The following is a 144,179-nucleotide window of genomic DNA, read 5'->3' as shown; positions in this document are numbered from 1 at the left end:
TAAAGGATAAGATAATATAAATTAAGGTCTACTGTACATATGGTCCCAATTGAAACTATTCAGCTCTGATTGGATATACACAACAAAGCCATAGACAACACATAAATTACCAAACATAGGTTTTTTTTTTTCCCAATAAAACTTTAATTATAAAATCAGGCAGCTATCTCACTGGCCACTTTTACAATCTGTATTTGAAGTCACTCTTTGAAAATTCAATATACTTACAGGATATTTTGGTACTCCAGTGCTTTAAATAATGATTTATTTTCAATGTCCCGAGTGTTAAACAACATGGCTTAGAGTCTGTCTGGATAATGCTGTGGAGGTCAGGTTGTAGTACTGACTCTATCGGTTATGTGGTAATGATTTTAAACCCCTATCAGTTTATTCATGTGCAAAATTGATTATCATAACATCTGAGAGAGGAGGATATACTTGAAGGTGGAAAATCAGATTATCAAACCTCCCTATGTCTATATTAGTTTCTTTATGGGAATTAATTGAAATTATTGTTTTATATACCTGGGATGTTTTTGAGATAAAATTAGAAAATATGCTTTAATATAAATATCAGATATTTTATTACAGAAATATAGGAATACTTTTTATTATTTTCACAGCTTTTCTTATCCAGAAAAGTATTGTTGAAACTTCTGATGAGGTATACTCCTACAGCAATGACATTTTTATTCTTTATTCCACAGTAATTTCATGTCTTAAAGAGGAGGTTTCTACACAACTAGTTTGCTCTTCTGCTGTGCTCTAACTTGGCTTGGTTAAAGAGGAGTATATGACTTTGAAGTAACCTAGATTTTTAGCATATAACTCCACATTTCATCCATAATCTCTCCCAGTGCAGCCATTTCTTTGAATGGACACATTCTGTGGAGTGATTATCATACACAGTACTTCTCATAAGATACAGATCTTCTTTTAGTAGTGGCCACCCCTGACATTTATTTAAAGCAAAAGCCTGTAGATCATATTTTTTTCTTATATAATTTAACAGTAAAGTGGGTTTAATGTTTTACTAAAGAATTATAGAAAAATTTTCTAAAGCATGAATTTGTCAGGATGTAACTACAAGATCCTTATGGGAAATTTTATTTTGAAACAGCTGGATTAGTCTACTAGATATCAGAATTGATGCCAAGAAATTATATCCTGGAATAATGTTAAAGTACTATCTCCATTCACATGCACTTTTTCAGAAACTTCTAAATGTATCAAAAAGTACATTTAGAAAAGGGATTAAATGCAAGTCATTTCATTTACAGAGTCCCATAGTGACACTTTGTAGTACATATGAAGACAGAGTGGTTACTTAACTTTTATTTTTATCACTGGTTGGCTTTGATTGTTGTATTCATATATGTTACTCCTTTCTGAATTGGTCCTAATTCATCATGCCAAAAAGTTATCTCTTTAATAATCACAGAGCATAGTACTGAGCTTTGTGCCTAATAGGTGATCAATGAAAGCATAAATTAGACACTTAGGATAGTATAAAGTATCCTTATGAAATTCACTTATCCAAAAAAGAAGAAGGCTTAAATTTGGACAGAGACACAGGATTGCTCTTTTTTGGGTCATAGACACCTCCTATTTCAAGTTAATAAGAATTAAATGAACTGTGGCAGCTGGAATGTTATCATGCCTTTATACTGCACAGATTTATACCAACATTATTTTTATACAGTCTATGTCAAACTTGGAAAAATGTACCAAACCAGTGAAAAAACCATTACAACTTCTTAAAAATTAGACGAAAATTTTGATTTGACAAGTGTCAAAACACAAGTAGTAAACTGGCTAAAATTGCAAGATGAAGAGACTCTTCAACAGCATACCATCTAGTCATTCAATTTCTCAGCTTTATTACATCTGATGATACTATAACATCTCTTTTACTTTTTAATCAAAGTCACAGACAGTTTCAAAGTATAAAATTCAACAATAGCTTTCTATCAAATATATTTATAATTTTAACTTAAGGAATCAACTGGTGAATTCCAATTATGAACATCCAAAACATATATACTTTATTAAAACACTACCATGAAGTCCATATTTCTCATAGATATTTTCAAAAATATTTTAAAACACACATCGAAAATTTTACTGTTGGTAATTAAAACCCAGATGCATAATTTCCTTACTCTGTATCTGAATCTTCTGGTAGCTAAACATAAGTTTCAAGAGTGAGGGCTTTGTTTATTGAAGTTTCATTGCTGTGACTGCAGGTAAATCAAATGAGATAACATTTAATTTAAGGAAATAAAGGCATAAGAATATTGGAAATTTTCATTTGAAAAATCTAAGAAATTTTTTTAATTTTTCAGAGAATCAAAAAGTTATTGTAGGAAAATTTCAACAATCAGAGATATTTATGACACTCAATAAGAAATTGGTGGGAAAAAAATAAAGCCTGGGATCTACAGATTATTGCTTCCTCTAATCCTCATACATCTGCCCTCTGTTATGGGAATCATCACTTCTGTTTATCTCTTTCGCCTTCCAGATCTCATTCAACTGCTTCTTATTGGTAGAGTTAAAATTGAAACAATGAGGAGAGAAGAGAAATTAAGTCTATTAGGAGAAAAATATAAACCACTCTTTTCTACTCATGTCCTAGATAGAAATTTAATACAGGGAAATGATAGTCTGAAAACTAAAACAGAGGAGAAGGGAAGGTCAGGGAAAAATTAATGATTTGGGGAAATTCTTAATTTGCAGAACTACAAGGAAACTTCTGACAGTATTCTCCATTCCTTGTAGCTCCAGACAGAAAGCTGTAGGGAAACAGCAGAAGAGGTACACACATTCCTATCTGCCAAAACCCATGCTTATGCCCAAGGCTGCTGAATGGGAAATAATGGTTTTTCCTCTTTCTCTCAAATTGGCTTTTCTTCTGTGCCTTTCAGAGTTTTTCACTGGCAAAAACTCAACCAGAAACTTGCTGGCAATGTTTTCTGTCCTTAAGACAGTAGGCCATGCCAGGTTGCCAAGGGTGATTCTACTCAGTTTACATATGATTTTATTCTTTTGTGTACCACCCACATCCCATCCCTCAAGTCTACTCCTTAAATAGGTCTCAAATTTATTCACTCATCTCCACACATCTACAAATATTATTCAAATATAAGCCAACACTCACACATGGACTATTGAATATCTATCTATCTATCTATCTATCTATCTATCTATCTATCTATCTATATGTGTGTGTGTGTGTATATATACATATATATATGTATATATATATGTATATATATATATATATATATATATATATATATATATACACACACACACGCACACACACATACATATACATATATATAAATTACTAGGACCTGAAACTATGTGCATCTAACTCTAACTTTTATTTTTTATTTTGAAACAGTATCTTGTTAAATTGCTCCCTAAGTTGAAGAGTTTTGCCTTGAATTTATTATCCTCCTGCCTCAGCCTCCTGAATCTCTGGAATTATAAAAGTATGCTACACCCTGCTTGCAAGGATTTTTAACTAGTTCTTAAATACTTCTGATAGTGGATTCATCTTCCGCAAATTTGTTCAACTGCCAATGTAATTATTCTAAAGTGCTTATTGCAGTATGTCATTTCCCAACCTAAACTGCCTTATGCTTTCATATGCATTCAAGTAAAATTAAACTTAAAAATAGTGTCAGACATTAAGAAAAAATAACATGTACTAAATATTTGCTATGTGTAAGGAATATACTAAGAACTTCCTATTTGGTCTCTGATTGAAGCATTAGAAGTACCAATGGGAGGTGAATTTTTTCATCATCTCCCTTTTATCCAGGAGAAAATGAAATGAAGGTGAACTACTTATTGACAGATGCTTGACACGCTGTATGAAAACTAGTAATGTCCTGTGCTGCATTTCTAAACCGGCTATTGTTCATTTTTCCAGCATCCTTCTCCTCCTCACAATGTCCAGACACAATAGTCTCTTCTAATTTACTTGCACTTACTGACACACATCTATGTGTTCCCTTTCATATATTATTTCACCACTGCAAAATCATTGTCATATGATTTATTTTTCAAGTCATGAAAAAGATCTCCTGAAAGAAGACTTTTAAACCATTCTATTTAAAACATGAATCTTACTGTTATTTTAATATATCCTTTCTTGGAAAAAAATTGATAGGAAAAAATTATTCCATAGCACATGTCATATCTTTAATCATACTTTTATTTTGTTAAATGCTTATTTCTGATTCCTTGGATAAATGCTATAAGTCACAGAGGGCCTGGTTTTTAGGCTTTAGCAATTAGCAACTTTGTACCCCAACCTGTGGAACAAAGTCACTCAATACTTATTGGTTAACAATCAAATTAAATTCTTAGCTGCTCAAGTACAGAGGTCATCCAAAATTTACCAAAGCAACTATGAAATCTTTCTTAGCTTTATATTGATATCCTGAATTTTGCACCTCAATTCTTCCAAAAAAAAGGTCCTTCTACATTATTTTATTATATTGTGTGTATATACAAATATGTAACAATGAAGCCACATTGATGTATAATTATAATGTTCCAATAAAACATTAAAAATAGATAAAATACATAAATACTTGTAAAAATAATCAAACAAGCAAGCAAGCAAGCAAACAAACAAACAAAAAACAGAAAAAGTCCTTCTCTAGAGTGAGTAGGTTTGCCTGTTTTCTAAGTTATCTCAGATTTAACCCACATGATACCCTTCACCCATGTTCAATTCCCAGATTGTGGAAATAGGCTTAATTTGTTTTATTCAGTGGCTCAAACATGGTGGGAAGGACCAGGCTTGGGTTGTCCAATATAACAGTTATAAGAATCATATGAGTACTGGACACTTGAGTTAAGGGTAGTATGGACTGAGATGTTATATAAGTATAAAATTCAGGATTTCAAAGTCGTAATGTGAAAATAGAACAATATATTAATGTTGTGATAATTTTATGATTGTATTGTTTAAATGTGAATACACTGGATATATTGGGTAAATTATCTGTTTTGAAATTAATTTTACATATTAAAATATGGCTAAATTTAAATTTGCCTGAGAGCCTTATATTTCAGTCTTGTCATGTAATACTGTTAATCAGTGGTGGACCAGCATACCCCAAAGTTTATCAGTTCTGTTTGTTTCTGTCTTTGACTTATGTCTCCTGAGCTCAGACATTTGCTGAAGTCAGGAACCTGAAGCAAGTGACCCCCAAGCTGAGCACAGCTCAATCTGATCTGTGACTTTGAACAAACCATATGTGGCCTTAAGAATTACTTCAGGCATGCCACAACTTAACCCCATACAGTTTGCCATTGTTATTGTTTATTTCTTTTAGACACCAAGAGTCAGCATTTACTCTCTTGTTAAATGAATTCTCATGGTTGGAAATAATAATGGTGTCCTATGTATCATATTTTGGAGCTAAGGCAGATGCAACCATAAATTCACCAGTGTTTTAGTCAGCCTTGACTGTGACTTAAAGAACCAACAAGAACAGTTTTAGAGGAGAAGAAGCTTATTTACAGGGCTTAAGGTTTCAGAGGTTTCAATCCATAGACAACCAGCTCCATTGCTCAGGACTTGAAGTGAGGCAGAACATAATGGCAGAAGACTGTGGCAGAGGGAAGCAGCTCACATGATGATCAGGAGAGAGAGAGAGAGAGAGAGAGAGAGAGAGAGAGAGAGAGAGAGAGAGAGAGAGGAAGACTCTACTCACTAGATAAAAAATATATACCCCGTAGCTATGGCCCCAATGAACCACTTCTTCTAGCCATGCCATATCTCCCTATCTGCCTTCAGTTCCCACTCAATTAATCCTATTGGGATCAATTCACTCATTGAGTTGAGGTTCTCATATTTCAATCATTTCTGCATTGAACCTTCTTGTACTGTCTCACATATGATCTTTTGGGGAACACCTCACATCCAAACCATAGCAACATGGATAATAGGACAATATCTTGACTGATGTATCCCATATTCCATCTTAATAGTACTTTATCTCAATGTAGAGGTATGTAACTGGTTTTCTTATAGTCACTGCTCTGCCCATAGGTTTCATTGTTGTTTTGTTTTAAACTAGGATACTATTATTAGTATACAGCCAATTTTTTGGTAATTTTTAGACAAAGCACCTTTCAAATTCAAACTGAAAAATTGATATCTTTACATTTTGACCCTAGAAGAATCTTTCTAAGTTTTTATCAAAAATAAATAAATAAAGAAAGAAACAAACAAACCTATATGGAAAATATATGAGCATATATAAAGGATGTATAGTGAAATTATTTCCAAGTTTCATGCTGGGTAATATTCTTAGTTTTATCTATGTAGATGGTACTCTGCCTTGATTTTATTTTTACACTTGTTAAAGTACTGCACGTGTTCATTACAATCAACAGATACTGACTAAAATCTGATCAGTATAACTGTGCAATTGTTTACACAGATGCATACTTATGTTTTCCGTTTTTTTCTTTCTGTTTGTGATGATTAATTTTATGTGGCAACTTGGCTAGGCTATGATACCCAGCTCTGGTAAACATTAGTTTTGATGATGATGTGAGGGTACTTTTATAAGATGTTATTAATATTTAAATTAGTAGACTTAGAATAAAGCAGGTTACCTTCTATTAAATGTCAATGGGTGTAAAAAGAAAGACTATAGTTTCTTGAAAAAGGACTCAAACTAGGGGCTGGAGTTATAGCTCAGTGCTAGAGAGCTTGACTCATACGTGTGAGGCACTGGGTTTGATTCCTAGAACAACATATAAATAAGCAAATAAAATAAAGGTCCATCAACAACTAAAAAAATATATTAAAAAAAAAGACTCAAGACTATATCTCTTACCTCCAAGCAGATGACTTGTACTACAGATTTTGGGCTTGTCAGTGTCCAATCAACTATGTGAGTCAATTTCTTAAAATAAATCTTTCTCTCTCCCCTTTCTTTCTCAAATATGAATGCTACAATATTAGTCCTGTTTTTTTTTCTGTTCTAACCCACTATTTTTCTACTCTAACCTACTATTCTTTGTAATCTTTATAATTTCAGGTATATTTCTTAGTTCCTTGACGAGGAAAACAAATTTTAGACAATTTCTTCCAGAATTACAATAAGGTATAATGACAGAATTTTCAAAATCATATTTAAATTGTAGAACTAGCATTCCAACTGTAACACACAAGAAAATGTGCTGCATTTATATAAAGGAATCTAACAGTTTTTAGGGAAAAAAATTTGATAGTTTTAAATCAGGAAAGCTCTGTGGCAATGAGATCTCTCTATCTCCTGCTTAATATGGAAAACAGTTATTTGTGGTGGCACATTTCAAACTGTGATCACAAGACGGGTGGTGAGAGCTGATGGGCTATCTATAGCACTATTGAGATCCACAATGAAAATAAGATTTGTCTGAAGAAGAAGATGTGATGAAAGATGGAGGGGGATTAACAGGAAATTGAGAGGCAACAGAGATAGGAGGACTAGGAAGTACATAGGTCAAATTCCTGCTACAAACCTAGTACCAGGTTTGAGTGATAGCTAGCAGATGCTCTGTGGGAGACTCCAGGGAAGAGCATTATTAGGCAGGAGCTGGGCACACTGATATTCTGGCAGGAGTTAGGTACCAACGATGTGAAGGAAGAAGCATTTGTGAACAGCTTGGTAATAGAGTTGATTCTTCAATGTCAAATGGAGACTGTGGACTCGTTATGAACAAAACTACTCCAAAGGATAGGTCCTCATCATGAATCACATGGGTGTGAGTCCAAAGTAGGTGTTGAACAAATATTGGGTGAATGAATAAATCAATGATGCTACTATGAGTTTTGTTCTGTTAACTAAAAATCACGTGCAGCTCACTGATGCTTTCAGGTTCTTTATACTTTTCAGTAAGTAGTGCCATTGTACACAAGCGCTGAAGGGATTTGAATGTGGCCTGACTTTGGAAACCCTCTGAAAGGGGTATCCAGTGTGCACAGTAGCGGATGTTGGATATTCATATTTAAACTGAGACTTCTATTTAAAATTCTAAGTGTGTTACAGGCATAACAGGAAATCAATGAAAATTTCCTGAATTATTTAGTATGGTTAGAGGATTCCTCATACTTTGATAAAGTATGAATATTGAAATGCTTTACTTTAATAGTTTTTCATATCTGCAGTGAAATGCAAAAATGTCTCAATTAAAGAATGGAATCAATACTTATAAATTTATTAAATTAAAATCCTTTATGGAATGCGTTCTAGTTTGGCTCTGGAATGTTCCCCCAAAGGCTCAAGGGCTTTGCTCTCAATGCAACAGTGTTGAAGGTGGGGCTTTGGGGACATGGTTGGTTCATGAGAGATCTGTCTCATCAATAGATCAATCTATTGATAGATTCATATTGAATGATGGAGTACAATTGGAGGAAGCAAATCACTGGGGGCATCTCCTGAAAGGTTGCTCTTTTACTCCCAGCCTCTTCTTCCCCTCCCCTCTTTCTGCTTCCTGGTTACCATGAGGTAGCTTTCATCCACCAAACCCCTTACACCATGATGTTCTGCTTCACCACAAGACCAGTGAAATGGACCCCGATAATGACCATGGATTGGAACCTCTGAGACCATAAACCAAAATAAATCTTTCCTTCTTTAAGGTGTTTTCCTCAGGTGTTTTGTCACAGTGACCAAAGTTGACTAACCACATGGGAATAACAACTTTAATTATATAAAATGTGTATCATAAAATTCAAAGTTCAAAAACACATTTCTTATCTTCAATAAAGCACTTTAATATGATGGAAGCTGGGGCACACTGTGGAATCTCATCACCTGAACTTGAAACCAGCTCAATGATTCCTATCTGTGTGACCTTAAGCAAGTCTGAGCTTCCCCATACTGTGTTGTCTCAGAGGTAGGATGGAGCTAGTAATAACACCTACCGTCAGTTAATGAGTTAAAGTATGTAAAGTAATTTAGGTAGATCCTGGTGCATTACAGTGTTTTCAAAGCATCAGTTGATTTAACCTTAAAAATAAATTATGCTGAAATGCACCTATGTTATTGCTCTATTCATGTGTGTTATGTGATTACATGTAAAGACTACACATTCCAAATTCATCCAGTAAGGGGAATTAGTCCATAAATATGTTCAGTTATAATTTATGTAAAATAGTAACTTATGGAAATTAAGTAGATCGGGGGACACATTCAGTTTTAATCACGTCTAACATTTCCAAAAAATGTGTAAGGCATTGAAAATAATATCAATAGTGATATTATGCAATTAAATAGGTTGAAGGGATTAGTGAACTGGGGGTATAACATTATTCCTTGTTTTTCACATCCTAGACCTATTTTGTTCAGTTGCATTGAATACCTATTAGAAAGCCTTTTTAAGAACTTCAGTTTGTATTTAAAATGTCAACAAAAAGGACAACAACATAACTTTTAAAAATGTGTTTGCTGCTTCATATGAAACTTTAATTTAATTCAGCTTTGAAAATATTGTCTAAACAGGGACAAATCCCTTTCCACTGAACATGATAAATTCTGGTAGTGTTATTCAAGAATTTCTAATAAAAACTAGTGAATAATTCAAGATACAAACACTGCCAACTTGCAATTATTGTCCTTTGTCTCAGACTTATTTGCCAAGATACTGAAAGGGTTGAAAAGCTTCAACTGTGCCAGAGTGTTACAAATTCAAGAAACAACAATAATAATTATTTCTTTTCAATCATGAGAAATACAAAGACAAACAGGACCAACAAATTAAGTTAGAATTTAGGAATTTTTGAGTTGAAGGATAATAAGGGTCAAGATGCCTTGATATTGAAATTTGGAGGTGAATGAGATAAAATAATACAGAATCACATGCTTTGGTAAAAGACATGAGAAACCAGGTAAGCAGAATGGGGTGTATTTATTTTTGCATGTTAATACCCTTTGTAGAATTTGAAGTCCCTGTTATCCCCCACATTTTTCTATCTGCTTCAAATTTTTTTTCTGCCAAGTTAAGCAGCTTCATTTCTCCAATCATTCCTCCTCATATACCCTCACTCTGGCTCTCTGATTGAACCACAATCACTTTTCTAAGATCTGTGGTGCAAAACTCAACATATAATATAAGTGCATTGAGTGGGTAGAAAAAAATACTGTAGGCTTCTGTTATGGTTTAGATGTGAGGCGTCCCCCAATAGCCCTTGTGTGAGACAATGCAAGAAGGTTTAGAACTGAAATGGTTGGGTTAGGAGAACTTTAAACTAATCAGTGAGCTAATCCTAATAGGGATTAACTGGATGGTAACTGTAGACTGGTAGGTTTTGGGTAGAGGAAGTGGGTCATTTGTCTCTGACAGTAAGGCTAACGCATCTGATGCTCTGCTGGCCATGCCACCAATATTTCAATTTATTAATTTATGATAAAAGAATATAATCCAAATCCTTGGATAGAAGTTTTATCTTGACTTCATTACTTATTTCCTTCTTTATCTGCCATATTATTTTTCCTCCTCCAAATCAACAAAATTCTTTTGCTAATTGTAAGAAAATTACTAGGTAATTACTAATACTCCTCAAAACACATAATTATTGCATCCCACATAGTAAACAAATGGGAAGTTGAAGAAATGTTTATATACTAGTAAAATTTTGTGTAATTTTTATTTATTGAGTTTATTATTGATAAGACAAGTTTAATGTTACAAATCAGGATAAATACTTCTACACAATGAAATTTACATTGACATACATTTCCTCATATTGTAAGTCTGATTCCAGAAATAGTATATTCTACCTCTTAATGATCCAATTTCTCCATATAAATATTGTCTAGAAAAACGGGGGGGGGGGGAACAGTTTTAAAATGTTACCTTCAAATGTATAAGTCAGTTCTAGTGTGTTTGAAACCTGCCAGGTAATTGCTCTTTGGTTTGCTGAGTGAGCCTAAGGCCAGGGCATCTGTGCCAAATCCTCTGAATCTCATACAGTGAGTAAGAAATTGCCATACTGGGCATTCTAGGTGATTTGTTATAGCATACATATTTTGGTGTTTGTTTTACTCTGCCTTTTTTGTTAATTTCAATAGCATTTTGAATTTAACTGATAATTGATGATAATTCACATTATCTTCCTTGTTAAGTGTGGCAATAACATATAATGGGAGAAGAAAATATTTCCACAGGAAACCTAATCAGGCTGTGCTGTAACATTGTGGCTGTCTTCAAGATACCCCTGTGTCCTTACTAACGATCTTTTTAGGATTTCCACCCATACACACACACATACTGTTTCAAGCCTTCTTCTCCTAGCTTTAAAATCTCACGAATACAAAGGACAGATGATAGGATACAACTTATGTTCAAAGTCCTGCAATTCTTTCACCTAGAATCACTGTACTGAATTTATAAATTTATCTCCTTTGCTTTGGAAAATGCCCCTTGAAAGACAATAGTGGGATTTTTTAAACACATGTACACACAAAAAAATATATAAATATAAATAGATTATAAATGAAGAGAAGGGCAACACAATATCAAAATGTAGAAAGTATAATTGACAGAAAACACAAAGTGGAATCCTGAACTAATAGTGGAGAAGGTCAAGGTGCAACCTTACTCTTGCATTGAAAGGTTCCAAAGCTCAGGAACAGGCGCCTTGGGTATACCCTTACCAAAGTGTGACAAGATCAGAAAGTGAAGCAGGGGTCTACCAAAAAGTATTCAGCGCCTCCTGTTCCCTGTGCCCTTCCGTTCCCAGAAATCAGTTCCCTCCCAGCTGAGAGCTGAAGGTTTTCTGTAGAGAAGGAGAAAAACAGTGTCTGGATTGGAAGCTGCGTGGGGGATGTGAAAGAAATGAGTCCACACTGCGCACACTGGTTGGTGAGAGATGTGCGGTGGGTTCACGGAAGGACTCAGCCTGCGGAAGGAAAGGGCATAGGTAGGTTCTGCGCCAGGGGATTCCGCACCGTGTCACCCAGGACTGTTGTGCACCTTGCGCACCGCGTTTCCAGGCCACAGCCCGTGGTGCGTAATGCTGCCGTCGATCTAGAAACCACCTGCCAATGGTGGCAACCAGATATCATTCCCCTTGTTTCCCCAAAAAACTGTTAAACACTGAGTTCCAGACCTGTAAACCTAGGCAGAGAAATGGAAGGGTATCTTTTGTGGCAAACTTTTCATTAAAACAAAAGCCAAACGGGGGGATAACAAGTTTATGTTAATTATACACATGTATACATGTTATATATTATTATGCATACATTATATATATATATATATATATATATATATATAATTTTTAAGGAAACAACTATATATATATTATATAGATACAGATATAGATAGAGATATATAGAACATAAGGGATGACTAAGAATTACTTAGGCATAAATTGACAGCATTAATATTGTTTTTTCTTGGACTTTCCAGAGACCACCATCAGCAGCATATTACAGATTTGATTTATACTGTGTTTTAGTTCCACTTCATGTATTCTGTAGAATTATCCTACTCTTTTAACAGTTATTTGTATCTTATTACCCCCAAACTAAGAAGAAAAGTCTTATGGAAAACATACATGAATAAAAATTATGGTATTGTCTAATTATGAAGATGGTTTACAATTCATAATGTGTAAAATACTTAGGATTGTGTAAATTCATATTGTATGAAGTTATGCATAGTTGTTTATTTCCTTAAATATAGCCAATAAATTTTCCAGTCATGATGAAGACTGAGTTAATGATAGAATGGCTAAGTATATGAGAATCAGAAACAAATTTAAGAGAAAACTAACTATACTCTGTGGAAATAGCAAAGTGAGAATGAAAAGATAATTCGTGAAAAAGAAATTTTCATAAGATATATGTTTTTAAATACTTTTTAAAGAGTTCTGTCTTCATGTGACTTAAAGCTCCCCAAAACTCTTCCCCCAAAACTACACTTTTCCTATATGGAGAGAAGAAAGGAAATCTGTATTTAATGGAAATGGTTTCTCCAATTTAACAGTTAAATCGAGGCACTGTTTTTTCCATGAACTGTGCTGAGAAGCGATACTTACGGTCCACTGAAAACTGGAGGACAGTGTTCTCTTCTCCAGTGTGTGCCTTCAACAAGAGTCCATTGTACCCTTGTATTTTTTTTTCAAAAGTATTATGCCAGCTGCGTTTTGGTCATTATAAAGTTGAATTAAATAATTAAGTAAAAAAATAGAAAGCTTATATTTCTAAGAACTATCTGTATGCTTAAGAATGACTCAATAAGCGTGAGCCTTCAGAAATTCTCCAGTAAAATAGGATGTGGGGAATGCTATGATCTGAATGTTTATATCTCCCCCAAACCTGTGTGTTGAAATCCTGACCTTGGAGGTGACAGCATTAGGTGGAGGTGTTAGGAGTGGAGTCATGAGAGACCCCTAAGAGGGCTGCCTTCTACCAAGCAAGGGCACAGTCAAAAGGCGCCATCTAATGAACCAGTACATGAGCAATTGCAGAACACTGAATCTGCTGGTGCTTAGGTCCTGAACTTCCCGACATCCAGAACCATAAGAAGCAAGTTCCAGTTGTGTGTGTAATCTACACGGCTTATGTGTTGACCCTGTAGTTAGTGTTGTATTTCATGGTATTTGTTTATGGTATTCTGTTACAGCAGATTGGATGCACTGAGATAGATAATAGTAATATTTTGATGTGGGTGTGTTTAGAGAATTGGATAAAAAAATCTATGTTTTACATAGTTTCAGGTTTTTTTTTTTTGTTAACTGTGGTCTGAAAATTTGTCTTTACTCTTGCCCACCCCAGCAAATCAAAAAAGCTTGTATCTCCCTTTGTTTGGGGACCATATGGTTCCTTAACTAGTGCTGCCTCCCTTCTGTGAAGACTCACTTATTCCCTTTTGGCCAAAGCTCCAGTACAAGTCTTGCCCTAATGTTCACACTCACTTGACTTTCATTTTTTTTTCTAACATTACTGAATCAAAAGTCCTAATCTCCAGTGTCACACGGACTCTTGGTTCAGGTTCTGCTTGTTTGTTTCTTTTCACAGATGGAAGAGAACATGTGATACCTATCTTTTATGTGTCTGGCTTACTTCAATTACATCATGGCAATGTATTTTTAACTGAGAAATAATAATTGACTATATCTGTATCATATAATGTTATGTTTTAATATATGTATACCTTGAGACATTTTTTATATCAAGCTAAATAAAATATTCATCCCATCCCATATTTTCTGTAGTGATAATATATTGAATTACTCTTTTATAAATTTTTGAATATATAATAAATTATTATTAACTATAGTCAGCATACTGTATAATAGATCTCAGAATCTAACTCTTCATTTCTAACTAAATTTTTGTATCCTTTGATCAATATCTCACTATTCCCCATGACAACCAACACCAATCGCAGCCTCAGGTAACCACTATCATATGCTCAGCTTTTATAAGTTCTACTTTTTAGATTCTAAACATGAATTTTTGCAATATTTGACACTATATGCCTGGCTTATTTCACTTGGTATATGGTCTTCCAGGTTGATTCATGATGTCACAAAAGACAGGTTTTCTCCCTTTGTGAAGGTATTCCATTGTACATCTACAAGGTTTTGTTTATCCATTTGTATGCTGATGGACATCTGTGATGCATCCATATCTAGATTATTGTGAATGAGATTATAGAGAACAGGGGAGTGCAGATGTTTCCTCAAAATACAATAATTCCTCCTTAGATAATTTTGCTTTCTGAAATTTCATTGCCTTTAGTCAACCATGAACTGAAAAATATTAAATGGAAACAAAGTAATGATTTTTAACTAAAATTGTTAAGCATTTATGTAGATAAACTGAAAAAAAGCAGAATACTCCTCTTAATTGGTGGGTTTAATCCAATCAGCTGAAGGGCTTCACAGAACAAAGACGAAACTCCACCAAGGACTTCTGCCAGCGACTGCCTGTGGAGACGAGCTGCAAGCTTCACTATTCCTTGGGCGTCCAGGTGACCTGTCTACAACGCATAATCCACACTTGCTAACTTCATACTCATGTGAGCCACTTTCTTAAAAATCTCTCTATCTTTGATATTAGCCAGTACTCTCCCCACTTCTTTCAGACAGATATTTGATATGCTTATCTTCCATATATTTGGGGGTTTTTTTAGAGAGAGAGAGAGAGAATTTTTTAATATTAATTTTTTAGTTTTCGGCGGACACAACATCTTTGTTTGTATGTGTTGCTGAGGATCGAACCCTGGCCGCACACATGCCAGGCAATCGTACTACCGCTTGAGCCACATCCCCAGCCCATCTTTCGTATATTTGCCTAATGACAGTTAGCTAAAAGAATTAAAGTGGATGAAAACTTCTGAGATGTAAATTCATCTAGATAAATTTAAAGAAATGATTAAAGTCTTTTTTTTAACAAATGATGCTTTGTTTAAAAAATGAACTTTATTTTATGCTTAAGAAGGCAAGTTTAACAAAAACAGAATGCAATTACAAATAACCAGGATTAGTTTATTTAACTTACATCAACATTGATTAATAACAACAGAAAACTAAATCCATTAAAAGCAAAAGGTAAAATGAAAACAAAATCAGTATTTCTGGGCCATGATTTCAGCTGACCCGAGTGTGAGAAAGCACAGGCACATTTCCTATATTTTATGAAAGAACACACAACTCTAGGCTATTTTGAATGTTTTCTAAATGATAGTGCTATACACCTTATGGTCTAAATCATTTTAATAAAGAAATAGGTAATATGCATTCTCTGTAAATCAGATTTCCTTAAATATATTAACCAATAACTAATAATGGAGCTAAGTAGTATATGAAGGTATGATAATCAAAAGAAAATTGGCTGTTATATTGTCCAGCCCCTCATGAAGTACACATATTTGCTCAAAAAATATTCTACAAATGCCAAGCCAACCTCTCCTTGAAGATCTCAATGGTAATGAGAATAAAAAAAAATCCCAGAGAAATTTTAGTTTATTCATTTTTCAATAATTATTTTATATAGAAGCACTTTCTATACATTTTACCAATTAAATTTTATTCTCTTATTTAAGGTTTCACTCCTCAAATCTGATTTCTCTTACAACTGTATTCTACATTTTAAAGTTAATTGTCATATCCTCATAATTGTTCTCAGTAGGCAAATTCATTTCTTATACATAAGCTTCTGTTTTCTTCTGAATCTTATGCATACTAGTGGGGGCATGTTGTAGGTTAGTTAGTTGGTCATTTATTAAAAGTCAAATATTTATATTTCAACTTAGTATTCTAAGATGAACTCTCAATTTTGTTTCTGTCTTTCTCTCTGTACACATCTCTCTCTTTCTTTCTGTGTGTTATGGTTTAGATATGAGGTCTCCCCCAAACGTTTATGTGTGAGACAATGTAAGAAATTTTAGAGGTGAAATAATCAGGTTAGAAAAGCTACAAAGTAATTAGTGGATTAATTCATTGATGGGATTAACTGTGTGACAACTGTAGGCAGGTAGAGTGTTGATGGAAGGTAGACCACTGGGCGTGACTTTGAGGTTCATATTTTATCCCTGGGGAGCAAGAGCTCTTTCTGCTTCCCTCCACCATGCCCTTCTGCCTTGATGACTCCTCTTGGGCCTAGAACAATGGAGTTGGCCACCTATGGACTGAGACCTCTGAAACATTGAAGCCCAAACAGACTCCTTCTCCACCTTGTTCTTGTCAGATCTTTTGGTCACAGCAACAAAAAAAAAGTGAACTAGAACAATATCACATATGTGTATGGCTTTATTTCTTCCTTTAAATATATTGTATTTGGATTTCCACATTTAGTATCTAGAAGCTGAGGTCACAAGATCACCTATAATATGACCTAAATTTACCTACCGGTTAAATGGTAAATGTAGGACAAAAAGAGACTGTAAAATATCAGTTATCATACACTATTCTAATACAAAGATTTTACCACTGGCTTTTCTGGTTGAATGGGTAAGAGTGTCAATTCCTTTCCAGAGAAACTTAAGACAGATGCTGTATAACACTATACTTACCTCCTTAAAATTTCACCCTCACTTCACCTCCTGGCAACAAGGTAAATGTTTTTTGTGTGTTTGTTTGTTTTGTTTTCAAATTTCTGTTGGCATGACTGAAGAGGCTGTGTATGAGATGGATTGCAAATGGGAGCAACCATAGTAACTGACTAACATGAACAAGCATGGAGAGCCTGTTTACAACTGGACTGGGATAGTTCTGGAACAACAGGGAGCAGACATGTAAAACAGATGAGGAATATTAATTGGTTTATGTGGAGGGACTCTCCTGTGTTTAAGATTTGACTTTCTCTGAGGAACCAGGCAATAAAACACTGTTAAAATGACTCTGGAAGCTTAAAAAATGTATGGCTTATCTTCAGTAAGTGAAGATGCAAGATTTCCTTTATCAGTGTGAAGAAATCATTGTATAAAAGATACCACAAAATGACTGTCCCTTGGAAAAGACAGTCACCATTCCATTCACTGAGCTGGATGGAAGTTTGCTGGTGAAATGCATTCTGACTATGTTCAGGTCAGTAGAGCTTGTTGGCAGCCATGAATGAATCATTGCTTTGAAATGACCAAAGACAGAGGGGATACCTCCCCTTGGAATTTCTCAAGTGCAAAGACGCCTGTCAAAAACTCCCCAATGGATGATGACATCCTGTTTGAAGGGGATTCTGTGCTAGAATTTCCTAGATCATAGCTGTGAGTTCAAAGGCCAGCTGCCTGGAAGTACAATTATGGGTGAAAGGTGATAGATAGGCTGTAATGGGGTTATTTTCCCCTCAACTTTGGCTTTGTTTATCTTAAAGAAGAATTCTCACAATTAAACCTTTTGATGTTGAAACCTATATAATTAATATGCTGAGCTTGCTTGTGGTCAGTTTGCCTTCACCAGAGGCAGGCTGAACCACTGAGTCCTGGCTATTTCCTATTTTTGTATCTGTCTGTCTTTTTACCAATCCCCTTGACACCCACCACCCAGTTCAGGAAGCTGAGTGGACAGCCATGCAGGTATCAACAATAGCTCTTTTTTCAAGCCACAACTAATAGCAGGGAATAGGCTCCCTAATTTCAAAGGGGATGAAAAAAATTAAAATAGCAAATGTCTTGTAGCTCTGAACCTTTAGAGATATTTCAGAGTGGAATGGCAATCAGAGGTCAATAAATCATATTATTCCAAGGGATAACATGGATAAGGACTTTCCTGGAATTAAATATATTTCCCGAATAGCATTGTATAAGTATTTTACTTGCTAGAAAACTTGATGTCTCTTTTGATTGTCTATAACAGTATAGCAGAGTTACTGCCATTCATATATATTAAAATTAAAACAAAATGAAGACAGAAGAGCAAATCTGATACAGAAAATAAACATGTTCAATAGAATTTCTCTGCATTTTTTTAAGTGTAGATCTTGCAGACAGCAGGTGATTGTCCTTGTGAAGTTTAGGAAAATTGAAAGAATCTAGTGATGCGTATACAGGATGTTTGCTCTCAACTGCTGTGAAAAATACAGCAGGAAGATGAAAAAAAATAGACATGAAGATGAAATAATGCAGACAGAAGTCTCACAATGCACACTTTTAAAGACATGAAGAAACTTCATGACATTGAATTTGTCAATGATTTCTTGCACATAATATAAAAACACAAAGAAAGAAAAATATGTAAACTAGACTATATTAAACTTAAAACTTTTTGTGAATCAGGGATGCAATCAAAGAATGAAAAGGTAATCCATTAAATGGGGGATATATTTATAAATCATGTATCAGGAAAGGAGTTGATATTCAGAATATAAGAAGAAATCCTAAAACACAGCAATGAAAACAAAAATCCAGACCCCAATTAAGAACGTGCAAAGGACTTGGTTACATGTTTCTCCAAAGAAAATACACAAATAAGTTGAGTGTGGCAACACATCTCAGTGACTCAGAATTCTGAGGCAGAAGGATCACAAGTGTGAGGTTAGCCAAGCAAATTAGTGAGATCCTCTCTCAAAAATTAAGAATGTTTGAGAGATGGATCAGTGGTACAGTGCCCCTGGGTTCAATGCATGGTACCACAAATGATAATAATAATAATAAATAGAAAATATGAAAATAGTCAATCAGTAGATGATAAGATGTTCAGCAAGCATCACTAATTATTAGAGATATTTAATTCAAAACCTGAATGAGAAGTCACCTCATAATTGTGGGGATGACTGCTATCAAAATATAAAAAAAATATAGAAAATAAAAAGTGCTATTGAGAATTGAAGGAAATTGGAAAATTTTTTGCAATGTTAGAGATAATAAAAAATTTTACAACAGCTATGGAAATTAGTACGATTGCTCTTCAATAACTTAAACATGGAATTACTGATTTAGAAATTCTACTTGTAGTGCATACCCAGAAGAACCAGAAGATGATTCTCAAAAAGATACTTGTTCATTCATGTTATTGAAGCATTATTTGCAACAGCCAAAAGATGAAAACAAACCAAGTCGTTCATCAGTGGGCCAATAAATAACTAAAATATGATATATATATACATATTAAAAACTGCATTCAGCCTAAACAAGGAAGAAAACTTTGACAGATGCTACAACATAGGTTTACCTAGAGGACATTATGTTGAATAAAATAAAAGACAGAGAGATAATACTATATGATTCCATTTATATGATATACCTAAATTACCAGAATGGCACATTCCAAAAAATGTCAGGGAAACAGAGGAAATGAGTGTATTGTATAATAAGGAGAGTTTCTCTTTTGCAAGATGAAAATACTGCAGATGGATAGTGGGGTGGTGGCCCAACAAATTGAATGTACCACTGAAGTGTGCACTTAAAAATTGTTAATACAGTAAAATTTCACTATGCATTTTAGGAAATTTATTTCAAAGTCAAGTGAATAAAAAGACTTACTATTAAAGCTAACATGTTTATTTCTTTTTTGGTAGATTAGATTTAAATCTCTATATTTTACCAATAATAAATTATTTTTAGTTGACCATATGAACTAATGGGACCATGTTTTTACATACAGACTTACCAATCTAAATTCTGTACTTATAGGATATATGTATATATGCAGTTGTTCCTTAATATCCATGGGACATTTGTTACAGGAGCATTACACCTGGAAACCAAAATCCAATAATGCTCAAATCACTTGTCAAAAATGGCAAACAACGGCATATAACTTTCAAATGTATACTTCAAATCATCTCTGAATTACTTGTAATAACAAATGCAGTGTAAATATTATATTAATAATTTTAGTGCTGTATTGTTTAGGGATTAATGACAAGAAAAAATCCTTACATGTTCAATGCAAATGCAATAAGTTTCAAATATTTTGTGCATAGCCCATTGTATCCACAGATTCAGAACCCATGGATATGGAGGTGTGATGTGTATTTTATATACATAAAGGTGAAGATATGGTTTGTAACTTATTGTATAAAATCTTACAATAATTAGTACCCTCAAAAGACAATATACATGGTTTTGAAAAATTAGATAGTCATTTCAGCCTATAATTGCTTTGGATGCTGTGATGTCCTATTCAGATTTCTCCATCAATTCTAAGGAATTTGTTCCTTTTGATACTAAAAGCATTGATTTCTCACAGTCTTTGCCAAGGCTTTTGCAGGAAGTTCTTTGACCTTTACCCAAACTCATGGCCCTTTTTTGGGGACACCCTGCACCCAATAACTACTGTACAGGTAATCTAAAACCACACCTACTTTGCCTATGCATGAGACAAAACTGAAACACTCTAATAACCCTGCTGAACCTTGTGAAATCACCTTGGTTATCTGCTGCAACACGTAGGTGTTTCAACTTTTTATCTCCTTAGCCCTCCTCTCTTCACTTTCCCTAAGGTGCTTTAAACTTCAGTTCTGCAGAGACCCTTTCCAGATTTTATCCAGGGGGACTTTTCTGCTTTGTATATGAGGTATCCCCAATAGCTCCTATTAACGTAGGAAGGTTCAGAGGTAAAATTATTATAAGAGCTGAAAACTAATCAGTACAACTAGTTGGAATGGCCTGTCTGGCTTGTTACTGTAGGCAGGTGGAGTGTGGGTGGAAGATGTAGGTCACTGGGTATGTGTCCCAGAAGGCTCATTTTCCCTGACGCCCCTTTCCCCTTTCCCATGTCTGTCTCTGGGTTTCCAGGAGCAGAGCAGCACTCCTGCACCATTTCCTTCCACTGTGGCATTTGGCCTCACCTTGGTTCCAGAGCAATATTGTCACCATCTATGGACTAAGACATCTAAAACCACAAGTCCCAGATAAACCTTCCTCCTCTAAATTTTTCTTGTCAAGGATTTTGGCTCCAGCAAAATGAACTAAAACAAAAATTGGTACCAAGTGTGGGCTGGTTGCTGGACTAAATTGAACAAGAGCCTTTAGAAATTGTTTATAGGAGAAATTTTGAAAAGTTTAGAGGTGAAACCTGGAAAAGCTTTATATGTTTGAGCAAAGCTTAGTAGGTGATTCCGCTAGGAACTCAGAAGTGTAGAATGCTGATAGGAATACACACTGTGCTCAGGAGTTTTCAGAGGATTCTAGTGAGATTGGACTAGAGGCCACTCATATTGTATTCCGCAAAGAATTTGGCCAAATTTTGCCCATGTCCTGAGACTTTGTGTGAGGCTAAACTTAAAAGTGATGCACTATTTAATCAGGTGGAGGAAATTTTAAGACATGAAAGCATTCAGTCACTGGCTTGGACATTGCTAGTAATGTTTAGCCAGGTTTATTGTGAGAATTGGTGCAAAAAAAAAAAAAGAGCTAAAGGATTAAAAATAATTGTAGTTTGGCAGAAAATTGCAGGTAAGGCTGAACTAAGGAAGTTGAGCATAATGAAGAAATTACTGCCACGGAAGAGATGTTAAGTACTTTGAATAGAGACAATAAAAAAGATACCTTGAGGACAAATCAGGCATTTGCAATACCACACTCACTACAGGCTCCAGGATATAGATGATAAAATTCCTTGAGAAGAGATCATGGGGGCACCCAGCTTGTACAAGCAGACCTCGGAAGTTGATTCATCATGCTGAGCTATTCAGGCACTCACCGACTTCTGCAGCCAGGACATCAAAGGGTCCAGGTCCTGTACAAACTGGTGGCAGACCTTGGCATCATCTACATGGTGCTGGTTCTACAGGAATCCAGGATGTTCAAGTTAAGGGACCTTGGAGGATTCCATTGAGATTTCAAAGGCAGGGTGAGGAGGCCAGGCAAATTGTGGCAGGTTTGGGATTCCTGAAGGATTTCTTTCAGCAGGAAATGCATGAAAAGGTGAAGGTGAAGCCAAAGATGAAATGGAGACCCAAGCAATTAATAAATGCTAGTAAGGTGGAATGACTGCCAAGGAAAACTGCTGGCTGAAGAAAGAGATAGGCTAAATGAGTGTGCATCTGCACTATAAGCAAGCCCAAAGAGGTAGGGCTGCCCGAGCCCTTTGGAGAGATTATATCTTGCAATCAAGTCTCCTAAATTCTTCACAGAGTTATAGGACCTGTTTGCTCATCTGGGTTTTGGTCTTGCTTTTCCCCTATTCTTTATTTTTTATGTCCCTATTCCTCCCTTTTGGATGAGCATATTTACTCTGTTCCAAATCATATTGAATATATGTAACTTGCTTTTAATTTTTACAGAGTCTTATTGCCAAGAGTTTTCTTGAGTCTCAGGTAAGACTGTGGGCTTGGTCTGGACATGTGGGTAATGTTGAAACTCTTAAGACTAGGGGACTCTTGGAGATAGACTAAATGCATTTCGCATTGTGGCATAAGTATTTTGGGCAAGGGATGGAATAATAAGATTTGGATGTGAGGTGTTCCTTTAAAACTCCTGTCAATGAAGGAATTTTCAAATTCAAATTGGTCAAATTATGATAGCACAAACTTAATCAGTTTGCTCAAGATTGGATGGATTAACTGGGTGGTAGCTATATAGGCAGGTAGACTACACCTGTAGGAAGTAGGTCACTGAGGGCATGGCCTGGAAGGATGGCACTTCGAGCAGCCCCTTCCTTCCTCTCTCCCACTCACTGCTTCCTGACACCAATATGACCTGAGCAGATTTTCTCCATTGGGCATTTCTTCTATGGTGTGCTTCCTCATCTTGTGCTCAGAGCAATGTAGTTGGCTGTCAGTGGACTGAAACCTCTGAAATCATTAGCCCCGAGTAAACCTTCACTCTTCCAAGTTGTTCTTATGAGAAATTCCAAGTTGTAGACTTCTCTCTGTTTGCAGCTGGACCCAGCAATGAAAACAAAAGAGTAACCCAGTCAAGGCATTTTCCATTTTCTTTATGTGATTCTACAACCATCACCCAGGAAAATTTTCATGAAAATGCAGAAAGTTATTTAAGCGATGTTATGAACATTGCAAATTGTAAAATGTGAAAACTGCTCTCAATATCTAGGAGGAATTTTCATGAACTTCAATTATAATTCATCAATTGTCAAGAAGAGTTCCATGAAAAAAAAAATAACAGCCAATAAGTCTAGGTATAAGAGCAGGGACAATTTTAATTTCCAAACACTGTCCTCTTAATTCCAGACCTTGTATTTTAGTCAGCTTTTTTTACTACCATGACCAAAAGACCTGACAAGAACAATTGGAGGAGGAAAAGTTTATTTGGGCCTTACAGTTTTAGAGGTCATAGTCCACAGATGGCTGACTCCATTCCTCAGGGCTCTAGGTGAGGCACTACATAATGGTAGAAGAGTGTGGCAGAGGATAGTGGCCTTGGACATCACATCAGGAAGCAGAGAATGCTCTGCTCAGTAAGAAAAAGATATATAACCCAAAGGCATGTCCCCTGAGATGTATCTCCTCCATGTATACTCTACCCACCCACAGTTACCAAGTTAATCCTTGTTAGTGGATTAATGCACTGATTAGATTAGATTAAAACTCTCATAACCAAAGAATTTCACCTCTTAACTTTCTTACATTCTCTTACACAAGAGCTTTTGGGGGACACCTAATATCTAAACCATAATACCTGGTAAAAATATAGAGGGTCAGAAACAGAACCCCTACATTAAAAGTATTTGAAAAAAAGATACTGTCCATTTTCTTTCTTTCTTTCTTATTTCATTTTTTTTCTCTTTAACTTTCTAAAGATTTCATACTTCCAGTTATTTGGAGAGCAAAAATGTGTGTTGTTGCTACATGAAAACAAAGTAATAGAAGGAAAGGATGGTAATGTAATACATCATACATTATGCAATCAATTCAAGTCAAATATTGATAATGGATATGGATGCAGGCTCATCAGCATCACAAGCAATCAATCACACAGATTACAACTAAAATAAAAAATTTTTAAAAAGTAGGCAAAACTAATCATAAAATGTTTAGGTATATTTATGTTTATTATACTTACCAAAATTTTGCAGATAGCTAGTGTACCATATTTACTTGCTCTTTACAAGTCATTATTGACTTCTCTCTGTTTGCAGCTGGTCCATGGACAATTTATTGATAAATCAAGATTTTTTTTAATGTTTGCTACCATATGTTTACAAGTTTTGTGTTTTATTTGCATGTTTATTTATGTTGTTAACAGATGTTCACATTTAAGTGTGGAGATCGTTTGGTACACTTGAAAAGGGCATTATTCCCAGTGGACTGGAGGATTGGAGCTCTGCTAATGACGGATGCACTATAGCAATGCTTCAGAGCTCATTTTTATTTTCTTGGGATTGTCTCTGGTTATAATTTGGAAAATTAAAATTCAGGTCAAAAGTGAAAAAAATGAAGACTGTGTTTTAGTTTGTGCTGCTGTAACAGAATACCACAAACTAGGTAATTTATAAAGAACAGAAATTTGTTTTGTCACTATCATAGAGGGTGGGATCTTCAAAATCAAGGACCAGGCATCTGGCAAGGGTCCTCTTGCTGTGTCATTACATGACAGCAAGCTGGAGGATAAAGGGGCAGAAAGAGCCATACTCACCTATTGTAATGTCTTAATGACCTCATGAAAGTCTCACCTCTTATATTACGTTAAAACAGATTTAATACAACATGAATTACAAGAGGCACGTCAATTATATTGTGATATATTTTGTGATGTGAAGCTAAATACAGGACTATTTACAATATGATCTTCATTTATTTGACTTTCCCTCTCAATTAACAATCCAACTATTATTGAGGGTCACCCAATTCAAGGGAGAATTCCTTGGATTCAAATTAAATTTCAAGTATTTTTCCAAAGTATAATTTATAACTGAGTCTAACCTGAAGAATATCATGTATCATCAAGTATCTTAGAGAGCTGCAAACTGAACAAGTCTAGACAATTTTGGTATCTTTGCTTTGTGGAATAATATGTTTTCAGAAAGAAAATTTTATGGTCAGTTTTACCTTTAAGAGTGGAGACATTTAACAGAGTGCCCCAAACACAGTCCAAAGTCTCCATAGGACATAGATGCATAGATCCAATTCAAACATCTTCAAGACAATCATCTTGGACTTCTTTTAATAAAAATCTAATTAATATTTTCTTATTATAAATCTGAAAGTTAACATGTACATTAAAATATGACTTTAATGGGTTATATTCCTTAAGTAAATTTGTGGAGAATGTTGCCTTTATTACTCACATTATATATTGTAATTGCATTTGTTAACCAGACTGGGAAGTAATTACGGGAATGACCAGATGTTCATATTAAAACCAGAGTTTTAGAAAATTTTCTATAAACAAATTTTACGATTATAAATTTCTCAATCTCTGGGCCAATAATTCATCTTTAAAATCTCCACAAAATGATATTTTTAGGAACTCAGCTAAATATACGTGGAATAAATTAACTACGAAATATACTATTTAACAATACATCACTCTATTGACTCATCTGAAATTAATAGACTGTCAAATTAAAAAAAAATTGTAGTTGTAGATGGACAGTATATCTTTATTTTTTGTTTATTTTTATGTGGTGCTAAGGGTCAAATCCACTGCATCACATGTGCTAGGCAAGTGCTCTGCCACTCAGCCCCAGCCCCAGCCCTCAAATTTGTTTTTAATAGTAAATTGCTCCATTATTTATAATAATTAGTAAATATATTTTGTAAACATTTTAAATAATATTTAAATTTGATAAATCTCAAAATCCTACATTTTGATTGATAGTATTTATATTATAGTTTCCTTCTAGATCAAAAATGTTGATATCCTTATATTGACTTTGATCTAGGAAGGTATTATTATTATTCTACCACAAAGAGAATGCATGGGTCTTGCCTATATTAAACAGTAAAAATTTAGTCTATTTTATGGCAGCATCATGTCACTGGGGTTTCCCTCTTTCCAAGCCACTTGTTATATTTCAAACTTCAACTACTGAAAGAGCGTGTTTCATTAAATGGAGCTAAAAACTTCCTAGCAGGGAATATAGATTTTCTTTGGAGGCAATGAAAGAGCGATATGTGACTCTTCATATATGAAATAGTGTTCATATTCTTTTTGAATAAGCTAATTGTTCATATTTCTGATACCAGTACTCATATCACATGGCAGTGAATTACTATTTCTTCTGGGTCAGCCTTTGCTAAAGTCTATGCAATTTGTAGATATTGTTCTTTGCGTGTATTCTTATTTTAGTGTCGGAAACCTGAGATAAATCACCATGTCATCATCAAAGCACAGTTAATTGAGAGTTTTTATATCTCTTAGAAGATACAGAAATAATCATATTAAGTAATTCAGCTAGCTTTATTTTTTCATGCCATAACCAAGGTTTTGACACATCCATAGATGATTTCAGACATACTGATGCATGCTGAACTTTCAAGGCATTGTATCTGACCTTATGTCACTGTTGGTGAGAAGAACAGATTTTGTACATAGGTGAATAATGTTTTTATCAATTTATTTTGACACAGATTGTAGCAAGTCATTAATGGGACAGAATACTCTTAGTGTTCAATTTCCCTACCTAAAAACATTAAATAATGCCTGAAATACCAAGAAAACACCTCTGTTTTAAAAGTAAGAAAATGAGCATAGGGTTACAGAGACTATTATTGTTTATCAAAAATACTTCTCCCACCCCTTCCTCAAAGACACGCAGACTTTATTCCTTACACTCAGACAGAAGCATTTGAACTGTCAACAGAACACTTGAGCCACTGGCAGAAGTGTATTTCCACATCCCTTTTCTCTTTGTGCTCTGCACCCTGGAAATGGCAATCAGGCCTTGGCCTTGTCAATGTTGAGTACACTGGGGGAGAGCTGGACCAAGATGGAGATCTCAGGTCTCATAGTCAGCAAACAGGCAAGTGGCATAGAGACCTGGAACATCAGCTCTCAAACAGTATGGGAGAGAGAAAAAGACTTCTATTAACCCGGAGTCTCTTTACCAGTGCCTTAGACCACAACTCCTTAGCTTGGCACACCCTTGTTGTTGTTGTAAGAAGAAGAAAGTGGGTGGGTGGGTAGGAGGAGGAGAAGAAGAACAAAAAAATAAATCATACAAATATATCCAGCAATTTTTTTTTAGACAGAATTCAGAGATCTGTGGGTGAATGGGTGAATTTAGCATTAAATGACTGGAATGACTAATCACAATCATGCATCAATAGTTTCAGGGCCTATCTCTATGCACTCTCAATCATACCTAAATACTTCAATTTTGCACTTGTGGTAAGAAATTTCTTGAGTACTAAGACATGAGTGAGTTCCATTTAGCCTAGAGTGAACAATGAAAAACAGAACTTGAAATGGCAAATGAAGTGAAAATATTTCATTTTGTATTTGTTAGAAACTAAAAATAGCAGTCCTGACAGACTTCAGAAGGGAAAAAATTGTAATGTATCACACCATTAAAAGTCATACTGAGAAGTACAAGTACAATAAAAATTTCTTAAGATGTTTTTATTATATTATGTAAACATTCATGACTTGTCAATAATTTTACATTTTTTCTATGAATATTTTCCTGTTAATATTATCTAGCAGATTGACTCCTGAAGCCTCCTTACAGTGCTGTTACTATGACTGTTCCCTTTGTCATGAGATTCAGTTTCATGTAGCATCTGCTTTCCTGATTTCTTGTTGTTAAATAGTGAAATGTTTTCTGATCTAAAGAATGCATGGAAATCAACTTTACCAAATGGATAGTTTTTTAGGATAAAATCCACCTATTAAGGGGGAAATAAGCTGAAGATTTTAGTAATGATTTTGTAACTGTAGTGTCTTTACATCACTTTGAAGAATCAATTTGTCAGTCAGTTAAATTAATGAGTTTATTTTATATTATAAAGTATGCTGTTCTCTATTATTACTGAAACAAATCATTTCACAAGATACGTTTTTTTTGATCTGATAAGTAGTCTACCAGTTGATTTCTTCTAAAATTTTATAGCAGATTATGAACACAAAATTTCATGACATCATACTTTATATTTAAAGGGGTTTACTTTTATTTCAGGTATTTTTGTAAGCATTTAGTACCTATTATTAAGTATCCCTGACAGAAATGTGGCAGAGTTTAAATAATTTATTAAAACCACAATTATAAAATGATGAAACCAAAATTCAAACCCAAGCAATTTGTTTTCTGAGGCAATTGCTTAAAAACCACCTTCAGAGGGCCTCAAAAGTCACAATGATATAGTACAGCTTATAATTTTACATAAGTAAATTAAGGTCCCGATAAGGAACACCACTTATCTAAGAATGCACCATTAAATAATATGTGTTTTTCCTAGAAAGTTTCAAGATGTCCCAATATTGCACAACATAAATTAAGCATGCCTTTATTTAAACAAGAAATTTTAATAGCGATTTTAACAAGTCACATAAGGCAAAATATTTATTAACATCTACACAGTAAAATGGAGCATGGAATTTGCAATTGAAATATTATTATGTCTAACACCAGGTTTTACACGAACAACTATATATCTTACCATAGAACATACCATCCGGTGGTATAACAGGCAAAAATGATTTACAAAATGTAAGAATTCACATTACATACCATTAGTCTGCAGGAGAGGAATCACAAAAAGAGTGCATTTAACATCACAAATGACTTGTCTCTACATTAGTTGCATATCTGTATATTTTTAAGAGTATTTATTTAGAAATGAACAACTTGCGTTTTGAAAGGAATCAAAGAGAAAACATATTTTTACACCAAAAAATATATATTGAACAGTCTGGCATCTGCAGAGTTTCCATCATCTCTTCAATGTCTCTTTTCCAACCTTGAAAGTGCAATGTCAGATCTACTACCTAAATAGACTCTAGTTGGAGATAACCAGACAGTAAATCCCTTAAAATTATTTCAATCTGCAAGGAATTTTACAACAACCTGGCTTTTTAAAAATATTCTGTTATCATTCCATGAGTAAGGGAGATGGAAAAGTGCAATATTCCTGACTTTTTGAAGATGAATGCCTTTATTCCTGAGAATGTATTTATCTGATTACTCCCTACTGAAAACTCAGCTTACATTCCTGGGTCCAAGGGAAGGACTCTGTTACAGACATATGGCCAGGGTTATGTCAGGGTAGCAGAGTTAATTGGCTTCCCAGTTTAATAATACTTGGAGGAGATTTTATCTCCAGCTGCTTGTACCCCTCTTTAGAGTGCAGGATTGTAAAATGTTTTATATGGAGCTAAACATTCTATTTACAATTACCAATGTCACTCTTAATATCCTATCATATTCAACTTCAAAAGTTATGACCAAATGTCTTGTTTTGAAATACTTTTGAGATACAGATTAAAGAAACCATAATCCTGAAGGCTTAAAATACATTATCTTTTAAATCTTGAAAGTATGTATGTTCTTTCCATCCATACTCAGCCATGTGTGTGTTACATCTGCTTGTTCTCAGCCTAGAAAATCAAGATAGATCCTCACCCAAAATTTGGTTAGGATGTGGAGACTGATTATTCCACTCACACTAGCCAAGACTATTTGGAAAGTTTTATGGCTTCCAAAGTTGAGGTTTCTGGGGAGTCAGGGGCGGGGCTTCAACACAGTTACAAAATGACATGCGGGTGCAGAAAAGCCTTGGAGGTTCTCATTATAATAAGGGGGAGGGAGCAAGACTGTGGTCCCCATATATCCCCAGGGAATTTTATGTTGAATTTCCTGCCGGCCCCAGAGTTCTGATCAGTTTTTCCAGAGGTGGAGCAGAAAGAAAGAATTTACAAACATTGTTGGTTCATTCTTTGTTTCAGAAACTCAAAATGTAAAAGTGAGTAGTGAAATTTGGAAACTTTTTGTTCCCTTCAAGCTTCTGTTTATTTACTTATTTATTTAACTTTGATAATTTTTATTTTTGTTTCACTAAACACTCAAACCCAGGGCCCCACACATGCCAGGCAAGGGCTCCTACCCTAGAGTCACATCCCAGCCCCTGCTTCATCCTTTATTGTGGATTGTATCTGACCTGTTTCTGTATTACAATCTAAGCAAAAAAGGATTCATCATAAAATAATTTTTGAATTCTACATAGAATATGAATATTCCCTGTGTGTGACTGATTTTGTGCTGTGATCAGCATATGTGCAGGTTACAACATTGAGCCTGAGGTTTTAATCCCTTCTGTGCTAGGAAATGCCATAAACATGCTCCACTCCCACCAAAGGAGAGCCTGGCTCATGCACTGACACCATCTCAGATAAACACACAGCTCCCGACGGCTCTGCCTCAGAAGCCATCCAAGCAATTTTAAAATCAATTTGGTATTTGACAGAGAGCCATTGCCGTTCCCACAGGAAGGCAGTGGCATGCTGAGGCCACTTAGTGTGAATAAAATTTTGACAGCAGCATTTTGCTGAAGTTGGTGGTTCTGTGGCATTTTTTTTTTCCTCAAAGCCCAATTAAAAAAAAAAAAAAGGAACATGATGATGGCCTAACATAGAGGTTAAAGTAACAAAATCTATGGTCTTAACCTCAGCAGGATGGCCATTTGTCGAGAGTTTATTTTTTTTAACAATGAAGAAATTAAATTCTTGTCAGATATCTGAAATTACTATGCAAAGGCAAAAGCTGATTCCAAATTTGCTGCCAAAGGCTGGCATAAATACAATGACCACTGAATTATATTTAGCAAGGACAGGCAGCCTCAGGAAATAACATATATCAAGCAGCAATTTTAATTTAACCAATCTGGCATCATTGCCTTATCATTTAATATGTATTGAATGATAAAACTAAATCAATGTATTTCATTCTACATATTTTGACAATCTATATAAATTTATTTGAATTTAAATCATTAGCTATATGTTCCATAATTGATATTATCAGCTGGAACATTAATTATACCGAATGCAGAAGATTAACCTTAGCTATTCTTACCTAACTTAATAGCTCTAGTGTAGATGATATAGCCTTATATTGAATTTTTCTTTTTTCTTTGTTTTTATTTATTTAATTTTCTTTTTTTGTACCAGGAATTAAACTTGGGGGCACTTAATCACTAAACCATATTCCCAGCCCTTTTATGTTTTATTTTGAGGCAGTACTCACTGAGTCACTTAGGGCCTCACTAAGTTGCTGAGGCTGGCTTTGAACTTGTGACTCACCTACCTGAGACTCCTGAGCCACTGGGATTACAAGTGTGTGCCATGGAGCCTGGCTTCTTCTTTTTCAAGATTGTGTTGGCTATTATGAGTCCCTCAAAGTTCTATGTTGAATTGATAATTGATTTTTCTGCATATGCAAAAAGTCATTAGGATTTTGATGAAGAACACATTGTGTTATCTGTTAAAGACAATATTAAATCTTAAAACAATTACCAATGCTATTGTCTTAAGACACTATTAAGTCTTGCAATCCATAACCATGGAATGTGTTTCCTTTTATTTAAGTCTTCTTTATCTCCTAAGCAATGTTTTATGGTTTTAAGTGTGCAAATCTTTTACTTCCTTGGTAAAGTTTATTTCTTATTATTTTTTTTGTCAAATGCTATTGAATATGGATTACTTTTGTATATTTCCTTCTCAATTCGGTGTGAATGCATTGAAATCAGCTACATTGATAAACTGCATTGAGTATGTATCTTGGTAATTGGTTAAATTATTAATAACCACAAAAAAACTTTCCCTCTTCTAAGTGAATCTTATCAGGTATTTTGGTCACAGTGACACAAAGATGACTAACACAGGGAATAATGTCTTCTCTGCTTTTATCAGTCACCCAGGACCTACAATGAAAATATAGGCTCTCTTCTTTTCCACATCACTGCAAAGCAAGGGAGGCCATTGATCAAGGGTAAATAAGAATACACAAGCTTCTCTAAACTTTTCAATTTGCATTTTTAAAAACTCAATATTCCCTCATTGGCTTTAAATATTTGACTCTTTCCATAAATCTTTAAATGTTGATTTTGAACTTTTCTGCTAAAATGTTCCATGTTTCTCTGGTCGTTCTGACTGTTTTCTGCACACAATCTGCTCTTTCCAATGATTTTTTTTTCGTAACAATTGAAATCAGTTAAATTTGAATGGCTTTATGCAAAAGAAGAGATGTTTCCCAGTTATTTTTTTGTTTAATAAAAAAATGAATCAATGAAAAAACCAACCCCAATAAATCATTACAGACCAAGTATGTAGCTTCAAGAATATCAAAGGCTTCAAGAATATCAAAGGCCGAAAGCAGAATTATCAAGAGGGTGCTGCCATCATAATGATGGAAATCCAATTTCCATGCATCTGAGTGTATCTGCTCAATGTTTGAATCCTAAGGACTGAGGTTATTGTGAACTCTAGCCCTATGGTTATTTGGGTAACTTTAGCAGGAACATGGAGGCGGGGGACATTATTTAAAAGGAAAGGATGCCACGAAGAAATAATATGTGAAAATCCCCCTGCATGACAAGGGTGAGGACAAGGAGATGGAGTCTTTGTGTAACTCCTCTCTCTCACCTGGCGTCCTCTCAATGTGTGCACAACAGCATAGAAGCCTAGTGAACACAGCTGCAAACACATTTACTTAATTTTAGAATCTTCTTTGGGAACTCAGGAAGTGAAGTCTACTGCCCAATTAGATTCCAAAGATAATCCTACATGTGTCTTGAGATTCACTGAGTGTCTCAAAGCCTGTCTGATGTGTGCAATGGCATAGATGCAGAAGGGCCCTGTGAATTGGGTCTGCTCTAAAAACATCATATGTTGCTGGACCTGAGTAGCATATTCTATCCAGACAATCCTAAAAAAAAAAAAAAAAAAAAAAAAGGTTATTTTAAAGTTTGTTTAAAAGCATATATGTTAATCTGAAGTGTTTTTGTTATTGAATATAAACCCATGCTGCTTGTGTATGGTACAAAATAATTAAACTAAAAAATTTAGTTTTAAAGAAATGACTGAGGAAAAGAAAAGTGAATTAAGGATGCAGTGTCAACCTTTACTCTTAATTTCCCTTCAGAATATCCAGAATTACCATTTGAAATTTGTTGAATTATTCATGCTCTTCCCATACTACTTATTTATTATTCCAGTTTTTTATTCATTATAATGCATTATTTCAGAGATGCTACTGTTTCTACACATGGGGCCCAGTCAATGAATTCTTTTTCATATTTAACACATTTCTATTTAACTATGCTTATGATTCCAAGTGAAAATGTTTTCTTTTTTTTCAGAATAAATCAAGAAGTTCAGTTTTTATATCCATAAGCTACAGATTTATTACAGGAAAGGAAATACATGAATTTCATGATATTTGGCTTCAATATTTCATGTGTGTGCATTTCCATTTGAATATTCCTATTATACAACTCAACAAATAACTGAAGAGAAAGCAGTACTATATTTAGTTTTGCACATGTCATAGGCTTTATTTTTACTTTTTGTATTAAAACTATACCCGTCATCATCTGTTCTTGGTAACGACTAGTGGCAAGAAAATGCAATCAGTATCGTTTTTTTATAGATGAAAATATACCTGAAATATTTTGTAGTTTAGTAAGGACTGAGTTGATTATTTTGTAAAATATATATTGTGGCTTAGTTGTATTCGAGGTTTGTGCTTCATAAATAATTTTTGTCTACTTAATATAATTTAGGGGTAAATATTTAGTTGTAGTAATAGTTTCTGTAGCAATCAGATATTAAAAGTCAATCCCTTGAAACAAAAGGCAGTTCAATACTAAGTTGATTATTATGTACACTGGGTAAAATAAAGGTCCTGAATCACATGTGCGTTTTGCAAAAGAGAAGTAGAATAAGCTATTAATTGTGCTTCTATTAAAGGACATATGTTTTCTGGTAAACTTTTGATCTGAGTGTTAAGATGGCAGGATTTTGTAAAGATGGTTTTTAATCTGTTTCATTATTACCCTTGTTAATTCCTTTCCAGATGAAGCAGTGGTATAACCGTTTCTTCAGAATGGAGAGCACTGATCACAAGGGTTACATAAATTGAGCCCTTTAAAGTAATACTCATTTGAAGTAATAGTCTTGACAGTATTTCTCCCTTTCCATAATTAAAGCATTTAGGATGCAACATTTGTAAGAAGGAACTTGATTCTTTGAAAATCAAACCCAAATCTGTGAGAGACTCCCAGCTTTTGGAAGTAAAGTCAGTCTAATCTGAAGACAGAATTATGGAGATACACTGATCTTGCAAGACTTTTCTTTGGCCAGATTAAGATACTTAATTTCTAGTTAGGAAAAAAAAATACTCAGAGGTTGGAGGACATGAAGAAAACGTAACTGAATTTCTCTTTCCTGAGAATTTCTTTCCTTAACTGCCTCACTTCTGTTCCCCTTCACTTCACACTGAATGGGGAGAAAGAATAAGGGATTATTGAGGAGAGCCCCAAGAAGAAAACAACTATTTCCAAAAGGGCAATGGAGCCTGTTTCCAGGGGATAAACAGAGTACTGCCAGAATCCAAGAGAAGGTATTGCCAGCCTCCAGGTACAAGAGCCAACCACTAATGTTTAAAGGGTTGCCTTTGTACCTGGTGTCTGTCAGTGAGCATGCATTGTAAGAAAAGAGAAATGAGACCTAAGGAAAAAGCCTCCGTGGAAGACAGGCGATAATCAGATAAAGCAGAACCAAGGGAGCTGAAAGAGAATCGAAGAACTAATCATGACGATATTAAATGTCCCTAGAGGGCTGTACACTTGAAAGAAAATATTGGAAACATTAACAAGGATCAAGAGATCCTACAAAAGAACTAAGTGCTAAAGGAAGGGTTGAAAACACCTAGAAATAAGAAAGATTTGAGGACATCTGTGACAATGAGAAAATTCAAGACTCAGAAAAATCAATGCACTAAGTTGACATATCAACAGCAGACATTCAACTGGATACAAAGAGACGAGGATTTTTTTTCAAAATATTGAAGAAAATAGATTCGGTGTTATAATTTTATAGTTACTATCTTAGTATGTAAAGTAAAGATCTCCGTAAACATTTCCCGATGCATATAAAAACTTAGGATGTTTACAACAGGACCATCTGAAATCAACTTTGATGTCATGGTCCCATAAAAACAAAAGGAACTCTTGTAATGATACATATGGAGCTAAAGAATTATTAAATAATGCTGTAAATTTAGTTGTTCTATAAAAGAGGGGGTACCAAAGAGAAGTAACAGCGTTATACCAGAAGAGGGTCCCTGGAGGAAGAGAGGTCCTTACCTTTTGGGGGACAGCTGGCTATTGTCAGGGAAACCTGTGGAGCTGGTGGACTGCACACCTGAGACCCAGAGCAGCTGTGGGAATAGCTGATGGAAAAATAGAGAAATGAAGGAGAAGATGTGTCCCTAGAGGCCCAAGACCACTACAGCAATAGGGTGTGGTATATACTTATGGCCGCTCAATTTCCTCCCGGACACAGGCCCAGTGGAACCCTAGATGGCTGCTCCCTGACTGTTTGTGGAGAAGAAGATGCATGCAACCCAAGGGAGGGATTTCGGATCCCTAATATTCACGGAGGACAGAATCTGCCAATCAGCTGTGATGACCGCATTCTGTAGACAGATGCCAGCTAAAAAGCTTCTGTGGAGTTTTGTTTGTATTTTGTTTTTCACTATCGATTGACAAGTTCTTCAAGAATTACTTCTCTGTCACAAATCAAACTTTGATCCTAGAAATCCAAAACTAAAGATGATAGATCTATTCTTCTATTGGCCTATTTGTCTATTTTTGGACAAGTTGTTTTTGTGTAATATTTTATCATGATAGTTTTATAAATCTTTTTTCTAATTGACCAAAATAATCATATATATTTATTGTTTGAAAAGCTTTTAGTGCATGTATACATTGGAGGATGGCTCAAGTGAGCTAATAAACATATACATTATCTCACATACTTATCATTTTTTTGATGTTGAGAAAACATATACCCTTTTTCTACTATTTTGAAGAAGAGCATCAATTCAGTCACTGTATTGTATATGAGATCTCTTGAAATCATTCCTCCTACAACTGAAATTTGTATCCTTGACCAACCTGGAAGTCTCCCCACACCTGTCTGCTTGTGACTTCAGTCTGCTACTTCCACAGGTTCTAGTTTTCTAGCTCTCACATGTCAGTGAGATCATGCAGTGTTTGCCTTTTCTTATCCTTTTTCCTTAAGTTTTACCTATTTTATCACAAATGACAGGTTCTTTTTGGAGGCTGAATGGAATTCCATCGTGTGTGGAAACTCCATTTTCTTCACCCATTCATCTTTTGGTGGGCCCTTAGGAGACTCCATGTTTGGGCTCTTGTGAATAACACTAGAATAAACATGAGAGTGCAGGTTCCTCTTCCACATACTGATTTCAGGTTTTCGGGAACACCCAGCAGTGGGATTGCTGGATCTCCTGGCAGCATAACTTAGGGATATGAGGATACCCATGCCACTATCCATATGGCATCACTACTTTGCATTCCCATCACTAATGTACAGTTGTTCTCTTTTTTCCACATGTTCACCAACACAATCTTTTATCTTTTTTGAAATTAGCTATTCGAGCAGGTGTGAGGAGATATCTCACTGTGGTTCTGACTTGCATTTCCCTGGTGATGGCTGATATCGAACATTTTTCATATACCTATTAGTCAATTGTGTTTCGTCTATCGAGAATTATCTATTCTATTTAGGTTTATTGCCCATTTTTAAATCAGGTTGTTTTCTTGCTGTTGAATTGAGTTTCCCATTTATTTGAACATTAACCTCACATCCAGTGTGTGATTTGCAAGTACTTTCTCCAATTTTTCCCCCTCACTCAGTTGATTGTTTGCTTTGCTGTGAGGAAGCTTTTTAGTTTAATGTAATAATTTTGTATGTTTTTGCATTGTTGCCTGTAATTTAGGGCAATAATATCTGTATCCAATATCCCCTCATTATCTAGATGAATGTCAGGGAAATTGTCCCTTGCTTTCTTCCAGTACTTTTACTGGGAATAGCTGAGGGAGAAATGGAAAAGTGGAGATGTGTCCCTAGAGTCCCCAGGCCACTGCAGCAATGAGGGGTGGTATTTACTTATCTCTGCTGAATTTCCTCTCAGGGGCCCACTGGAAGTTTTATACTTAAGTTTTTAACCAACATTAATTTGATTTTAATATATTGTATGAGATAAGAGCCTAATTTTATTCTTCTGAAAGAGGATATCCAGTTGTCCCAACACCATTCATTGAAGATGAGCTATTCTCTATATGTAAATATATTTTATATATACATGTATGTGTATGTATATAATATTTACATATACAATACATAAGATATATGTAATATACATAGGTTGACATATGAATTTATAAATTCTCCTAAATTTTGAAGAAAAAGTCTATGCAAATATAGCATATGTACCATAAAATTTTGTTTATGAAAAAATATATTTAGTATATGAATTTAAGAAGCAGTGCACTTTCAATCTAGGTTCTAGGAATGATTGTCAGCCTGCCATAGAATCAGTCCTCTGAGGGAAATTTTGTCTCTGCCTTAGTTGTGCGACTGGGAAACCAGGCCTTCTAACACTCACTCAGAATGACAATGTCTTGGTCATAATTCAGAAGGGAGTAAGCAGCAGCCACCAGGGCTACAATGCCCTGAGAACTTTCCATGGGCTCCCAACGGTTAGTTCCCTGAAGTGTTGGCAGACACCTCCAGAACTGGGAAACACAAGACTTTGTTACCGCCCCCCCCCCACACACACACACGTGAAAACTAAATATTCTCTCATCTCACCTGTTTCAAGTTCTTGACAGTGCCTCTGGTAACTGAAGCCAGGTCACATGCACACAAGCCATGAGCTGGAATTAAAAAAAAAAATTGTCAGCATGACCCTGCATTTAAACTTCTGAGATTAAATATATATATATATATATATATATATATATATATATATATATATATATATATATATATATATATCTTATCAAGTAATACAACTACCTGCTTAACAAAAGGGAGGAAAATTAAAAAGGGGGCTATGTTCCATTGCTTCTGCAAAGAAAAATGACCAGACCTCACTAATCACAGTGTTTCTTTCTGTGGATTATCCTTTTTGGGGGGGATGGGAAGGGTAATCAGGGATTGAATTCAGGGGCACTCAACTACTGAGCCACATCCCCAGCCCAATTTTTGCATTTTATTCGAGACAGGGTCTCACTGAGTTTGCACCTCACCACTGATGAGCTGACTTTAAGTGGAGATCCTCCTGTCTCAGCCTCCCAAGCTGCTGGGATTACAGGCGGGTGCCACTATGCCCAGCTATCCTTTGGTTTTTAAGTATGGTAAGCACCCTATTTTATTACTCCACTATAAGCTGATACAGGGTTTCAGTCTTGTAGTTGACAGAAATAACATTCAATTCTGTTTATGTTACTGTGAACGTGTTAGTTTTAATATATAAAGAAATAAAAATAATTAAAATGTGTTTATTTATTATAACATATTCTCTTTTTCAACTGCTGTGATTATTCCTTCCACACTTGTAAGATCATCCTACTACTATCTACAGAAGAATGCATGTACAATACAGAATTTCTTCAGATTAAGAAAATTATTTTTATTTATTCACTTTTGATTCTGAGTCATGATTCTCTTTGTCTCCTGAAAGCCTGTGTCCCATACCATGCTGGTTATTCCATTTTTTATCAACAATATTTCACTAGATTTTGTATGTATGAAGTTATGGAAAACATTTTGCTCTCTTATGTTTTTCACACTACAGTCATTTGTAAGTCTCAATGGTGTAAGTTAGGAGAGGTACATTATGCATGTTGCTCATAATGACCATCATTTGGTCAATAAAATTTAGGCCAGTTTTCCCCAAATCCACCACTACTGATAGCAATTTTATGCATACAATGTTTATGCAAAAACCATGACTAACTTTCTACAAGTTGGTGGTGAAATCTACTATTTCAAAGATCTTAGTTTGTTGAAAAACTAGATCATCAAAAAAAAAAAAGAGTTCATTACGGAAGAGAACAACAAATGAGGATAATGACAAAAAGTGATTTAAAAAAAATTGGGCAAAGAGTCTAAAAGTTTATTTGAATTTTTAAAGTGGAAATGCTCTTGATAAAAATAGCAATCATTTCTAAAAAATTATACTGTATTTTGAACTATTTGCTTGACGATTTTGCCAATAAGAATTTTTATGTGTTCTAAGCAATCCACTATTAAAATTAAATTTATTAATATAGGACACAATTAGAGAATATATTCATATGGGTGGATAGCTCTATATAATAAAGTTCTATTTACTAAGATTTTACAAAACTTACTAAGAATTTTAGAAATTGTAAGGCAGACTAAGACCACTGATTTCAGAATGGGCAGATTAATATTCAGGATAGTAATTGTCTCCACCATATGACAGATGTAAAGCAGCACTTCTTGGCAATCTCAGGCTGGCAAGCCATGTTCAGGGCACTGCCCAGCATTTGGTGCCAGTCAAGGCACACTGCTTGACTAAAGGCATCTGCATCTGGGAGGATAGAGTCCTGGGAATTATATAAGCAGCAAGAAGCCATTGACAAAATCTGTTTATAATGGCAACAGATACAACAGAGAAATAGTGCAGCAATATTTACTTCCTCAGGAAATAATGAACTGGCCAATATGGATCTAATTATATCAAAGAAAAATACTGAAAAAGAAAATCACTTCTTATTAGAAGAACATTCTTTTATTCAAACTCCATATCTCACCATCTCTGATTTATTTAAACTGGACACAGTTGGCAAGAAGTAGTTGATAATGAAGAACACTAAGGGCTCTGGATTTCATTGGTTATCATAGTCACCAGTATTTGAACAATTGAATTTACTATTGTTTCAGTGTTATATTTATTTCGATTGAAGATAAATAATTTTTAAAAATTTAGGCATACTCATGTATTTTCTATTTCTCTACAAACTATCTTCAGCAGCATATTTTTAAAAAAAATAATGTTTTTACAATTAGCATAATATTGGATAAATATAATTAGATATAAAGAAATAAACAAGGTGAAACAGTTGACGACTAGCAAGGTAATTTTCACACAGTGACAAAATAGTGGATAAAATACTTTTAAATGTCTTATAAAATAGAATTTATGTGTCAGTGGTGAACACATTGTTGATAACTTAAAGAAACTGTATTCTGTGTCTTGATGTGAATATTTGAGTTCAAAATGAAATATATTAGAAGATGTCCAAGTAGATCTAGTAATATGCCCTACGCTTTAGGAGAAGAAAGCAACTTCTATGATGCCATATTCCTGCTAGATTCATTATTGTCTAGAAAGAAAAATCACCTGCATAATTATCTCCCCTCATTTTCACTCCTGGAATGAACAATGTTTCAAAATTCCTAACATGTCCTTAAAAATAACTGAAAAACTTAAGTTACTCCTTAGTAATAACTGGAATTTTGTGGAATTGAGGTTCCAGAATAGAGGTGATGGAGCAGCTTTTTAAAGAAATAATGGCCATAAATTATCCAAATTTGATGTGAATTATAAACTCTCAGATTCAAATGTTCAATAAGCTTCAAGAACAAGAAAGAAATGAAAACTACATCCAGGTATGCCATATTCAGATTTTTCAAAACCAGAAATAAAGAGAACATCCTAAAAGGAGCTGGCCTGGAGGGGAGAGAGAGGATGAATACTGCACGAAGAGATTCAAACAAAGATGGCAACAGTTTCTCATCTGAGGAAGAACTTTAATATTAAATACATAAACACATTTTAAAAAACGAAAGAAGGAAAGGGAGGGAGAACAGGTGGGTGGGAGGGAGAGAGGAGGAGAGTAAGAGAAGGAAAGAAAGAAAGAAGAAGTAAAGAAGGAATGGAAGGTAGGTAGGTAGGTAGGTAGGTGGGTAGGTTGGCTAATTCTGGGTTAATAGCTAGAATAATATCTTTGGAAAAATTATAGCAATATAAAGATATTTCCAGACATATAAATTCTGAACGAATTCGCTACCATATGACCTATCCTAAAGGTAACATTGCAACAAATCTTTCAAGCAAGTCCTTTAAATTGGCTGGAAAAAAAAAAAGCAGAAAAGAAACAAGAGCTGCACAAAAGAATAAAGAGAATAAGAAGCTAACCACCTGGGTCAATGTTTAAAATTTATTTGTGATTACGTAAGGAAAAAAAGTCCACGATTATTTTAAACTGTATGAGAATAAAAGCAGAATAAGTCAAAATTGATTTTATCAAAGAAGAAATGTCTCATATAATTGCCCCCAACTTCCACCTGAAGAAATCAGAAAAAGAACAAGAAGTAGGAAACTGAAAACAATTAAGATCCAGTTAAAACTGAAGAATAGACAAAAGAGGATTTATATGTAAATAAACTGTTAATCTCCAACAGCTCTCATTCAGATTAGTTACCTTTCCTGTCATCTCTTTACACAGGTCTGCAATGAAAGCATTAGATAGCTGATACAGCAAACAACAGAACCGAGCCATTACGCTCATCATTTTCTCTAATTTGTAAAGTTATCTTTTGTATATTAGAAAAGTCACTGCTTTTTATCATATTGTTTATATAGGGAGCCACAAAGAAGTATCAAGTGACTTATTTTTCTGCGGTTTCTGTGTCATAAACATTATTTGACAAACTTTATTATTCAAAGATATGTACTGGGACATTTTTATACCTTGCAGAAGAATAAGACTTTGCTTTTACAAATGAAATATTCCTGAGAGGAAGGTCTGTGAGAAGACACATTATAGCATTCTGATAGTTTATTATGTGTAACTGTTCAGAATATTTCATGAACAGGTTTCAAATCTCTACAGATGCATCATGAAAGATAAGTGAATTTCATTTTTCTGATAAGTCACAAAGGAAATGTAATTGAAACATCCCTAGCAAGGCCTGCAGTTCATCCTGTTACAATAAGGCCAGGAAATGTATGATTTCTGCACCTAATGCTTAGTGGATGTGAGAGTGAGGACAATTTCCAGTCACCATCTGATGCTAACAGCAGTTGGCAGAAAGAGTAATTTACAACTGGAGTGGAAACCTGGAGATCAAACTGACTTGTGGGATGGAGACCTAGATGTAAACATACACCTGTGAAGTCATTATTAGAGAAGAAAAGGAGGGCTACCTAGGGGGCTGTTTAAATTTCTGTGACAGTTTGTGCAGGTAGAGATAGAGTCACTGTTTCCTTTAGTATCAAAGATATTAGATACATATGCTGGAAGAATGATGAGCCAAGAGCATTCTCATACAGCTATGTAAAAATCCACAGCAACTTGGAATATATCTGAGATGCTAATAAGAATCAAACACGTTAAACAATATTAAACAATATTCATCAAACAATTAAACAATATTCATTAAAATATTGAGGAATTTTGTTTTCTTAAATAGAAGTTCCATAGTTGGATCTCATGGTAACTTATAAGTGAGATTGAAGCCTTTCCAAGGTGGTGCTAGCTATTGCTATATTTAACTACATTTTCAACATATGAAAATCAAACAATGTAACATATCCCATTAACAGAACAAAAGATAAAAAATAAATGATTGTCTTAATAACTGCAGCAAAAGCAAGAGCGTATACAGTTCAAATCCATTACCATATTGATTTGGGGTTGAAGTTTATCTCAGAAATCATTGCTTTCTGTAAAAATAGTGATTCTTCTTTCTACTAGTGGTAGAAAGTGAAGGTGATTATTTAATTAAATAAAAATGTGTATGTTCTTTGAATTAATAGTTCAGTAAAATTTTAATTTTAAAAAATCTCACTCCTTGGGCTAGGGTTGTGGCTCAGTAGTAGAGTGCTTGCCTAGCATGTATGAGGCACTGGGTTCAATTCTCAGCACTACACATAAATAAAATAAAGGTCCATTGACAACTAAAAAATATTTTTAAAAAACTCACTTTTTTGGTTACCATAAAATAAAAATAGAATCACAAGTGAATAGTTTCCCCTTTGTTTAGTGATAATCATAATAGATTAAGAATTCTCCACCTAGGGGCTATAGAGATATAGCTCAGTTGGTAGAGTGTTTGCCTAACATGCACAAGGCCCTGGGTTTGATCCCTAGCACCACAAAAAAAAAAAAAAAAAAAAAAAATCTTTACCTAGAGGATCATCCTTATTTTCATTTTGCATAGTGGACATACCTGAATCGTTTTGTTGAGCTTGACATTATTTTGAAAAATATTTTCTCTTTTAATATTTATTAGTTGCCAATAGACCTTTATTTTATTTATTTATATGCAGTGCTGAGAATTGAACCCAATGCTTCACATATGCTAGGGTGCTAGGGAAGTGCTTTACCACTGAGCCACAACATGACACCTTGACATTTTTGTATTGGTTAAAATTGGGCATGGGAAAAAATATTAGGCAAACACTAATGAAGAACTACTTGTTCATCCATATACCTATATTTGTTAATACAGATATATGTTTTATATATATATATAATGTATATATATATATACACACACAAATACATGTATATGTATATTTATGTATATAATGTCTATTTTATGCATTTTAGATAGCACTTGAGATGTGTGTATATGGAGGTTTTATGTGTATATATGGTATATATATGTGTGTATATATATATATATATATATATATATATATATACACATACATATGTTGTGTGTGTGTATATATAAATATAGCAGCTGGGTTGACTGTGTATCTATAGTGATGACTCCCAAATTATTTTTTATTAAATTTGTTTTTTCTAAACTAAGATCAAGCGCTTAATGGGGTTTTTACATAATTATGTTTAAAAATATAATGAAGAGCTGTTTGGGGTTTGAATTATAAGAAAATACATCTTGCCAAATAGTTCATGCTGTAATTCATAATTTATTTATTTTAAAACGATTATTAATCATCTTTTTTAAAAGTACATACCATTAGATTTTGAATAGAAAGCAATATTAATTCATTCAAAGTCCCTGACCAGCTGGATAAAATATTAGGTAAATAAATAAGATTAATCTTTGGGAAAAAAGTTATGAGAGATAATGTTATGTGACTACAAAACAAGAGTTTTAGCACAAATATTTTATGTGTGCCAAATAAAGAAGAAGGGAAATTTATATTAAAATATGATATGCATAAAGAACAAAAGCACATTCATGTTATAGAAATCCACTTTAAAGTTAAGTTTAAGTAAGACTTTCATTGTGAGCAATAATACATGTTTCCTGATTACAGAGCTCCTGGGTCCAGGAATGCAGAATTAAACACAACAACAAGCTTTGGTATTATGAATGTCAGATATTCTAAAAGTAAGTTTTAAAAACTCCCATAAGAACATTTCAGAAATTATATCACGGCCCTTGATGGAAAAAAGGATGATGCTGAGCAGATCGAAGACTCTTTGCAAAGATATGATGTGAAGTTCTCACAGAACCCTGGGAGGAATCCCAAAAGTATGCATTATATGAAACAAAAAATTTGTTGATTTAATAGTTTTAATTTATGATTTGTTTGCCAACAAAAGAAGAGCTTTTATAGAAATCTTCCATCTCCTTTAAAATGGGGATAATCATTAAGGTTTTTGCTAGGATAATCTAGGTTATTGCCTTCACTACTCAATTTGTCTCATTTTGTGACAACTGAAAATTTTTTGAAAAGATCAAAAATCTTTCTCTAGCTTGTCTCAAAAGAGGAAAATAACCCCGGCTGAAATATACAATGTATTTCTCTGAAAACATTTATACTTGGAAAATTGAGTAGATACTTAAGAATTCTTTGCTACATCATCATTAATATTCTTTTACATATTGAAAGATACACTATTTACAAAATTTATAATTGCATATATTTAGAAAGAGATTACTAGTAGTAAATTTTACCTTGTCCAACAGTGAGAGGATGATCATTTAGCATATTTTAAGCAGATTTAGTAACCAGTTGCAATCAGAATGTTTAGAAAAAATATGTATTTGTTGAAATAATTGAAAAATATGAGCCTATGGAACCTATTCTTTCATATGGTGTTCATCAAGTGAAGATTTAATTTATATGTATCATGTCATCTAATGATTCATCAGATTTAATGAATCTTAGACTTTATAATATATGAAATATACCAACAAAATAAAATACCAAACCAAGAAAACTGCCCCAAATAGGCAATGAGAGAGAGAGAGAGAGAGAGAGAGAGAAAGAAAGAAAGAAAGAAAGAAAGAAAGAAAGAAAGAAATGCATATATATGCAACAAACACTAACTTATTTAAATTTTCCTACTTACTTCTGAGTTCTTTAGTCCTTTTTGATTGAAGGGATGAGTAAGTGAAGATCTTAAGAAGTTTGGCATGATAAGTCTACCCAATTTTGTGTACCTAAGTCAGAGATCAACAGGCAAGGATTTCCTCATCTCCCATGTTTATAAGGACCAATCATATTCCACCAGAATTCACTCACAGAAACCTTGTATTTAAAGGATCTTTTTTCAGTAACATGAACCGTCTCTTTAGTTTGAACTGCTCAGAAATACTCTCAGGAAAATCTTCAGTACTTGTGTCAGACCTGTCAAATTAATTGGGTCAGTTGGAAATCGCCTGTAAAATATACAGATGGAAAATTCTGTCAGGAACCACTACTTGGGAACTCTTGGTGTGAAGACATGGATTTGAGAGTGCCCAATGGCTATAGTGACAACCTGTTCAATAGAAGGGTATGCACAACCACAGAGCTATTCAGTTCTTGACCTTGAGATTTAGACACCAGCTGCTGGCGGGTAGAAAGTTATGGGTGCAAGCGGATAATCATAATTGGGCTGCTTATACTCATGACCTTGGTTTTGCTTACTTTGAAGAAACTTTCTCACAATAATTTCTTTTGATGTTTATACATATATAATAAATATGCTGAGCTTGCTGTGTGCTACTACCTCCCTACCAGGATTGTAGTCAACCACAGAGACCTAGCATTTTCCCACTTTTGTGTCTGTTTGTCTTTTTCCTGGTCCCTTTCTTAACTGGATTGTGTAGCCCTGAATAAACTGTTGCTCAGGATGTGACAATAAATCCTACTGTCCATAGAATGACTAAGAGAGTAAAAACCTTCAGAAATACAAGTGTCCTCCTAGACACAGACAAATTTTTTCAGTCAATTTGTAAACCACCAATGACTCCAAAAAAGGAGTACAAATTTTTACGTTTCTGTACAAAGCCAGAGTTTCTTAAGTTTTATAGACCATTAACTTGCATTTTATTGTGGTAAGTGGGCTAATAATGTAAAGAAAGCAATTAACTTGGTGTGTTTTACAGTGAGGGCAGCCACAATAGCCCAAAGGTAGTTTCCACTTGGACTTTAATCAGGGCAACATTCCTCAATAAGTGGGATTAGAAAGTAATTCCCCAATCTCTCTCTGAACCCAGTTGAAGTAGATTGGAATTTTCTTTTGAAACTTGTGCTTAGAAGCATAGAATAAAATGCTTAAAAAAAAAAAAAAAGCAAAATGCTGAATCTTGGTAGCATAGAGAAATATGAGTTTTCTCATTTGCTCTGTAAATATTTCCTGTGCTTATATTTTGGAATTTAGCAAGAGAACTATAGTGGGTTCCTCTGCGAAATTACATCGTTCACTTATTATAGCTGACATTTTCCCTAATATTGTCAAGCAGACGGTTGAATTAGCAGCTTTGCCATTTGCCTTAGAAAATTACCAATATCTTCTGGTGCTCTTCTGTTCTGTGTAAGCAGGAGTTCTCTATGTTATATAACCCTTTAGGGAATTGAGTGGATTGCATCCATCCATTTGTGAAAATATAAGATTTGTGAGTTCTAATGTTGACAAGAAAGCACCTTATCGTTGGGTTGAGTTAGTTTATATTTTCTATTACATATGACTGATTTTGCTCCCTTTATTTTCTTTTTAAAATTTTTAATTGACTATTGTATGTATTTGTCCCTCTGGTGGCTCCTAAATTCGAAGCACATCTGATTTGAAAGTTGTAAACTTCCTAAGAATTGATCTGCATGTATCCAACACATTTTAGTGCATCAAATGTTCTTTACTGTTTTAAATCAAATATATTTCAACTGAAGTATCTTTTATGATTCCTTCCTGTTTGCATGTTAATGATTAACTGTTGGATTATATATGGCTTTTAGTTTAATTACACCAAGGTCAGAGAGGCTACTCCACATTTTTGCCTCTTCACAGTATGTCATGGCTTTGTGTCTAAGAAGCATTTGCTATCTGTAATTTTTTTTATTATCCCTTGAGAAAAAAACCTGCATTTATTTCTATGTTAAATTATTTGATACACACTGCATAGTTATTTTGGGATGTTATCATACAGTAGCCCTCTCCAAAAAAACTTGATATGACAATACATATTTTCACACCCAAGCTGTACAGTACAGTGGGAGGTCACCACATGTGGATATCAACCAGTTAAAATGCCTACTCATACTGAAAAATTATACTTTTATTTGTATTTAGTTATACATGACAGTGGAATGTATTTTGACATATCATATGTACATGGAATATAAATTGGAAAATTGTCCTTTTAATGTGATTGTTTCATTTGTTTTGACAGCCACATGTGACTAATGGCTGCCACACTGTATAGTACATATAGAAAGCTTTAATATAGATCCCCTAAGTATCACATCTGCCTTAAGTTAGTGATTTCATCAATTCCCCAAAAGTAGACCTCACGATTTTGATTCTTTCTCCTGACCCAACCTGGCACTATTTTTGGTGACACAGTTTTATTTATGATCGCCAAAGTGTTTTATATTGTTTTGCATTTCCAAATTTTCATCATTCTCCTCAAATCATTCATCAATCTCATCATTGAAAATATATATGATATTATTCTTTGGGTCATGTAACTAGATATTATATTGTTGATATTCAACTTTATGAGGCCCACTAAACCTCTCAAATTGGGTGGAGGTATTTGATCAGTTTTGGAAATTACACAATGTGTTCTAAAATGTATCTTGACTCACTATGTATTTTCTTTTAAGACACTAATCATACAAAATTATCCCTCATGAAACATTTACATACTACTTACCGCTTTTGTGTTCATTCCTTGTCTTGTGTGCTTGAGAATATCCTATTCACTTATGCTTAATGATATAAATACCAATTTCTGCTATGTCCAATGCACTCTCTATTTTCAATATTATTTATCAGTTGTCTAAATTTTTCATTGTAAATTCTAATTGCTTATTGAAATTCTTCTTTTCATTTACTTTGTCAAAACTTTCCTTCATTTTCTTAAATATAATAGACATTTTTATCTTAAAGTCCACAGTCCTAATCACCCATGAATCTGCTTTTAGGATAATCATTATAATGTTAATACATACATATAATTCAAATATTTAATTAAACTTAGTTTATTTTATATTTCTTAAACATTTTGTTTAAAGATTAGATAAATTTGGAGAGAAACAACTTGAAACATTTTATCTCAATTCATTTATTGCTTTATTTCTTTTAAATATTTTGATTAGTAATATGTAAACTGAAATGTTGTAAGTATACCATATATATGTATATATTGTGTTAAATTTATTTCAGTTTTAGATCTGTTATTGAAATGATGATTTTTAATTTGTTTACAATTGTTTAATAATATTATACAGATCATTTTGCATTTTTGTATACTAACTTTGAATTCAGATATTTTATGACATTTGTCTTTTTGTGGAGTCTGGTAGATTCTCTACAGTCATATCCGTCTGTTAATGAACTCCATATTTAACCTGCCATCTAGATGCACTTGTTGCTGCTTTTCCTCTTGTATTACTGCACCTCCTAAGGCCCATGAGGTGAGCATAATAAAAAGCATGAGTGTGGACACATGGACCTCATTCCCTGTCTTAAGTGTAGTGGTGCAATCTTTTGTCATGAAGTGTGACTTCAGCTTTAGGCATTTTTGTTATTGCAATTACTGATTTATTAACCTATGACCTTTATCTGGTTGAGGAAGTTGTCCTCCCTTCCTGGTTTATTAAGAGTTTCTTTTCATGAATAACAGTTGAACGCATCCATGGAGACAGCACTTGCTGGTGTTGAAATGAATCACCTTACCTTTTTATCAGAAAAGACGGAAATTTTAAGTGGACTCTAGGAGGTAAATGTTAACCTTTACCAGAGTCTACTTTGTTGTTAAAGCATTTATTTTAAGGAGAAAAAAATAGAGGATAGATATATGAGTATTTTTAATAATACTATTTTATCTTTATTGCTTTATAATTCTAGTTATATTTTTCAAGAATAATACCGTTTCATATATTTATTATCATTATGTTAAAGCCAGAATTGTATTTAAAGCTTCATTTATAAGAACATAATTTTTTTAAATATGAAATGTGTATAATCAAATACAAATAATATTATGAATTGTACTTGATATAATTATAATCCATTAATTTTTGTCCCATTTGTCCAAAGATTTTCAATCTATAAACATGAACAACTCTCTAAGCACCAGTGCAACTGATTTTTAAAAATCTGATTACCTTTTGCATAGCCAATTTCTTGATCTCACTCAACTGGAGAAGTTTGCTTCTTCATTAATGATAGTGTGACATTTTACTAAACTATTAAATTGGGAATCTAAGCTAATGGAAAATAATGCATAATCCACCTATAACCACAGAAAAGGAAATACATACATAGCTAACTTTAAAAACTGTATTTGTAATAATATATTTTTTTAATTTTTGTGTTAAAAGAAAATGATAAAATATTTTAAATATATAGGAGAATCCAGAAATGAATATGCTATAAATATGTAGTACTATCATTAGCCAACTCAGTAACTATTACTGTTATATTTTTGTCAGCTATTTCTTTAAAATAATTTTTATTTGTGGGTCAGACATAGGAATCATCAAACATATTTTCTTTCATTGTCACTGATTATCCCAAAAATTATATACATCTTTGATATGCATAATTACTGCTTTACATTAAATTCTGACATGGACAGATTTGAAATCTCATTGCATTTTTCTTTGGAACCCAATATTAACTCCTTAATTAATAGTACTTCCTCAATTAACAACACATACAGACAGCTTTTTATTCTTTTATTGCGTGAGATTGCTTTTTGAATGAAATAAAATCTTAAATCCTGCATTCGTTAGAACAATTTTTATAAAAGACGCCTTTCCAGTAAAAATGTTCAAAGTATCTCTTTGAATAACTACATTTTCCTATGTCAACTTTAACAGATTTTCCTCTTTGCCCCTTGGTGCATGTTTAGATGAAACAACTCTTCCTTCCAGCTGCTAATCCCACTCTGATGAAAACTGAGATCAAATTGACAAGCTAATGGAAACAGAGATAGATGGCAAAATGCTACTGATTTCTTCCTCTGCAAAAGTGACTGATAAAAAATATAGGCTTCCTTTGGAGTTAAAGGAGAAATGATTTGGTCCTTTATTTCCCAGGGGTCAGTATGTTATGTGCTAGTTTTTTACCCCTTTTGAGGAACTATATCCTATTTATGAATAATACCTTTTAAAACCCCAGCATTCATTTGATAGAAAAAATAAAGGCAGCACATTTACAGAAAGGTTATATGTGTGTCACAGAAATCCTCTGGCCTATATTCCATCCCTATAAAATCAGCTCTAGCTGAATGAACATCACTCATCCAAGTAAGAACTTTATCCCACACTCTAGCATGTGCTTAAGAGCTTATTCCCAAGCATAATTCCCAATTTGCATTATATTCTGAACAGTAGACAAGGCACAGTCTAGTCAAATTCACTAGATGCATTTTCCCAAAACTTGTGAAATACTAAACAGTCATGATCACTCTCTTTCTCTCCAGGGAAGCATTGTCTCACATTGCCCCTGCAACTACTTGTCAATCTCTGCTGGGCCCTGAAATAATTATTTTCTTGAATCTGTCAACACCAGAATTTTTTGAGACTACAGTGCCATCTTCTAACAAATTCTTATTGTTTATAATGCAACATTTCTTATAAAAGCCTTTACTGATTGGCATAACACGATAAATTATTTTAAAACTAATGTATTTTTCTTTTTAAATAAGATGGCTTTGATGTGCATATTTTGGTTTAGATACATTTATCCACATCTGCTAACAAAATTCTCAGTTCCTTGAGAAATAAAGAATTGTGGCTCAAATATCTATTATATAAGGAAAGAATTAAAATAAACTTAACTACATTTATTTAAAAAAGGAACATACAATACTTACTTTAAGTTTGGAAACCAATACTAGCACATAGATTTAAGGAAAACAATGTTTGTTTAGACTTTTGATGTTCATTTAGTTTAATTTAGATCAGTTTAGATCAAACCTCAGCTCCTACAGAGAGGTCCAAGGTCAGGAACTAAATGTGCATATAATGCTGACCCAAAGTTCATGCAAGAGCAAGGCATGACTACCTGATAGAATAAATGTGTTCTTTAAAAGGAACCTCTTCCCTGAGTTGCACAGTATGTTATCAACATTTATTCTGAACTATCATCTTTTCCCACCTTCCTTTTATGTCATTTGGTGGATTTATTTAATATTTGTTACATTGCAGTATGGCTATTTGTATATTAATACCACGTTAACATCATAATCATTTTCTATTGCCAGATAAATATTTTCTGGAATAAAGTAGCACTTCTATGCCAGCTAACTCAATTAACGAACTTCACTCCTTCGATAATGGTGAAATGATATTACTTCTATTCTCATTCCCATACATTTCTTAGCAGACCAACACCAACATTGTGTGATGTGTATTTTGCAAAACAATGACAAAAGAAAGCTAATTAAAAGGTCCTGTTGTAGGAAGATTCACCAAAACTAAAATCTATTAGGCACCTGTGAACTCTGAATCAACATTTGTTTCAAAAGTATTCATCAAGAATAAGTGATTCTTTCATTTAACACATTCATATGCTTATTCTTTCATTTGCTTATCAAATATTACTGAATGTATATTACTTCTCTGGACAGTACTGAAGACTGAAAATGGCAGGAAACAAGATATACCATATGGAGCTCATTGGAAGCAAACAAACCAGTGGCTTGCTAAATATTTGAAAGATTATTAAGTATCTGTACTGTCTTGGAGACATGCCCTGTAACAAATCAAAGAAGTTTCTTTGAGACTAAATTTTCTGGTATGTGGGAGGAGGAGCCTATGAAAACAGCACTATTCCTGCCTAGAACCTTCAGCACTGCCCCCTGTCACACTAGGGTATAGGTTTAAAAACCCCTTAATTATTTACACACTTCAGCACAATGGTGATGAGCACCCAGTTGGGGGAATGAACCAACTAGGAAAGCAACTAGGAGAATGAAGACTATGACTTCTAAAAGTTGACATAAGTTAAATTGAACAACATATGTCCCAGTGAAATTTTACCACCAGTAACAGATTAAGTCTGATAAACTGAATATGTAAATATTCTCAATGTGATCAGATAACCTATGTGTTTCAGAAAAGCTAAGTAGAAATGCCTCCTATGGAAATACAGATTGATTAAAGACTCAATAGACAACATGTGCAAACAATGCATATGAGAATCAGTAAGTAGGTCTAAAATTTGGCCAAAGAAATATAAAGTAGAAAATACTAGACACAATTTTGAAAGTGTGGAAAAATTTTTAAATATAAACATCATAGGAGTTAAATATAAACAGGTTGAATGTTTAAATTAATATTCTGAGAGTGTATGAATTAAAAGAAGAATCTTTTCCAGGGAACAGGTCTTTCATACAACTTATAACATTGAAAAAAAGAAAAAAAAGGAAAGCACTATAGGAGGTGAGATTTTTAGCCTTTTGAGTAACTAATAGGCATTTAAATATAAATCAGACACTTTATTCCTCGTAGAAACTATTGGAGAGCACTGAAAGTGGAATTCCAGTGGCAGTCGGCATAGGGCATGCATGTTCTGATTCTTATCCGGACGTAACTTTTGGAAAAAAAATATGCAATGTTCAGCTTGATTTATACTTTTTTTTTTTTTCAAAAATAAATTTATCTGACAAGAGAGGCAAAATCCTTCTTTATTTTAGGGGCCATTGTGCTTCTTTCCAACAAATGCCAGTTTTCTTTGAATGAGGAGATTGCACTGATAGACATGGAGTCTGAGGCTTCTCTCAGGCCATGTTGGAAAGAAGGAAAGTGACATAGGACTCATGGGGATGAGTTCCAATGTTCCTGGGGATGGCGCTCTCCAGATGACCTTAAACTAGGAATTATGTCATACCTATTAGCATTTCCCAGTGAAATTCAAGTCAATGTTTACTGCATAGTGTGAGGTACATGTAACAGTTTGGGTTTTTTTTTTTTCTTTATTTGTCTTTGGTTATTTTTTTTTAAATGATGATGCCCATGGATCTAGAATGGAGTTTCTTTTATTTCTTTAAGGCTTCCTTTGTAATTTTACCTTACAGATCCTCCATTTTTTTTTTTTTTTTGGTTTAGAATTGTGCATAAGTATGTGATTTTTGATACTATTGTAAATGGTCATTTTCTTTCCCTTAGAATTCATAATTGTCCATTGCTAGTTTATAGAAACACCGTGGATTGTACACATTTTCCATAGGCTTGTATTCCATGACAATATAAAGCTTATATATTCCATTCATTATCATTTTAATAGATTATTTGAAATTTTCTATTTAGATAATCATGTTCTGTAAATAGAGGTAACTTTATTTTTATCCTTTTCAATTTTCATAACTTTCAAATATTTGAAAAATACTTTTGCTTAATCCAGGGAGACAATGATGATTTTCCTATATTGCTATAAGAAATTTTAAGAAATGACATATCTTTGTGTCTGATGCATGTAATATTCTGGCCTCAGAAAATGGCCTTAGGAAATATTTTTTTTTTTCATTTTTGGAAAAAATGTTAAAAATAAGAATTATTTTATGATTACATATTTAGGGATATTAAGCAGAAAACTTGCTTGATCTGGATTTTTTTGTAGGCATATAGACTTTTTACCCTGGTAATATTCCTGTTTAGAAATCTACTTTTCTGATTTCATATAACCAAGACAGCCTTCTTTTTATTAAGATTGTGTGATATGTATTTTTCGTAAATTTATTTTCAACCAATGTGTTTTCTTGTAAATAGAAAACGTCAAGATCTATTTTCTCATGAAATCTGGCATGAATTGTTTTTGTCCTTGAAATAAATGCAATTTTATGTGATTGGATTAAAATATACTGTATAATAAGATATGCAGTACATAGTTGTCTAACGTTTATTGTATGCATCTTTTTCTTTCCTTTTTTTTAGATTTTTCTCAATCATTCTTTTGGTCCTTTTATTTAAGGTCTACAGTATATTTTTTGTAATCAATCACAGTGAAGATAGGAAAGGAGATTTTATTTCTTCTTATGTGATATATTAAGTCTACAACAATGTAGTCCCATATTTCCTTCTCACTCTATATACACTTGGTGTTACTTTTTTTGGTGTTACTGTTTTACTTTGCATATATTTCACAGAAGACATGGATACTATGTTTACTTTAATATTCAGTTATCATTAGGAGAGATTAAAATGAGAAAAACAATTTTATAGTCCCCTCATTTTAAATACATCTGTTGATTTTCAATTTTTTCTACAGAGTCTCATTTCTGTTATTTTATTCCTTCCTCCCAATGCCCTTCAGGGAACACTTTGCAATTCATAGTGTAGATGTCTTGGAAGTGAATTTTCTCTGTTTTTTAGTCTAAAGAAGTCCATATTTTTGAGAAAAATATTTTCACTATACACAGAATTCTGGGTTGGCAGAGACTTTCACATTTTTGAGATATTCACAATTGTATCACTTAATTATTATTTTTATCTAACATGCATTTTATTCTCAAGTTGAGTTTTGTGATTTTTTTTCCCTTATTTTCATTTTGTGACATTGTACTAGTGGGCAGCAGGATGAAAATTATGTCATTTGTGTACTCACACATGTGTATATTGATATCTATACTCTACATTCCTGGATCCATAGTTGGATTTCATTTTTTTTCATAAATGTCTTAATCCTAGGTGTTTAATTTCTTTTCTATCACATTCTTCCTTTATCTAGGGTTCCACTTATGAGTTTGTTGCTTGACTCTTTCTGACAGTCCTTAATGAATCTCATTTTGCTGGTTAGTTTGCAGGTTTTTGTTGTTGTTCATGTTTGTTTGAGTCTTTTGTTCCTCTCTGTGTTTGGGGTTGGGTTATTTCTGTTCATGCATCTGAACTAATTTGTTCTTTAGCTGTGTGATGTCTACTCATCAACTTCTTCTATAAAAGGTACTTGTCAGCTGTTACTATTCTTCTAACATTACAATTTAACTCTTTTATTGTTTGTTGGTTTGGTTTGGTTTTTTGAGATAGGTCTCACTAAGATGCTTAAGTCCTGGCTAAATTGCAGAGGCTGGTCTCCAACTTGTGATCCTCGTGTCTCAGCCTCTCAAGTCACTGGGATTACAAGCATTTGCCTCTGCACTTGACCTGCTTGACTCCTTCTTGTACTTCCTATTTCTTTGCTAAAATTCCCCTACTGTTTTCAAGTTTTGTGCATGTTTTTCCCCCTGAATCCTTAACACATTAATCACAATTATTTTAAATACTGTGCCTGACTGTTTCACCACCTAGATCATTTCTAAATGTGGAATTTTTACTTTATAGTTATAACTAGAATTTTGCATGCATATTGAGCTAGAACGTTCGGGCATGGAGTTGAGCTACTTTGCTCAGGAGTTCAGCTAAGTGTGTATTTTGTAGTTGTTTGAGGGCACTGCTAGAACCAGTCATCCCCACTGTTAATTTTTCCAAGGGTGGTGGCAGATTTGCGGAAGAATTTCTCTTATTGACCCTTCCCTATGCTACACAATCTCTGTGTGTCTACACCTCAAAATGGGTCTTTCTCTATGCATTTGTTTCTAAGCAATAGTCTATTGGTGCATGATGCTCATTGCTTATAATTAATGAAAAATACCTGGTAAAATATTTTTAATGTTTCAGTCAATTTTTAACTGATAAAAGGAATGCTCAGAATTCAGAACAAAGGAAAAATAGAAGTCTTCTCAGCTAAGTCTTGTCAGCTTACATCTTTTGAAACACAGCCAAGGTGACCTTCTAGAAATAAGTACACTACTGTCAAAAGTAAAATTTACAAGATTATTTATGTAACAAAATAATCACAATTGAACAAATAATTAGTAAATTGAGCAAAAGCCTAAATTTTTCTCAAGGCAGACAAAAAAAAAAAGACATGGAAGATACAAATGAGAATTAAAAACATAGAAATTAGAGCAATAATATTTCATGTATCTTATATGAAAACCTGAAGATGGGGTCAGAGCAAACAGAAGAGGCAATATTTTTGGGGATAACAAATGAAATTTTACAAGGCACCGTTAAAAAGCAATCTGAAGCATATTTAAATTTAAAAGAATTTATTTGGACAAATGACAGTTTATGACTTGGGCAGCACCACACCTGAGATACTTTGAGAGACCCAACAAGGAAATGAAAGGGGTGGGGAGGCTTGTTTCGGATAGAATCAGAAGTAAAGCAAAGCAAAGAAATATGTGATTGATTATTGGTTAGGGTGATGGAGTTATCTTAGTTGATCCACTCCACTGTAAAGTCCCCCCTTTTAGAATCATATTTTGCTGATTGTTTCTGACTGATTTGAGCTCTGACTTTCACTTATGTTTGTGAATCATGCAAGACAAAGGTGAGATATGAGGCCTACTTGGCTGTGTGCTCAGGTATTATTCAGGTGAGGTGTCGTCTTTAATTTACTTTAAGAACATTGGTACTCATATGAACACAACTCCACAAAAAAACAGCCTGGCAGGTTAAAGGAGTGCAACACCTACAAAGAGCAGGGTGCCATTGAAGAGTATAGAGCAACAAAGAGAAGAGATGAAAGACAGCCGGGAATTGAGGAGGGATTACTATATGTATACTAAAGACAGACTTTTCCACAGGAACAATGAAAGCTAGAAAAAGGATTGGAAGAATATTGAATGTGCCATTTCAAAAGAATGACAGTCTGGTATTGAATATAAAGTGAAGTCATCTTTGAAGCAAAAACACAAAATGAATATATTTCTAGAGTCACAAACACTAAGAGTGTTTACTACCAAGAGGGCGTTATTGAGGTTAGAGAGGTTACCTGGGCAGGAGTGAACCTAGCAGGGCTCATGACTCCTGGGAGTCAGAGGAAACTGCACTCTGACTGTGAGTGAGGAATGGAGGGTTAGTTCAGGTGGGGTAAGAAAACTGATGTGCAACACCAAAGTTCCTATTTGAAAAGGAAATGGATGCTAGGAAATGTGGACACTGTCTACTACTGAGGGCAGGTGGGGAAAGCTAGCAGGTCACTACTAATACTGAGAGTTGGAAAATGCCAGAGAGGGTAGTGGCTGTACTAAAAACAGCATATAAATGAAGTCTGCTTTTATCAGATTTATCCAGATAAAGAGTTTGAATAACAACTCCACAATTCCCCAAACCCAGGGGCAGCTGCTTCAGATGTTTGAGGCAACTAAAGTTAAAAAAAAAAGTCTTTTGAGCCAGGAATTTGAACTTGAACTTGTTTAATAGTGAACTGATAATTCCAAATGACCAGTTAACCAAAACATCACCTCGAACACAACAGAATTCACCTCGATTACTTTGTATGCCGCAATATGAGATTCAAACTTAGGTTTTTTAGCTCTAAAACACAGTTATTGCACTTACAATTTTGTGACGTTAAATTTCACACTGTTGTAACTTTAAAAAGTAAAGGACAAGTAAGTTCTATCAGAAAAATGGAAGTATGAGCGTTAGTGATGTGATCGAAAGGACAATTTAGGGTAACAGATTAAATGAAAGTAAACAGGACTCTCACCTATCAACCTAGGAATGATCAAAGTCAGAATTTGATTCAAATGCCAAGAAGGGCTTTCTCAGTCATTATCAATGGCAGCCCAAAGCTTTGCATGCTGTAGGACTCAGATAAATAAGGGCAAGACAATTGAATCTCACAGTTTTAGGGGTATATAAGTATAACCTGGAAAAATTCAAAGTCTTATTTGAAAACAAATTTATAGAAAGTCTTCTTGAAAATAATAGTATTAATTAAGATTTTAAAAATCCAGAATAATTTCTGGTCATTTTTTATTAGCTCTGAAGTCATATTTTGTAAAAGTTTTCTTCCACAAAAGAAAATGTGGAGAGTAAATTTTAAGGGGTCATGCAATAGTTGTATCTTTCATCACTGTTCTTGACAAAATATAATAGTTATTGAAGACTTATGGATTGTTATTAAAACTAAGAATTTATTATGACTTGCTATTGGCTGTTATTTCATTGTATAATTGGAAAGTATATCAAACAAGTCCAGTCAATTATTGTGCTTGAACATAACTAAATTCAATAATGATTCCCTACACTACTCAATAGCCCAGAATCCTTATTAATACATGTTATATTAAACATACAAAATTCACACATCTCTAAAATATTTGCCAAATAAATACTACTAGAAAACAGTAAGTGCTTAAACCTCTAAATACCTCTATTGAAGAAGACATGAAATTTTTAGAAGCAATTGGGAATCATGGGAAGGGCATAGATTATTAAATGTTTTCAGTGTATTCCAGGAATTGGTCTTCCCAAATAGTCCTCATCCTATATAGAATCATTTCAACTAGTTTTATGTAGGAAAATAGTGAGCAGTAAGGAAAATGATGTTACTTAAATATGACACTTTTTTGGTTTTGCTTTACTCTGCGCACACAGCTGTCCTAAAGGTGGTGGTGATCTTGGGTGTTTTAAAGTTTTAGAGCAAAAATTATAGCATAAGCAGATTTGAGGTTCCTGGTGTCTGTAACTTGTGACACTGTCTCATAATAGGAATATACAGCCACCAGATATTAGCTTCTATTCCAAAGGACCATGTTGTATCACCAATAACAAAATGTCTGGGAGAGGGTTTGGGGGTGTTGTCCTGCCAAATCAGTCATAAGCATGTGTGAAGGGTGCTGTGTTGCTTATGCATTCTTAGGTACCTATCACCATCTGCAAGCTCACACACACACAAAAAAATCATCACTCATCATTATTTCTTTAAGCTAAGATAACTTATTTGTCTCCAGAATAAAGTCTCCCTGCAAATACAGGCCTCCTGATGTTCCCTTTGTCTCCTTATTCTCACTGATGCAGCCAAAGCTCAAGACGTGTGTCAGGTCATGCAGCTGCTGTTTCTGCACTTGTTTCTGCAGTGTCCACTCCATAAAAGGATGGATGCTTGCCTCTGTCAGCTTTCAAGATTTTCCAAATGCTGAGCTAGATTCACCTCACTAGGCCATTAAACTGCTCTACAGAACAAATAGTAGCACTTCTATTTCAGCTGCAACTGAAAATTTACAATTTGATTCCAAACCAGCTTGTTCTTGATTGCTTTGTGTTATGTGATCTCTGTGGTTCATTCGAGTAATGTCAATGCTATAATTCATCTATAAGGGACATGGAGGTGGAGAGTAGCCCCAAAGGTGCTTCCCAGAACCATACTATTCAAACAAATTTCACTAATTGCTGTGCAGAGGTTTCCTGCTGATTCCTTTGATTGATTTTATATTCAGAATTGTAAGAAATTTATTTTTCTCCTAAATAGCATATAAATGATTTTTTCCCCTACCAAACATGATCAATTGTCACTGAGGGAAATGGTGAAGAAGAAAGACAAGGACATTTAGAAATACAGAGCCAAGTATATTAATAAATATAATACTCTAAGCAAGGGGAATTGAAAAATGCAAGAAATTCAGTTAAAAACATATTGAAAGAATAATAATCAAAACCTTTAAAAAAATCTCCTGAGTTGGGGTTGTAGCTCAGTGATACAGCACTTGCTTAGCATGTGTGAAGCACAGGGTTCAATATTCTGCACCACATAAAAATAAATAAATAAATAAAATATTGTGTCCATCTACAACTAATTTTTTTTTAAAATAAATCTCCTATTTCTTTCAGTTGGTTTCTCTAAATATCACCTTCACTAATTTTTTTTTTTCATCTAATTTCTTTGATATTGCTGGCCAACCCTCATTCTTCTAAAATGAACACATATGGATTAATGAAGGAGGTAAGACAAAGAGTATGAATTTTCTTTTTATGTAATTTTATCTTAAGGAACATCGTGTCACTGTTTTCTTTTGTTTAATGGTCTCACCAAAGATCATTTTTATTAATGAACTAAGTGTTATTCAGACTCATAATTAATGTAAATCATCTCACTTTTTTATGCTTTATCATCTATCCAAACCAACTATACATGTTATTCTCTTGTATTCTCATTTTTTATTGCTTATATGAGCTCTTAGGGATTCATGTAGGTTAAATAACTGTTGCCACCATTTGTTAATTTGTCAACAAACACTTATTTAATATTAACTTATATAAATACTATTTCTGACTGTGCAATGTAGGCAAAATGTGGATATATCAATTAACTATTGTTAAAATTATGTATAATAGAAAAATAATAACTCAAGAGAAAAATGTAAAAGATCACATATAAAAGAAAGGAAAATTAAATAGACATTCAAATTCTCTCTTTAGATGAGTTACAGTTGGTGTATGCATGATGAATGAGAGAATGACAACAGAGCTCAAGGGCAATTTTTATATGTGAATCTATAGTTTGAGTAATAGCCCTGAGGCACAAAGCTCAAAGGTAGTTCCTAAGTCACTATTAGCATTTCATAAGCCACTTCCATGACAGCATAGGGAAGAAAGTGTCTTGTAGAGAAGTTTATCAGGTTTCGGAAGTAGGTCACTAGTAGAGTGCTTGCCTAACAAACAGGAGAACCTGGCTTAATCCCCAGCATCACCCACATACACTCACACTCACATACACATGCACACACACACACACACACACAGGTTCCTGGTGTCTGTAACTTGTGACACTGTCTCATAAGAAAGAGAGAGAGAAAGAGAGATATGAAAGTTTATCATTGTGTCAAATACAAACTAAGATGGACTGATTAGGTTACAGCTCTCACAATCCAATCTTTTCACTTCTGAACGTTCCTACATTCACACAGGAACTTTTGGGAAATACCCCATAGCCAATCCAAAACATAGTGTGATGTTTTTCTTCATATGAAGACTGCCTCACCGTGTACCACAGATAATTGTCCAAGTATGGGTTTTCCAATATCATGTAGAATCTGTGGACATAGCATGGTATACAGGGCAAACTGTAGTCAAGTGCTCTTGGCCATAACTGTATTTGGGATTCCAAAAACCCCATCCCCTACATCACAGATCTGTTATTTCATTTTTCAATCAATAGTTTGGGTAAAAGAGTAGAACTCTGGACTCTAAAGGAAAACATGTTAAATAGGTTTAAACCAAAGACTGCAAAGACCACACTTCCTTCTGGAGGTGTGACTCTTTCTCCAAAACAACCATGCACATTTAATCTTGGAAATGGTCTTTGTTGGTAAAGAATCCCTGATGCCCCTTTCTTTTTGCTGTGTTTGTTATTCAGGCTCAGGCTGAGATTCAAAAAGAAAATGTTCACATTTCAAGGTTAAATAAGAACTCCTTCTACTGAAACTTATCTTTTAATTCACCATTTGCTCACTTGGTTACTCTGGGATTCACTTATTCTCTTCCATTTAGCTACTCGCTCATTCAGGACATCTTGCACCTGCCACCTCCTGTCAGCAACTGAGCTGTGAGAACACAGGGCAGACAGTGAGAGATGGCCCTGGAGGTCACAAATAGCAGGCCCTCGGGCAAGGCATGTGACTCTCAGGACAGTTCTGAAGGTCCAAAAAGGTATTTTGCTTGAATAGATATGTAAGTCAATAGTCTGATTTTATTTTTTATTCTCTCTCTCTCTCTCTCTCTCTCTCTCTCTCTCTCTCTCTCACTTTTTTTAATCATTTACCTCTATCACATCATTATATGGTGAGCAAGACAAAGCCCAGAAGAAATTTCATCATGGCCTTCTTTGATTACTTTATCAAATTCTTCCTTGTTCAAGGTCTTCATCTTGCTGATCTTTACCTGGGGTTTTTTAAACTTTAAATAATACAAATAAAACTTTATTAGTGTATGTGTACTTATGGATGTATCACTGCCATATCTTTAACTAAACTAATTTGGCATTAGGAAATTATTATAATCACTGCTTCTTATCTATTAGGGATCATTAAAAACAACTTTGTAATATGTGATGATAACAAAAATAACTACTACTTACTGTATGCATATCGTGAACTTGATTTACATTTCCCCCATTTAATTTCGATAGGTACTCTTACCAGAGAATATCCTCAAACTGAACAATCCAAAGTTTAAAGAATATTGCCTAGAAATATGACGTAACAGTTCACTTAAATTGTTTCCTGTTGTTTGTTTATCATGTTGATTATCTTCATGACCCTTAAAACTCTAGGACAGCTCTCTGTCACTAAGATGGGAAGAGATTCTAGAGAGTCATAGCGTGACTAGCCTTTGATATTTGCTTTATCTAAGGAGAATTGAACAGACCCAGTACCACAAACTCAGATTGTAAAAGGACAACATTAAGAGTCTTTCTAGATACATCAAATCCCTGAACTTATCTAAGGGTTTGGAGCCTGGCAATAAGTTAGAAACTGAAAAACACAAGACTACTTTTAGGCTGAAAGGTTACAACAGAAGGCATTACAGCCCTAATGCCTTCCGGGAACTGGATGGCCTCAAGTTTTTCAGTGCTTCGTAAACCCAGAGGGGAAATAGAGTGATTTTCAATAATACTGTAAAATAATGGACTCAATCCTCCCCTGCATTTCAGGGAATATCGGTTTCTTAAACACGAAGAGACGAATCTCTGCCATTTTCATTCCCCTCTTATATCCCACAATTGAATCTTTCTAAAATTAGATTTAGAAAAAAAAAGAAAGAAAGAAAATACAGTTTCTCACCAAGCATAACTACCCATTCTTCTGTATTCTCTGTACAATTTCAAAACGTGATACTGACATTTAAAGTCTTAAATGTTGGATTACAAAAAAAGTGTGGGAATAAAATACAAATAGTTAAAATATTTATTTTTAAACTAAATACATCAAAACATTTAAAAGTATGCATAAAATTCAAACAAATGACAAAAAAGATTAATTAACTTTATATCGAACAAAGACAAAAGGGTAATGTCAGCAATATTTTTCATACAATGTTATTATTTAATATTTTGTTGCCCATATGTTAATTACTTTCTGCTCATATATAATGATACTTACACAAATTATATTATGTGCAATTATTATTTTCCTTATTTTACAAATGAGGAAATCTACTACAGATGCTTGTAATAGTAAATAGAATATGATGTCATTGACCCTATATCTATCCCTAAGGCCTAGGAATTTAAACAGACTCAGTAACAAATGAGTGTATCCCTGTGTTTGTGTGCATGTGTGTGTGTATGTGTGTGTGAAACTTCGCTTTCACAAACGACTTAAGCAAATTATATCTATCTATAGAGATGCTTCCCAAATTGCAATGATGTTACATCTCCAAAATCCCATTGTAAGTTGAAAATGTTGTAAGTTGAAAATGCACTGCATGTACCTAAACTACCAAATCACAACACAGCACAGCTCAGGAACACAGCACGCCACAGAGAATCAGTAGATGCCCCTCCTCAATGTGGTAGCTACAGCTGACTGCTGCTGCCCAGGGTCATGAGAAAGTTTTTCACTGCATACTTCTGGCCCAGGAAAACACTGAAATTCAAAATTCAAAGTATATTTGCTACTGAATATATGTTTATTCTACAACATCATAAAGTAGAAAACTTGCAAGTTAAGCCAACATTAAGTTAGGGATTCTCTAACTACATTGAGACATTTTATTAAAATGAAGTAAATTTTAAATTAAGTAAATTAAAACATTGTTTAACTCAATGCAAACACACAAATTAACTTTGTCAGATCTTCTGCACCAAGGATAAAATTGGGGGAACTGGCTGCCTGACTGGAGGAGTCAATGGAAATTCCTGGTAATTTTAATTTATAGGGTTGCATGATGAGACTCACCTGCTTGTTATATTAGTAACATTAATGTATAATACATAAATAATAAACAGTAAAATAAAAATGGGTAATTTGAGGTAATGTGATAGTGCTTAATGAAGCAAGAATTATGATGTCTTTTTCTGTGCACTTGTCCTTTTAAAAAATGTGAAAGAACCAGAATTCCTGAAATTCAACTGTCTCTTCATATGCATAACTAAGTAATAAATATTTCTACTACACAGATTTAATAGATGTGAGTAACTGTGCATCCATAGGTGATAAATGTAGGAAAATACAGTCAGCCCTAGGTGTCTATGGGTTCTGCATCAGTGAGTTCTATAAACTCTGGATCAAAAATATTCAGAAACCAAGGTGTCTGTGTTGCACATGTGAGACTTGTTCTTACCATCATTCCCTTAAACAAAACAGCATCACAACTATGTACATAGCATTTGTATTATAGTAAGTAGTGTTAATCATCAAGTGACAGTTTAAAATGTGCAATTAGATTCCACAGGTTGCATGTAAAATAAAATGCCATTTTATAAAAGGGACGTGAGCATTCAAGGTTTGGGATCAGCTGAGGAGTAGAGGTTTTTGAGTACAATCGCCCAAAGACACTTAAGGATGACTATAACTAAATGATAGTTTATGCACTATTGCCAGCATTTTAAAATTCTTCATTATAACCTAATGAAATTTACTTTTTAATAATGTCTGTGTTTAACAAACAGCCTGTGCAGATCTTGAAAAGTTAACATTTGGCTCTGCCCAGGCCAAAAGGGTGAACTGGCTCTGGATAAACTGGTGGCAAACTGGCAGGTGAGGTGCCAGAGGACAAGTAGAAAGCTGATTTAGACGATCAGAGAAGATAAAATGTCAGTTTGAGCACAGTGATGTCACAGAGGGAAAGTAAGTGACAGGTTTAGGATATGTCTTTGAATATAAAATCAACTGACTTGTTGGATTAGATATAGATTAGGGAAGATACATTTATACTACAGTATAAGTAGGAAAATGTGGGGTTTTTTTTTAATTAATTAAGGAAAAAAAAAAAAAAAAACAGGTCCACAATCTCTTATCCAAAAAGTACTGGGTCAAGCATCTTTCAGATTTGTTTGCAAGGAAGACCAGTGCTTATTTTATGCTAAATAAATACATAGATTGAGTGAATAAAAGTTAGAAATTGGTTCATAGGTGTTTTTTGCTTTTAAAGAAAGAGAGAGAGAGAGAGAGAGAGAGAGAGAGAGAGAGAGAGAGAGAGATTTTTTTTAATATTTATTTTTCAGTTTTCGGTGGACACAATATCTTTATTTTATTTTATGTGGTGCTGGGGATCGAATCCAGCACCCCGAGCATGCCAGGCGAGCGCATTACCGCTTGAGCCACATCCCCAGCCCCCATACATAGGTGGTTTTGTTGTGAAAAATAAAATATATAAATGTTCTTCTGATGTGAAGATTTTACAAATTAATAAAATATAGAACAAATAGTATTTGCCTCTTGACAGTGTCTAGTTATTACATAAAAAGTAATTTTTAATTTTACATATAAATATAAAAGTGATAAAATCACCAGTACTGGTCACAAAGCAAAACCAAAAACAAATTTGTATAATATCTTATAAAATGGTAAGGCAAATTGATATTAAAAACCACCGAAGTAAAACCTCATAGGAAAAAAAAATTACTCAACAGTAAATTACAAACAAATTTTAAGAATATGTACTTTAAAAGGAAAATTGAAAATTTTTGAAGGTAACATGAAAACAATTCCATCTATGCTAAGAATGGCATTATTTAACAAACACAAGAGACTAAATAGATACTATGAATGGAAAGATTAATAAATAAATCTCACTATATAAATGATAAAATATTATAGTAAAATATCCTACCAGTTTGAAAACATTGTTAAATTTAGGAGATAATTATAACACATTAATTAAGAACTAATTTCTTTAGCACATAATCATTCTTAGACACCAATAAAAATAAAGAGTGCAAACATTTAAAATTGAAGAAAATCACAGAAGTTCCAAAAATATAAATTAATACATGCACAGAAACTATGCATGATAATTCTACTACATAATATTTCCACTCTCTAATATTTCCACTCTCTTCCTTGACAAACACTTTTAGTTTTTCCTCTGCCTCAAAACCTCTTGCAGGTTATAGCTGCAGCTGGTTATGCATGACAGGACACCACCAGCAAACCTAAAGGTATGGAAGATGTGTTTCATGACACATCTGAACATAAGACCTAGAATTTGAGTTCAATTTTTTCATTAAGTCTTGCAGGGCTACCAACTTCTACAATGCTGACATTCATTTAAGTATATCTTTAAAAACATAAATTATTTTTTGTCAGTGATAACACATTACAAAGCTTTAAAAGGAAGCAAAAGTTTTTTTAGGAACAAAGTTTGTAACATTTCTAGAAACAGTAGGTCTCTGCTACTGTAATAAATGTAGTACTTTGTGATAAGTGGTGTGTGTGTGTGTGTGTGTGTGTGTGTGTTAGATCTGAGTCTTCTTCTGATTAAAATAATAAAAACAACAATAATAATAGGAACAGGCTTTTAATTTCTTTAGTAGCATTAAGAAGTCCATTTTAGTATGAATCCCTTCAATCTTATCATAAATGTTATCCTTTAAAATTCAGTTATAAAGTCATTCGCTTCCTTTTTTTGGAAGTTTCCTTAGTGTTTAAACTATTTCATTTCTAAAGAATATCAAACATCATATTATTGTAGAACAAATAAATGTTCTCTAAAAGAATCTATTTCTGCCTATATATATCCAAATTACATTGATAAGACAATTGTCCGAAGAGATTGCACATAGTTATACAATTAATTTTAATATGTTTACCAATATGATATTTTAAATCATTTTCATAAAATTATATCTTGATGATTAAAATCAGAACTTATATTTTGAAAACAGAAGCCACATTAAACTGGCTTTCTTTTAATAAAACTCATGCTGATCATCATGATATAATTGACTATAGTTTTACCTCCAACCAAATAGGAAAATGGGAACTAGTGACTTTCCTGTTGGTAGGGATTAGTGAAATATATTTCTGGAGAAAAATGTATTTGGGATGGAACATTTCAGAAATTCTGGTTGCTTATTGAGTGACACTGTAGCTGATGTACTCTAGATAATCGATTTGGCTGTCCCTAAGTCTAAATATATACTCATGTCTGAAAATACTCTCCCCTTATGACCTGACACATATATTTTAAATATAAATCAAGGGCAATCTATGAAGGAAATAGATGAATAATAGCCTCAGTGTATTTCACAAAGGACATGTGTACGGAAAGAGAGCCATAAGTTTAAGAATTTTTTTCTGTTTCATTCCATAGTTCTGCTCTTCTAAAAACAGAACAAATATAACACAACAAAAATTCTTTTGACACTGCATTGTCAATGAACAAAATTCCAAATTTAGGAACAAAACATAAAAGAACTTCACAGTTTAACCTCCGGTCACCTTGCCAGCTGCCTTCTCTATGACTGTACTGTGATCTCCCTGAGCCAAATGGTTTAATAGCTCTGAGCTTCCATATCCTCCTTTCCTCTTCTGCAAAAGGGATTATTATGTATGGTCTGTTGTTGGCGAAAAAAAGAAAGATTAATGTTTTAACAAATGGTAGCTACTATCCACGAGACAATTGATGATTTATTTCTCTGAGTTATACAAAAGTAGCTTCTATATAAAGGAATCATAACTTTTTTCCTGTATCATTTATTTTCTTGTGTGTATATATTTTCCACGAACATTCAAGAAGCATAGAACCAAGAGTGAAATTCTGGAATCAAGAGTCTTATTTGAATCCAATAACAACTAAATTATTTCAAGTCAGCTATTCAAAGTATGTGAGCACTAGGTTTTCACACTGTGAACAGGAAAATAATGTCAGTCTCCTTGGTCTTCAGTTGGTGCTCATTAAATGTGAGTTAAATAAAGAATGGAAATATAAAATCATTACCCTTCTGAAGGATGCTCCCCCCTTTTAAAGTAATTTTAATTGAAAATGTACATTTATGTCTATTCATTTAAAAAATAACAGTAGCAAAAAATAATCAAAATCAAAACAAAAATGAAAATATTAAGATGCCATCATCTGTTTACCAAAAGATAGTGATTCTTCTTTAAGTTTTGGTAAATGTACTTCCACCTTCTCTTATTAAGTAAATAGTTAAACATATATAATATATAATTGATCACTAACCACTGAAATTGATTTGAAAGTATCATTTTGTGACCTGCTCTATATTTTCATATAGTATTGAATAAACATATATCTATGACTCATTCATACAAAAGAGATGATTGCATATGGGTGTTTATTGCAACATTGTTTATAATAGCCAAGATGCAGTATCAGCCCACCCATGAATGAATGAATTGAGAAAACAGGGTGCACAGAGGCATACTGCTCATCCATGCAGAAGAATGAAATCATTCTACTTGCTGGAAATGAATGGAACTGGAAGAAAGAATGTGATTCTAAGTTAGACACAGAAGTGTTGCATGTTTTCTCTCCTATGTAGAAACTTAAAAAAAAAAGAAAAGAAAAAGAATATAAGAGGACCCCAAAATATAAGAGGAACTACAATCCTACAAGTGACTGGAAAAGGGTTGTGGGGAGGAGGAGAGAGGGGAGGTGAAGAGAAATAAAGCAGGAAAAATGCACACAATTAATGCATGATATATGTGTGTATGGAAAATATAGTGAATCCTATTAATTTGTACAATTAATAAGTCAATAATTATATCAAATAAAAGAAAAGAAATGCTAGTTTCTACAAAAAATAGAGCATGGAGAAGGTGATCATTTTTAAAAATACTTTCTGACTATAAGCATTATAAATATATATATATATATTATACACATGCACACATATATAAGCATTATGTATATATGGAAATAGTATATTCAACATATTTCTGTTTTCTCTATATATATTTACAGGAAAAAGGACATAAAAATTATTACAACCCTAAGTCAGGGGAGTATTAGGCTCATATACTCTATATAATCTTCTTCAATTTTTTTTGTGTGTGTTTTCTTGTAGATCTAAATCTTCACATTGCTCAATGTTACTTCATGTGGCTGTTTTTTTTTTGAGTTGAGTTTACGTTTATAAATAAAATAAGTAAAGCAAAATTTTCCTTCAGATAATTTTTACCTCTACAATTAACTGAAGATTGTGAAGATCCCTCAAAAAAAAAGGGGGTGGGCTGCAATTTTCAGAGACAAACCATACAAATCAGAGGACAGAATATTACATTAATTTTTAAATTTTTCATAGTTCCTGAGAGTTAGCCAATGCTTCATGAATGATGGTTTCCTTCCAAATGCCTATTTAACCAAAATGAATGAGTTCCCATGCAAATATTTTAAAACAAATTTGAACAACTCTATTTTTCTTTTACCCAAGGGATAAAATGAATATTTTTTTAATTTCCAAGGTGTCTAGGCCATATAACAAAATAATTTAAGACAAAAAGTTCTGTGGCATGAAAAACAACCTTTGGATTTTCTTTTTTATTTTGACATATATATTTTTCATAAACATTAAATAATTGTTTTTTAAATGAATGTTGTTTTGCCTATATAAATCTATCTTAAATGTTAGTAGTAGGTGTATCAAAAAATACTTTAAACCAATAGTAAAACAATATTTATTTTATTGGGATCATTGCATATTTCTATGCAGATTTTTTGAGTATGTTAATGAATAAACTGTTTAATTGTATAAAAATTTTATAATTTTTGCCATTAGCTTTTGAGATTATTTAGTTAGTAAAAGAAATGCTGCCTAATTACACTATTTCTATATAATCCTTTTAAATTGCAGCAATATATCTGTTGAAGGGTAACATATGATTATATATTTGAGTTTTAAGAATGCTTAAATTGAAGTCACTCATAAGCCTGTTATTAATTATTCCTGCATTAGAGAAGCTGAGTATCATTATAGTTCTTGATTAAACAAAAAGAACCACTGAAAAAATAAAGACACAGGTCATTTAATAGGATTAGATGAAACTGCTTTAAGAAAGTTTCTAAATTATTTCATTTTAAAATACAATAATTTTTTATTATTATTTATTTTTGTTATGTCACCTTGGTAATGACTTATCAAATGCATTTGTGTGCTTGTTTTAAGTAGATAAATATTTTTTTCTAATATTACTTTAAGATAAATGAAAACTAAATTTAAGAATTGAGCAAGAAGACCTAAGAAACTAATAGGACTTGTATGGATTGTGGGAAAATAAAGTAGTGACTGATTTTCAAATCAATTCAAAACTTTTCTTCAAGTCAGTTTTTGTATAAAAGTCACTTCAATGGTTAGCCATAGAATAAACTCACCTTGTTTGCTACTCAAGCCCAAATTAAATCAGAGAATTCCCCAGATTTAAATTTTATTAACATTCTAATTTATGTATTCCTTTGGTTTTCTAATAAACTTAAATTTTCACACTCGTCTATTCATTATATACTTGAATTTTTGAATATTGGATCACTGTGTGGGTTTTCTATAAAGAGATAGTTGAAACCTCAAATAAAACAATATCAGAGAAGAAATTTTCTGTAGTGGTTGGTGGCACTTTATTCAAAACTATTACTCATTGGAAAATGAAAGTAATATATTAATTTAAAATATTCTCAGGGGAAAAACTTCATTTTCAAGCATTTTATATAATATTATGTCTCCTAACTCATATTATCATTACTGTTTTCGTAATATTTCAAGGAAAAGACTACCAATACAAGTATGGATAAAATGCATATATGGTTGTATATGAAGAATGTGTAAGTATAGTGTGTGTGTGTGTATGTGTGTGTCTGTGTTTGTATGTGTGTATGTGTGTGTGATATTTATGTTACACATGTTGAATCTGGACTTCTTTCTCATTCTTTACATTTTTAACACTAATCATATTCAACATTATTGATTTCCTACACTTGTAATCCTTTAGCAGTGCCTGGAAAAATACTCAAGTGATGTTATTATTATCTATGATAATAAAAATAATGCAGAAATGACACTTTCTTTTCATTTTTATTTATTTTGTTGTGATGAAAATGATGATTTAAACAAAATAAGCCCTGACTTTATCAAAGGTGTGAATTATAAATTGCAACCAGGATTAAATTGATAATTAAGGCTCTTTTGGCTTGAACTAAATGTGGAGGTTCATTAATGGGTCATTTCTCACACTTGGAGTGAAACCCATGGTGTGGCATGTGTTACTTGGCAAACAGTGATGCCTTTGGTGTAGTAAAATGTCTGTCATGAATGACAGACATTAAACCCCTGTGATGCAACTCACTAAAAGACATTTGTATAACCATAATTACACTGGAATTTCAAGGAGATTTTTTCTGTTATATTAGACTTCCTGTACTTCACCCTATGAGAGCAAAGACATCATAAAATTTATGTTACAAACTTATCTCTGTTCCATGAAGAGCAGGAAAACATAAGAACCATTATTTACATGGCAAACCGAAGGCTAACATAGTCATTTTTGTCATGCTATAAATACTCCATTTGTGCCCAATCTACTAAGTTAACCTTAAATATAATTTTTTTGTCAACTACCAAATTACTCTTTTTGAAATGCACCACCACATCATATTCTCCAGCAAGAAAACTCCATACCATATAATGAGAAACAGTAAAACTTATCATTTCTATAATGCTATATATGATTATTTTAAAGAAATTCTGTATCTTAGCACTGTCTGTGAAGCAATGAAACTGTGTAAATACAATAATAAGTAATTTTACTGAGCATAAGAGGAACTAAATAGTACATCAAGACTCTTCTGCACAAGCCATTAAATATAAATAATGTACATATTATATTCATATCATATAAAAATACCCACAGTGAGAAAATCTAGCTTTGTAAAAAATATAAAAATCTTGAAATCTTGTGATAAATTTGCTTTTTATCTTAAAAACCCTTATAACAGTTATTCCACAAAGGAGAAAGCTAATAGTATAATAAAGAACAACGACTAACAAAGGAATTCAAATGCTATTTTGCCTGTAATTTTCAACTTTGAACTTCAATTATCCTGATGTATTTTAAAGTAAACACACATTAGTACATCACTAAGTTTCTGGGAATTGTAGTATTTCCGACTGATAAAAAGAAAAAATAATGAACATACCATATTCAAGCATAATAAAATATAACTAATTTAGAATATTATCCAGAAAGTTGTATACTTTTGCTTTCAGAATAAATTTTGTGGTCTGCAACTTTACAATTTCCAAATATTTTCTATGTGACATCTTAACATTTTAAGTCTAATATGTAACTGAGAGCTCCAAAGTGGATATAACTCCAAAATGGATGTACAGTTGGATATAACATTCATGAACAGAATTTTAATAAAATAGTTTTTGAGTAAAAAACAAAAATAACAAATCAAGTGTCTCATATACTTATTTTACCTCTCTCAGACAATTGCTAGTCATGAGCTCTGATGTGTCCCTATAGAAGTTTTCCCTTGTTCTCATGAAGGAGGTTTGATTTATCATTGAATTATACACATTAAAGGATGATTCTTGTTGTTGGAATGATAGCCTCACCACCCCTCATTGATTCATTACCTCTGATTTTATTTATTCAGTTGTTTATTGGTGGGTATTTAGGTCATTGATATTCTTTTGAAATTATATACATTTTTTGATGTACAATATGGCTCTTTCTGCCTGAATCAATAAATGTTATAAACCTCATCAAACTCTGGGTAAAAAACAAATTTACAGCAAATATAGAAGACAGAAGATAGTTTTGAGGTTTATCATGTGGTATGAATACCAAAATACAAATTATATTTTAAAACTTATGAAGAAAAAAATAAATGCATTTAACAATAAATCAAAGCACAGGAATAGTAAACAAAAATTGAATGAAAGTTAAAATCCTTATAAACCAATATCAGTTTGGACCATGTTTGTATGTTGATTACCCAAAGTATGGAAATGATGTTGATGGATGGTCTTATGGATTGGATATGAGCTATCCCCTAATGGCTCATGTGTTGAAAGTCTGGCCCCAATTCAGTAGAGTCCAGAGGTGGGCTTTGGAAAAGAATTGGATCATAAGACCTAAACTTTGACATCACCAGTGAATTTATCGATTTGAGCAGTGTATTAATTCATTGGTAGTTGAATGCACTGCTAGCAGCTGGGACCAAGTCGAAGGAAATGAGTGACTGGGGGCATGCCTTGGAAGAGTTGATCTTGTCCATGACCCCGATCCCAAAGCCCCCATCTCTTGCTTCTGCCATGATGCTTCTTCCTTGGGGCTTTCTGGACTGAAACTTAACTGTTACCCAAAATAATTTTTTCCTCCTCTAAGTTGTCTTCTCAGGTATTTTATCACAGATATGGAAAGTTGGCTAATAGATCTTATGGACATGAAAAAGAAAATTAACAAAAACAATGAGGACTTCTACTCCCCAAACTGAGGGACTGGATAAATGTATAAATCCCTTCAAAGGTACAAAGTATAAAATCATACAAAGAGAAAGATAAAATCTGAATAAACTTTACCTAAAGAAATTGATGCATGCAGTGATTATTAACTTCGAAAAATAAAGCATCAAGTTCAGATGGTTTTAATGGGAAATTTTACAAAATCCTGAATGACAAAATAAACCACCATTGCACAATCTCTTCTAGAAAATGTAAGTAAAGAAAACAAAATTAGCCTAATTCCAAAATAACAGCAACAATAATAAAGGCATTATAAGAAATGACTACCAAAAATCAATATCAGTTATGAATACAGATGCAAAATTCATGAATAAAATATTACTTCCATATCAAATTTGAAAATTATAAAAATAACTACATCTACAACAAATGGTAATTTTTTCAGGTATAAAAACAATATTTGAACACCAGAAAATCAGTAGATCTAATCTAATGCATTGGAAGGCTAAAGAGGAAAAAAAATCATATGATTAATTAAATAGTTGAAGAAGTATGATTTATTTATAATAAAGTTTTAACAATCAATAGACAAAAATTCCTCAATTCAATTGGAAGGCAAAGATGCCTCTTCTTGCTATTTAAACACAACATTTTTCTGGAAACAGAGCTAATATATTAAGACAAACAGTAAGACAATTATACAGATTACAAAGGAATTAGTAAATCTGTTTTTGTTCAAAAAGTCTAGATATGAATGTCTTTGATGTCACTTCAAAAAACAACGCTTTTGGTCGCCAAAATGCTGTTATTGGTTTTTGTTTATTTATTTGTTTGTCCTTTTTCCTTTTCACCCACACCAGCTAGTTCTGTGACATTACTTGAGATGGCATAAGATGCCACAGGTTTAGACTTCAGTCCCATAGGTATCCTGCTTATACTTCAGATGTCAATCACATACATCCAGGTTCTCACCTGTGTTTCTGAGGAATCAGTTATAGATTGGAAGTTCCCACAACCCTACCTTCAGGTTGAAACTTTTACTAAAATAACAATTGTAACTTGGGAAAACACTTTACTATATCCAGTTTATAATAAAGAGGTACAATTTAGTGATTTAGGAGTAGTTAGATGGCGCAGATGCTTATGCCTACAGACAGATGCTCTTCAAACACCATGCTATGGATTTTTTTGTAGTCTTTATTAAATAGCCATGATTGATCAGATCATTGCACATTGTTGGTTAACTCAAACATTTTAGTCCATGTTCACTCTCTCTAGGTCAGAGATACAGCTGAAAATTCCAACTCTCTAATCAATAAGCAAGAAAAAAAAAAAAAGGTAACTGGCTTTCTAAGGCTCAGAGATTCCTGGCTGATTAATCATCAAACCAAGATCCAGAATTTCTTGAATATGTGTGTGTGTTTATAAATATATATAATGACCATAATTTTAAGCTGTACTTATTGGGAGATATAGGGAAAGGCACATTTACTCCATTTTCCTAGACAAGAAAGCATCGTCACAACATTCTTACATTAAGAAAGAAAGAAGAAAAATGCATCTTATTTCAACTCATAATTAGATGACAGCAATAAAATATGTTCCATATGTCTTGTATTAATAACCTCACTTATTACTAATAATATATTCTAAGAGGGTGATTTTTATTACTACTTTGTATACTAAAATAGGAATACTTTATACAGATCATTTTATTAACTTGGAAGTAACTAGAGGAGACGACATTTGAATTTAGAGAAATTAACTTCAAAACATATTTTTTAACCACAGCACCATGCTTTCTTGTTAAAATGACCAGTGTGTTTTGATTATGGCTCTTTAAATTTTAACAACAAATGAGAAAGTTGAACAAAAGGAACCAGTAAAAATCTTTTAGCACAGATAAGCAAATAATGTTTCTATATATAGACATGGTATAAAAATCTCTGGAGACTCAAAAATTTTAATAATAATATTAAAATGTAATAATTTTATATTAGAGTCTTATTAACTAATATAATTAAGTCAGATTCTTTTACTAGAAATATATACAATACATTTAAATGCAAATTTGTTGAGATGATCTAGCATAAAATAAGTTTTAAATTAATGAATAAATGTTATAATAAAACTAAAATATATTAGAACCTGCAATCATGCTGTGTAGTACAATATTAGAATTTCATCTTTCAAAATATAGCACTTTCCAATTACTCATATAATTATGTTTACTAAAAATGTCAGTGACCTGTTCTATCAATAAATTTTTCTAAATTAATTTGGGTGAATAGGGTTATTCTTTTCAATTTATGGGTTAAAATTATATTTCACTGAAGGCAAAATTAAATAATATAAACCACTAGAGTGAAGGTATTTAAAATTAACCGTTAAAAATTGTTTTAGTTTCTCTTCTTCCTATTTCTGATTTTATAAAAAGTCAGTAACTCTGATTTTCATAGCAATGATTATTATGCTCCCCCATATATTCTTGAGATCACATTTTGACCTTTAATGTTCCTTTATCTTTCCACATTTCCTTCTTTTATTTTCACTGCACATGCTTATAATTTTTATTGTAGGAAACATAAGGAAGAATATAAATTTCTTATAATCTTGGTACACATATATAATCTTAAATTAAAACCTGGTCATTCAAACTTGCCAGAAGCATGTTTCTGAATATGGCAAATTGTAAAACTATTTTTAGAAAACTGGATGTAAATTTCCTCTGAATAGTAACTCCTTTAATGTTCTGATTCTACTTAAGTCCAATAATAGCTTACATGTTTGCCTTCATTCATTCATTTGTGAAACATTAATAATGTCAGAAATAATGTCAGAAATTATGCCAGTCACTGGGGTTATAATTCTGAGTAACAAATGTTTTCAATTGTAAGGGGAAGAAATAATTTAAGTCAAAAACGATATTAGTCTGTCCCTCAATTTTAGATTTTTAAAATAGTAGTTTTAGGTGTGAATGTGTTTTAACAGATATTTAGGTGTGTATGTTTGTTTGTTTTGTTTTAATCTGGAATAAAAAGGGAGCCATCTTAACCCATTTTATCTCTTGTTTCTGTCCTTCAGAGTTTGTAGTCATTCTATACACTTTTTTTTTCACTTGGCAGGCAAAAATGGTAGCCACAATCCTACCAGCTAAACATTCTTCTGTCTTAACAACTATCTACTCGCAAATCCCAATCTTCTTGAAAATAAGACGTTATTTTTCTAAGAGTGTCCTTGCTTTAGTCTTTGGTCTTCACTCTGTTTTTGACCAATGATTCAAAGAGATTTCAATCAATTATTAGCCAGGTGCTTATCATGTACCACCCACTCCTAGAGCCAATGGTCATCTGAGACTCACCATCTAAATTAAAGGAGCAGCTAACAACCTCCTATTACTGATACAGATGGAAGCTATTAATCCTCCACTGTAGATCAAAGACATAGTGGGAAGATTGAAATAATTAATGTTGTCAAGTGGCCAACATGATAGATAGATTCACGATATATGCATAGATAGAGAGAAAGACATATATTTCTGTATGACACACTCCATTACTGTATTCCAATGCCTTTGCATCATGGAATTATCAGAATCTCATTCCAAATGCACTTAGCATATGAAAGAAGAAGGATAAGCGGGAGGGGGAGGTCAAGAAGAAGCGGAGGATGAAGAGGAAGAGGAGGATGAAGAGGAAGAGGAAAGGGGAGAAGGAGAAGGAGAAGGAGAAGGAGAAGGAGAAGAAGAAGAAGAAGAAGAAGAAGAAGAAGAAGAAGAAGAAGAAGAAGAAGAAGAAGAAGAAGAAGAAATTTTCAAAGTCCCAAATCTCACTCAGTTGCTCTTCCAACTTGATGTGAGGATCACTGTGTGGTGTGCATCATTCTCCTGATACTCTTGCCTTGGTCCTAGTGTGAATTTCTATTATCTAGGAGTGCATGACAGTAGGTGTTCTAGCTGTCTGAACTAAATAGAAGTTTTCCTGGAAATCCTGCAAAACTCTTTATTTTCTGATCTTCAGCTGTAGCTAGGATAGCCACAAGCAAATACAATTATTGCTCAATAAAACTAAGAATAGCTGTCCAAAGAAGAATTGGGACTTAAATATAAACTAACATATACCTAAACTTTCCTTTTTTTTTAATCAGGTGTTCTAAATACATTCACTTCACAGGATGTGGTCAAAGTTACAAAATGAACCAAGATATGTCTTTACAAATGTTTTATTAATTTGTCAATCAGTTGCAAACTTGTATATCAGGGTAGAAAGGTCCTTTGATTTTTTTGTACCATATTTATTTATTTAACATCACTTTTGTTAACAGTTTTTATTTTTAGGACACTATTGATTGAAAATGCTACAAATCCAACTGTAATTATCTTGATCAAAAAGGAAACATATTCTATAACATTGTTAAGTCTAGAGATGGATTTGATCCAAGAGTAACTGTATTTGGTTAGATAAACAGTAGCTTTAAGGCTCTCTCATCTGGTTCTTCACATTACTAGGTTTGATTTTCTTGAATACTCTCAATAGCCAGAAAGCAAGGCAACTGACAGTAGCCCCAGAAACATTTTGTTCCCAGTGAAACTAATTCATTTCCAGAAGCTACACATCAATATCAAGGAAGTCTCCAATGGGTAACCCTGTGGAAACCATGTGCCAGAGTTCAACTTCTGTAGACCCAGAGAGTGACTCCTTACTGCATGATATTACGGGGAGAGGCAGGGGATGCACAAGCGAGGGTGGTAGACCACACAGTCATTTGTGCTGGAAATGGATCTTGTACACAGAAGGAAAACAAGATTGGGGGCAAAGAAAATGACACAAAATAAAGCAGAGAATCATAGTGAAATATTGACATTGAAATAAGTCAGCATTCATTTCAGAGAATGTTCATAAAGTCATAATTATTATAGTATATGAAGTTAATCTTCAGAGATAATATTTTTTCCAGAAAAAAAAAAGTTCAGAGTTAAGGAATAAGATATGCAATTTCAAAGGTGTATGTAAGAGCTGATAAAAACAAAGCAACATGATGTGATCCAGCCTGGAGGGTGAAGCAGCTTTGGGAGGTGGTGTAAAGATGGGGAGGAAAACACACAGGTGAGAACACAAGCAGGCACAGAATGCAGGTCAAGGTTCAGAGCACAAACTTAGAGAACAATCACAAGGAATTAAAGCTATGGAATATATTCAGCTTTTGTCTTCATGACTTTATTAGGAACAACTTCTGTTAATGCCAATGTTTTATCTACAGCTTAATGGAAAATAATTTAACTGTGCTTTATGATGAAGCTTGTTCTACAACTTATTTTTCCATGAAGGTTGGTTCACTTAATGTTTGACTTTTGGTATCTGAGCTTGGCTTCACTCAGCCAATATGAAGTCTGGTCAGAGATAGAAATCATGTCTCTATCATATATGGAGAAAAATTAAAGTACAAGCTAGAATGACCTCATTGTGGAAAACCTTTAGTTGATGGAGTTTCAGACATAAGTGAATTTGTCTGTTGATTTGAATCAAACTTTTTTGTTTTTTTGGTACTGAGGATTGAACCCAGGGGTGCTTTACCCCTGAATATAATATCCCCAGCCCTTTTTACTTATTTATTTATTTCTGTTTTGAGACAGAATGTCACTAAATTGCTGAGAGTCTTGCTAAATTGCCCAGGCTGGCCTCAAATTTAGATCCTTCTACCTCAGACTCAAGAGTCATTGGGATTAGAGGTATGTGCCACCACACATGGCTGGAATTGGTTTATTTCGGGTAAAATTATCATGATATCTGACCTAGGCATTTCTCTCCAGCTATAGTTGAAGAAGGACTTTTTCATTTAAAAAATAGGTAGACTATAAACGTTTCATTGCTGCATTCTACAAAATCTGAATACGATTATCGGTAATTTCATCCCATAATATTTGTTGAAATAAAATGAAAGCTGAAGATAAACAAAATTAAACCAGTTGCATACTCAAGATTTTTCTTAACTGAGATGCTAAGCTTTGAAGTCAGACAAACCTTTTTCCTGTTTCTGTTCTCTTATGCTGACCCACTCTGCCACACAGTGTAAAATGTCCCCTCCTGAGCCTCAAGATCCTCATTTACAATGTACACAGTGGCATGTTTCCAAAGACCATGGTGAAACCAAACTACAGCAGCCTTTCCTTGGCCAGACATCAATTTTCAGTTGTTTTTCTCCAGTGGAATGCAAAGGTAAGTATCCCCACGAGACTGAGTTTTCATTACCTTATATAATTTCTTCCATGCATTATGCATTGCTTAAAATCAAGCCAAGATATATTAACTTTAAAAGTTTACTTTAATAAATATTTTATATAATGGTTTTACTCTGTCACTATTCTATATGGTAGTTAATGAAGTATTTAAGTTAGAAGACGAAGAAAGAATGAGATCTATTTGTTGCTTTGAAGTACCTTAAAATGGAGTTTGGGAAAACAGTCCTGGGAGAAAAAGAAACAATAAAACACATTAAAAAAGACACAATGACAAGGGAAATTAGTACATAATTAAAGATAAATTTCATAATGCCTACAATTATAGGATTATAGAGAATTTTTTTCATAGACAACTAAAGAGTGTTTTATTCAAGAAGCACATCCATAAAAAAGGATTTTACAGTGCCTCATTTAGGTTTGCTTTATAAATTTAAACAGGATTTTAGTATTCAATAGCTGTTATTGTTTCCATATACATTTGAATTATCAAGATTTAAAATAATATTTTGTTGAAAATGTAATAGCAAAATAAAATTAATATCTGGCCTCTAGGATAAATGCACTAAGCTATGCTCCAGCACACTTCTCAGGTCTTTGAATGAATTATCTTATTAGACTTCCACACCTATTTGTGGTTTCAATTATGTTATTATCACTATTTCTCAGAAAAGAAAACTAAAGCCAAAAATATGGACTTAAATAAAAGAGACCACAGGGAAGCCATTTCTGAACACTGAACCAAGGGAAAGGGCATATCGTGACGATGGATAGAATCCACTGTACCTTTAAACTCAAGGACAAAATCAGAAAGGTCTGTGTTTTTCACCAGTTATTCCAGAGTTACCAATATCGGCCCATAAATTGAACAAGAGAAGAATTACCAAAAAAAAAAAAAAAATTGGTGTCTAGTGTGTGTGTGTGTGTGTGTGTGTGTGTGTGTGTGTGTGTGTTACCAACACAAGACACTTTTCCAGCAAATTTCCCCAGGAGAAGCTTGTATTCATAGTCAGCATCCCCTCTTAATAGTGTAAACTGTAACACCTTGGGCTGTGCAATGCACACCTGTCGGCTGAACTGGGGACTCTATTCAGTGTAATCACTACATAGGAAAGACAGATGTTTTGGCATTTGTTGTTTATCTTATATATAGGTAGATAAGTAAGCAGATGCTAGGTAGGTAAGTAGAGACTGCTGCATGTAGTAAGCTGCAAAATTTTAATTTATTTTTCTATTTGTATGAAATATTAAAATCTTACATATACTAATTAGAGTATTATAATAGTTTTATTGTGAATTACATCAGACTGAGAGGGCATTTTTCTCACTATGTCTAAGTCTAGATACATGTCCAACATTCAGAATATTTGTTCTTTGAGGAGATATAGTTTAGAAAGCAAAACAACATGTGGTCACTGAAAGAAAGTTAAAATTTTGACTCTGTAGAATGAATTCCCTGGATTATATCACTCATTTGGAAATAGCTACAAAATTGAATAAGACATTAAGAGTGAGTTAAAATTAAACCATAATTTGTTTTTTTTTTAATTTAGACACTGTTCTAGTTACATCTCCTCTATCGAGAGTTATAAAAATAACACTACTACCAACCTAAGATAGCACTGAAATCTTGATAAAAATTTAAAGGCATTACAGTCTGTTCTCTGTTGCTATCATACAGTAACTGGGAGTAGGTAATTTATAATGAACAAAAGTATATGTAACTCACCGTTCTGGATGCTGGGAAGTTCAAGAGCATGACACCAGCATCTGCTGAGGGTTTATGTACTGCATTATCCTGTGGCAAAAGGACAAAAGACAAGGGAGGATGAGACTAAAGCAACAAGAGGGAGCCAAAATTGATTTTAGAAACCCACTCTGAAGAAGACTCACCCACTTTTGTGATAAGTGCACCAATTGATTCAAGTCCTTGTGAACTAATTGCATTGCATCAAGTACCACCTCCCTTCACTGTTCAATGGGGACAATGTTTCCAACATATGAACCTGGGGGACATATTCAACAGCAGCACTCCTCTATTCCACACTCTCATGCCTGTATGCTGAGTAATGAGTAGGACTCACCTACCTTGCTTCCCACCTCTGAGGTTCATATTCGTCAGTGTCTATTGTCTAGACTAGTGAAAGAAAATTCTCACATATTGTTTTTTCTTTTTCAGAGAGATGTATGAATGAATTCATTTTTTAAATCAGAAGTATAAATATCAAATATAATTCTGCATTTCCCAATTTATAGTGAAATTATAAACATAGGATTGCTAAGTGAAAAGAGTGTCTAACCTTAGTGAATTAAACCTTTGTGGGATAAGAGCTATCTAGTTTGCTCATATTATATCTACAGCATTTAGCATACTAACTTTCATATACAAGTTGTAAAAATTATTAATTTTTTTTAAATTTTTGGGTTGATGCTACAATGAACTTTGGATAAAGAATGCTAAATAAGACCAAAATTCAGCCTTCATATTTTTAGGTAATTCAGAAAATAAATAATCCTTTCAAGTATGCAGTTATCCATCCATGCTTTCATTAATATAATCATGAATGCTAAAAATAGAATTGTAAAATTGGAGACATTATGCTTCACATAATTAATACAATTGCAAGATTATGAGTCAATAGTGAAATGCTAGAATTTTAATATATTTGACTTAACATTGAAGTTTTATGTAAGTGACAAACTTAATCTACAATCATAATTTCTCAAACTATAATTCTCGCTTGCCTATCCCAAGGACTTATAGGAAAAACACTCTGTTCATTTTCTAAAAGGAAAAGGCATTAAAAAAAACAATGCTATATCAAAGCATTCTAAATACCAGGCATAAATTGCTATAAAGGTAAAATCTAGGATATACTTCAAGCATGAACAATAATATTTTAGTCCGATTCTACTTTTGTTCTCTTTCAGTGCTATGTATCTTTTTGTATCCAATTACATTGGTATACAGTGATGGGATTGGTATAATGGACCTTAGAGGAGAATCTTCTCAATATTTTTCAATGATACAAAGGGGCCTTCAGAAATAGAGCCGTAGATATAAATTGTAAAGGAATTTGAACCTACAACTCTAGTATTACATCAAGTGAGATAGAAATGCAAGGAAACTTGAAAGTTTTCCAAAGGAAGACACTCATGTTCATAAGCAATAAGATTTATAACGAGAAATAGAAAATACTATGCTATGACAGAATTCTGAATGTCTCCTTTGTAGTTCTTCTTAAGTATAACAATGAGAAGGACTCCCTTTAAGGCAGTCATTTCTTGGATATCTCAGAAGTGAATAGTGGGTAAGAAATGAATTCACTTGTAAGAATGTATATTTGAGTGCAAGATAACAAAAACTATATTTTTTCTATTGGAGTTCACATTTTCTCGAAATATAATTTTCCAATTGGATATAGAACAATATTATATACTTATTTACAAATTAGTAAAGTCTTCAGCAAAATTTGAATGACAAAAAATCAGTATTGAGTGATTTGACACTTAAATTAGAACGATCTAAGTAATCCAGGGAGATCAATATATATTAATTATATAATATTCTTCTCTAAAACACTATAAGTGAAATTCAAGATATTATCTACTTATTAGTTTTCATCTGTAAATCTACTTCCTACAGAAAAACTTATCCAAATCTAGGCATCATAGGAAGTAAGGCCACTAAAATTTATTCTAATGTAAAAGTTCAAATTGAAAAAATGCATTGCTACAGAAAACAAAACATTTTTCTACATTAATATTATCTCTAAGCTGTCACCTCTAAGGGTCGTTTTTGCATTTTCATTAAGGGATGGTAAAATTGATAACTTATAATAAATGTTGTTAATCTGAATTCATGGGAAGAACCATCAATCTAGGTCACATCTCAAAAAAGATATTCAAGGCAAATTTTATAAAGCTTTTGAAATCTGTTGAAGGTTGGAAGATCATGTTCTAGGCCACGCATCTTAGAATTATTCCCAGGATTGTGTGGAGCTCTCAGATCCTATATCAAGGTAGACTCTGAACACTAGTAGGATGGAGAAGGTGTCCCCCAAAATACAATCCTGAACCCCATGAGCTATATGAAGTGGCTGCTTTTTACAGCACTGCTGTATCAAATCCAGAGCATAAGCTTTATCCAGCAGGAGCCTAAGAAACTGCTGAAAGGAAGCCATGATCTAGCTAGACCAACTGCCAGAAGGCCCACAGTGCTCATCTCTCTCCTCATATCTGCCCTCCACGTCTCTGTAAGCAAGCCTAATTGATAGATACTAATTCCTATTCAAAACCCTATAAGTAAGAGTATTGATTACACATGGTTTTTATAAAATGTAAAAGTTGAGTAAAGGAATCCCAGTATGTTTGATATATTTGTTTATTAATTTTTGCCTACAATATATGAACACATTATGAGTCTTTGGAGAGAACTGAGGTATAATTTATAATGCAGGAGTAATGTAAAATTATTTTTGATTGGCTGAAATCCCGGGTAGTTCTTATTAAGCAATGCATGTAAGTAGATGATGGTGCTGCTATGCTTAGAAAGCATGGAGAAGTTGTAGATGTAAACCCCATTTAATGATTAACAGCTGGAAGCAGAGTTTATCTCGCTAGTCATACTAGTCACTTTAGTATGGGTTTGTGCTAAAATTATGCAAAGAATTCTTCACCTGTCATAATGTCAAGAAAAATTAAATTGCAACTTCAATATAGACAAAAGAGTTTTCAGTAACTGTCTACCAAGTAACATCTAGTATATATTATCATCTATTTTTTAATACATGGTACTGGCACAATAGGAAAACAAACATAGATATCTCAGTATATGAAGAAACATATGTTTCTGTCATTCTGAAACCTGTTTTGCATGAATTGCCAGACTACAATTTAAACAGTTCTTCTGAACAACATAAATGTTAATGTTTCCATGGTGACTAAATTCACACTACAGTTAACAGATTTTTCTTGCTTTAAGGTGATATTTAAGTAACTTCGAAGGTTTTCATACTAAACTTTGACTTCATGTATGGAACCTGGATTTTGACACATGAATTGCTATAACTTTCAGAATCTATATTGATTGGTTATCCTCTTTCCTTATTATAGATATGATAGTTATGCTTATTTTGTTAATCTGTTCTAAATGCATCAGTGATATTATTGAACTCTTCCAAACGTGAAGGTATTAACTATTAACTCTAAGTTTTCTAAAATATATTTATTAATGATGTAATGTTATACATAAACACAAACACACAAAAATATCTCCCCCAAAATAAACCTTTTTCATAGATATCAATTTCAGACCCAGAATCAAATTGTTTTCATGTATTGAAATTTAAAGTTTTCAACATTTAAAGAATTACTTAAATAATCAGTCAAGACCAAATGAACTCGAAAGTAAAAAAAAAAAAAAGAATCAAAGAATGATTTATTATTGTACTGCTAATAAATTGGATTTTAGTATAATTTCAATGATTAACTTATAAAACATTCTGCTGTTCAGTATTCATTATTGAATAACTTGTTTATTTTTATTATTTTAAGTAGTTAAGAAGAAAACTACTGTCTTCAATTTTAGACATAAAAAATTGATAAAAGATTTGGGCATCATGGAAACTTAAAATGGCTAATTTAGCATCTGTACTAAAGTTGATTTATCAGAAAAGTTGATTCTCTCATTCTGTATTTTTCATTTATAAAAATGTCAAAGTAAACTATTCCTGTTAATATCATCTCTTAATTCACAGAAGAATGAAAGTATTAATCATAATTTATTTTGTATGTTTAATATATTTCCTATCTCAAATAAAATAATCCATTTTATGAAAAAGTAGATGTTAACTTCCACTAATGAGTAATAATATGCAGATGATTTAAATATCATTAACATACTCCTTAGCTTATTGTTATTCTAGGTGTTTTCCTATCCTCACAATCCCCAGCTAAGCAACTTAGTTGATGATAGATTTTACATCACTGGGGCACATCATGAAAATCAGCAACAGGTGACAAAGTTGTCTTAGTTACTTTAAAACAAAAGATAATTCTCCCTACAATAAACAAGATTTTAAAAATCAACCTATGTCCATCAACAAGTGATACACATAAAAATATGATTATATACATAAAGGAATACTATTCAGCTAAATTAAACTATGCCATTTGCAACAACATGGATAGAATTGGATTTCAATTCATGAAGTGAAATAAACCTGGCACAGAAAAAACATTCCACCCATGAGATCTACAAGTTCTCTCTCATGCAGAGTCTGAAAAGGTTCATCTCCTAGAAGCAGACTAGAGTGATGGTTAACAGAAACTGGGAATGTGGGTCCAATAATATAAAATATAATTTTGAAAGAAAGAGAGGCATGAAAATTAGACTCCTCATCAGGAGTTCAATAATAGATAGTGAACACAGATTCACAGAGAGCCTGTATTTTGGAATCAGTTACCAAGAGCTATAAAAGTGACTATGAAAATTGTATACATGATATATCTTCCCACATCTTTCCTTTTAAACTCTCTGCATCTACTTATATTGTTTTTAGACTTTTTTGTTTGGTGAGATACCACTGAAAGTTAAAAATGCCTAATGTAAACTTGTCTATAGCAACTACTTGTCTATAGCTTACAAATGCATAATGTAAACTTGTCTGCAGCAAATACGTTTAACACAAGCAGACTGAGTTAAATAAGTCAGCTGTGGGAAGACATGTGTGATAAACAGCATTCTGTTATTGAAAGCAAAGCACGAATGAGGATCAAGGGAGCAAAGATGGGAGAGGAGTAGGACACATGACTAAATGGTGGTCTTAAACTAAACCTGCAATATTTACATTAAATGTGAATGGACCAAACATTCTGGAAAAAGAAAGTCTAGAAATCCAGAATGGTGACACTAAATAAAAGAGAAAAGGCCACCTACATGCTGTTTTAGACTTAAAGTGGAGACCAGCGTCTGTCATTCAGACATCTCCTTATGGGGAGATGCCTCAGAATGCACTCTAAGTCTGAATTTCAAATCAAAAGAGAGCTTTATTTACCTGGCCAGGGACTGTCACCCACTGCAGATACTCAAGCTCAATGGGAGGACAGCTGCTTCTTGGGCCATCCAAAGAGAATAAAAGCACAAAAACCACAACTCAGTGACTTGCTTATTGTCATGTAAACTAGTCAATCATAGACATTAAAATATTAATAAGTGGGACCTGTGGGCTGTACACAGGACTGGAATATTCCAGTCAGCAATCAAGTGATAAACAGCAGCAAAAAAAAAAAAAAAGCGTTAGCTCTGCAGTTCAGTTGACCACCATCCTGGGTTCAAGCAGGTGCTAGACAGTCTGCATCCTGAATTTGGGCAGGGATTGGTGGGGCCAGAATCTACTTCAAAGTCATGTAGACCCACAAGAACATTCAAACCCAGGATGGAGCTCACCATGACCACCTCTGCATCCTGAGTAGGGTACAATTTGTGGGGTATAAAGTACAGAAAAACAATTTTTATAAGAAAACAGCTTTCATTTCAGTTTCTCAGAAATATCTCTTGTAACATTTTTTTATAGAAAGCAGCAAAATGGAGTCTTAGGCCTGTCTATGACAGCTTTGCTTTATAATTGTCTTATCTCACTTATCAAAATCTTATATCTATAATCTATATTTTTTACTAATCTCTAACCTATAATTTACACTCTCATTGATTGTATTTATCAGTTCACACCACAACATTCTCACCAAGTGTTAGAGCCACACAAAGGATCTACTGTATTTACCAACATTGTGCACAATGGTTACTCATCATTCACTGCTTTATGTTTGAGAAACAATTCAGTTAACTGACATTTCTATGTACTAGAGTTTTACATGTATTTGATTACGTAAATATTACTACAAAAAATGAAATTACTCTCTCAATTGTATGTAAATGCAATGGAGACTGTTAAGTAATAAGCTAATTAAATAATAATAGATTTGCCCAATATCTTCCCCTAGAATGTTAGAGAGCTTAGATTTGATCCTTTGACATTCTGCCTCCAATCACTATATCCTTGTATAATAACTTCTAAAACCAAGTGTAACACCCTTAAATTGTTGAGAGTCAGACATCTGGAAAATATTACTTGCTACCACTGAATTTCTAAACTTCAAATATAAATAACTGCCTCTATCCCGAATTAAGAGCTGAAAGGAATTAGAATAATAATTAAAAAATAGAAAGGATTAATATAAGACTATAAATATAAAAGAAAATTTCCCTTTAAAACAGGCTATGCTTTTCCATTTTTAGTTTTTCTAACTCCCCCATTTATTCATTAGGAAAAGTTTTTAGGTGAGATTCAGAGAGACGATTATAATCAAAGTCAATTATGTAAGTGTTCCAACCATGCACCACAATTGCTCTATATTAAACTATGATGCTAATATTTGCTTAAGGCCACATTCAAAACTATGCTGAATAATCATTTCTACCTGTAATGCACTTACTAATTGGCAAAATATGTCTTTGTCAATTGGGCTCATTCAAAACTATTTTCAAATCATTAACTGAAAAACTCAAGTTGATTTTCTCCAAATTGCCTTCAAATTTCTTAACTTGTTGAAATTTGAAATTATACCTTTCCTACTTAAAAAAAAAATCCATTACAAACTGGTAGACATCCTCATTTGCTAATTTTATTGAGAACACTTTTAGTCTTATTTATCTGACAGTTTTGGGCTGAGAATAATGCATTTACCATTAAAAAAACTCGTTTTCAATAAGACTTATCATTTGATAGTGAGGTACATATTTTTAAAATTGCACAAGTTATTAATTTTTATGAGAACATTTTCCATAGTAATGAGACATTTAACCTGTGTAGGGAAGACTTAATTAATCAAGTATCACACAAACTTATTACCAGGTAGTTTGCAAATAATCAAAAGTTGTTTTCTATGTGTGAATGGAGGCCATTTTCTCCTGTTAGTAAATGTTACCTGCTGTCTTGAATTAGTCTTAAAGTTTTGAAACATTTTTTCCTCAATAATATTTCATAATCAATGAACACTTTAGTAAGTACTGTTTTTTTCTTTAGTAATACTTCAAAATTAGTTAGTAGTAATGGGGAGATAAACAGTATAATCTAACTTATTATTTTACTTTATCTTCATAATAAGTTAATTTTTACTAATTTATACTTATTTATTTGAACTTTATGAAGAAGATAGATAATTTTTCCATGTTGATAAAATTTCTGATTTTTGGAACCAGGATGTGACTCTTAATCATCAGGTTATGAATGAAATCTACAGATAGTATTCACTCATTCTTTGATGCATATCCCACATATGTTGAGCACATTTTACATATCAGCCCCAGAAGCAGGCAAAGGGAACCAAACTAGCTATGACTTGGAGAGAACTCACATTTTCTAGTAAAATGAATGATTCATTAGACTTAATCACTCCAAATCACTTGCACAGGTTTGTAGAGAAATACACAAGACTGCAGAAATTAATTTTAGAGTGATTTCCACCTATTAACTCTATGCAAGATTATGAATTATGAAGAAAAGATTCAGTATTGACCATTATGCAGGATTCAATCCATCATAAAATGCATTGTCAAGTTGGAAATATGAAGAAGCAAAAGATAAGAAAATTAAAACACTGGGAAGAAAATGGGAAAACAGAAAAAAAAAGATAATTAAATCTGGAAGTCAGATGTTCAGGTAAGGGTTTCAGGAAAAAATTGTTGCATACAAATTTGTAAAGACTTACGTAAGAGGGATATGAAAAATGTCTCAGAGAAGATTAAGAGTATGTGCAAGAAACCTTGAACTTCAATTTAGCACTGAAAATAGTTTTGCATGGTTTTCACACAAGAGTAAGGTAAAAAGGTGAGTTCAGAAATATCTCAGAAAGGGCACTCCTCCAGATGTTAGCTTTTGCTGTTAGTGCTATTATAAAATGAGATTGCTGGCTGACTTTTGTTTATACACCATACATTGAAACTGTACAGAAATACAATTGATTTTGTACTTTATAGCCTTGCTAAATTTGATTATTAATTCGAATAGTTATTATTATATTTTCCAGGAATTTCTACATAGAAGATTCTATCATCTGAGACTAGCCATACTTTTATTTATTCTTTGCCAATATGGATGGCTATTATTTTTTCCTCTTTTCTGATTATCCTGTAATTCCAGTACGAGGCCAAATTCAAGTGTTCAGGACAGGTACACTTCTCTTGCTCCTAATCATATAGGACAACATCCAGTCTTTGGGAATTAGACCTTCTGTTAACATCTATGGAGAACTTTTCCTTCCAATTTGGGAATTTTTTTCTTCTTTCCAGCTCACATGAGATGCTGAACAGAAAATTGGCGTGCATGTTGACTGATTTAGAGGAAAAGTTCAGGCTCTCACTGTTTACCATCTATTGATGACAAAGTACACTAAGAGAAAATGTTTTATGAGAAAAAAAATAAGAGCTTGATTTCACATATTTAGTGTGAGATGCCTATTAGGTATCCTGAAACTTCATAACTATTCTTTGTATCTGTAAGTATGAAGTTAAAAGTAAGGCTGAAGTTCCAAAGTGGGAATTCATAATCCGAAAAATAACATTTTTGTCATTTTACTGGAATTTATCATGAAAGGTGTCCAGTGAAAATAGAGAGAGGAGGAAACACCAGAAAGTGATCAAAGATTGTTTAATAACCCAAAGGTAAACATTATGAAGAAAGTCCTATGGTGTGTTTAGGGTTAGAAAAAGTTGACTTAAGTTAAATTTGAAAAACAAACAAACAAACAAACAAATCTTCTCTTAAATTAATCATTTCAAGGCACATTTTCCAAGGTACTTCTTGTGGTTTGAATGTGGTTTATCCTCTCTGAAAACACATGATGAAATTTAATCCCCAGCCCCATTGTAAAGCATTAAGAGAGTGGGAATGATACAGATATGGTGTTTAGAGTGGGGAATAAACAGAATTAGATAAAGTCATTAGGGTGGAACCCCATGAATTAGAACGTTGAATTTCTAACAGAGATAGACCATAATAAATAGGCCCTCCCTGCCATCTAAGGAGCCAGAAAAAAGAGCATCACTGGAGGCGGTCCCTTGGCATTAGACTAGAACCATTATCCAAAATGATTTTCTTTCCTTTCCATCTTTCCCAGTTTGTGGTATTGTGTTATTAGCAATAAAGAAGCAAGATGGAACAAGAAATTTGACAAATTTTATAAGTGGACATGTACAGATTTGCTGAGAAAGGATGTTTGCTCTACAGCATTTGTTCTACATTTGTAATTCTAACTTCACACTAAATAATATAACTTAAAATGTGATTTAAATTTAAGTTTCTCTTTTAAGGGGCCATTTTGGTTTGAGGTAGAGTAAAAGCATATTTTAATCTAAAAGTAGCACCTTACCAAATGAAGGAGAGAATAACCTGAATGTTGTTGGCACATTGTTAGAGAATGTGAAATAGATGGTCTCATACAGGCAAGATCATCATAGATGCTTTGAGTATCATTGATGTATTTCATTTTCACCCAAAAGGAAGACATGTTGCTAAATTTTAAAAAGAATTACCGAAAGCATTTATTTTCTTGTGTAATATAACTTTGAAGTGATTTAAACTTAAATATATGTTTTAAACAATGAAGAATCCAAAGATACTAAATCTAGGAGAATCAATAGGTAAGTCATTGCATGAAATTAAGAAATGCATGAAATTAAGAAAATGGACATTCAGGTTAAACCACAGGTATATTATGAAATAGAGTTATGGTAGCACAGCCATGGCTTAAAAGCATGACCGAGAGTAGTGTAGTAAGAACAGTCTGTGCTGGTTGTAAGTATAACCCAGCACTTCACTGGCAAGCACCCCCCAAAACAGGTTTTCCTGGGCCGAGGCTTCCTCTTTTCCACTATTTTCCCAGCAGTCTTTACAATTTTAATATTTAAAACTAACTTCAAACATACCTTGTTTGTAAAGTCTCTGTGGTTTCCCTATTAATTTTATATTCCATATATACTACTAATTCACTTTCATTGGTGTCCATAATTTGCTAGCAATTACCCGAGCCAAGAATATTCTGCATACCTTCCCAATGCTAATTTTAGTAAACACTCACTGTTCTGTTTACTGCTTTTATAATGATTTTTCTCTGTGCTAATAGCTGGACTCTTATCATTTTCCTCAACATGTTTTAGTGTGTCTCTATTATGTGCTTGTTTAATAATGTAATTTTAACTGTTAGTCATTTTAGATTTCAAGGAAGGTACCTTGCTAACATAATAACTCTATATGTTTGTAATTCTGTCTCTATACAGGTTTACTGAAGATATTTATGTTTAACCCAGACCTCCACCAAAAGAGTGCCACACCTGTATCTGCTGTTTCTCCTGTGTAGGCATGTCAGGTGAGATACACAACACTCAGGTAAATTCAAATTTCTGATAAACAACACACTATTTTTAGTATGCAAATATCCTCTGATATTATATGAGCCACACCTATGCTAAATAATTATTTATTGCTTTTTTGAAATTCAAATAAAATGGACTTCCTTCTACTCTGTATATATTTATTTTGGTAAACCCAGCAACCCTACATTTATGGACTAAATTACATAATTGATTAGGGTGCTGGTTGAACCCAATGTGTCTTGGCAAAGGAAACAGATAAATTTTAATTTGCTACATGTAGGCCAAGATCAATAATTGCACAATATACATTTGTTCCAAGTGCGCCTGAAATACTAACAAAAAATTATTGTGAGCCACAGAATAAGTCTTTTGGGGAGGATTACTGAGGGAGGGCATTCAACCACTGAGCCCCATCCCCAGCCCTATTTTGTATTTTATTTAGAGTCAGGGTCTCACTGAGTTGCTTAGCACCTCACTTTTGCTGAAGTTGGCTGTGAACTCATGATCCTCCTGCCTCAGCCTCTCAAGCCCCTGGTATTACAGGCATGCACCACCATGCCTAGCTGCAGAATATGTCTTAATGTTCTCACCATAATTGTATCAATTAAATGTAAAAATTTCTGGGATTAAAGCAACACATTCCTTAGTTTCAAATAATTACCATTAAATTCTAAAGGTAGCCAGATGTGGTGGCACACACCTATAATCCCAGCAGCTTGGGAGGCTGAAACAGGAGGATGGCAAGTTTAAAGCCAGCCTCAGCAACTTAGCGAATACCTGAGCAATTTAGTGAGACCCTGTTTAAAAAGAAAGAAAGAAAGAAAGAAAGAAAGAAAGAAAGAAAGAAAGAAAGAAAGAAAGAAAGACGAAGACAACCAACCAAACAAACAAACAAAAAAACAAAAATGTTCTGGGGATGTCAGTGGTTAAGTGCTCCTGGGTTCAATTCTCTGTACCACCACCACCACCAAAAAAAAAAAAAAAAAAAAATACGTATTTATTAAAGAAGGTCATAAAAAGATACAGATTTTCACCAAAAGAATGGACTATTAATAAAGTTTCAAAACAAAATGCTAGAAACATTCAAATAACAATATTATATGTAGAAATTTCCATTGATGAACTCTTAACAGTACAATTTAAATGGCTATAAAAATAAAAAACTTGAAGATGGGTTAATAAAGGTATTAGCTATTATTCAATATTACTCAAACAAGTCTCAAAGGAGAAAATGTGGGTTTAAAAAAAAAAGATAAAGATATGCTCTTGTATATGTGTAGGTGAATACCAGAGGAGAAAAAAGGCATAATATAAGGACAATGTTTTTTTTTTTTTTTTAAAGAGAGAGAATTTTTTAATATTTAATTTTTAGTTTTTGGTGGACACAATATCTTTATTTTATTTTTATGTGGTACTGAGGATCATACCCAGTGCCCTGCCCATGCCAGGTGAGTGAGCTACCACTTGAGCCACATCCCCAGCTCAGGACAATGTTTTTGAAGAGATATTAAATAATAATTTCACTACATACATCCCAAACTAAAGAATCTTAAGCAGAATGGAAATACACACACACACACACAATCCTGGAAACCAAAAATAAAGAGAAAATCCTTAAAAATGACCCAAGACTGTACAAACTAAAAGAGTAAAGAGATAGACATATAAAGAAAGAAAATAAGAATGCAGAGGTTTTCTTGTTAAAAAATGAAACTCAGAAGTTCATGCTTTGACATTAAGTGTGAGTAACAAAATATATTACTATCCATCTACAATGCTATACAAGAGAATACTGTCTTTAAAATTCAAGATAAATAAAAATTTTAGTTAATTAAATAAAATTGGAAATAGACCACTGCCAGTATATCTATGCAATAAAAATAGTAAAGAGTTTTTTCAAGCAGAAGCAAAATAGTACTAAGCAGGTACTTGAATGTATACAAGAAATGAAGATTCCAGAAATAGTAAACATAAAGGTAAATATAAAAGTCTTTAACTTAATTTTTTTTCTTAAAAATAAGTGATTGCCTAAAATAAGTGTTCTGTCAAATTATTGTGTCTTTGTGTGTGGTACATTTCTAAAATACATGACATAACAGAACCATTGATGGAGAAATTAGCAGTCTATTTATAATATTATTTGAAGGGAGACTCTGATAATATAAAAATATGTACTGTAAGCTTTAGGACAACTGAAGTATATTCTAAAATGGTCCCACTTAATAAGATAATAATGGAGGTTAAAGTAAATAATGAGATTACTAAATAAACTAAAATATAAATAAACTAAACTAAAGAAAATAAATAAACTAAAAAAAATGTAGAAAAAAATAGAAAAGGAAGAGCAGATAGCAAACAGAGAAAATAACCAGAAAATAGTTGGTTTAAATATAAATATAATAATTACATGAAATATAAATTATCTAAACATCTCATTAATTGACATGAAGATGAGTAGGGGAGATCCAAAACTGTGCTTGTGGAAGAAATTTAGTTTATTTCTGCTATTTAAGGAAGAAGAAAAAGAGGGAGAAGAAGAATAAAAAACCCACCAGGTTATTGCTTTATTATAATAATTATAAGTATAAACATTGAATAAGGGAAATTCCTATTAGATTAATTTTTAAACCTCAAATGATATGTATATTTGAACCAAAACATTTAAGGAAATGTGTAATCACTATAACAATATTAAATTTTTCAAAGGGAAATGGGCAGAAATGAAAAACAAGGGGAAATCCATTTTGTATATAAAAATACAAGTTAAAAGGATGAAAAAAGACATGCTTTGCAAAAACTAGCAGAGAAAGATAGGAAATGAGCAAAAGAACAAATAATATTATGAGACACAAGCAGAGGAATCCCATGGTGACTAAGATTTCATGTTATCTTAAATACATTGATCATCAAATATATAGTCATGGAATACAGAGCTTCAGAGTGCATAAAGTAAAAACTGAAAAGGAGAAATGGTAATTTATTTGTAAGTATTGATGGAGTCTGCACTACTCTTCTCGAAAAGTCAATATACCAGCCAAATTGACAGACTCAACATTGGGTCGACATTAAAGAGCACATACAGATTATAAACTGTTCACTAAACCAAACACAAGTTCCAAGGACATGTGCTTTGTGATCTCACTGGAAAGAACCTGAAGCCTCCCCTGCTTATCACCACACAACTATCAGAGCACTCAAAACTGAAAAAAGCAAACACCTTCCAGCAGGTGGAGCAGCTTGAAATCATTACAAGTGGAAATTAAAATGGCAAAACATTTAAGAAAACTCTTTGGCACTTTCATAACAAGTTTAATATATGTGTGTGTGATTGTAGTTTTTAAAATAATTTCCCTGATTTATACCCTGCAGAGTTTTCACTTGAAGTTGTTATTTCTGTCTTGCATCTGCATGAATGAGGGACTATGCTTGTATATTATATTTTATGGCATTTCTGTACACATAGAACTAATTTTTAATGGGAACAATAGGGAGTATATGAAAATATTAATGATTATGGCAGAATGGTAATAGGTGCTGACTTTGGAAGATGAGAATAAGGGGATTTCTTATACTATTTTCTGGGGACTGTTACATTTTAAAAAATATCCAATAGGCACTTTTTAATTTGTCTAAAAATATATGATTTTAATGTCCCACTTCCCAGAGATTAAAAAGGCTTTGAATGGTAAATTCATCGCAAATTCTGTACCAAAAACTCAAGTTCAAAACAAAAACTCCTAATTTAAGAACAACAAATCACTTTAATATACATTTTGGAAACCATTGACCTTGATCAATCTCTTCACTGAATTAATAAAATAAATGATGCAAATAAACAGTTATGATGCCATGATATTGCATTGGGAATTAAATATTTCAGTTTGTGAATATCACAAATCACAGAACAATAGGAAGGAAAATATGTTGTCTGAGATACTGATGATGAATCCCTTAAATTAACTCTACTTTATACTTAAGAATTTAATAAAAGTCATGTAGTAACAAATGGACTGTTGAAGCTTATAAGCCAAATATCATATGGCTTACCTCTCCAACACTCTCCTTAATTTTCCCTGACCAAACTTTATGGTACTTACACTAGTTTTTACATGCACTGTAACACATCCAAATTACTCAATCATGATGATCCTCAGGAATTTTTAAATTATATATTTTTTTCTAGCAATGCATTACTAACATCTCCCACACCTTTCTTTAATGGAAAATTGTAGCAAAAGCCCAGTTGTTTGAAAGACTCAGAGAGCAGGAATTAATGCCACTGGCATAGAAATTAGAAACATTTACATTTTATAAGTCTCCACATTCATACAACTCTCTGAAAAGAGTTGAGTATATTTCCCCTAGTTGGGCACATTTTGCCCCAAGTCCCTTAAGTAAAAAATGGTGTAGAAGTGCATGCAGCATTTGTGTGAGTGTGTCTGCGTTGCAAATGTGTAAAAGAGAAGCCATTTTAGTACTTATCGGCATAATGTATTTAAAGTAATTATGGCAGTATAATTAGGTGGCCATAAAATCACTGAAAACTAGGTCGTTAGAAAAAAGTAATTTTAATGTTTATACATCCATAGCTACTCCTTGTACTTCTTTCCCTATCAGAATTTTCTATATGAAAGATAGACTGTAGTTGAAGTAAACAGAAAGTGGTGAAATTATAGGAGCATCAGATTCCAATTGCTGACTATGCCAAATTATCTTGTTTTCTGTTAAAAATCATACAGATTACATTTTCCCCAATATGCAATTTAGGGAAGATACGTAGAGAGAAAAAAAATATAGGGGTTTCATTATTTACTTATGCAATAAGAACTGTTATGCTCCTGTGGTATAGCTATTGTTCTAAAGACAGAGGACCCAAGACAGAAAAGATTCCCACATGCCTGGATCTTATAGTCTAGATAAGGAAAGGAAAATGAGCACAACATGAAACATGCATAATTACATGCATGAAAAGTGATGTGAAAGAAGTGTCAGTGGTGCTGTGAGATATCGCAATGGCAGGATGAAGCTCCCTTTGGGCATCAGGTAAGCAATGTCATGCAGATTGAAATCTGAAGGATAAAGTGATCTGAGTTATGTGCACAAGTGAGAGGAAGGAGAAAAACCAAAACCAGGAGCAGACATGAGTCTGTTTGAGATGAAGAGAATTAAAAGATTGGCAGCAGTAGGTGCATTGGCTATACCTTTCACATGTTGAACAACTGAGTGGGTTGTGTAGGTGACGTTGGATGTGAGTACTAGATGTGAGCACTATCTAAAGGCAAAGGCAGGTTGCACCGCCACAGTCTCCCTTGACCAAAAAAAGAATGCATAATCTTAGCAAAACCAGAGGCAGAATGTCATTGAACAAAAACAGCAGAGTGACCCTGGACTTCACTGAGGGAATTACGCCTTTGACCTTTTGGAAGCCCCTGGGGAAGTTTCAGCACTAAAAATAATAATGAAAGTATATTAGCTTTCAAAGCTAAAATGGGATTGAATTAATTAATTGGTATGTTGACATTAGAAACAAACAGACCTGTTTTCCTCTTTCAATAGATCCAAGGTTCCAGTGGCTTTTGCTACCAGCTGACGTGCTCATTAAGTGCACATTTTCATTGTTTAGGGAAATGTCATCTAAATATTTAGAACTATAGAATAACTGACAGTGGGAAAAGTAAATGACTTTTCCCTGGAAGAGAAAGCCACTGCTGCCATCAATTTATCATTTTGACATTAGAACTGATGAATTGGATATAATTCCTGTCCAAAACAATAGGCTAAGAGGTCAAGTGTATTTCCCTAAGCCAAGATTTTACTGTTGCATAATACAACCCAAAGTATTCTGGGCAAACAAAATAATGATTTTTCTACCTTTCCTCAGGAGTTGCATTTCATTTCTTTATTTCTTTCACTTAACTAGTTTAAATTAAACTTAAAGACATGATGACGTAAAATAGAAAAACAACAGAAAGTGAAATGATTGTAAGATATTTTTGGTAAAAATGCAGGTTTTTACAACATCGGTAATGATAAAATTATACATGTGGTAGTATAGTACTTATAATGTCCTAGTATTATGATTTTGATATTAGGTATCCCCCAACAGCTCATGTGTGAAACAATGCAAGAAAGTTTACAGGTGAAATAATTGGGTTATAAGCACCTTAATCAAATCACAGTATTAATCCACGGATAGGGATTTACTGGGTGATAACGGTGGACATGTAGTATGTGGCCAGAGGACGTGGGTCATTGAGGGGTTGTGCCCTTTGGATGTATGTTGTGTCTCTGTCTAGCAGAGTGTCTCTGCTTCTTGGTTCCATGTCCTAATCTACTTTGCTCCACCATACCCTTCCACCATGATATTCTACCTCACGTTGGGCCCAGGCAACAGAATCAGCCATTATAGACTGAGGCCTCTGAAACTGTGAGCCCCAAAATAAACTTTCCCTCCTCTAAATGTTCTTGTCAGGTCATTTGGTCACAGCAGCAGACAAGAAAAACCCACATTTTCTTATACCTCCTACTCTTTTTTTTTTTCTCTGATGTCTTCATCAACAACCATTATGTACCACCTCTTATTGGGTCAGCATTATTTCAGTTGCTTTTAGAAGAGAAAAAAAAAAAGAAAAAAAAAGGGTTACTGTATTCAGAAATTTTTACTTTAATTAGATAAGATAGACTTAGCTGATAATAGCACAGAGATAGGGAATAAATTGAGAGCTCCATGAAAGTGCATATAATTTAGCACTAAATATTTAGCTATATTATCAAGTACTACCTGCTTAAAAGAGATGATTAAAGGCATCAGAGAAGGTTATGGGACACTGAAAAATCACCAAGATACAGTGGAACAATTGGCTAAATTTATATGTTTGCAATTTCTAGATTTTGGAAATGAATCTATATGGTAGGTGGACACAGAACTATTAAAAAGAGTGACAGGATAATATAGTTGCATGAATATGAGGGAGGAGGGTAGATACCATGAATTTAAAAGATGCTCAAATGAGTTCCACAGTGAAGGTTTGCTACAGAAGGCAAGTTACACATGTTTAGTACACAATTGGGAGAGTTCCAGAATCCAGGATGGGTCCTAGGTTGGAGAAACCAAGCAGGAGAAATATAGAATCCAGATCAAGATACTGATGACAACATCATAAAGTTCTGCACAACCAATCATCACTAGGCGATTTCTACTATGGAGGAGTCATCCTCGATTTGGCCTCATCATGGAGGCTGGTCTCTGCCTATTTACTGTCCAATATGGTTGTTATAAGGGAAATGCATGTTATTCAGTGAGACAAATCTGTGTGTAAATCAGAGTACCATCTCTAAGTAGGTGGGCGATTTTGTACAATTTTCTTAATATCTCAAGGTAGTATTTTCTTTATTCTAAAAGGAATGTAAGTATATTTACCTCTTAAAGTTGCTTTAAATATTAACGTTAAAAAATTCGCATTAAGTACTCACACACTGTTTAATCATTGGTAATGAAATAATAAATCATTCTAGATTCCCCTACTTTCAAGAATTACACTTTGTCCATTTCTATCCATTTCTGGAGTTTACTACCTCTTCCAATTTGTCAATATCTGTGGGCTTGGAAAACAGCTGAAACTATTCTATCTGGTCCCTTGGTCTGCATTTAGTATCTGACTCTTGAGCACCACTCACCCTGCTGCATTAAGAAAAATCCTACTCCCAAAGAAATCCCATCACCCACCAGCCTGAAAATTCCTGATGGCTATACTTTGCCCAGAGAATAAAAATCCTAATTCTGTATTCACAGCTGAAAAAGCTCCAAGCAAGCAAGCCCTGACTTCCCCCCTTGACCACATTGTTCTCCCAGACTTCCTGCCTTTATCAGAGCACAGCTCCATCTCCAAGTAAGGAACTCACACTCATGAATTTCTCTCAGTGGACCTCTTGTCCCCGATCTTGCAGATCTTGCTATCCTGAACTCTTTCCTGCCTCCTCTCCTCATCTTTCCCACCTCTTTCTTCCTCCTAACCAGATGTCATTCACCTCAATCAGCCTTTTCTGAATGTTCTGTGGAAGTTGGCTGACATTACCAACAATCTCTGCCTTATTTCACTTAATCTTCTCCTTTATCACTATCTGAACTTACTATCATTTCTTCTCTTTTTATTGTTTGGCCCACCCATAAATTATACTCCATAGAAGCACAAAATTTCTTATAAATCTTGATCATGACATTATCTGCAACACCAATAAAAATATTTAGAGAGAGGCACTCAATGAATATCTGATGAATGATTGAAATTAAAAATATAACGCCAGCAATAAATGTAGCACCCACATAAATGCAAACACAAACTCTAGCCATTTCATTTTAAATAATGGAATAAAGTAAACTAGCAAACTATCAAGAAAATAAAATTACAAATAAAGAAAATATCTCAGTAGTATATTGATCTTCCTTACATTTTGCACATACTTCATTTAATGCTATTGTCATATGGTTAGAGATCATGGCCTCTGTGATTGTAAAAATGACAAAACTGCCTAGAAACTTGCACTAACCTAAGTAAATGAATACAAGGTTCAAATGAAATTAGCATCTGAGTCCACTGAAAACAAATTCAGTGCTATTTCTTTTTTTCCCCCACATACAATGGTTCTGTTTTGCTCTTCTGTTCATTTCCTTAGACCAATCAAAAAATTTCAACATTAAAGCGAATTTTTCTTTAATTAATATGAGAAGAAAAGTTAATATACTTAATATATTGAAATTGTTTTCTCACAAAATTTGCATTTACAATGCTTTTTATTTAGAAATACATTGGGCATATTTTTCCAATTAGAGGTCATATGTGGAAGTAAGCAATGTTCTCAACTTGCCATTTTCTGTACATATTACTAGTTAAAAGTTCATTTTCAAATTACAAAGGGCAGTTGGGGATATTGTTTAACTGAGACTCAAGGGACAATTTACCCCTCAAAGATTAACCTACCAAAATAATCTTTACCTAAAAACATAGAAACTGAATAGTTTTAATAATCTGATCCTCATTTTTTATACAGTATTTTAAAATCTCCTGTGTCTTATGATACATATCAGTCTAATTTCAAGAACCAAATCAGAGAATTTTGTGATGCATTTTTAAGACTGTAGATTTACAAAAATAGACAAATAATATTTCCACAACCTGTCCAATGAATCTGATAGCTTCATTAGATAATACTATTCACAATAATTTGCACGTTTTGTTCCTTGTCTATCAGAAATTCTTTTTATACATAATTTGAAAGTCATCTAGCTATTTTGTTAAAAAAAACTGTTGAATTAGCATATTAATGATCACAGGAGACTGATATTAAATGTTATGAACTACTTAAGCAGAACAAAAACCAATACCATACCTCAATCATTGGTGGTGTGACTGACAATATTTTATCACAAACAAGAGCAAAAGAGTTTGCATAAATTATTATATCATATGCAAATTAATAATTGAGCAAGAAATTGTTAATTATCAAAAATTGGTAATTACTAAAGGAAGAAAAATCTGTGAGTAATGTAGGATTAACTTGATTTTATGACAATTTTGAGTTTTATGTCAAATACATTTAATACGATCTCTATTAATTTTCTCAGAATTTATTTCCCTTTGTTTCAATAGATTTCACATTTTGAAATCTTAGGCTTTATAGTACACAATCAAGCTTTTGAGTAAGTTGTCACTGAAAATATTTCATGTTTCCATCAGGGAAATATCCTAACAGCAAGTTCTTTATTTAATTTTTTTCTTAACAAATTATCAGTTACTTAAATACATTTTAATTTTTATAAAAAGTCACTTTATGTAATACGTCCAAATGCAAAAACTTTATTTACCACATATTGCAGTGATAAAGATACTACAAGGCAAAATATAGGTGACATATAACCTTATAAAAATAAATACTCAGACACAGGATATTCTACAGACATTAGGAAATGAGGCTGAATTCAATTACTATGCCTTTGAAACTGTGTATAATTTGCATATATTTTCTTCTCAACCAAAAATACATGAAAAATCAATTCCTTTCTAACTTTGCCATGCATTTTAAATTAACACATCTACTCCAAATTATTTATCATAAAATCATATATATATATATATATATATATATATATATATATATACATACATACATACATATATATGTATATATTTGCAAGATATATTTAATATGCTAGTTAGAAAAGAGAAGCAAAAGGAGAAATGCATATAAAATAAATCTAAAGGAAAAGGGAAAGAATTTTAAACTGGTTTACAAAGGTCTGAAAATTAAAATTACCTAGTATTCACTCATAGTTAAGGTATAATGAATGCATACTCTGAAAAGAGTGAAGGGTATAATTATTTTTATTCTGAATAAATATGCACATATATGTGTGAATTTAGATACAGATATATTTAAATAATAGATTTAAATGCATTTAACCTAAGCATATATTATGTTAAGATTTATCCTATGTATAGTAAGTCTAAACATATACTCTCACACTTGTAACATAAATATACAATGAACTTTTAAGTAATTGACAATAAAGAAACTATTGTGGGATCAGAAATGTCATGGTTTGGGTGAGAATAAGATATTATTTCCTCTGTTCATAGCTATTGGATGATCAACTTATGAATTGGAACAGCCATTTTTTTTCCTTTATTCATACATTTTATATTGAACATAGTGTATGTGTTTGGGCAGGAAGCAGTGAATGAGATGATAGGAGGCTACTACTCATGAATTCTGTTCATCTAGCATGGAAAAAAGACATAAAGCAAATGTGTAAAAAAATGTGATCAGTGTAATGAAAATAGAAATACAAGGAATTTGGGGTACACAAATGAGGTATGGGACATTCTCTGGTTATTTTAATTCTCCAAGGAGTGAATTTGCAATTATGTAAAAATTATTTTGAATAGTTTCAATCGGTAATAGATTCAGAAACTGCAGATGAATCTGAAGAGTCATTTTTAGGGCTATCTTCAATCTCTTTCCGCTTCTGTTTGTCCTTATTTCATCTATTGTCAGGCTGGCTCCTAACTAGCACCTCTTGTTGACCAACAGGAAGAATGCATTCCTGAGACCAAAGCATGAATCCTTCTTAAAAGTCTAGGCATAACCATGCCCCACTTCTTACAAGGACCAGCATCTCTCAACTCTGTCAACCTGGGGTCCAAGCTTCCAACACATGAGCCTTTGGGGTAAAGACCATACCCAACCCATGATAGGCATATTTTTTTGCAAACTTTTCATTATGTAGCTTTCTTTCATAAGCCTCTTCCTGCAGACATACCCATTTACTAAATTGTAATGTACCTACATTTTCAAATCAAATAGTCCTCTAAGTGGCTACACCATCTTATATTCTTCTATCTGTGGAAAATAACACATTTTCTAACTATTATTAAATAGGGATAAACATTAAAATGTATTAATTTCTTAAACCTCATTTTTGGTTACATATTCTTGATCAATAAGCTATTCTTTATATGCCAGTTTTCTGCTTTTATATATTCTGCAAATCGATATAATGTGCCTTGTAAAAAAATGACAATTTTCTTATCCATTCATCCACTGAAGGACATCTAGGTTGGCTTCACAGTTTAGCTATTGTGAATTGTGCTCCTATAAACATTAATGTGACTGTGGCTGTATCCTTGTAGTATGCTGTTTTTGGTTTTTTAAATATATATATATATATATATATATATATATATATATATATATATATATATATATTAAAATGACAATTGATTGACTGGAAATAATTTTTATTTTGAGATTTGGCAGATAATTAGGAGTTATTCATTCCAATGGGAAATGATGCAGAACTTGAATGTGTATTAGGAAAGGGAGGGGGCATGTACAAAGATACAAAATTGAGGTAGAACATGGGTTGGGCAAAGATAATTAGGAGCAAAAGGAATCTAAGGAGAGTTTGAGCAGGTAGATTTTGGAAGATTTAAGTCTCGGCTTGTTTCTCCTTCAAAACTTTCTTTTCGCACAAGGATTCCATCGCACAGGTTCTTCTGGATCATGGTTCCAGGAGTCTGTCATAGCAGTGGGAAGCAAGACGGGTGGATAAGCAAGACAGCAAACGCTGTGCTCTCAACTAAGCATCACATGGAGGACTGAAGCCTCAGGGCCTGCAGTGAGTTTTCACAGTTCCTGCTAAGGAGCTTTGCCACAGAGGATGGAATAGGCCCAACATTTCTCCCTAACAAAGAAAAAGAAAGCATGGGTGTTCACCCACCAATGACTTTCCTTTGTTACTGGTTGAAAATGTTTTCCTGGAGCATACAGAAGAGTCACTTTTAGCATGACTGGCACATGGCTAACTTTTTATTCCTGAACCCTTTCAGGTATATGCAGTAAGAAGTGCATGGTGAATGATGGCAAGGTATGAGATTTTGAAAAGCATGTTAACTTGGATTTTGCATTTTATTAACATTTATGGGAATAAAAAACATGAACCCATACAGATTCATGTTTCATGGGGAGTGTAGACAAAACAAGTAGGGCCTAGAAACTGCCATGGGAGGCCATGTTTATGGATTTCCCTTGGTAACAAAACATGTTATTTTAGAATTTATGATTTGCACTCAGATACATCATTTCTATAAGATAAGAAAAAAGATTAATAAAGTGGATAGGTAGGCACAGCATGTTGACAGCTATTTACAGGCAAATTACATAGATATACAGGTTCATTACTAATTAACAGGATGAAAGGAAGAGGGAAAAGATGATAGATTGATAAAAAATATATACGTTTACATGTTGTTTTTATGTAATATTTAGAAACAAAATTAGTATATTAGGACAGTATTTCTTCTATGGGTACAAAATAATTTAGCCTATTTGTAGTGAAATGATACTACTTAAAACTAGGAAAATATTTTTAAAATTGAAATAGCATAGAATAAATAATTTGCTGGAGAATTTTTTCCTAATTATACTGCTCATATATACAGAAAACCAACTTAAGTAAGAACATGTGGATATGAAATACAGTGATTGTTAAGTAGAACTTTACCTTACAAAATTTTAATATTAGAAAAAATGTTTTGATCCTAGAATGTTGTCTCAGTAAAATTAAAAAAAAAGTCTTAAAACAAAGGGTTCTAGGAGAGTTTCCTTACATTGGAAATAGATTTAAGATAATAACACATCTCTCACTGTGATTAATGTTTTCTCTAGTATTTGTAGCTATTAGAGAACACTGTTTACAAGTTACGAAATATTCTTTATTCCTTCTAAATTGATGAATATGGAAACCAGTAATTATTATACTTATTAAACTATATTTATTTATTTAACTATTGACTTTTAAAATTATAGTTTATCAAGGGCAAAAATATTAAAAGGAGTAAAATAATATGTGATTTATTCATTATACTCCAATAAATTTCAAAAAAATCCCCAATAAAGAATCTGAACAATATAACTAACTTGTTCTTTATAGTTTATCGTTGAGACAGACTGTTCTAGGGCACTGAGTTTATATTTGTTTACTTATTTTTAATTTTTTTTTCTTAAAATATAAAGGGAACCCAACTAGGAAAAGAAAAATAATACTGATGTGAAACTAACAGAATTTTCTTTTATACCTATGAATTTACAGCACTTCAAATCAATCTGCATTCATGCTCAGACTCTGCTGCATTTTACAGAGATTCAGATATTATAATAAAGTAATAAGAGCCAGGATTGCTTCACATTTACATTTTAGGATGTAAACCACTGCGCCTTCACTGTACCTGCATTAACTACAAACCTAACTTGTAATATGTCAAGAGGCTCCTGAGGAGTGTCCTTGAACTTCTCCAAACAGGGCCCAGTGGCATCCAGAATGGTACTGTCCACATTAAAATGCAAATGAGCCCTCTGTAACTGCAAACCAAGATCATTTTACACAGGTGTTTAAATGTAACAAGACCTTAAAATCCATCCTGCAGGGACATCTCATGTACCACAGTTGCTGGGTTGCATCTACGCATAATGCTTTCTAGATACATGATTTTATTGCTCTTGTGTGATACTCTCTGCACTCAAGAAAATATTCAGCTAAATCAAATAAAAGAACATCTAGCTGAAGCCCCCAAAATATTTCCTCCAGTTACCAAAAAAGGAACACAAATAATTTTTTTAGTAGTGATTGACATTTGCTTAATATTTTTGAGCACTTACGATGTTGCTCAAAAAGGAGCATGTTTACTGCCTTAGAACAATATATGGGGGAAGAAAGAGTAGGATGTGCAGTTTTTCTTTCTAAAAGGAGAATTTTATCTTTTTTGTTATTATTTTATTTATCTCTGATTTACATGATATAAACTCAAATTGTGGGAGCCTGGTTGTCATATGTCACTATCAAGGTGAGTTAAATTATCTCCTGGCAACATTTTTGTCTATTGCATATTCATCATGCATGATGCATAAAGCACTTCCAAAACTTTGAAACCAGATCCTCCACAGGCAAAATAAATGGAAACAGTCATCCTAAAATAAGATCTCATTTCCAATGAATATGAGAAAAGTAACTTTCCCAAATTGGATTACTGAATGATCAATGAAAAATGAATAAACTTTATTTTTCCTCTAAATAAAGCCTGGAGAAGAAAAAGGGGGACAGTGGATTCTAGGATACCATAAGAAATAATTAATTCTCCCTTATTTGGTATATCCTATTTAAAGTCCTCATGCATTTCTGGATGTCATTGCTTTAGAAATGTCAAAGAAACAAAAATAAATAAATAAAATAAAAACTGCCTTTGGGTTCTGAACTAATCAATTTTATCCTAAAAAATTTTAGCAGCATGTCCATTAATTAGAGGTAATAAATGAAAACAAAGAAACACTTCTTGTATTAAGTCAGTCAGAAGGTATATTTTCAGACTTGGTCTTTTATTAAAATATTTTTAAACTTTTATCTCAAAATTGTTAGTCTTCATTGGACATATACTTTAAAAACAGTTCTACTTCAAAAGGTAGAAAAATGATTAATAATTCATATTCCATATATCTACGTGTGTGTTATATATTCAATTAGCTACATATTTTTTTTCTTTTTTTCATTAGCTTTTAGGGATTTTTTTTTAAGAAAGGATAATTAAATGTCATTTCCTAGACACTGGAATAAAAAAAAAATACACTCAGGTTTAAAGTGATCAATACTACCTAGTAGAAAGATTTGAATATTTTTTAACTTATTCTTCAGCATAAAGTTCTAGTAAATCCCTGTCTTGTGACTTAGATGAGAGATGTTCCCCCAAACTTATTTGTGAGACAATGCAAGGGCATTCAGAGGTGAAGTGATAAGATTATAAGAGTTGTAACTAGCCACTGAATTAATCCACTATTAGGGATTAACTGAATGGTAACTGTAGGCAGGTAGGGTATAACTAGAGGAGGAGGGTCAATGGGGTATATATTTTGTTCCTGATGAGTGGAACCCTCTATCTGTTTCTTTTGCCATGGCCTGAGCTGCTTCTCTCCACCCAACACTTCTGCCATGACGTTCTGCCTCACCTTGGACATAGAGCAATGTGGTTGTCTATCTATGGACTGAGACCTCTGAAATCATGAGTGTCATATAAACTTTCTTCCTCTAAAATAGTTCTTGTCCAATGTCAAGTCTTTTGGTCACAGGGAAATCTAATAAACAAACCCTGATTAAAACAAACTCCTTTTTTAAAAACTCAGGCTAGTTTCTTTTTGTCTTACTTTTTAAAAGTAGAATGACTGCTATGATATTCTTAGATGATGGATGTAGAAGCAGTTGAGAATGCCTGGTTTGACACTGATCTGATTTGTCTCACCTGGATTAAAGCACCTGCTCTAACAATGTATCTTCCCTCCAGACTCAGCCATAATTGCCATGGGATTTTTTGAGTAAAATAGTCCTTCCCTCAGATTTTTAAAAGTCTTCCAATTATTTCTATAATATAATTAAAAATGATTTAGATCACAAGATTAACTTTATCCTGCTCAAAGGGCATGGTTTACTTGATTCTGCTTCCAACTCTGCAGTTGTACCCTTCTGGGCTGAATCGCGTCTTTGGTGTTACCTGGGACCAGCAGAGACTACTGAAATCTGAAGCTGACCTGGCACATGGTGCCTCCCTAGGCTGAACTCTGCGTCAGACATGCCCATAAAGCTTCCAGCATCACTGGAGCTGGTATTGCACAGACACAAACATTAACTTTGGAATTTTGTGTATACAAGTGTTTTGAATAGATTCTTAGGAAAAATTCATTCATTAAGGATCTGAAAGCATAAGCAAATTTTTATTACTTTATATTCTTATTATGTCTGAGAGGGTCAATGAATGCCTGTTTAAATTCTCATGATGAAGGCATATATTTTACACAAACTTTTCTAATCACAAATGGTACCTGGGTTGTTTGTTAAAAAGACTGATTTCTGAGTCATTTGTCCACATGCTCTGATTTAGAAATTCAGGAATGGCAAATAAAATTAGTCATTTAAATAAACAGCCAAGATAACTGTTTTTTTTTTTTTTTTTTAATCTAAGTAGAGAAGTTTGGAAATAGAAACTTTCAGATTTTTAGTGATATGCATAAGACATCCTAACATTTCCCTGGTCTATATGTAGAGAACCAGTTTATATAACATTTTTCCCACCTAGGTGAAGTATCAGTTTTTCCCTTGTTCCTGGCCAGGGTCACATTTCATCACTCTACCAACTTGACCTCACTTTTAAGTCTTCCTTTCCAGGCTTTATCCTCTTTGGTTTTTCTACCACCCAGAACAGACTTAGGCAGAGTGGACAAATGCATTTCCTTTCATATTGAGAAGACAAATGTTACATACAGGTATATATATAATGGCATACTATGTATAATTCAGCCTCTCACCAAGTAGTGCCAGGGGATGGCTAGCTGGATGTTCCATGGTATGTGATCAGCGCTCAGATGGCCTGGGATTCTCTCATACTGACTTCCCATTTTAAGAGTGTTATCTAGAACATGGGAAGGAATCTACTCAAATAATGAAAAGCAATACCTCATTCAGATTAAACCTTCATGTTATATTGGCTTTGACTTATATTCTAATATGAGAACTAATTACATAGATGCTAGTTTTTTATTTAAAATATTTCCACGTGCTGATGAATCTCTTTGGTAGAGTACATGTTTAGCATGTGTGCAGCCCTGGGCCTTATCCTCAACACCAAAAAAAAAAAAAAATCCATCTCAGATTTATGTGAAAAACTTGCTAAAATTTTGATTCCTCTGACACATTTCTGATCTATTGATTTAGTACAAATGAGGGTGGATCTTGGAATCTGATTTGATTAATAAGGCTTATGGTCCATTGATAAGCCCTAAATATGAAAAGAAGTATTATAGAAGCTTATATCACATCACAAATGACCTTTTAAATAGAAAAACTGTTATCTTTCAAATATGAGTTCTAAATGCATAGATGGTGTCCCAGTTCAAAGTAGTGAACACATGTTTATACCACTCAGTGATTAGTCTTGACCACCAAGCAATGGGTTAGTAGCTGGAGTTCCACCAACTGGTGGAGGCAGAAATGAGTTTGCTCCCCACAGAAGCAGTATCACCAGTGTTTGGAAAGAAGAATCCTGTACAACTGGATAGCCTGTTTCATATTTTACTCTCATGCATTAGTAGATTTAGAAGTGAAATTCTGTCCGGTTCCCTTTCTTCAATGGCTCTTGAAACATCAAAGTGGGGTGTGCATTATTCTCTGTTTCCTAAAAGATACACTCAGGAATTGCTGCCCACACACATTCTAACAAAAACTAATAATGTGCATTAAGTTAGCATTCAAGGAAACCTCTGATACATATGCTGGCATTTATTGGAAGACATGAGTTTTCATGTGGGAGATGGAAAGAATCTAATTTGGGCCTAATTGCTGCATTCTAACCATAAAAGAAATAGTAGACCTAATCATAGAGTAAAAAGTATATTTGAAAAATAAAATAAAATCTTGAGAGAATATAAAGATTCACTCAAAACATAAATATTTGAAATTCCCCAGAAAAAAATTAATAATTTTGAAATAAAATCAGACTCTAATGTCATGAGATGTAAACTGATTCCCAGAGAAAGATGACCAAAATCCAAAAGGTTACAGAATGTGAGTGATATGAACTGATATTTCATGTGAGCCCAGAATATATGCACACTGACCTCACATTCATTTTGGAAGCAGATGGTGTCCCACACTACAGATTCCTCATCCTGGGACAGGCTTATATTATTTGAAGAGTCAGAATGGAGTTTCAATTCCATAGCCATGTCCCTATGCCTTTGACAGTAACTCCTTAGCCAGTGGCCATTCAGAGAAAATTTCAGAGATACGTCTGTGATGAAAATTAGGGAATTTGAACATGACATATATTCTGTCCAGAATAACAGGAATAATTCTAAGCAGTTAATATTTTAAGGTCCTTCAATTTTGAAATTATTCCATTTTATATCTGACCAAAATGTGTTCCAGTACATGTAGGACAGAGACTTGATGTGCTTGGTTTATTAACGACAGGGTCACAGGAGGAACAGTGACCGTTTACTACTATTTTGCTGGAGCAAGCCAAGAACATAGAGCACCTTGCAGAGTTAGAGATGGCCTTTGGAACCAATTATATAATCCCACATTGAAGCAGCGTGCAAATCAGATATTTAAACACTGTTTATCCCTTTTGCTCCATTTAAATAATGGAATAAAATAAGGTAAACAAGAAACAAAGAACAGTGTAACTGTGATAGTAGTAAGAAGAATCAAAAGAGGAAATGGGTAATTTTGAAGTTCCCCATTGGATGCAATTGGGGACCATTTGAATTCCAATTTTCCTGAAATTTGTTGGTTAAATTTAATTTTTGCTGGAGCATTATCTCACAAAGAATATGCTTCAAGTCTTTGTCTCCATCTGGTATCACTGAAATTGCTATGTATTATAATCCCTACTTATGAGCCTGGGTTTGAGATTTAGTGTATATAGGTCAGTCTAGTGTTGGTACTATGACAAAAAGAAGTGGGGAGGGGGATGTCAGTTTGTTGCCTTGAAGCCTGTTTTTAAAGGAATTCTTGTTGTTGTTGTTTTGTTTTGTTTTTTGTTTTTTGAAGAGAATATTATTTCAAACAAATACATCTACCTGTTAAATTTTATTTACTTTATTCTCATAATAAACTTAATACTCAATTCACAACATTATATAACTGCACAGAATTCATTATATTATTCTGCAGGTCTGAATTTGCCATGCATGATAAGTTAAATTATTTTTACAACTTATTAAAGCAAAATAAAACACAATGAAACTATCTTAAATATTCTATCAGAAAAGGGGACAGAGGATTCTTTATTATCTCCTCAGATGAGTGATCTATTCACAAATATTGTTTTTTTTTAGTTTTTTAAAGAATATTTATGGAATCCAAAGGTTAATCAAAATAGCTTCAAAATAATTTTCATTGAGAAATGTGCAATTAATCATATTTACAATATTATTGGGATATATCTAAGGGTCCTTCTCTTAACATCAGATTTTTACATTGCTACATCTTTTTAAAGAAACTACTCTTTCTTTAAATTTTGACAGAAATAACTTAAACTTTATCAAGAACTACAACTATAGTGTAAGATAAGTGTCAATAGTTATAAATTTTTGTCTGTTGAATTTCTGTGATACTGCAAGACCCTTTTTCCCTCTTGCTCTAATAGAGACATTTTCCACTGATATCAATAATAGTTGGAAAGAATATAATTAGTCTAATATTTACTCTGAATTTGAATATTTCATGAAATAAATTTGTACAAAAACTTCACATTAGAATTCTGAAGATTTATTTTCTTATTTAGTGGTTTGTCTTTTTAACCTTTTTTCCCCTTCTTTTAAAAATTATTTTAATTCTAATTTGTTATATATGATGGCAGAATGCATTACAATTCATATTATACCTATAGAGCATGATTTTTCTTATCTCTGATTGTATACAAAGTAGAATCACACCTTTCATGCCTTTACATGTATACTTAGGACAATGAAGTCCATCTCATTCTACCCTCTTTCCTACCTCCATGCCCCCTATCTTTCCCTCCCTCCCCTTTGCTCTATCTAGAGTTTGTCTAATTTTCCCATGCTTTCCATTCAATCCCATCATGAATAAGCATCCTTATATGAGAGAAAACATTCAGCATTTGTTTTTTTTTGGCATTGGTTAACTTCACTTAGCATCATATTCTCCTACTCCATTCATTTACCTGCAAATGCATGGGTTTTTTTTTCTATTTTAATGCTGAGTAATATTCCATTGTGTATATATACCACATTTTCTTTATCCCTTCATCAACTGAAGGGCATCTAGGTTGGTTCCACAGTTTAACTATTGTGAATTGTGCTGCTATAAACATTGATGTGGCTGTGTCCCTGTAATGTGCTGTTTTTAAGTCCTTTAGGTATAGACCAAGGAGTGGGATAGCTGGGTCAAACAGTGGTTCCATTCCTAGTTTTCCAAGGATTCTCCATACTGCTTTCCATATTGGCTGCACCAATCTTCAGTCCCATCAGCAATGTATGAATGTGCCTTTTTCTCCCACATCCTCATCAACACTTATTGTTGGTTGTATTCATAATAGATGGCATTCTGACTGAGATGAGATGAAATCATAGAGTAGTTTTGATATGCATTTCTCTAATTGCTAGAGATGTTGAATATTTTTTAATATATTTGTTGATTGATTGCATATCATCTTCTGAGAAGTGACTGTTTATTTCCTTGGCCCATTTCTCCCTTGGTTAGTTTTCCCTTTAGTGTAACAGCTTCCTCTGCTGGTTTTCCTTGTCATTTTTCATTTCCTCTTCATGGAATATTTTGCAGAGGATGTTCTGTAATACAGGCTTTCTAGTTGTAAATTATTTTAACTTTTGTTTATCATGGAAGTTTTTAATTTCATCATCAAATCTAAAGCTCAATTTTGCTGGATATAAGATTCTTGATTGGCATCTGTTTTCTTTCAGAGATTGGTATATGTTGTCCCAGGATCTCCTGGCTTTGAGGGTCTGGGTTGGAAATTCTGCTGACATATGGATTGGTCTCCCCCTATATATGATCTGTTTCCTCTCTCTTGTGGCCTTTATAATTCTATCCTTATTCTGTATGCTATTTTAATTATAATGTGTTTTGGTGTAGATCTGTTGTAATTATGTACATTTGGTGTCCAGTAAGCCTCTTATGTTTGATTTTCCAATTCATTCTTCTTGTTTGGCAAATTTTTTGATATTATCTCATTAAAGAGTTTGTGCATTCCTTTGGATTGAAACTCTGTGCCTTCCTCTATCCAAATAACTCTTAGATTTGGTCTTTTGAGGCTATCCCATAATTCTTGGATGTTATGTTTATGGTTTCTTACTATCTTCACTGTGTGGTCAACTTTATTTTTAAGATTGTATACTTTGTCTTCATTATCTGACATTCTGTCTTCCAAGTTATCTAGTCTGTTAGTGATGCTTTCTATTGAGTTTTTTATTTAGTTACTTTTATTTCAATGATTTCTGATTTTTTTCAAAGTCTCTCTCTCTTTCTTTAAGTAACCTTTTCTTACCCGTATTTGCTTCTTTATCTCTTTGTTGGTGTAATCAGTGGATGACTGTATTTGCTCTGTTATCTCCTTGTTGGAGTGATTCATTTTTGTCTTCATTTGCTCATTTAGGTCACTTTTCACAGATCATTGTAATTATGAACATTCTGAACTCCTTCTCTGACATTTCATCAACTGCACTGTCCATGGGATCTGGTTTTGTAGTATCCTGGTGTGTTTAGGGCACTTTACTCCCTTGTTTTTTCATGTTGTCTATTTGTCTTCATTTCTTGCAGTGTGGATATGAGATATTGTAGTTTCTATCCTATAATCTTGTAGCATCCATGTAGATTTTCTGTACCTCACCTTGGTGTTGGGCTTCCAGACCCTACCAGTGTCCCATGATGGATACTATTGCAGCTAAATGTGGTGGCAGCTATAGTGGAGGTAACTGGAGATAGCAGTGGAGATGCCCCAAGATGGATGCACATCTTTTAGAGATGGTGTCTAAAGGGTGAGCCTTACACTGGCTTTGAAATGCCTGTTCCAAGATGCAGGTGCTTCTAGGCCCTTTCTGTTGTCGCAAGGTAGAAACTACTGTGTGGGGAAGTCTATGGGGATGTCTGTAGTGTCCCAAGACAGAAGTAGGTTATGCTTGGGCTCCCAGGTGGGGATAGGGATGGCAGACTTGGGTCTACCCAGGCCTGGGCTCCCACGCAGGTTGGTAAAAGTGGTTTTGGCCAGGAGCCTGAGCTCTGGCGCAGGTGTCTGCCCGTGGCGGGATAGACCCGGGCCTTACCCTGCTCTTGGACTCTTGAGCAGGTTGGTAGAGTCAGAACCATGTCACACCTTCATTGGGGGTCTGGGAGTGGCGGGATGATCCTGGGCCTCTGTTTTTAACTTTCTAATTAGCATGTAGGAGATTTAAATTGGGAATAGATTTAGTAAATTAATTTTTAAAATTTTTAAAAAGACTTTAGGGTCCTAAATTCAAGCTTCAGTCATCATACTTGGAGCATATCTGGAATCAATCATGGATGCATAGATTCCTTCTTCATCCATTACTTGATATTTGTGGGAATCTATACTTTTGAAAATATTACACAAGGATTTGATAATGATGAATAGGAGCAAAAAAAACCTGGTACAAAAAGATTGACTATTTAATTATATTATTCATTTTCCAAATACTTTGAGAGTGATAGCAACTGCATTTATCAATAGACCAGAAATGTCCTGGGAAAGCTAGGGCTATGGCTATTCTAAACCATGACCAAAATAAAAAGATATACTGGAAAGATCTTTACCTTGAATGTGTGCTAGATTTTCTATCTCACATGTTTTTCAATTCCACCAGATTTTGTTCTGTTTTCTTCCAATTATTTAAAAACTTTTGAGGAAATATAATCCTAACCAAATCCACATTCATTTATTTGGAACCCAAACACTACTATTCATTCCTAATTCTCTCATCTAGAACAGTGTGTCCTAGTTAATTAATTCTAATCCACTGACAAGTTCTTATCTACCCATTGGGCTCTACTAGTTTGAAATCTCATAAAGGAGGAAAGTTACCCTACATTTTGTGTTTGTTTTTATGTCTATAGTGCATTTGATAGTGTTGGACAAGTAATAGATACTGCAGAAATGAGTGATTGAATGCATGCATAAATGTTACTACCTGGTAATTTGGTCACTAATGGCCCTAAATGTGTGCCTTCTTTGCTATATTGAACCTCTTTAAACATCATTATCTGTGTAAATCAATGGATTTTCAATCACTTTATATGTCCAGGATTTGCCCTCCACTACCACTGAGTGATTATTCAATACATGGCCTTGTAATTCTGTACACCATTTAATGCTTTCGGCATTGTTTAACTTGACATAGAGGAAAATATTTTATGTCTCAGCTCAGAGAAAATCTATGATTCCCCCAATGGAACTGTATATATTTTCTCTTTAGGGATAATGACAATATTATTATTCACCAGGTGGACATTTTGTTTTTATTTGAAGCATTACTTAAAAGGAACAATTTGTAGCATCTTGGTGTAAAACTCTTATCAATGATTTTCTATTTCAATTCTATCTGTTTTTGCTCTGCTATGTTAGCATTTTGTTCACAGTTATTTATGTTATTGTTCATTTTCTTTGAGACAACTTTAAATTATCTATTGAATATGCCAGGGAATATAAAATGAAAAGTGATTTCATAATTTCTTGAATATAGTAAGTACCTACTAGATGCTGGACCCATTCCGTTCCCTGCTCTTGCTATTTCCTTCATTCACAATTTGTCCTCAAACAAAATTCTCAGCTTATTTTCTGCACTTTTCCTTATGGACATGGAGTGAAATGTCTCATTTCTGCACACATATTACTTCATTTCCCAGATTTTCAGTTCATAAAATAAAGAAGTCTAAGAAATTAGCAGAATGAACTGTTAGCCATATAGGAGAAAATGATCTTTCTTGGCTATCAATGTGATTATAATAAAATATAAATGTTAATCTTAGAAAATAGATGACAATAGAGCTTTATTTCTCATAGTCAGTTCAAATTCAAAAGGACTCCAGAGCCAGAGATCCTCTGGATGCCACACTTTGCATAGCAGCTCTGGCTTTCCATGTTCAAGTCCTTGGTTGGTGAAAATTAGCTCTGTTCTGTCAAATTGCTTGGGAGTCTGTGCTACCATGGTTGAGCTTCCGCCTTCCTTTAGAGTTACTTTAAAGCATTTTATTATATCGTGCCTTGGAAGCTCCATGGACAATCTTGTTATCACCACAGAGAATTGTTCATAATCACCCAGGGGGAGGTCAGGTTGCTTCCCACTGCTTGCTGGTTACATGGAATCTCCCTAGAGTTTGCAGGGAAATTTTTCTTTATTTGGAAGACTAGCATATCCTCCCCCAACTGTTTTACTAAATATTTTTATTGACATGTCATGTAGATACTACAAAATCTGCACATATTTTGTGTACACAATTTGAGTCTAGCTTGCATGGGCAGTTGAGTGCAAATATTTACCATGTCAAATCTCATGAATTATAAAGAAGTCTCATTCTGGTTTTCTTACCATATTATTCTTACTTTCTTTCTCTTTTTACTATCTTATTCATAATCTTACCAGTAATGCCTGACAGTAAGAGGGAAGAGCCTGAACACATATATATCAATATTTCTCTACTCATTTGTCATTATTCTAAAAACAGACGGCACCTAATTCTTTCTTTTAGATGTATACTGACTTGATAATTTTGACTTTCTGTCATTCATGTATCATATTTAAACTCTCCATTTTCAGTATACCAGGCTTTTACATTTGTTTATATGAGGTAAAGCTTTAAATGGACAAGAAATGCAGAGATAGAGTCTATAATCTGGAGTTCATCAGCATTTCTTTCAACCCAGAAAGACCCATAGTGTCCTTCTCTAGGAATTAGTCTATGTCATGTCCCAGTGCAAAGGTTTTCTGCTTTTTCTTGCTGAGTAGAATTCAGTTGCAGGAATATGGGATCATTTGTTTTTCCATTTGCCAGCTGATGAATATTTGGTTGGTTTCCAATCTGAAGCAGTTGTGAATAAAATTAGACAGTCCAGAACAGGTCTTTGTGAACATGCGTTTTCTTTGCTTAGATAAATTTAGAATTTAGAATTGCTGGGCCATAGGGTAGGTACATACTGAAATTTATAAGAAATTCCTAATTTTTTTCTCCAAATAGCTTTGATATTTGTACATGGTACACAGCAATGTGAGAGATTTCCAGCTACTTCATGTTTGTTACAAACACTGATATTTTAGCTGTTCTTATAGATGTATATTGGTATTCCCTTGTAGTTTCCTGATATTCAATGGTTTTGAGCAACTTAGTTTGGGGATAGAAGGGCTTAGTGGTAATTCCTATATCTTTTTGTCAAGTATTTGGGTACTAAACCAATATTGAATATCGGTTCTGTAGCTCTTCTGAATGTCAGACCTTTATCAGATATTTGTATAGCAAAATTTTTGTTCAGGTTATAGCTTTCAAATTTGTCTCTTAACAATATATTTGATGAGAAGAAAATTTTTATTTTAGTATGTTCTAATTCATCAATGTTTTACATAATAACTTCTCTTTTGTATCATTCTTAAATATTTATATTATCCTTTATTACAAGATTTTCTCTTTGAAAATTTTACCAGTATTTTCAGATTTAAAGGTTAACAATTAACCTGTGATTTAACTAAGACATGAGTTAGTGCTTGCTCATTCTCATTCATATAGCAAATGTATCTAAGGCAGTTTTTGGAAAAGGTTTTATTTTCCTAACCAATTATAATGGTGCATTAATGGTAAATCTACTTAGATCATATATAAAATTTTCTCAACACTATTTTGTTAATTTGATGTTTTGCCAATCTTTGTGTATACTATTATACCATCTTAATAGCTAAAGCTGAACAATTAATCTTGCAATCAGTATGCTAATTTCTACAAGATTATTATTTCTATTTAGTCCTTTGAAACTTGAGTACATCCTACCAAGATATGGTCTTCTTTGTACTCTGGATTCTCTGAGCTTCAGGGAAGGTTCACCTAAGGGTAGGGTGCTTGAAGAGAACAGCCCAGTAAATGACACTTTCAAATAGTATGCTTACTTTTGTCCTAAAATAACATTTCATCCCCTTTTTTATTAATCTTCAGGTCTTTTGAACAACTGAATGTGATCTTTCATACAGAGTTCACAATTGCTCTCCTTAGCATTTTTTAATTTTTTTCTTTCTTTCTTTTTTGTGGATTTGATTTGATTTTTTTTAGATTTTATTTTATTTATTCTACTTTGTTATATATGGCAGCAGTATGCAATTAAATTCACATTACACAAACAGTGCACAATTTTTCATGTCTCTGGTTGCACACAAAGTAGAGTCACACCATTTGTGTTTGTAGTAAAAGCTACCCAGTCTTCACAGCAACCAGAATATCCAGGGCTGAGGTTGTGGCTCAGAGACAGAGCACTTGCCTAGCATGAGTGAGGCACTGGGTTTGATTCTCAGCACTGCATATAAATAAAATAAAATAAAGATCCATTGACAACTAAAAAAATAATTAAAAATGTCCATATTTGTTTCTTGATATGTATGTGATTGGTTTGGGGGGAAAAAACATTTCACAAAAATTTCTGAACTTCACAGCCATTGCCATCTTGCAAATTAAAAATCTATTTTGGAAACAAGAGCTAAAGAAGTTAACATTTTCTGGTAGAGTACGGCAATAATAATTTAATTATCTCCTGTGACATTAGTTTTCTCTGGCTGAATGGATGACAGAAAATCACCCACTAAATAATCCAGAGAAGAAAAATGAATTAACAGATTTCAGAAATGTTATCTTTGCATAATAAACTCCTTAAATAAACACAAGAAATATGAATACTGAATTTTGAAAGTAATTTGGTTATTTGGTTGATGTATTTTTTAAACTAAGAATTTGTTTTAATACCTTTATTTTATTTATTATTTTTTATGCAGTGCTGAAGATTAAACCCAGTGCCTCAAACATGCAAGGCAAATGCTCTACCCACTGAGCCACAACCCCAGCCACATTGATGCATTTTTATGACAGTTCACACTTACATTAAAGTCGTAACAATTTTTATAATAATGATAGTTGACTAGTACTACTACGTATTTTGTAATATATGTTATTTTTATCAGTGTTTTCAGCAAATAATATGATAATTCTTACATTTGCCTTCAAGAATTTCCTTTACTTAAATATAATCCAGGTTTTTATTTGAATTACTTTGAATCTGATAGACAGTAATCCATTTTAAAATGTGTCACTCATGATGTGAGTGGATATTATAATTATATACATATAATTATAATAGCAATAGTTTCTGACTTATATTTTACTTGAATTCATAATACTTAGAACATCTTTCCATTTTATTACTATTTTAAATCTTATGATAAGTACCTACTATGTAAGGCATATTGATGTGTCCCTAAAATCGAAGAGAGACCATATTTTCACCTGAAATCTTCACAACTTTTGTCAGGTAGATATAAATCATTTTAAATTTCACATCAATTTAAAATATGAAGTGGACCTCCAAACAGTAATACAAAATTCAATAAAAATCCAAAATAAAACTGCATGCTTTAAAAAATTCTGAATGTTTTTAAAGTTAAAATACTCTAATATCAGAAATTCATGCAATTTATATTAAGAGAAACAAATAGAACCATTTTTTCTCATTCTTATGTGCATTTTAAAATTTCTAATGTTATTATTTTGAAATTTTGAAGTAGTGTTATTTCTTGATTTTTTTTAGTGCCTAATGATTGTCATATTGAATTGCCTAAAATATTACAATTTTTTTCTCTGGTGCTCAGATAAAGGCAGATGGTTTGGAGAGGAAAATGTCAAATTGAGAATAAAAATGAGTTTACTAAAATCAACTTTAGGGTTATAGATTAGCTTTGCATATATCACTCATAACACCCACCCACACCCACTCACCAATACATAAATTTCCATAAATAATTTAGTTCTTGTGAAAAATGAAATGCCCATAATCAAAGATAATCTTTAAAATATATTTAATTGTATTTTAATAAATAATTTAAAAATCATACTTTTCACGAGAAAAATATTGCAAATAATTCATTTTAAACTAAAATAATATTTGAAAGACATCAAATATTTTAAATATTTCCATGCTGATAATAACTTAACAGAAATATACTAAAATAAAATAGTCTTACTAAAATGGAATTACTAGTACAATGACTGCTATTCAACATGGTTACATGATATTTTCATCACCTTGAGATATTTTCATCACCTTCAATTTATTTCTTTTTGTATATTCATGGTTTATAATAGTTTTAGTGTCCTATGTATGGAGTTTTCCCAGCAGGTACCAACGTATTTTTTTTTTTTTCTGCCAGGAAACATGAAACTCAGGTCATCATTACTTAAAAAAAAAAAGATGATCATATAGGAAAGAGAAAAAATATGTATATGAGTGGACATGTTTTTTTTTTTTTAATGACTGAAGCATATTTTCTCAACTAGTAAAAAATGCTTTTCATTTGTTACCCCTAAATTATCCTAAGTTCAATGCTAAGTATATACATAATGAAAAGAGTGAATCTTTGAATACCATTAAGTACAAATTTGGTTTGGATGTATGCAACATCGCAAAGTTAATGAGTGTGAAAGTTAAAATTTAATGGTAAACATTCTATTGTCTTATGTTGTATGAAAATAGATTTTGCAATAAAAATGCTGATTAACAATTTTTGTAATACAATTAAAGAATTATTTGATAATTGATATATTAATTGTACACAATCTAGTGTATTTCCTTGGAATAAAAGCTCGAGAAGTACAGCTATTTCTCTCCTTTGTTTTTACTAAACTAGTGATTGCAACATCCCTATGGGTTAATACTGACATACTGAACAGAATTTCAGAATAATTATTAAGAATTTTTGATTGTAAATATGATATCTGCCTTCAATATCATTTTGTGTGGAAAATAGAATACATAGATTGAAGTTAAATAATGATTGTAAAATTATTTAAAGATTTATAATGTGCACTACTGAAAATCATTATCATAAGAGTGATCCCTTCTTGGCCTTCAGACAGAACAATATGTTTGACAGATTCTGTACACCCTTGTATCCAAAGAAGGATTCTTCCTCATCTTGTTTTAAGATTTGTGATTTTGTCTTATGAAATTTCTTTTTTACGAATTTATTGGACTCAGAAAATACTGATTTGATGTCCCTGTACATTATACATGTCTATATCTTAAATGAATAATCTTGAATCTGGTTTTCAGCTGCAATCTTACTTCCAGATACAAAAATTGCTCCTTTTTTCTGCAGTGAAATGAGTTTTGAAGTTTTGTACCTTAGAGCTACCTGCCTGACCCTGGATTGGGGTGCAGTGGGTAACAAAGGAAAAGTGGCAACTAACTATTGTCCACAAGGAAAACTTCACGTTTATTTTTGTATGCAATAGATTTCTAAGGATTTTTAAGACATTTCTTAAATTAATTTATTTTAACTAATATATATATATATATATATATATATATATATATATATATATATAATATAATATAAAATCTGTAGATATTTATGGAGCACTTTGTGATATTTCAGTATATATACTTATTGCTGAATATTTGTTTTTATTTTTGTTAATTGATTGGGGTTTTGTTTTATTTTTTATTTTTATTTATTTATTTATTTTATTTTTTATGGTAGTGGAATTGAACCCAGAACCTCCTGCCTGATGGGTTAAAAATGGGAGCATGTTGTCATTCCCATATGGTTGATTCTAGTACAATCTATCATATTCAAGAAGAGAGGAGAAATATGTCCAGGAAGAAATCTTATTTAAATCAGGAGACTTTAAGAAAATTTTCTGTATCCATTGCATGGTAGCTACTTTTTATTTAGTGCAGTTCTAAGACTGTGTGTGTGTGTGTGTGTGTGAGAGAGAGAGAGAGAGTTAGAGAGTGAGAGAAAGTGAATAAGAGTGAGATAAAAGAGCAATTGTCACAGAGGCTTATATAGAAATTATTTGAGTAGAAGATGGGACCAAGCTAACGGGTCTTGGAAGGCTAGAGGAGAAGCCAGGCAGAGAGCTGGTGGAAGACTCTCAGTTCCACAACTCCAGTCATAGGTCCAGAGCACATATTCAATGTATTGTATATATAGACACATAAGTATGTTGGGAAATCAAAAGGAGCAACTAGAGCATGCACATCTTGTGTAGAAGCATTTAAGTGTGTGTTCATCATCACCACGATTTGCAAATTTGTAAGCCCATAAATGAGATAATCTGGAGCAGATGTATCATATCTGCTTATAGGCTTATATCTGCTAGATCAGAGAAAAAAAAATTAAGGCCTTGTTTTAAGGGGCTTCACACACCTTATAATACTGTTTCATCTCCATCAGCAAAAATATTGAGACCTGTCTTAATTTAGAGCCTTCAAATTCCCTATTGTTTTTGGTATAAGTAAAAAAAAGACATAAAATGTATCCATCAGATGCGTAGCTCGTTAAGATTTGTATTATAAAACTGAAGAATTAATGATAAACAACACTTTCCTTGAAGGACAAATGTTTTCAAAAAACCTTTTTGTAATAATTAATTCATTGATTTTAATTAGATGTATGTGACAGCAGAATGCATTTTGATTCATTGTACACGATTGCAGCACAAGTTTTCATTTCTCTGGTTGTACAAGATGTGGCATTGCAGCATATGTGCAGTCATAAGTGTACCTAGGGTAATGATGTCAACCTCATTCCACCATCTTTCCTGCTCCCACTTCCCCTCCCCAACCCTCCGTCATCTTTGCCCCATCAGAGTTCCTCCATTTTCCCTATGCTCCGGCAATATGGATCAGCATCCACTTATCAGAGAGAACATTTGGCCTTTGTTTTTGGGATTGGCTCACATCACATAGTATGATATCCTCCAACTTCATGCATTTAGCTGCAAATGACATAATTTTATTCTCTTTTAATGGTGAGTAATATTCCATGATGTATATATACCACAGTTTCTTTATCCATTCATGTTTTGAAGGGCATCTATGTTGCTTCCACAGTTTAGCTACTGTGAATTGTGCTGCTATAAACATCGATGTGGGTGCTTTACTATAATATGCTAATTTTAAGTCATTTGGGTATAGACTGAGGAGTGGGATATCTGGGTCAAATGGTGGTTCCATTCCAAGATTTCTAAAGAATATGCTTATTGCTTTCCAGATTGGTGGCACCAATTTGCAGTCCCACCAGCAATGTATGAGTGTGCCTTTTCCCCCACAACCTTGCCAACATATATGTTGTTTGCATTCTTGATAACTGCCATTCTGACTGGAGTGAGATGAAATCTTAGAGTAGTTTTGATTTGCATTCCTATAATTACTAGAGATGTTGAGTATTTTTTCTTATACTTGTTGATGGAATGCATATCTTTTCTGAGAAGTGTCTGTTCAGCTCCTTAGCTCACTTATTGACTGGGTTGTTTGTTTTTTGCAAAAATAAGAAAAAAGGAAGGTACATTTTTCTAAATTTTATAGTTTTTCATTAATGCTGAGTAAATCAATAACAAGGTTACTTTAAGGAGACACTGATGAATCCTTGAGGCACTATTGTATTTAATAAGAAAACAAAAACTCCTTTGAGACAACATAATAAAATTTAAATTTACTAAAATAAATTTAAGTCATATAATGCAGGCAAGTCATTTGGCATCACCTAGCTCTATGAACTATTATAAATATTTCTAAAAATAAAAAATGTTCCTCCATTACATATTACATAGCACATGGTTTATTCTTTTCTATATTTCAGATGTATTTTTCCCACCTAACTTTATACATTAAAATTATTTTTCACATTCTGTTTTCTCTTGCTTCACTCCATTCTACACATTCAAGTATTAACACATGAAAGTTATCTGGGTTTAGCAATGATATAACCAACCATCAATAAAGCATCTTTAAATGAGGGGGTAAAGCTTTTTATGAAAACGGAAAATAATGAACAAAAAATTGATTACATTTAGAATTTTTCCTAACTTGTGTGGCATGTTTATTTTTCCCTCATGATATAGTTTTATGAATAAGTGCACTCCAGATAAGTGAGTGTTACAGATATGCTGTGTCTATAGTAATTTGTTAAAACTACCATGTGGTTGCATTCAACAGAAATTTCATTGCTATCCCCCCTTACATTAGAAAAATCTAACGATGTTAGTAAAACTTGCTCTTATTTCTTGCTTTTGACACTAATGGGAGTTTTCAGTAAAGACTTCAGCTCCAATTGATGCATGAGCCTAGTAGCTCTCCTTAATTGTGTTTGTAAATTCAATAGCTATTATAGAAAGAGACATTCTTGGCTGCACTTTACAAAAATTATTATACCTTCCAGTACATACTTTATTCATTCATAACTTCTACACGTTTTAAAACTGTCTTGTGTTGAGTAACTCAGAAATGTATACTTGTCCCTCATCGACCTTGGGAGGTTTCATTCCTCCACATGTTTCTAGATAGCTCAGTGTATTTTAAGTAACATAATCGTATTGAGAGGCTGCCAAAAAGAATCAAGAAAATTCATTTAACACCACACAAAAACACAATACAGATGGTTCTTTACACTATGAGACTTAAGATAATTATTAGTCTTATAATTTTTTTTATTTTCAATAGAAACCGTACTTCAAATTTTGAATTTTCATGTTTTCCTGAGCTGGTGGTATACCTGGTGATATTCTTTTGTAACACTGAGCAGCAGCAGTGATCTCAAGCTCTCAACCACCATCATGAAAAAACACCTGGTAGTCTACTGTGTCCTAGTTGCTAAACTATGGTGTTGGTAGGTTAGGTGTATTAAAAGCATTTTTGACTTATGATATTTTCAACTTTGATGGGTTTATGAGGGGGTTACACTATTATAAGTTTAAAAGTATATATAATAAAAACTGAAATAAGTAGTATATTCTGGGATTTTAAAAAGATTAATACCTTACAGAAAGAAATAGAAAAAAATTAAGTTGTAGTAGCAAATTTATATCAAAAAGATTTAATATTGAATATAAAATGTTGACACATTTCAAATACTGGGGAACATTGTAAGCCCTAGATCCCCCCAAAGCATCTGTCTGCTTAAATATATACCACATAATCAAAACTGAAGTATTGACTTTTTAAAAGCACTTATAATCTTGGTGTGTATGAGGAGCAGTGACAGCTGGAAACATCCTTTCCTTTTCTTTATTGCTCCTGGACATGGCTGGCAGGCTACCTCTGTGGCTCATTGTCCTTAACCCTGCTCACCCTGTCAGATCGCAAGGGCTGCTGTCCTCTAAGCTTCACCTGATGAGCATTCAGAAACACCTGACCCTCTCTAATTAGGCAAGCTGCAGCAGGAGAAATGGGGAGGACTGGCCAAGCTCAGGACTTTTCTGTTTCCCCAAACATATCAGGTTTGATCTCCATTGTGACAAATTTGTTAGGCAGTTTTCTTCCAGGATTCGAAATGATAAGTGACACTTTCAAGCTTTATTTTGCTACTTTCTTCTAGAACAATCTAGGCTTTTCTATTCCTCCCTATTTAAAAGGGAAATGGAAGACCTGAAGACGTTGGCATCTCGTCTCTCACTTCGTTCTCAGGGCAGACTTCTACAGTTCAGTGGGTTAGATTTATCCATTGAGTCTCCCTGTGTACTGCTCTCTGATATAACTTGGAATTAGTTAGGTATGCTTTGGTTGTGTTTTCTGTCTTAACATTCTAGGGGAAAAAAAAAAACTAAGAAAAACATTTATGTGATAATAACTAACAAAAGAAGCATAAAGCCAGGGTCATAGTAATTAGGGGACAACAAAGTGAGAAAGAAAACAGGGAATCTTAAGATTTGTTACAGAGCTAACAACCCATTCTTACCAGATTGCTTCAGAGAAAATGTAAGAAGGTTCTCAGTGCCATGTGAGAATAATGTACAGCATACAAGGCTTAGCGTGGTTGAGTTGCAAAAGCTTCAGTGGCGTGCTGGTCAGTAGTGACAGACAAGGGAAGAACAGAAACTCAGCTGCATGACACAAAATCAGAGTTGTCCTCTGGAAGCCTGCTCTGCCCAGAAAGCATAGACATGAATCTGCACAGATACATAAGCTCCATGTGGTTGAGCCTATAATTTGCATAAATAAGATCTGCTTGTATACTCTTAGGATACCAGAGTGTCACTGTGAAGTCAGATGTCCTTACTTTTTCCCTCAAAAGAAAGGAATAGCCAGTTCTTCAAGGCTGTGAATACTTGCAATCTTCTAAATAGAGGGTCATCCAATGAGGATGGAGCTAAGTCCAGTCCCTTCATCTATTTTTAAGTATCTTATAAATTTAAAGAGTATGTGGGGGAAAAAAGAAAGAAAAATAAGTGATACATCAGGTAGATGGCATACAAAACCTAAAATATTTACTATATTTAGCTTATTATAGGAAACTTCTGCCAATCCCCCTTCTAGAAACACAGTAAAACCTGTTACTACAGCCAGTGCTGTAATTAAGACTGTCTTTCTTTTGACTTCAGTTGGTCTGGGCTGCTGGACTTACGGGGTAAATTATAACTTCATTCCTGAGGATCTGATGTTGGTTCTCTGGACAAGGAATCCAGTTGGGGAGAGGAGTGGGTCATTTGTCCACCACCCTTCAAGGCCATCCATGAATTACCAATTGGAAGGATTTTAAATTTGGATCATGGTCAGTTTTCATGCCAAATGGTACCAATTTGAAAGCTTGAGGTAATTTAAGGAAGTGAATATTAACTTCTCATCATGCTTCAGACTTGATGGGTTTTAAGAACTGTGTATTCTCATTTATTGAGATCCCAAATATTCATATCTGCTCAATTTAAAGAATTAAAGAAAAATGTCTTCTCTAAATACAGTCTACAAGCTGGGTAGCATTTTTTTTTATTTGCCGGTTTGTTTGTTGTTATCAAATTTTGTTGTTTTGTTGTTGTTGTTTTTTCTTTTAATTTCTGTTCTTTGCTCACTGGGCTGTGTTCTCTGCTGTGCTTCAGACCCTTAGCTCTGGGCTCTGCCCTGAGCAACGTAAACAATTGTTTCGGGTAGGAGGTGAGCCTTAACACGGACTTTGCCATTTTTTTTTTACCCCTGTTGTTTGGAATAAAATAGTTAACATGAGCATTGAAGAAAATTGGGGCTCTAATCTTGTCAATAACCTTTCTTGATAATGTTTCTTTAGCAGAATTTGGGATACACAAAGTAGCTTATCCTTGCCCTATTTTTTGTTATCAAATTCCATATTTTGGGGACTTTCCATTAGAAATGTCTTCATCTGATAGTCATGAAAATACATGTGATGGTGACTGAAACTAATAGAGGCTTTTTCTCTCTTAATAATTCTGTAAGTTGACTCTTGCTGGTATGTTCCAGTGTGGCTGACTTTTTGCTACAGCAAAAAGTGTGTTACTTAATTATGAGTTTCACTCACTATAGCTTCCTAACAGGCAATTGAGATATTATGGCATAGAAGGACTTTCTTTTTACCTGGATACAACCAAAACTTTTCTCAGAAGTCCCCAACACTCCATCCCTTAAACATCACTTGTATTAACTCACATCACCTTCAACCCCAGAATTGGGAAAGTGAGTACCTGACGCAAAGGAAAGCCATTGTCATGGTTGGCAAAGATCAATGGCGACTTAAGGTCTGGGATAGGATTAACAATTACCCTACACAAAATTGTGAAATTGTTACTAAGAAACAAAGAGTGAGGGTTTTATTTAAGGTCTAACTCAGAAATTCTACTTGAGTTGACTAGAATTACCTCTTGATATATAAAAATTAACTCTTCCAATTATATGAGGCTATTTTCTGTCTAGGCCTCACTGATAAGATTATAATCATAGTATGAAATCAGAAAGTCAAAACTGACAGTTAAAAACTAAGCAATAAATATATTACTAAGCCGTTATTACTCTTTCTCTGATATACTAAAATTCAGTGATTTAGTGGTTGTGAAGCTAAACAACATCATGAATTAAAGAAAATAAGTATTTATCATCTTATTTTTTTCAAAATATTACACCAATTACTATGCCTTAATGACTGCCAAGTGACAGGCACTATTACTCTAAAATGAGAATTTTATTTGCAGGTAATTAATTTAAGAGCTGAGTTAATTTTTCATGATTATCACATCCTTTGAGTTGTTGTCCTAATAGAAGGAAAGGAAGTACATTTATTGATTATCATATTGTCACCTGAATAATTTTATGATCATTACAAAAAACTCCCTTGGTGTAAAAGGATATTTGGGGACATAAAACTATATTGTATGCAGCAATTAAAATCTGACCTTGATTAAAATCTGACCTTGCCATCACTAAATTAGACTTTCTGCAAAGAATTGTTCTAGGCTAGAATGAAGCCACATTTTAAGATAATTACTAAGGAATAGGCTCAGCTTCTATTTCATATTTTAATGCAATTGTATTTTTAAAGAGAAGATATTTTATAAGCCTTTTTAATAGAATAAATATACTTATATTACACTATTATAAGAATAGGTAAAAGTAATGGCTATTTTCAAATTATTTTCCAAAAGTCTTCAGGTAGATGTTGAGAAAATTTGAAAATTATTATATGTGCCATATATTTTCTTCAGGTATTTCAATCAGAAACATGTAACAACTGGAGAAGAGAAATTTGATGGCTAATGGCTCTTATATTTTTTTTAATATCAATTTTTCAATATTCATTTTTTCCCTCATGACATTCAGGACAATGATACTTGAGCTTTAATTGATTCTGAAGAGTTAATGGCAGGATATAATGTATAATATACATATACTTAAAACCTCATTTCAGACAAAATTGATTTGAAGGAGTTTTATTTGTGTAAATATGCTACTCCAGATAGTACACAAAATAAGTGTAATAGGGGTACTGTTTTTTTTCTTTTGCATTTGCTTCAAATTTGAAGTAAAATCAATCATTGGAATCAGAACAAAAAGTAGAATGATTACCCAGCAAGGACAAAACATGAAAATATACTGTTGAACCATTAGGGCATAACAGGACAATGACAAGAAATCCTAGCTGTTGTATTTTGGGGTGCTGTGACCTCATCAGAATATGTGTTTGTGCTGTGCTATACTTCAACACAAGACATTTTCTATAGAATATTCTGGAGTACTTTCATCACAGAGAATACAAACTATCTGTTGCATACATGCATCTAGAGTGTGAATATCAATTTTTCAGCAGTGATTAGTTAGTAATGAACATGGAAAGCAAATCACATGGCAGGGTCACCGGTTTTCTTTAAAGTACTACTTAAATTGTTTTTAAGGCAGATGAAAAATTGAATACTTAGAGAGAAAAATAACAGGGGCATAAAGCTTGAAAATAAACAGGTGGAAACAAAGGGAGTCAATTAAGCAATATATCAAGAAGGAAAGATCAATGGGACTAACTCCTGGCAGGGTATACTGAGGTCATTTTAAGTTAAGATTTATGGCTATAGGTTTCTCAATGAATTTCAGAAGACAACTTTCTTTACTATTGCACATTGTGCTAAGATAAATTCGGTCTGGCCACTGACCCCAATACCCACATCAACATAGGATTGACTTGTAGATAAAGACCCCATGTAGATGGTCACCATGACAATTCCAGAGAGGAACAAATAGGGTCAAAAACTACCCTGCCCAACATGAGGGGGTAAATAAACATCTGATTGGTAAAGAATGAAGAAGGTAAAACCCAATTCTCCTACCAAACATCAACAGTAATAAATTTGGAAACAGCAATGTTTCTTTTGTTCTGTTTGGAGACAACCCACTCTATCTGGACAGTGCTATTCTCTTGAGTTCACTTTACTTTTACTTATAATAGAGTTCACTCGCTAGACTTTTGGTATCTGGCTTTAAATTTTCTTTTGCTGAAACACAAGAACTGTGGTTTAGACTTTTAGCTCCAACTCTCCTGTGATGAATGTTCTTGAGGTCATAGATTCCTCACTGCGCCTCCTATAAATGTGATCTTTCCCCTCCTCGTAAAGATGGGTGGGCTTTTGACTGCTTTAAACAATAGGATGTCTCAAAATAATGCTGGGTAACTGGTGAGGCTAGGTTAGAAAAGGTCCTGAAACTTCCTCCCAGTTCTATAGTGAGGCTCCCTGAAGGGGGAAAAAGCCAAGATGCACAAATCCAAATCCAACGGTGCCCAGATGAAGAGGCCACAGGTGGTCACCTTCATCCAGCTGAAATCACAGTAGAGGCCCCATAACCAACATCAACTGTCCATCTAGGGAGTGAGTCCATCCTAGGAGAGTCCAGTGGTGCCTTAGGAGGGATCACAGCGTGGTACCCTTACTGCTGCAACTCCTGACAAACATTCCCTGAAATCCTGGCTTCAGATTGAGTGCAAAATATTGTGATGTTGTTTTTTGCTACTGTTTTTGGGTAATTTGTTAGCAACTGCCATAGTCAACTTGAGCCATTAAAATGAAATACTTCAACTGGTTAAAAAAACACAATCTGATTTGCCACAATTCTGAAGTCTGGAAGTCCAAGATCAAGGTCCACAAAGGGTTCAGTTTCTGATGCAGGATTCCTTCCTCTCCATACCATCACATTGGAAATCAAATTCCAAAGCTACAGCAAGCAATGTCAAGCCCTGAGCACCCAGAAGCCAGTGGTGGTGGGTGCAGCCGGGTCTCCTTATCTGTCCTCACCTCTATTAGCTCCAAGCACCTCAAAGTTGTTTCCCGATGTCAGGGTTTACTGTTGTTAAAGAGGGCCGGCCACCTGCCTGATCTCTCTGATCTGCCCCTTGCCCTCTCTGAACTCCTGACCTGGGAGACCAGCAAAATTCTACCTTGGTGCACTTTCCCTTTACTTCCACAAACTCAGAGGGCATTGTGCTGCGGTGACTAATGGCTCAAGCTCCCAGGAGGGCAGGTGAGTGGGCTGCATTCCGTCCATGAGTGTAGTCCTGAGATGAAAGAGACTTAGGCTGAGAGAGGCAGAGGAAGGAGAGGGGACCAAGGAGAATGTGAAAAGGATGGAGAGGAGAGAGGAGGAGAGAAGAGAGAAGAAAGAAAGTCCTTGATCATCTTATGTGGCTACAGTGTTTTCAGATTAGGCTCCCACCTTTCTTTAATCTTAATTCCTGAACACACATTCTCCAGATAAACTCACATTGGTGGTTATGGTTTCAGTATATGAATGGGGGGGGGGGTGTTATAAAAATCGTATTTGGAACAATTCAGTTGCATAAACATATAATGTGAAATCTACTCATTTATAGTTAGAAAAGTTGAGAGCCAACTGCTTGGTCCAGTGCTTTTCTCTGATAATGAAAAAAGAAGGAGGAGGAGGAGGAGGAGGAGGAGGAGGAGGAGGAGGAGGAGGAGGAGAAAAGAAAAAAAGATGCACTGTCTTTGAGACTTGGTTTTGTTTCTAGTAAGTTATAGAAGGAGAAAAATCTTTCACTGTTTCTCAAACATTGGGGCCATATTTTCTGAGATAATTTTGAGAACCTCTCTGTCCAGTTGTACATTATCATGTGAACATTCAAAAACTTTTAAGCTTGAACTATTGCAAAGAGAATAGTTTTCTCTGATTTTCATATTGTATGTGAGCGTTAAACCTATTTTTGTAAAAATATAGACACTGCCTATTTATTTCATTCCCCTAAAGAAATTGTCATCAGATTATCTAATCAGCAAAGCCAGACCCAACTATAGACTGTGATCAGTTAATTAGATTTACTTATTAATCAAATTTTAAATTCAAGGGCTGGGGATGTGGCTCAAGAGGTAATGTCTCACCTGGCATGTGCGGGGTGCTGGGTTCGATCCTCAGCACCAGATAAAAATAAAACAAAGATGTTGTATCTACCGAAAACTAAAAAATAAATATTAAAAAAGTCTCTCTCTCTCTCTGTAAGAAAAAAAAAATAAATTCAAATAAAAAGTATTATCAGTTGCCCAGGAAAACCATCTTAACTCTAAATTCAAAGATAGTGAAAACGAAAAAGATGTAAAAAGAAAAGGAAAGGGGAAAGGAAGGAACCGGCCAAAGTTACTATAAACATGACTTGGAGACAAATCGTAAAGCAAGCTCCATAATATTAATGACAGGGACACTTTGGTTTTGCTCTGTGGGACTTGCCAACAGGATCCACGAATTCCACACAGATTCCTCCTCTGTGGTCCTGAAGTCTTTCTTTATTCCTATTGAGTTAAGGGAGGATGTACAAGTTCACACAGGAGGGCAGCACACCTTCCTTTTGTGAAGTGAGAAGACAGACATTTTGAAAGGGAAAACCACCACCGAAGACAGCTAGGGGACCACAGGGACACTCGGCTATATTGATTTTTGAGAAAGAGAATATATGAAAGTTAATGATCTGATCATTGATTTCCTTCACTCTAGTTGGAACTATTTATCTACTGGACAGTCTCCTGTACCTTTCTTAATACTCAGACTCCAACATGAAAATGCCTGATGTTAAAGACGTTTTCTAACATTAAATTCAATTAATTATCCTTCTCTGTGATTATTGTCCTTCTATATTGGTAGGTTTGTAACAGCCATATTTATTAATAGGACCCCCAAAGCAATTATTTACAAAAGGATCATAACCTTGTGCTTCCCTGTACCCAAGTCTTACGCTGGGGACAACATGAGACCACTTATAACACAATACATAGTAATAAAAGCAGGAAATGCCAAAGAAATGTGAATCTGAGCGACTGTGTAAAAGAGACAGCCAGCCATCCTCCTCTTTTGCTAAGAGTCTCCAAAGAGATGGGATGTAAAGGAGCCTGGGTTTTTACTCTGAACCCTTTGGAGTGTAAATAAAACTTCTTATTAGAAAAAAAGACCCCTCCTTTTCAGCTGGACAGTCCTAGGGATTTCCTGGCTCTCCTGGATACCAGCCCTTGAAATTCAAACACTAACCCCAGAGATGTCTGAGCTGTTAACCTTGGCATTTAATCAGGTATCTATCCCACTTGGGGAACATTTGACTCAGGGAGATGGGAGAAAGATGATCATTTTTTTTTTTCTGAAATAAAAGCAATTAGATTCACCTATAGAAGAAAAAAATACAGTATGTTTAATCCTCCTGGCATTAAAAAAGGCAAAAGTTTATGGGGGAAAAAATCATTTTCATGGCTCAGAAAGCCAAAGCTTTGACAAGGACACTAAGAAATGCAGGAAAGATTTATTTCTTACTGACTTATTGTGGGAAGGACAGGATTCTAAGTGTTTGATATGCATTACCTCATGTAATTCTCAAAGCTGTTCTTTAAACCTGATGCCCTTAAACAAATGAGGTAACAGAGAAGTTTGGGGAAATGGAGATAAATTGCTCAAAATCACAGTAAATTGTTGAGAGCCACAGCCGAAGGGGCCCCAGCAAACTTCCAGCTGCCCACTGATGATTCGCTCACAGCGGCCCCAGCAACATCTAGCTGATTGGCTCCTCTGCGGTGATGCTCATTGGGCTGTTTCCCTGCCCTTTCAGACCACGGAGCTGCTCATTGGGGGACTTTTTTGGCTCCGCCCACGTGACCCAGACAATCGGCCTCAAGAGCAGGAGGATTGTGGGAGGTGGAGAGAAGCTTGTGTGGGGGAGAGAGGCTTGTGGAAAGCCGGTGGTGGCAGTTGAGGCTCTGAGGGTTTTTCCTGAGAGGCTGTTTTGTTTGGCGTGTGTGGTTCTAAAAATAAAGTTAGTTTCTTTTGACAAGTGGCTCCTGATTGTGCCCAGCCAGACTGCGGCAGTAAATGGTGGTGGCACTGCACCTGCTTCCAGAGACCTGACTCTGAACTGTAACTGTTTACATACCTGTGAATTTCTACTTTACAAGATGGAGCACTAGCAACTTGTGATCAATGATCAAGAGTGGAGATACACATGGGAGCATGCACCCCCACCCCACCACATATACTATACACGTATAGAGTACACACATGGAGAGCCTCCATATCTGCAGGTTCCACATCAGCAGATCCAACCAAACACAGGTCAAAAATATTAAAAGTCAAAAAGAAAAATTGAATGTGTACTGCATACATCCATTTTTTGTCATTATTGCCTAAATAATACATCATACCAACTACTTACCCAGCATTTACATTGTATTGGGAATTATAAGAGATTTCTTAAGGGATATGGGAGGATGTACATGAGCTTATGCAAATTTAGTACAATTTTATACAACTGACTTGGGCATTCAGATATTGATATTCATAGGGTGAGAGGGTAATAGAAAAAAAAAAAACCCTGACAGATATTGATACAGAAGGATAATAACCACAAACAAACACACACACACACACACATACATTCCACTCATGATCATTGATCATACACTTTTAAGGCTTGATCTTGTAATGTAGAACATTGATCATACACTATTAGTGCCTGATCTTGTAATACAGAAATGCATAAATAAATAAGCAGCTATAGTTGTATATAAGTAAGTAAGCAGTTATAGTTATACACATTAGCAAATCTAGTAAGTCACAGAATTATTACAGAATGCTGAAGGTTATCTTTCATATAAAGAAGCAATAGCATCATACACCAATGCTTTGTCTAAAGCATTAAACAAAGGCAGAGCATGTATTTAGACACCTTTGTATAAGAAGAAGAAACTGTAGAATATTACAGCTCTGGGAAATAAAACTGTGCAGACATTTTTCAAAAAGTATCTGACAGTTCTTATTTAAATTGAGCATGATAAGTGTAATGACCCAGCAACACTGTGACTGAGTGTATTCTTAAGTAGTTTCACATGGGGCCACAGGGGACATGGATGTGGCTGTTCATACTGGGAGTGCTTGTATCTTCTGGTAGTTTTTTGAAGAAATAATAAGCAAAAGTGATAAGTGCACACTTTGCAATAAGAGGTGTGAAAAGCAGACTGTGTGTATATATATATATATATATATATATATATATATATATATATATGCATTTATGTCTTTCAAAGAAAACTGTGAGTAAAAAAATAACAAAGATAAATGATTTTATAAATTCTTCCCAAAGGAATCAGGATGTTTGCCTTCAAATTGTGTGATTTTTCGACTTTTCTTTTGTTTCTTTCTTTCTTTTTTCATTTTCTTTGTTTTACTAAAACAAACAAACAAACCCTTCATCTAAAATGTTTGCCCTTTGTTTCACCTTTGGCACTAGCAAAGACAGTTTTTAAAAATCACATAATTGCCACACCAAAAGGAGTCAGTACTTAATACAATAATATTTTAAAATATATTTAAGGGGAATTAGTCATTAAACACACAGGTTCAGGTTGACAAATCAGACTTAGGAACTGAAACACCCAACCCACAACTTTCCTAATTATTTCAGTGATAAAGCAATCCAGAGATACAGACAAAGCAAGGTCATAATTGTCCCCAGGCCAATCCTTCTCACATTTTCTCCTGTTCTGTGGTACAAAATCTTAGAAGGTAGATCCAAACAAGTTTCAATAAGTTTAATGCACACAGTGAGGTATCTTATAAGACATTTTTGTTTGGTACCCTAGAAATTAAGATAGCTCATACTATATTTTCCTGGGAGCCATGCCTCACAAATCCATTGCCTAGGGTCACCTAACAATGAACAAAGTGTTTATATGATCAGGTTACACTAGGGAATATCACTTATCTATTTATCCAGAGGTCTATTGACAAGAGCTTTCCGGGAGCCTCCTGGATTCCTCCCTTCCCCTGGGGATGCAACCTGTGTAAAAGAAGCAAATGCTTCTGCCAATTAGAAAATAATGGACTACAGCAGAAAACTAGCCAAGTGATATGAATGTGTGAGTCACAGAAGACCTACCTAAAAATGAGGAATCCATGTGTGAAAAGTAATCCAACAACACAGAAATGAAAAAGTCTGTGTGTGAGGTTTGGGTTGTATTTGAGGAAAACTAAGCAAAAACTCATATTCATTTCTAAAAATTTTTCAAAAAGGTTAAAATCTATTTTCTTCTTAATTTTTCAAATTTATTTCTTTCAAATACCATATTTAAAATCATGTCAATTATATCATATTTAAGTGGTACTTTAAAACAATAAATTTTTCAAATATTTAATTGAATTCATAAATAATATATGTAAAGTTTAAATTTTTCTCTCATTTTCAGATTCATTTTTTTTCAAATTTGGAAATGTTAAAAATACATACAGACATATATATGTATATATATAATACATATACATAATTTATATGATAATAATTTATATACACATTTACATACATATGCATGTGTTTATCTGTGTGTGTGTGTGTGTGTATGTATGTGTTTCTCAATCTTAATGTTGGGAAGGAAGGATTGGGTCAGTGTTTACAGGTAGAGATCACCACTAGTTGACCTAGCAGTGTTCCCAATCCTGGGTTAATATCAGTGTGTGAGCCTTTCAAGACAGGTCACAACATAAAAAAAAGTTATGGTTGTGGGTTTTACTACCTAATGAAGGTTAATGCACTTGGAAATACTTTGATGAAACTATTTTCTAAACAGCTATGTAAATATTTTTAAAACTATCATAGGCAATGAAAACACAATTATTTAGGAAATGAGATGAATTTGAAGTATATGGACATGTATTGAAGTCCACTTTGAAATAGATTGCCTTCTTTATTTATTAATTCAAGGTCTAGACCTGTAAGTATGGCAAACAAATTTGTGAGTAGGCTTAGATGTTTTCTGGTGAATCAGAGATATATGTCTGAAAAGAAAATAAGAGCCAAGTTGCCATAAAACCTACATGTCAAGAGACTCTAAAACCTACTTATTTTACAAAGTCATTATTTTAAGATCCCTGTCTGGTGGCAATTAGTGGTGGTAATAATTATCCCCTATCCTTCTAAGGGAATTTATTTTAATTGAGGATTTTTTTTTTAATTCATTACTGAGAACTCTTTCTCCTTCAGTGATAGTAAATGAAAAAAAAAAAAAAAACTAGTATGAATTATCAAAAGTAACACCTGAAAGGCTCATCAAATTCATTGCAAAGGTGCTAGTGGACGCAGACACTGCCTTTGCCAGTCACTGGGTGTATCTGGTTGTGTGTGTGTGTGTGTGTGTGTGTGGTCCATGCACCAAATAGGAAGTGTTTAAACCTGGGAATTTAATTAAGGAGAATACTACCATAAGGTTTCTAATTCTAACTTAAATATGTCTGTATTTTTTTCTGATTTAAATATTCATTTTATCTTCTGTGATTTTGCATATGTGCTCCAATTTGAGAGGAGATCTTTTATTTGAGAATTTATCTATTTCACATGGCAATTTTGTAATTTAGTGATGAGTATGTCATCTAGTAAACATGGGCAAACAGGATGTTCTGTGCTCTGCTACTCTATGAAAATAAAATGACTAGATGAGTGAGAACCCACATCTCTGTATTGTGTTACCTACTTTAAAAATTCCCTTTAGTGCAATCTTGAGTCAATATTCTGTGGCATGTCCTCATTAATGTTCACTGCTTAGATCATCCCAGCGTCCTTTCATCATATAATTTCATTTTTTCAAGACTTCGAACTTTGAAAATAAGAAGATAGGTATTGAAAATTTTATCTTAAAAAGAAAATAAGAAAACAGTAAAAATAAATTATGAAGAGAGGATTTTGAATGCATTGGTCATAAAGGAATAATAAAAGTTTAAGGTGATAGATAAGCTAATTACTCTGAGTTGATCATTGCCCACTGTACAGATGATTCAAAACACAAACTATACCTCGTAATTATGGGCAAAGCCTACAAAGTAACCAAAAAATGAAAACAAATTTTAAAATAAGATCTAATGAAATTATGAAAACAGAAAGGAGTGGGCTAGTTTTACAATCTACCTGCAGAGTTTTATATTATGGCAATCGCAGTACACAGGTCACGAAGCCTGATGTGAACAAGACAGGAGCGCACAGTAAAGGAACATTTCACCTGTGTCTTCCCATTTCACCTGATCATGGACATTACTGACATAATGTCCCCCTTACTTCACTACAGCACAACACATCAGTCCACAGAGAAGCTGATATTTTCTCCCAAAGTGAAAAATGAACAGATCATATTAACGTGCTTTATCACACCATTGCCTCATCTGTTTGTTTAGCTTTGCATGTAAATTCTTAGAAGTAAACAACTTAGAAAGACATTGTCAAAAAAAAAAAATTAAAAGGGCTAGAGATGTCATCCAGTGTTAAAGTGCCCCTGGGTTCAATCCTCAGTACATTAAAAACAAACAAAAATATCCTGGAAATCAATGCCTCCCTTCTGCCTCCAGCACCTTTCTTGGTCTCATCTTTTTTTATTCGGGTACCAGGGATTGAATTCAGGGGCACTCGACCACTAAGCTATATCCCCAGTCCTATTTTGTATTTTATTTAGAGACAGGGTCTCACTGAGTTGCTTAGCACCTTACCATTGCTGAGGCTGGATTTGAACTCACAGTTCTCCTGTCTCAGCCTCCTGAGCTGCTGGGATTACAGGTGTGTGCAAACACACCAGCCTCTGGGCATCATCTTTTGACCCACTCTGTGCCAGAAGTTTCCTGCACCACTCTACCAGATCTGGTTCCGCCAGTGCTGCCAACAGTTTCCTCCTCTTCAAATACTCATTCCCAATTCTCACATCATTGGAAGCTTTGAGATGGATGATTTCTTCCTTTTCCCTAATAACCATTCCGTATATAAATTCCATGGCATAGTTTCCGTAATGGTTTTCCTCAGTGGCCACCTTATGGCCACTTTATAACAGATTCATTCTTAGTGTCTTGATTCTAAACAGGTGTATTTGTTTGTATCCATTGAATGTGCTTCCTTCTTCTTCTTCTCGTATCTGTATTAACTCCTTTGTTTCCCATTCCATATCTTTCAACAAAAATCTATGCCACTGAGCTCTATGTTTTTATCTCTAGCTCGTAGATTTCCCTTATATTTTAGTGAAATATACATAAAACCAATTTAGGTATCTATGAGTCACTTCAGATATAAAAAGGCAAACACCAAATTCCTGATCTTCCCAGAAAAAAAATGTGCTTATATTATAGAATAATTGATCTCAACTAATCGATCACATCTTTTCAGGTTGTTGGTCATAAAGCTTCAGTTTGAAGCTGGTCTATGGCTCTGTCTACTACATCGCATATTCCATGTGTCAGTAACATTTCTCAGTCCTTCCTTAAACACCTGGGCAGAACTGGTCTGCTTCTCAGCATCTCTATCACTACCACACCAGTCCCTGCCACCATCTCTCTCCTGTGAGTTGTTGCAATAGCTTTCTTGCTGGTCATCCTCCTCCTCCCCTTATAAACAATTTGATACACAGAAATGAGATTTTTCAAATTAAAAAAAATGAACAAAACGTTTATTGTCAATCTGAGGTGGAAGATGATCCTTTCTAGATTCAAATTTGTAACCCAGATTATAATACAGAAGGCCAGTAAAATGAATAAAACAAACAAACAACAACAACAAAACAAAATTTATAAAATCAGAAGAGGAAAAAGTCTTATAATAGGCATGGCAGATGAGTAAAGGAAAAGGAAAAGACAGAGCAAAGATAAATAGAAAAGAGACTGTGTTTTGTCTAAGATAGAAAGACTTGAATCAGCATATTGAAAAAAAAATTACCACATTCCAGGTTGGAATACTGAGAAGAAACATATTGATGAAATTAAAATTTTTCAAGGATAAAAGGAAAATTGTATTATTAGAAGGATTGTTAATTAACAATCCTTCTAATAATATTAACATGTTGAAAACAAGTGAATAATCAAAAATATTCGACTTTGGGCTTCTTATAAGCAAAACTGAATGAAAAGAGTGGAATGATGTATAAATAACTAAGAGAAATATATGTTACTCAGAACCCTGTACACAGGAGGCAGCTATATTATCCATGTATCAGAAGTATAGAAAGATATATGAAGATAAGCAAATATTTATACATGCTGAGACTCCTCTTCAGGAAGTAAAAAGAAAATACTACTCCAAACTGCACATGCTTTTGAACAGAGAACTGGACAGACAGAAGGACAGAAGTCCTAGCAAACATGAAGCTTTAGCTGCATAGAGAGATCTGCAGGGGCTTGCTAGGAATATGTAATACAATACTGAAGGAGGAATCTTGAAATAGAGAAGACAACGGAAATTCTGATGATAGTCGACAATGAAAAGTGCCTATATCTTAGGAAAACCAAGAATGGGGATGAAATACCAAGATCAAAGAAAAAGTCCTTCAAGAAACTGAAAACAGACAATGGAGCCTTCAGAAGAAGAGGAAGTGAAAATATTCAAGAAGCAAATCTTGTAGGAGGAAAGGAAGAAGGAGAAAAGGTAGAGAAATATTGTGTTGTATTATAAATCACTATTTTTTTTGTTTTCTTATCTTTCATCCTTTTAAGCAAATTAAACATGTGTTTAATTCTGAGGGAGGGCAAAATGACCATTAATAATATGGCAAAAACAGATTATAATTACTGACTAATAATTACATAAATGCAACAAATAAAACTGGTTAAGCCCTAAAAATATAAAAAGAAAACTACTGAACTATAACATAAAGTGATAAATGGCAATTCATTCCAAAAATGATTTATCACCATTTATTGCAAAAAATAAATTCAAGAAGAAACTCTCAATATATATTGATGAATTGATGTAGCACTCTTACTCGAGAAAATGAAAAAAAAAAGTGATGAGCTCCCAGAAAACAAGGAATGGAGGGATCCATCTTCAATCTGATAAAAACACCTACAGAAATCTTCAGCTGCCATCCTGTCTAATGGTAATAGCTTGGAGGCCTTCCTCCTAAGAACCAAGACAGAGGAGGGACCTATACGGGACATGAATTTCAAGGGCAATGAAACTGCTCTGCATTTTACTATACTAGTTTACAAGACTCATTAGTTATCAAAACTCATTGCATGTAGCACATCAAGAGTAAACTGTAATGTAAAGGATGGACTCAGAGCACTGAGTGTGCGTCAAAGTAGGCTCATCAGCTGTGATGAGAGACAAGAAGGGAGACAATGGGAGACAAGAAGGGAGGCTGACCTGTGTAGGGGCTGGGAGTATGTGTGTTTTGTGTGCAGTTCTGCTGTGAACCTACAACCACTCCAAAAAAATAGTCTATTTAAAGAAAAAAAATGATGTAGTAGCCTAAAACTACTCATCTAAGATAAAAATAATGTGAATATATCCTATAATTGCAATGATTCGAAATAGTAGATCTCTTAAGACATGAAAAGTTAAGTCAGCAACTAGAGAGATATGCTCCATGATCATCATTATCTAAGTGTTATTTGAGGAATTCTGGTAAATATAATACAAAAAAATGAAATAATTTGCTTAAGATTGAAACAATGAAGAGAAATGTCCATTTATCTTTCTGGCAAACATTCAGGCAATACACATTAATATCTTAAGCATAAATTTAATAATAAAGACTCATACAGAGAAAAACACAAAATTGCATTTAAGATCTTAAAAAATGTCTAAGAAACTGGAAAGGTATGGAAGTTCTTGGATGAAAAGAAACACTACATAATGTCAATTCTCCCAAAATTTAGACATATAAATTAAATAATGATTTTTCAGTTAGAACCCAATGATGTTTTAAACCATTTTCTTCTATAGTTAGATGAAATTCCCATAAAGTGTGCAACATGAAAGTCAATATAGAGAATAAAGAAACAGAAAAAAATAGTGAATAGAGATTTTAATTTTTCTGAAAGGAGAAAATAACATAAAGTACTATGTTTTCACATGGATTTAGATATTTAGGGCAGTGGTACAAAATCGACAATTCATAAATAGTTCTAAAAATACATAAGAGTGAAACTTGTAATGAAACAGGTACATTAATACAGTAGGAACTCAATATAACTTATTTTGAAAACTCAGTGGTAAAAATTGACTGACTATACCTCAAAAAGAGAATATAGATTTATTACTATCATACACCAAATACAAAAAAAATACTTTAGGTGGGTTAGATTAAATGTAAAGAAAAACAACAACAACAAAATAAATAAAACAGCATAAAAGAGAAGAAAATGTAGGGGGTGAGTTTTAGTGCATGCCTTAACAAGAAATCTAGAAAACAGAAAAATAAATTATATTTGTTTTGCTAAAATGTGCCTTTTGGTTTTTCATTTGTTTCTGTGCTACTTTATTTATTTATTTATTGGTACTATGATTAAACCCAGAAACACTTCACTACCAAGCTATATCCCCAGTCCTTTTTAATTCTTTATTTTTTTTAAAGACAGGAGGTTGCTAAATTGCTTAGGCTGGACCTGAACTTTGGATCCTCCTGCCTCAGCCTCCCAAGTCCCTGGGATCACAGACATGCACCACTGCACACAGACAAAAATTGTGTGTTCTTAGGACACATTATGTGTTTTCATTCTTCTTTCTATGTGATGCTCTACCTAGCTGGACTCCCCATTCCTTATTGAGCAATCATACCACTTCAGAGTTTGTAACACATTTCATATTCAGTAGGTTTTCTTATACATTTTAAAGCATGTCAACACATTTTGAAACAGAGAGGAGATTTATTTTTTCCATTTAAGCTCATGAAGACAACAGGCAAGTCAACACAGTTTTACAGAAATTAACACAAATAAAGACATGACAAAATAATAAATAAATGATAATAAAACAATTGATAGTAATATAAATATTGTGGTATATTAATAATAATATAATATAATGTATAATATAATTAATAATAATAATAATAATAATAATAATAATGTAAACGTATTATTTGTTTGTTGGTTTAGTGGGTTTGTAGAGTTGATCTTAGAAAAATATGCCTCATGAGCTGGGTTTAAACATACTCACTGTTGTATATTTACTTCTAGTTATACAAAATATAACTAGATTAAGCATTTGTTAAAGACTAAAGCAAGGAGGGAATTTGGTTTTATTCAGTCTCTTGCAGTAGAAAAAGCACTTCAGATCTGACAACAAAAAGTTCTTGGCAGTGTGGTTTTGCCTAAGACTGCTCAAACAAACAGTAGATACATTACCAGTATGATGATTTATCAATTGAGTATAGAATGTTTTGCAATGCAGGACAGTTTTTTAAAAAAAAATGTCTGTCTCTAATCAGACATTTAACTAATTTCTGGGGGAACTGACACTAATCTCAACTACTAACCATGAGGTCAAGGAGGGATGTTGGAGGATGGATCTGACCTTATCATCAGCTATAGATAAAATCTCTGATGGGACTTACAACCCACTGCACAAAGGCAGGGCAACTTGTTTGAGGAAACAACAGAGGCAGGAAGCTTGCTCTCACATCCCT

Source organism: Marmota monax, unplaced genomic scaffold (assembly GCF_021218885.2).
Source record: "Marmota monax isolate L192 unplaced genomic scaffold, Marmota_monax_Labrador192_F-V1.1 WCK01_AAM20220418_F8-fsc00060, whole genome shotgun sequence".
Lineage (NCBI taxonomy): Eukaryota > Metazoa > Chordata > Mammalia > Rodentia > Sciuridae > Marmota > Marmota monax.
The sequence above is the reverse complement of the archived record's forward strand: the minus strand, read 5'-3'. Positions refer to the sequence as shown.